The sequence below is a fragment of the Miscanthus floridulus genome, chromosome 9 (assembly GCF_019320115.1).
Source record: "Miscanthus floridulus cultivar M001 chromosome 9, ASM1932011v1, whole genome shotgun sequence".
Lineage (NCBI taxonomy): Eukaryota > Viridiplantae > Streptophyta > Magnoliopsida > Poales > Poaceae > Miscanthus > Miscanthus floridulus.
In genome coordinates this window covers 132,574,102-132,718,280 of record NC_089588.1, presented here as the reverse complement: position 1 = coordinate 132,718,280, position 144,179 = coordinate 132,574,102, and the positions used below count along the sequence as shown (strand labels likewise).

The following is a 144,179-nucleotide window of genomic DNA, read 5'->3' as shown; positions in this document are numbered from 1 at the left end:
ACCTTAACAAAACCTATGCAAGAGACAAAACTATCTAAATGTGCAACTATGGTTTTGCTAGTGTGTTGCTATCTCTACTGCAAAAGGAGTAATGCAATCAATGTAAATGTGGAAGCTAAAGAGCAAGGTAGAGATATGCAAACTCCCATCGACAACTCTGGTATTTTTACCGAGGTATCGAGAAGCGCGCAAGCTTCCCTCTAGTCCTCATTGGAGCCCCTCACAAGGAATCCCTCGCAAGGGCCAAGCTCCTGGTCGGGTAACTCCGTGGATAGCCTCGGTCCTTCCCCATGTGCAAGTCGATCTCCGACGTGCCTTCCGGCAAGCCTCTCCCATATGCTCCCCGCCGTCTTCACAATCAAGCTTCTGGCCAAAACGCCGCGGGCCTTGTTCCCACCGGTACACAGTGGCGGCCACACCACAAACGTGGTTGGTGTGATCTCGCAAGACTACAAGCCCCTCCGATGTACAACAATGGTTTGCACAAGCACCGAGTGGTAAGAGGTATGCAAACCTCGCTAAACACTAGGCCTAAACCTAGAGCAATCGCATAAGCGGTGGTCTAATCAATCCAAGCACTTCGCAAAGCACCTACGCTAATCACCTAATGAATCACTAAGCACTATGCAAGTGGAGATCACTAAAATGGTGTACAAACACCGTTGATATGTTTCCTCAGCTCCACACACACCATTTGGCCGGTTGGGGGTTGTATTTATAAGCCCCACTAAGAAAATAGCCGTTGGGGACGAAATCCCGCTTTTCTGCTACTGACCGGACGCTGATCACGTCCTAACCGGATGCGTCCGGTTGTCCAGACCGTTAGAGCTGCGATCAACTGATCGGACGCTGCCAGCGTCCGGTCACTTGCCACCGGTCGCAACTTCGCCGCTCTGGAACCTCTCTATACTCGATCGGACGCTACTGTCCTACTTCCAGGCGGTTTGCTGCCAGTGTCTTGTCCAGTGTTCGGTCGCTGCTGCTGACGCCTGTTTGCTGAGCCTCTTGATCGGAGCATCTGGTTGCTTTCCTCCAGCGTCCGGTCGCTTCTGCCAGTGTCCGGTCCAACGTCCGGTCGCCTCTATGAGCTCGTTTCTTCGTGATCTTGCGTGCGGCTTGGTTCCTATCTTCATGTTTGGACTTTGCTTGATATCTTGGGTCTTCTCTTGTGCTCATAGGGTCTTGCTTATAGTGTTGATCATCGGATCATCATGTCGCCTTTGTCCAAGTCACGTCTTGCACCCTATTGAACTACAAAACAATCACTTGCAAATTCATTAGTCGAACTTGGTTGTGTTGGTCATCAAACACCAAAATCCAAAATAAATGGGCCTATAGTCAATTTTCCTTACACTGAGCACCATTAGCTCACTTGGAGGGCGAGAAATAGCAAAAATACAGAGGGAGGTTTTGCCCGTTGAACCTTTGAAGGAGTTGGGTTTGATTGGTGAGATAGTGACATCCCTAAACTCTTTTCAAACCTTAAGTTATATTAATAAACACTATAAAAATGACAAAAGTTATATTAAAAAAATAAGCTTATACATTTTGTTTAAAACAATACGTCATATTAATATTGCTAATTTAATTTTAAATATTCTATATTTTATAAAAGAATACTACTACACATATATTTACGTGATATAACAAACTCAATATATTGATGGTTTATTAATTTTGTGCCTTTATAATATTTCATGTGATACAAGACTGTGAGCGTCGATCTACTTTTGCTCTGCACCATGATGACCCAGGCTTTCCAAACGAAGACTCACTAGTCAATAGTCCTCCTTTGTATCAGTGGAGAAGCCACTCAAAATCTTCTAACGAAGACGGAAAACTCACCGTTCTTAGTCTTTGATGTGACCATCAGTGCAATATGACCGAATAGGTCATCTGGCCAAACGGCTGGTTCGTGTGGTGTCAGCTGTTGGTCTGTGATTAATTCATATTGTGCTGGATTGGATGGCTGGCCTCTTAATTCTCTCGTGCCACTTTTGAGACTATAACAGCGCCAAAGGCGACACCGAGAAACTAATCTCATTCGCTGATGGACGATTACGGTAATATTGCACTGACAGTCACGTCATGACGAAGAATGGCGAGTCTTCCGTCTTCGTATGAAGAACTTGAGTGGCTTCTCCACTGATGCAGACAAAAGACTATTGACCAACGTCCAACGAGCCTCCATTTGGTCAGCATGGAACGTGCTTGGCATGATGTGAAAGGCTTCCATTTGTGCACAAGCAGAGGCTCAGTGTTGTATCACGTAGAAATTTATACTAGGTTATGATCTCATTGGGCGTAGTGGGTGAGCAAGAGGGTGTGTTAGCTACTTGATTTATACTAGGGCCGCGTTTAGTTCCCTGCAGAATTGGTGCCGCCGGAATTCCCCGGGACTGTAGTGCATTGTAGCATTTCGTTTGTATTTGGTAATAATTGTCTAATCGTTGACTAATTAGGCTCAAAACGTTCGTCTTGCAAAGTACAACCAAACTGTGCAATTAGTTTTTGATTTCGTCAACATTTAATACTCCATGCATGTACCGCAAGTTTGATGTGACGGGGAATCTTCTTTTTGCATAGTGCCAAAGTTTGGATTTTGGTGGAACTAAACATGGTCTAGGTTACCTATTTAGTCTACTTACATTTGTACGAATTTGGACAATATGTGTACTTTATGACACTTGGTTTCTATCGACTTGATTGAAATTATGGTGGTGTTTAGATCCAGGGTGTAAAGTTTTGGGGTGTCACATCGGATGTTCTATGGGGGTGTCGCATGAGGTGTTCGAATACTAATAAGAAAACAATCACAGAATCCGTCAATAAACCGCTAGACGAATTTATTAAGCCTAATTAATCTGTCATTAGAATGTGTGTTACTGTAGCACTGCATTGTCAAATCATGGACTAATTAGACTGAAAAGATTCGTCTCGCAAAGTAGTCGTAATCTGTGCAATTAGTTATTTTTTAAGTCTATGTTTAATACTCCATGCATGTAAACAAACATTCAATGGGATATGATGTAAAGTTTTGGGGAGGAACTAAACAAGGGCTATATTGTCAACGTGTACTATCTCATTCTATCACATAAATATTTTTCCTCGTATATAATCTTATAGACTTTTCAAATTCATGCATTTGAAAATTTGAATATATAAACATTATATATGTATGTAATATTTAAAATATCAATTTTCAAATCGATTTGTAGAGGTGGCTAGGGACAAGGATCGCCTCTGGAAAATAGATATGTAGCCCCCATGCTACAAAAAAATGGAGACTATAATTAAAAAATACTAAAATTGAAGATATGATCATGAACAATAATGTAGCTCCAAACAATGTGTTGGTAGGTGGCACATGGATTAATTTGTTACTAAAATTGTAAAAGAATCTACTCTACTCCAATCAAGAACTAAATATAGCATCACATACTAACAATGATCTTGACCACCATGTAATTAGCTAGGAATTTAAATGTATTCAAAGACACCAACCTTTTGTATGATGGATTCACCACATTTTGCTTGCAAGCCTTGCACAAAGTCCAATTGAAAAAGTGCTCTCTAGAATGAAGAAAAAACTAGAATGAGAAGCAATGTAGCCATCAAAATAACGCTAATTAAGCAACAAAATCAAATGAGTGGATGCTTGTTACTAAACTTAAAGCAAGAAGATCAAGCCATTCTTCCAAATACAAGAGCTAGCTTCATCGTCAAGAGCAGCCGCAACAATGGAGGGAGCGGCCCAAATGCGCCCCTCTGTGCTCAGGATGGAAGAAAGAAGGAAGGAGAGGATGGCGCCAGCTTTTTGTACTGTGATGTTATCACTGTCGGTTCTTGTCTAGAACCGATAGTGATAGCCCAACATCACTGACGGTTCTTGGCTAGAACCGACAGTGATAAGTAGATGTCAAGCCACTATCGGTGCAAGCCACAAACCAACAGTGATGTGGACATTAACTGCCCGCTTTGGTCCAGCCCTAATCATTTTCTGATTTTCAAGCTCAGAACCGGCAGTGAAGGTACATCACTGTCGGTTCATAAACACTATGAGAGATTTATGAATTAGCGAACAATATTTACTATCACTTTGTCGGATGAAGAAATAACCAAAATAAAAGTTATAGATCTTGAAGAATTATATAACTTTGATATTCATCACTTTTTCAGTTGAAATTATTTGGTGTTTCAAAATCTAGCTTGAACTTGTCATTTTTAAAATTCAAAATTTGAATTGCTCAAACTTTGTCACACGAAAAGATTGACAAAATCAACACAATATCTTGATAGAGCATGATTTTAGAAAATTTTAGGAAAAAGATCATCAAATTTGGAGTTATTACGAGGGAGAAAGACTAGTTACAAGTTTTAGCGAACAAGGGTGATTTGTCTTTTTAATCTCTTGCTAAAACTTGTAACTAGTCTTTCTCCCTCATAATAACTCCAAATGTGATAATTTTTTTCCTAAAATTTTCTAAAATAATGCTCTATCTAATTATTGTGGTCATCTTCTCATGTGGCTTTGTTTGAAAAAAATCAAATTTTGAATTTCAAAAATATGTAAACATGGAACAACATATTGAAGGAGCATATGGTTTCAAATAAAAAAGTCATGAACATTAAAGTTGTAGAACTCATCAACCTCTACAACTTTTGTTTTGGTCATATTTTCATATAACTAAATTTGAACAATTCAAATTTTGAATTTCAATAAATAATACATTCAAACAAATTTTTGAGACACCAAATGATTTGAACTCAAAAAGTCATGAACATAATAAAAGTTGTAGAACTCATTAAGACCTACAACTTTTATTTTGGTCATTCCTTCATCCGATAAAGTGATAGTAACATTGTTCATAAAACTTACATATCTCTCATATAATTTATGAAACCATAGGAGAGATATGTAAAATTTGTGAATAATGTTGTTACCACTTTGTTGGATGAACAAATGACCAAAATAAAAGTTTTAGATCTTAATGAGTTATATAAGTTTTATATTCATGACTTTTTCGGCTGAAATCATTTACACTTTGAAAATGTTGTTTGAAGTTGCCAATTTATGAAATTCAAAATTTGAACTTTTCAAACTAAGTTACATGAAAAGATGACCAAAATGAAAGTTGTAAATCTTGATGAGTTTTACAACTTTTATGTTTACAACATTTTCATTTTAGATCATTTTCTGACTTAAAATTCAATTCAAAATTCACAAATTCAAATTTTCAATTTTTAAATATAATTTTTATATTTTTTAAAAAGAAAATGTATCATTAGATATATATATATATATCTGCAAGTTGTTTTTTATATGTAGGGGAAAATATAGCAAATTGTTTTTAATACATTTATAAAAAAATATGCAGAACTAACATTTAAAAATTCCAAAAATATGAAAATATTTGAAGGGACAGCTGCTGATTGAGCCGCCCCTACAAATCTACCCATTTGAAGGGGCGGCTCGTATCAACAGCCGCCCCTACTGTGCCATTTGTAGGGGGCGGCTGACCTCACGGAACCTCGGCGGGGCACTGTTGGGGCGACTGCAGAGTGAGCCGCTCCTACAAAAAAAAAGGTGCCGTTGCTACAAATCATTTGCGTAGCAGTGATAGAGGCTTACCAGCCGCGAGGTATAGTACCTCAGATCAGTTACACTTCTTGCCAAAGGAACAGTGACAGCGCCCAAACGTGTTGCACAAGTGATGTCGCAGTCCCAAAAAGCTGCTTCCTTCTTCCACATTTTATTTGTCTAGTGTCATTCATTAATTTGACCATTCAACAGAAGTAAGTGCGCTCTTTGGACGTGTGGCAGTTCTGTCATTTCAGCATCATGGTCAAATATATATACGGCTGAAATGCATGCTTCATGGACGCAGCGGTTCCCTCGTGACTGGTATTGACCATACACCCCCCAGGTTCTCCCATAAGAACTAGGAATTGAAGCTCACTGTTCTCATACAATACAATGCTAGGAAGGCGTTACTTCCTTCCTACCGTGTTTCTGGTGATTCAGCTGATCCTGATAAGCATCGTCAGCCAGCAGGCTCATGGGCTTAAAGATGTTTGTCATGGGTGTTCATGTAAGTGCTAAGGGACTATTTGATTGTTATCGAGTGTTTTTTTTTTCTGAACGTTTGTTTCGATTGTGGCTGTGGATAAGTTCATTCTCAGACGTCTCAGTTTTTTCATTCTTTCATATATGTGTTAGCTGCAATCTATATAGTACACTCATGACACAAGAAATTTCATTCTCATACGTCTCAGTTCTTCTCATGACACCAGTTCGCACGACTCTTCCTTCCTTCTCTGCCGTCGCACAGCTGCTCCCTTCTCTGTCGCGGCCAGACTCCTCCCTTCTGTCTGCGCCACCACCAGCCTCCTCTTAGCCACGTCTACCATCTCTGCTGCCGTGCAGCTGCGTTTCCCATCTCCGCTGCCGCCGGTGGTCCCTGCCATTGCTGCCCGATGTCCACATCTCCCCACCGCCCATCATCCATGCCTCCTCGATCCCCTGTAGCAGCCCGCTGTTCCCACCTCCTCCCCCGCCGCTCAGCTGCCAGATCTGCACATAAGGCCACCAGGGATGGCATGTCTAGCTGTTGTGGCCAACTAGCGCTGCAAAGATACCGCCTACCCCACTAGGGTCCGTGGTACCCCGTCGCCTAGCGCATAAGTGTACCTAGGCGGCCGCGGAGTGACGCCTTGTGAAATACTGGATATATATTATATCTACACGCATAATAAAAAAATATATCTAGAAAATTCAAAATCTTATAACTTGGAACAAATCGAGTATTTTAGAGTATGTTCTCCCATCTTTAGTAAATCACCTTCCCTAAGGGTACATGCTCATTTATCAGTTTTAATATGTTCATATGCTCATTTTAAGATACTCCAAATCTTACTCCATGGAAAAATTTCAATGGAGCTTGTATTTTTAGTACTCTATTCCAAATTAAAAGATATTTTGACTTTTCTAGATACATAGTTTTTGCTATACACCTAAATATACACTATGTAGATACATAGTAAAAACAATGTACATAAAAATGCCAAAATGTCTTCTAATTTGGAAAGGAGTGAGTATATTGTTAATTTGTTATAATATCGTGATAGTAGTACATAAAATAAGTATAACTAGTATACTTGACTTGCGTACTATCCTAGATGGTCTGGTATGATCACATACTCTCTATGTGTCCACTTCGTCGGGCCATATGCACCATAAATCTTAAGATACACATTTATAGGGTATAAGAGTAAGATCAAAGAAGAAAATGGGTTAGATAAGATAAGACATTTAAATACACAGTGGCAGATCCAGAAATTGATTTCGACTGACTTAGCTAAATTAGTTATAATCTTTTGTAATTGTATAAATTCTACACCTTTTATTAAGTAGCTTTGCTTATGCATGACTAGGGCAGCAGCATGGGCAGCCTGGGCCGTAGATCCGCTTTTGCGTGCTTACGGGTAGCCAATATCGGTGTTTACTTTGGTCAAAGAATATCAATAGAAAATGTAACTGATTATTAGGTGAAATAAAAATAGAAAAATAAATAAAAAGACTCGGTAGTTCAATATTCTCTCCATTCCAAATTATAAGACATTCTAACTTTCTTGGAGAATCAAAGAATCTTAAGTTTGACCAAAATTATAGAGAGAATTACAAAAATTTATGACATCAAATAGGTATACTATAAAAATATAATTAATGAAATTTAATGATAATGATTTGGTATCATAAATGTTATTATTTTAATATAAATTTTGTCAAACTCGAGATACTTTGACTCTCTAAGAAAGTTGAAATGACTAATAATTTGGGATGGAGGGAACAACATAGTTATTTTAATAATGTTTTTTGTTTAGAACCATTTAGGAGATTTTAGAAGTGTTTGAAAATCTTAGCAGTCTATGAATTTGTATTTCTAGAGACATTTTGGTTCCTACCCCCTGGAGGTTTCTATAGAGATGACTGTTGATGGAGCTGCATCTGGGAAACAAAATTGGCATAGTAGTGAACATCTATATTAATATAGTTATTCCCATGTTTATTTGTTTAGAACCATTTAGGAAATGTTTCTCATAGCTATAGCTAGCATCTGTTGAGCCCTCTAAGGCCCTGTGTTGGATCCACATTAACTAAACTTTTGCCAGCTAATTTGGCTAGCTAAAGTTTAGCTGTGGTTGTTTGGATCATCTAAATAATTGGTTTTTATTTACCATGTTGACCATAGTTTTGTGGATCCCAATATGGACACGAAAAAAGAGGGGCGATTTTGTCGTTACTCACGCTTTAGCTGGATTGGAACAGCTAAACGGATGGTATACATTTTAGCCTCCAGCTAAATTTTAGCTGAGTTTTAGCTGTCTCTGTTTGGATCCCTAGCTGCTAAACTATTTTAGCAGCTGAAGTTTATCCGGTGGATCCAAACAGAGCCTAAGAAAAGTACCTAGCATAAGCAGCTCCAACCGTATGGTTTATCATGGTTCCAAATGCCCAGCAGTCACACAGACAATTTAAAATAGAAAATACTATCAATTTTGTAGTTGTTGAACTGTGATGAACAACTTTGTTTAACAAAATGAGCAAGAGCAATTGATACTTGACGGCCTGCTTTTGGGTCCACGCGCAGGTAGCTGGGGAGATGGTCATACACGTCCTTGCGGACCAACAGTGAGGACCCCGCCGTGCCATCGTCCGCCATGTCCTAGACATGCATGAGAAGGTCTTCTTCTTCTTAATGCAATGCCTGGGGTGGTCATACCCCGCAGGTCCAGTTTTTATTATAAATATATCGCTGATCAGCATAAATAAACTGGACCTTCTCCAAATGGATCGAGGATCCAAATTCAGTGTATGCATCCGAGTGTCTATATATTGAAGTTTTACTACAATAATCCTGTACTAGCTAGTTTGTATTTTGAAAGATGAATTATATCAATATTATATCGTGTCCAATATACACTGCCTTCTTTCTTGAATGATTATGATATCTACTCTTCTTTCTGCACTTTACATTAGTATTCTTTCGGGCTTTGATATAGGTCACTGTGGAATGTGCCTAAATACATACTGTTTGAGTATGTAAATCGAGAACAAGAGAATGAAAATGATTGAACTCCACTTCTCCCATTCACACTGATCAGGTTTATATACACTATGAACCATCGCGTGGTGGCACTACGCCAGATTTGCACATCACTGCCGGCCTCATCACTGTCGGATTTGTGAGAACCGGCAGTGATGTACCTTCACTGCCGGCTATGAGTTTGAAAATAAAAAAAATGATTGGTGCTGGGCTAAAACCGGCAATGAAGGACCACATCACTGTCGGTTTTTTGCTTGAACCGGCAGTGTTTTGGCGGGCACTCATCACTACCGGTTTAAGCCAAGAGCCGATAGTGATTGGGCACTATCACTGTCGGTTCTAGCCAAGAACCGACGGTGATAAGCCTACAACACAAAAAGGCTGCAGCCGTCCTCTCCTTCCTCCTCTCTTCCATCCTGAGAACAGAGGTGCGCGTTTGGCAAAAACGACGGTGGAGTTGGCATGATCCGGTGGAGTCCGACGAGATCCGGTCCCCTCCTCCTCCCTGGCAGCGGATCCTCCCCTCTCCTCCCTGACGGCGGATCCGGCCATCTCCTCCTTCCCAGCGGTGGACCCGGCCCCCTCCTCCCCAGCAGCGGATCTGGCGACCTCCACCACCTCCACCTCCACCTCTAGATCCGGCAACCTCCACCATCTCCACCACCCCCAGGTCCAGATCCGGTGACTCCACTCCAGATCCGGTGGACGGTGGCCCCGACAAGCGGTGGCATGCACGCGCCGATCATGTAGCTGTGGATGGGCTCGGCGGGCCTGTCCATGGATTTTTCTTTTTTTTTCTTTTTTATTTGATTAATCGAGGCGGGCATTTCAACCGCCTCGGGAAAGATCGATTTACCGTGACCATTGAACCGAGGCGGTTGTGATGCCCGCCTCCGTAAATCCATTTTGCCTGCCGTGGAAAAATTTACAGTAGTAGTGATTATTCAGCTTTTAAATACAAATTAATATTAACAAAGCTTCAACAGAAATTCGGATGGATACCGAATCTGGAGTCAATTTGGGAGAACGTTTCAATTTGTTAGGCAGATCAGTATCAACCAACAAAAGCGTGATTGGTAGACTGGTTCCAGTTAGCAGTGGCTCGTGGGATGCACAGATATGGTTGGATGGACACGCAGCAGGGCCTAGCCGATGCCATCTATGGAGCCCTGCCGAGCTAGGCTCCAGAGAAACGAGTATCCTTTCCATTTCTTTTGAGCCTAGCACGCAGAATCGGAGCACGAGTGCGCATGCATCATCATGGCCCGTGCAAGAGACAACGAGCGCAACTGCGAGCCACCAAGCAGACAACCAAACAACTAAATGTATTTATCTAGTATATATACTCATACAGCTAGTCAACCAAACATATACAACAAGCCTGTCCTAGTAGCTTAGTCAGACCCCTAGGGAGCAAGCCAGGCTTCTCTGATCACCGAACCAACCACATCCTAACTTCATGTAATTATATATTTTGGCGTAAAGTCCTATTAACATGGCGAGCGATGGCACGACGGTCCTGGAAAACTTGGGGGGCAATTTTGTGTAGGATTTCCGTATCCACCTGCACATGATCCAAACGCAAACCGTCAAGTATCTGATCTTCATCTTGTTAAATATATATCTCTTATAAAGTCATGCCCACTACAAGTTTTATCTCAATATACAAGCAATCTACATCATCTTCCACTAATTATCCACATCATCTCCCACTAATTAGCCATATGATCCGACTAACTTCTAACTTCTCAATGCAAAGCTATCCATGCTATTTCCACTTAATTTCATTCTAAATTCTTCGTGATTCCCGCAACAACGCGCGGGGCATCTTCTAGTTAACAATACAGTCCCCGGTGAACAACCAAAATAAGCTTATCGGTTAGAACCGTCACATTTGTTGAGTTGTCACGTAGACTGTTGATTGTTTCGAATGAATTATATTGAGATAAGCCTATCGGTTAGAACTGTCATAGAGCATCTCAACCGGATATCCCATCCAATCTCTTATATCTAAAAAGAAGTGTTTTAGGAAATGGAGGTGCAGCAGCAAATCTCCTATACATATTATTTTTAAGAGGTCTCCTAAAAAAAGAATCTTTTCTCCTAAATAAAGGATACAACCCCTCTCCCATATTCCTAGAGAAATATAGGAGATAAGTTTTAGATAATCTGTTAAAGTAGTGCTCTCTTATATCTTGGCTGCTTTGTGTTAGTGTGCCACTAATTCGTTTCTTGTTGGTGAGAAGTTACCATTTTTGTTGCCACTGCATATTTGTAAATTGTGATTGCACTCTTCTAGCTGCACATTGTTGGATTGTATGTTTTCCCCAGGAAGATGTGAAATCAGGCTGTCTGGAGTTGCTTGCTAGGATGACTAAACATGTATATGTTTGTTAGTATAACAGAAATCTTCGCAGTCCATTACCGTCTCTGATCTGATAGAATGTTCAGATGAATCATGAACATAAGATGATAATCAGGTGGTGAAGTCTTTGTAATCCAAACAATTTTGTGGTTTACATGAATGGTTGCTTCTTTGGATTTGCTCAAAATGGTCCTGTGTCTGCGTCCACTACGCCAGATTTGCACATCACTGCCGGCCTCATCACTGTCGGATTTGTGAAAACTGGCAGTGATGTACCTTCACTGCCGGTTATGGGTTTGAAAATAAAAAAAATGATTGGTGCTGGGCTAAAACTGGCAGTGAAGGACCACATCACTGCCAGTTTTTGGCTTGAACCGGCAGTGTTTTGGTGGGCACTCATCACTGTTGGTTTAAGCCAAGAGCCGATAGTGATTGGGCACTATCACTGTCAGTTCTAGCCAAGAACCGACGGTGATAAGCCTACGACACAAAAAGGCTGCAGCCGTCCTCTCCTTCCTCCTCTCTTCCATCCTGAGAACAGAGGCGCGCGTTTGGACCCTTCCCTCCATTGTTGCGGCTGCTCTTCACCATGAAGCTAGTGCTTGGATTTTGAAGAATGGCTTGATCTTTTTGCTTTAAGGTTAGTAACAAACATCGATTCCTTTGATTTTGTTGCTTAATTAGCTTCGTTTTGATGGCTACATTGCTTGATTCTCATTCAAGTTCTTTCTCCATTCTAGAGAGCACTTTTCCAATTGGACATTTGTGCAAGGCTCAAATTGTGGTGAATCCATCATCCAAAAGGTTGGTGTCTATAAAAGGTTGGTGCTCAAATTGTGCAAGGCTCAAATTGTGTTCTGCAGGGAAACGATGATGATGTGGACATGCCTGACGTAGCCATCGACGATGTTGACGAGGAACCCGTTGTCAACACGAAACCTATGGCCATAGTTAATAATGTGTTTAGGAACACGCTAGCTGATAGCATCGAGGATAACGATGGCATTTCTCAACTGCTACGTAATGTAGAGACCGGATGTCTTAGTGAAAGACAGCTGAGAAAGTTAGAGAAAATGAGACAAGATGGCAAAACACCATTGTATAGGAGTTATCCAATGAGCAAACTAGAAGCCGACATCATGCTGTTAGAGTTCAAATCGACAAACGGATTGAGCGATAAAGGCTTCGATCAGTTGTTAGGTATAATAAGTAAAATGCTCCCAGAAAAAAATGAGTTGCCAGAAAAGACATACTTGGCCAAGTAAATGATCTGCCCCATCGGTCTCGAGGTTGAAAAAATCCACGCGTGTTACAATGATTGCATATTGTACCATGGAGAAAAATACAAAGACTTGGACAAGTGCCCCAAGTGTGAAGCTTCATGATACAAGGAAGGCCCGTCAAATGAGGGTAACAAGACCAGAGGAGGTCCCATAAAGGTCGTTTGGTATTTCCCTATAGCTCTCCGAGTGCATAGGCTATTTGCATGTGCAAAGTCAGCCAAGCTATTGCGTTGGCATGGCAAAGAGCGTAAGAAAGATACAATGATGAGGCACCCCGCCGATGGGCATGACTGGAGGACTATCAATACTATGTTCTATAAGGACATCAGTGGAGAGGTAAGGCACCTTTCGTTTGCTTTGAGCACAGATGGGATGAATCCTTTTGATCAGGTTAGAAGCAATCATAGCACCTGGCCAGTGACGCTCTGTATATACAACCTTCCACCTTGGGTCTGTATGAAGCGGTCGTACATCCAGAGGCCACTACTAATCCAAGGGCCAAGACAACCTGGGATTCACATCGATGTGTTAATGGAACCAGTGATCGATGAACTAGTGGAGATGTTTGAAAAGGGGTGTGCCGAATGTTTGGGATGAGTACAAAAAGGAACATGTCATGATCAAGGGAGTAATTATCGCTACAATCACGGACCTACCAGGTCGAGGTTCGTTGTCCGGAGAGAAGACAAAAGGCTATACTGGATGTGTCGAGTGCTTGGACGACACCGATACGGTAAATCTGTCAAATAACTCAAAGATAGTTTATATGGGACACCGTAGGTTCCTACCTAAGGATCACCCTTACCACAGGAATAGAAAAGATTTCAATGGTACTATTGAGAAATGCTTAGATCCAAAATATCGAGATGGGCCTGCGATACATCGAGAACTCAACAAACTAGAGGTTGTCCTTGGGAAGGGGGACAATGCAGTTTGGTTTTGGTTAATTGATGAAACCCTAAGTGCTAACCTAGTTTATCAAAGTGATTATGAGATAGGTAGCACTACTCCAAGTGATGAAGCAATGGCAAAGATCATGACAATGGTGATGATCAAATGCTTGAACTTGAAAAGAAGAAAGAGAAAAACAAAAGGCTCAAGGCAAAGGTATAAATAGTAGGAGCCATTTTGTTTCGGTGATCAAGACACTTAGCGAGTGTGATCATATTTAGGTTAGATAGCCATACTATTAAGAGGGGTGAAACTCATATTGAAATGCGGTTATCAAAGTGCCACTAGATGCTCTAACTCATTGCATATGCATTTAGGATCTAGTGGAGTGCTAACACCCTTGAAAATGCTTGTGAAAGTATGCTAACACATGTGCACAAGGTGATACACTTGGTGGTTGGCACATTTGAGCAAGGGTTAGAAACTTCACCGGCAGAGTGTCCGCCCGTAGAGTGCGGACAGTCCAACGGTGCCACCGGTGCCCTATACAAAAAAGGCAGGGGTTCACAAAGTGACCGGACGCTGGTGGTGCAGTGACCGGACGCTGGGTTCAGAGTCCGATCAGTGACAGCAGTAAGCACAAGGTCTCGACCTTATGACCGCACGCTGGCATGTAAACTGACCGGACGCTCATGGTCTAAGTCCGGTCAGTGCTGACGTACGCTGACATGAGGTGCACAGAGAAAACATTGAGTGACCGGACGCCGGGTGAGTCCGGTCGAGCGTCCGGTCATGAAATTTCGTGTTTGGAACCTTACTAGAAACGACCGAAAGTTGGGGTCCTACGTCCGGTCACTTTCTAACTGATGCGTTCGGTCATCACTTGACCGTTGAGATCGGGCGATCAGTGTTTGAGGCCGATGACACGTGGCAAGCATCGGGCGACCGAACGTTGGGGTCCTACGTCCGGTCGAACTGACCGGAGCATCCGGTCACCCTGTGTGGTGCCCAGTGAAGGGGTACAATGGCTCTATTTCATGGGGGCTTCTATTTAAGCCCCATGGCCGGCTCAAGCTCACTCTCTTGGCTATTTGCATTGACATAGCAACCTTGTGAGCTTAGCCAAAGCCCTCCCACTCATCTCCATCATTTTTTCATCATCATTGTGAGATTGGGAGAGAATCCAAGTGCATTGCCGAGTGATTGCATCTAGAGGCACTTGGTGTTTGTGTTTTTGCTACGAGATTCACTTGTTGCTCTTGGTGGTTGCCACCACCTAGACGGCTTGGTGCAGCGAAGGAGGATTGGCATGAGTCGGTGATTGTTAGTGGCCATCTCTGGTGATTGTGAGGGGATTTGTACCTTCCCCGGTGGAGCGCCGAAAGGTAACTCTAGTGGATTGCTCGTGTCATTGAGTTACCTCACTTGTGGGAAGGTTCTTGCGGTGTGCAAATTGTGTGGACGAGGTTTGTGCAACACCTCTTAGCCGCTGAACCACAAAGTGTTGGTCGACACAACGGGGACGTAGCGTGTTGGCAAGCACGTGAACCTCGGGAGAAAATTAGTTGTCTCTTGCCATTTGATATTCTCTCGGTGATTGATTTAATATTCACCTTGTGATTGGTTCACTCCTCAACACGGCGGTATAATCACCCTACTCACTCATTTATATTCTTGCAAACTAGTTGTGGCAAGCTCTTTAGTTTAATTAGAATTAAGAGTTTGCTTTGTTATTTTAAGTTCATCTAGTGGAGCTCTTTAGAGTAGCAAGATTGAGAGCTCTTTGTGAGTAGTAACATTGCAAGTTGTGTGCCTAGTAATCATTGCAACTAGAATTGTTGGATAGGTGGCTTGCAACCCTTGTAGAGCTAGAGCAAGTTCGCATTTCGCTATTTGTCATACTAATCAAACTGCTCTAGTTGATTTGTAGATTTTTAAATAGGCTATTCACCCACCCTCTAGCCATATTAGGACCTTTCAATAGGCTGTTTGCATGTGCAAAGTCAGCCAAGCTGTTGCGCTGGCATGGCGAAGAGCGTAAGAAAGATACAATGATGAGGCACCCCGCCGATGGGCATGACTAGAGGACTATCAATACTATGTTCTATAAGGACATCGGTGGAGAGGTAAGGCACCTTTGGTTTGCTTTAAGCATAGATGGGATGAATCCTTTCGACCAGGTTAGAAGCAATCATAGCACCTGGCCAGTGATGCTCTGTATATACAACCTTTCACCTTGGGTCTATATGAAGCGGTCGTACATCTAGATGCCACTACTGATCCAAGGGCCAAGACAACCTGGGAATGACATCTATGTGTTTCTGGAACCAGTGATCGATGAACTAGTGGAGATGTTTGAAAAGGGTGTGCCAGATGTTTGGGATGAGTACAAAAAGGAACATGTCACGATCAAGGGTGTACTTCTCGCTACAATCACCAACCTGCCAGGTCGAGGTTCCTTGTCCAAAGAGAAGACAAAAGGCTATACTAGATGTGTTGAGTGCTTGGACAACACCGATGCGGTAATTCTGCCAAATAACTCAAAGATAGTTTATAAGGGACACCGTATGTTCCTACCTAAGGATCACCCTTACGGCAGGAACAGAAAAGATTTCAACGATACTGTTGAGAAACGCCTAGCTCCAAAATATCGAGACAGGCCTGTGATACTTCGAGAACTCAACAAACTTGAGGTTGTCCTTGGGAAGGGGGACAATGCAATAGCAGCGCCTGATGGGAGCATTTGGAAGAAAAATTTGGTTTTCTGGAAACTACCTTACTGGCCATTTCTGAGTGTACGCTGAAAGCAACTAGGCCCCTAGTTGGATTTCGGTGATTAATGACAATACGTGATTACTGTGACTAACATGTGTTTTGCAGAGGTAGTTAAGTTAGGTCACGGTAATGGAGATCGATTGGGCAATCATGGTGGTCATGCCCCTATGATGGAAATCATGTTGGTTTTCAAAGGATGGACGACAAGGTTAAGGATGGACTAGTTCTAAGTGTTGTTTGGAGTTGAAGAGACACTTAGAGTAGTTTAGGACTTTGTTTTTCCTTTGGACGTACTATTAGGGGGGGTATGGATGGGTAGCTTGACCTAGGTGGGTCTAGTGAGTTAGGTGTGGTGCACACTTGCTAAATCTAGCACTAGGTAGCTCCAAAATAGCCCTTAGATCCAATGGAGCAAACTTCATTCATGTATGATCGAGAGTTGGAAGTGAATGGAGGGTAAAATACTGACCGAACGCTGGCTCCGGTTTGACCGGACGATGACTCAGGGTCTGGTCAGTTCATTTGACCGAAGTGTTTTCGTCTGGTACGACCGGACGCTGAGAGGTCAAGTGATCGGACGTTGAGGGCCAGCGTCCGGTCGACTCTAGTAAGGTTCCAGAGAGGGAAAATCTCGACCGGACATGTCCGTTCAGTGCTGACCAGACGCTGGCCAGCGTCCGGTCACACTGTAAACACTAGAGTTCGGGGTGAACTGACCGGCATGTCTGGTCAACATGACCGGAGCCTCCGGTCACCCCGCAGAGGCACATAACAGTTCGTTTTTCAGCCCATGTTATAAATACTTCCTCCACTCATGTGTGGGGGTACTTTTGCTCATTCCAACAGCTCAGAAACACCTTTGAGAGTGCCAAGAAGAGCAAGGTCCTAGTGAGGTGATTGAGATTTGAGAATCCCAAAGAGAGGCCTCATTAGTGAGATCCAGAGTAGCAAAGTGTGCATCCACCCTTCTCATTAGGCTTGTCGTGGTCAAGTGAGAGTCCGTGCTTGTTACTCTTGGTGATCGCCATCACCTAGACGGCTTGGTGGTGATTGGGAGCTTGGTGATCATCCGGAGAGCTTGTGGATGACCCATCTCATGTTGTGAGCGGTTGTGGGTGATTCACCGCGACGGAGTGTCGAAGAATCAACCCATAGAGAGCACTTGATCCTTGCGCGGATCAAGGGGGAGCTACACCCTTGCACGGGTGCTCCAACGAGGACTAGTGGAGAGTGGCGACTCTCCGATACCTCGGCAAAACATCGCTGCGTTCCTCCTTCTCTCTTTACTTTAAGCATTTACTTTGAGCAATTCAATTCTTGTCATTTACATTCCTAGAATTGCCATGCTAGAGTAGGATTGGAACTTAGGGTGCTAAACTTTTGTGCATTAGATCAATAGAAACACTTTCTAGGCACAAGGGGTTAATTGGGCTAACCGTAGAGTATAATTATTGCAAAGAAATTTAGAATTAGCCCAATTCACCACCCTCCCTCTTGGGCATCTTGATCCTTTCAATTGGTATCAGAGCCTCGTACTCACGTATTTAGGCTTAACCGCCTAGAGCAAGATGTCTCACAGGGATGGACCTCCTCCTATCTTTGAGGGAGATGATTTTCCTTATTGGAAAATTCGTATGGAGGCATATCTAGAAGCTCTAGATGTTGGTATTCTTAGAGCCGCCTCACAAGGCTTCCCAAAACCTCGGGATGCTACTCACCTACAAGGCAATGAGGTGAATTACAAGAAGTGGAATGCAAAGGCTCAAAACACCATCTTTAGAGGCCTTTACAAAGATGTGTTCAATCGGGTGAGGAACCACAAAGACGCCCATGCACTATGGTCGGACGTTTGTGCGCTCCATGAGGGAACTAAGAGTGAGCGTGAGGAACGCTATCATCTTGTCATGAAAAAGCTCAACTCTTTTGAAATGCTTCCTAAAGAATGTGCTAATGAGATGTATTCATGTTTGAATGTTCTTGTAGAGGAAGTCAATGGGCTTGGACTCACTCAAATGCAACCATCTGATGTTGTAAGAAAGATCTTGAGTGTCCTCCCCATTGATAAATATGGCATATTGTGACCGTGCTTCAGCAAGGTGATCTTTCCACCGCTACACCGACACAAATCTTGGGAAAGATCAATACTCATGAGATGTACATGCACATCATGCCACAAGATGGCTCATCCTCTATCAAGAAGAAAGATAAGGACTTAGCATTCAAAGCTAGCCAAGAGAAGGGTAAAGCAAGACTTGAGTATGAGAGCTCAAGTGATGATGAAGTTGATGATGAAAGTCTTGCTCTCATGGTGAAAAAGACCGCCAAGAAGCTAAAGAAGCTCAACAAGAGTGGCATCAATTTGATGGCAAGAAGAAGAAGTTCTTCACTAGCTCTAGAAGGAAGCCAATCTCCGAGATGGATTGCTTCAATTGTGGAGAACTTGGTCATCTAGCACACCAATGCACTAAGCCCAAGAAAGACAAGTTCAAGAACAAATACAATGGCAAGAAAGATGACTCAAGTAATGAAGAAGAAGAAGAGAAGAAGAAGAACAACCCATACAAGAAGAGAGATGGCAAGAAGGACTTCCACAAGAAGAAGAAGAGTGGAAAGGCATACATTGTCGATGATTGGCTCACGGACATTGATTCATCTAGTGCCTCATTCAATGATGATAGTGACAACGAGAAGGTGGCCACAATTGTTATCGACTCTTCATCATCTTCACCACCACCACCGCCATCATCCTCTACACACCTATGCCTTATGGCCAAGGGTGACCGCAAGGTATCTAATAATGATGATAGTAGTGATGATGAGCATGCTAGTGATGATGATAGCGATAGTGATGATGATAGCGATAGTGATGATGATGAATATAAATCACCTTCTTATGATGATCTTGCTAGATTGCTAAAACAATACACTAAGATCATTAAAAAAACTAGAGCTAAAAATGAAAAGCTAGAAGCTAAAAATGATTCCCTTTTAGCCAAATGTGATATAGCGGAAAAGGCTAGTGTTGAGCTTAAAGAAGCAAATGATGCTATATCATCCAAACTCAAGGAGCTCAAATCTTCTAAGAAAGAGCTTAAAGAAAAACATGATAAACTTGAGAGGACACATAATGAGCTCATCACTAGCCACAACAAGCTATGAGAAGAATATACTACTCTTAAGGTTATTCATGATAATCTTGTTATTGCTCAAGAATTCTTATCCAATGAGCCACATGATGCTACTAACGATGTTGTTAAGATTGATATAGCTACATCATGTGATGACTTGATTATTGAGAGCATTGAGCAAAGTTCTAGTAGCAAGGGCAAGCAAGTGGTTGAAGCCGATGATTATGATGAGTTTGTCAAGCTCAAGAATGACAATGAAAAGCTCAAGAAAGATCTTGAAGAACTCAAAACCACCCAGGCTATTGTGCTAGAAACTATTGTTCATGATGATGGTTTGATCCTTGAGAATGAGAAGCTCAAAGATGAGAACAAGAAGCTCAAGGAAGAGAAAAACAATGATACTCTCAAGGAAGAAAACAAGAAGCTCAAGTTGGAGAAAGAGCATCTTAAGATTGGATTGAGCAAGTTCACTAGAGGCAAGCATCTTCAAAGTGAGCTACTAATGAACACCATCATGTAGATGGATAGAAGTGGCATTGGGTACTTGGCAAACCAAGAAAAGAAGGCTAAAGCTCAACAACAATATAAGTCCAAGCCAAAGCCAAAGTGATGTTTTGAGTGTGGACAAGAAGGCCACTTTGCTCATGAGTGCCAAACTCCACCACCACAACCCTTGCCCAAGCATGCTAGACCTTTTGCCTTCAATGCTCACTACATGCTTAGAAAGGATTCTAGTGGAAAGATGAAAGTGATGTTCTTAGGACCTCCCAACAAGAATAGGCCTAATTAAATTTGGGTTGCAAAGTCACTTGTTGAGAAGGTGAAAGGCCCTCAACAAGTTTGGGTTCCTAAAGCTTGATATCTTGTGTGTAGGTGAACTACAAGACCGGTGGAAGTCATTGGGTTATTGATAGTGGTTGCACACAACATATGACCGGTGATCCTTGTATGTTCACCTCACTAGATGAAGAAGTAGATGGACAAGAAAGAATCACATTTTGAGATAACTCAAAGGAAAGGTCAAAGGATTAGGCAAAGTGGCTATATCAAATGATCATTCCATCTCCAATGTGCTATATGTTGCTTCATTGAGTTTCAACTTGCTATCCGTTGGACAATTGTGTGATCTTGCCTTCCAATGCTTGTTTACCAAGAAGGAGGTTGTTGTATCCAAGAAAGTATGATCATGTGATATTCAAAGGATTTATATACAACAACCTATATCTAGTGGACTTCACCTCCGAAGATGCAAACTTGAAGACATGCCTATTCACCAAAACAACACTTGGGTGGCTATGGCATAGAAGACTTGCTCATGTTGGGATGAGCTCACTCAAGAAGATAATGAAGAATGATTTGGTGAGAGGGTTAAAGGATGTGAAGTTTGAGAAGGACAAGCTTTGTAGTGCATGTCAAGCCGGCAAGCAAGTTGCAAATACCCATCCAACAAAAGCTTTCATGTCAACCGCAAGAGTGCTAGAACTCCTTCATATGGATTTATTTGGACCAACAACATACAAGAGTTTGGGAGGAAATCTTTATTGTCTTGTGATTGTTGATGACTATTCAAGGTATACATGGGTATTCTTCCTTCATGACAAATCCGAAGTTGCATCTTGTTTCAAGAAGTTTGCCAAGAGAGCACAAAATGAATTTGAAGTGAAGCTTAAGCAGATAAGAAGTGACAATGGGAAGGAATTTGACAACACAAACATAGAAGCCTATTGTGATTAAGTTGGGATCAAGCATGAGGTCTCCGCAACATATACTCCTCAACAAAATGGTGTAGTTGAGAGGAAGAACCGGACATTGATCACTGTTGCAAGAACAATGCTTGATGAGTACAACACCCCAAAGCTCTAAGGGCGGAAGTTATCAACACTGTATGCTATGCATCAAACCGCCTATTCCTTCAAAAGTTCCTTGGCAAGACACCTTATGAGTTACTCAATGGGAAGAAGTCGGACGTCTCCTTCTTTAGGGTGTTTGGTTGCAAATGCTACATCTACAAGAAGCGGCAACACCTAGGGAAGTTTCAAAGATGTTGTGATATTGGTTTTCTTATTGGTTACTCATCAAAGTCCAAAACATATAGAGTATTTAATCATGCCACCGGCTTGGTTGAAGAAACATATGATGTGGAATTTGATGAATCTAACGGCTCCCAAGGATCACATGAGAATCTTGATGATGTAGGTGATGAACCATTGAGGGAGGCTATGAAGAACATTCCGGTTGGAGACATCAAGCCTAAAGATGATGAAGATGATGTACAAGTGATTGATCCACCTTCTTCATCAAGTGTGCCACAAGATGGTGATAAATATGGGAGAGTAGAAAATGAAGACACTCATGTCTCCCATGATCAAATGGTGGTACAAGCACAAGATGTTGATGCTCCACAACCTCCTCCTCAAGTGGTCAATAGAAGAAATACACCTCTACTACAAGATCTCATCATAGGGAGTCCATCAAAGGGTGTAATGACTCGCTCACAAAAACTTGCTTCATTTATTGCTCATCACTCTTTTGTCTCTTGCTATGGCCTACCAAGGTAGAAGAAGCTCTTCAAGATCCGGATTGGATAAATGCCATGCATGAAGAGTTGAACAACTTCACCCGCAATGAAGTTTGGACTCTTGAAGAGCAGCCAAAAGGAGCAAGAGTCATTGGAACAAAGTGGGTGTTCTGCAACAAGCAAGGTGATCAAGGCGTAGTTGTGAGGAACAAGGCAAGACTAGTTGCAAAGGGGTTCTCTCAAGTTGAAGGATTGGATTTTGGAGAGACCTCTGCACCGCTTGCAAGACTAGAAGTCATTCATATCCTCCTTGCATATGCATCATATCATAAAATGAAACTATATCAAATGGATGTGAAAAGTGCATTTTTAAATGGCTTTATTAATGAACTAGTCTATGTTGATCAACCTCCCGGGTTTGAAGACCCTAGATATCCTAATCATGTTTATAGGTTGTCCAAGGCTTTATATGGTCTTAAGCAAGCCCCAAGAGCTTGGTATGAGCGCCTTCGGGGCTTCCTCATTGAGAAGGCCTTCACCATTGGGAAGGTCGACACCACACTATTCACCAAGAAGCTTGATGGGCATGTCTTCATTTGTCAAGTGTATGTTGATGATATCATCTTTGGATCATCAAATGAAGATTCTTGCAAAGAGTTTGGTGAATTGATGTCGAAGGAGTTTGAGATGTCAATGATTGGAGAGCTTACATTCTTTCTTGGTTTTCAAATCAAACAAATGAGAGAAGGGATTTCATCTCTCAAGAGAAATATACAAATGATCTTCTCAAGAGATTCAAGATGGATGAATGTAAGCCAATCAAGACACCAATGCCAACTAATGGACATCTCGACCTAGATGAGGGAGGTAACATGGTTGATCAAACTCTCTACCGCTCTATGATTGGTAGCTTTCTATATTTAACCGCATCTAGGCCTAACATCATGTTTAGTGTGTGTATGTGTGCAAGATTTCAAGCTAATCCTAAGGAAACTCATTTAATTGCCGTAAAAAGAATCCTTAGGTATCTTAAGCACACACCAAGCATTGGCCTTTGGTATCCCAAAGGAGCTATATTTGAGTAAGTTGGCTATTCCGATTCGGATTATGCCGGTTGCAAAGTTGATAGAAAAAGCACATTCGGAGGATGCCATTTGCTTGGTAGATCACTTGTGTCTTGGTCCTCCAAGAAGCAAAATAGTGTGGCTTTGTCCACCGCTGAAGCGGAATACATTGCCACGAGTGCTTGTTGTGCACAAATACTTTACATGAAACAAACTTTGCTAGACTATGGTGTAGTTCTAGATAAAGTACCTCTTTTGTGCGACAATGAAAGTGCGGTAAAACTTGCAAATAATCTGGTTCAACACTCTTGCACCAAGCACATAGATATCCATCATCATTTTCTTAAAGATCATGTTGCTAAAAATGATATATCATTAGAAGGTGTAAGGACCGAGGATCAATTGGTGGATATCTTCACTAAACCGCTAGATGAGGCAACATTTTGTAGATTGCGGAATGAGCTCAATGTTCTCGATTTTAGCAACTTTACTAAAAGATGAGCTTATGTTGTCCCTTGCATTGCATTGTAATATACAACATGTTTAATGTTTTGTAAAGCATATAGAGCTTGTCTAACATGGTTAAGATAACCGTCGAAAAGCGTGTGAAGAAGCTTAACCTTGGATCAAACTTGACAAGCAACTAGATTTACTTACAAGTATTGCATTGAATATGCATGAATGTTGTTTTGTCATTTGTCTTCAAATTGCCCTCTTATTGCCTATTTTCTTAAAAAGAATTATAGCCTAAGGCAAAATATTTTTGAAAAATTTGAGGGTTTGAGAGAGGTCTCTCACATCAGTCCCAATTGGTGTTTATTTGGATCTTATTCAAGTTGGGACTTGATTGGGAACAGACAGCATGAAGAACTTTGAAGATTTGCTGGAAAAGAGTGACCGGACACTGCACCGAACTCTGGAATCCAACGTCCGGTCAGCTCATAGGAGGTGAACTCGCTGCAAAGGAGTGACCGGACTCTACATTTCAGCGTCCAGTCAGTTGGAGGTTCAGCATCCGGTCGAGCATGAAGGCATTCAAGGCATGGTGACCAGACTCTAGATGCGTCCGGTCGGTGTCCACTGGACGCGTCCGGTCGCGATTCCAGGAGATTTGGACCTCTCTTGAATGGATAGGATGCTGGGTGGCAGTGTCTGATCGCTGCCACCGGAGTGTCCGGTCATTAGGATTCATGCGGCATATGAACTCTTTTCCTCTTTCCTTATCCAACTCCCGCAGGGGACCCTCATATAACCACGAGCCGCCGCACGTCCATGACCTACTCCGCCCGCATCACCGCCTTCGCAACCTTGTCGAGCCGCCGCGCCAGCCGAGCCCACGCCGTCGTGCTGCTTGCCGCACCTTCGTGCCACCGCCGAGCTACAACGCCCGTAGCCATCACGCCACCGCAGTCGCGCCGGTGCGCCACGCTCCACCGATCGCCGCTGCTCCCACGCTGCCCGCAGCTCCCTGCGCCACCGCAGTCACACCCGTGCGCCGCTTTTGCCTACTCCCATGCCCGAGAACCGCCGTTCCCACTACACAGCAACGCCCTACGCCGCTGTGCCCTAGTGCCTTTGAGCCCTCTCAGCAGTAGCACCACTTCACCAGTGTCGTGCCCTAGGGTTTGCCTTTGCTCCAAGCACTTGAGCCGCATTGCTCACTGCCCACGCCGCCAGCTCCATCTAGTGCCAAGTGGCGACGTTGCAACCCTAACCCTAGGCGATTCGGTGATTCCCCGCGTGTCGCTTTTCTTCTCTTCGGATCGACGGTTCGTCAGGTAGCAAGACCTTGGTTCCAATTTCGTACCTAATTGCTTGCTTTCTTTGGGTTTTGTATCTCTAGATGAATAATTAAAATTATTTGTATATCCTATCTATTCTATTGTGCAGTGAGTCGGTTCCATTGAGGTCATATTTGCAGTTGTCAGTCAACTCGGGGCCAAGCTCACGAGTACAGATCGAGGCCAAGCCTTGGAAGTGACAGTTGGCAGTTGTTTCTTGTCAGCGGCCATTGTTCTCTTCAGATCCTTCAGATGGCTCGTGTGAAGAATGCCAGAGGTGGTCCAGGTGATGAGGATCTGAGGTGTCCTCCTCGCTTGACTACAGATCGAAAAGTCAAGGCGACAAAGAAGATGGCAACAAAGAAGCGAAAGTACCTAGATGCAGAGACAGCTAGAGCAGCCACAGTTGCAGAGGCTACAGAACATGCCGAGAGAGGAGGTGCTCACAGTGGAGTCCGGATCGTAGATCAGCTTTCACCAGAAGCGAGGGCTACACTTAAGCATGTTGAGCACCTTCATGGTGGTCCAGCTAGGACTCTCACGATTGGAGGACGGCGTGTTGCCATTGATGAGGGTTAGCCTCAGGGAGAGTCATAGCAGCAGGCACCTTAGCCACAGCTTTGCCGCTCTAGTCATACCCGTGCTTTGGTCACGCCGAGGGCAGATACACAGTGGAGGGGTTCTCATCCACTGCCTAGGCCATAGGGTCTGCCTCCAGTGACACATCTAGATCTGAGGGTCGCCATGGCTAAGCAGGTGCAGCAGCTCAGGTTTGTGGAGTTTGAGCAGTGGTTCCCATCGACGAGGGATGACAGAGCTTTAGAGTACTTCTACACACCACTGTAGGAGGATTTCTACAATGCATATCTTAACAGTGGAGCTGTATTCAGACCTCAGAGGGTGTGCAACATTGAGTCTATAGTTGCAGTAGCTGGAGAGCACATTCGCCCCTACCTTGCATATCTACTAGGGCTGATAGACTTGATTGGATCGATAGGATTATATGTTCCATCTTGAGTCCGTTAGTTCTATGCTACACTATGGATTGACCTGCAGCACAGATACATTCACTTTGCATTCAGAAGCAAAGATTACAGGCTGACAAGCACTAGGGTTAGGGAGATACTTAGGCTTGAGAAGCAGCCCGTCAGGTTACATGATGTTTGTTATGGACAGACAGCGCCTCCCAGATGCCCTCATGGCGGTATGGTGCCTCCCACAGATTTGGTTCGCCACTGCTTCAAGGAGCCTTTTGGCAAGGGGTCGAGTAGGACTCCCAGTGATCTCACTCCTACAGCTAGAGTGCTAGATGCCATTATGAGGAGGACCTTGATTCCGAGGATGGGGTATCGCGAGGGTTTGACTCGCTTATAGCTATGACTTCTCAACTCTCTGATGCAGCAGATAGTGTTTGAAATTTGGGATCTCCTTCTATTAGACATGGAGGATACTATTGCTGAGGGGTTCAGAGGTCATCGACAGTTGCCCTATGCCCATTGGATCACATTTCTTATTCACAGGGCAGTTACAGAAAGGCCACCTGAGATGCTAGCTGAGTACAGTGGTGCTACTACAGAGTTCCCTATATACAACCTGACTCAGATGATCCACCATAGTACACCATAGGCACCTAGTCAGCCGCGCCGTTGTCTAGATGTACCAGAGACTGTAGCCCAGTAGGATGCTATTATTAGGGGTATTGTAGCTACTGAGGAGGAGTAGCTTGCTTAGTAGTAGGGGATGGTCGAGAGCGACCCCAGTGACAGCTCAGACGAGGACTACCGGGACATTCCTCAGATGCCTGCACGTAGACATGATCATGAGGCCGGCAGCTCTAGTTCAGCTCCACCTGCACCGCAGATAGACCCCGCTCTCCTTGCTATACTTGAGCAGATGAGGCAGGATTAGACACACCAGGCTTAGGAGACCGCTGCCACTTTTGCATAGTTCCAGACTCAGCAGGATGAGTTTTAGAGACAGCAGTTGGCTATTCAACAGCAAACGCAGTGTCTACAGCAGTAGCAATAGGCCATGCATCAGTAGTAAATCCTCATGCAGCAGTAGCTACTTGGATTTATGCAGCATGTTGTGACAGCTATTGGGGCTCCACCGCCATAGCCTTTGCCCCAGCTTGGTTAGCCTACCACCACTTCTATGACTCTAGCGTTACAGCTTAGTGGGCTTCAGAGTCAGGGACAGCCACCAGCACAGTTTGCTTCACCTACAGAGTAGGTGTCCTAGTGGTTTGCTTCGCCCATGATAGCCCCACAGTTCACACCTCTCTAGACAGGCTTTACACCGGTTCAGACTTCTTCACTCCTAGTGCTAGAGACTACAGTGTCCAGGAGCCTTGGTGCATCCTTCAGTGAGTTGATAGGGCAGCCTACTCCTCCATATCTACATGTCCCAGGTCCTTCTATAGTTGCACCAATTACCGGGACTACAGAGATGCTCCCTTCCTTAGTGGCATCATCAGAGCCAGCTGCTTCAGTCATACCAGCATAGGCTACAGCAGCTCCTGTTCCTGATTTGACCCAGGCTACTTCAGCGTCGCTTCCAGCTATAGAGGGTCAGACTACTCAGAGCTCAGGGTCAGATGATGATGGCTCCCAGTTTTAGTTTGCTCCTCGCACCTCAGCGCCCGACTCGTCCGCTGCAGCCCCACCGACCGACCCTTAAGTTTTGGTGTTTGACGCCAAAGGGGGAGAGGGTTCGAGTATGCTAGACTTAGGAGGAGCGACTTAGGGGGAGCTTAGTTTACTTAGACTATCTATTATATTTGGTTTATATGTGTGATACACTATTATGCATTCGTCGTGTGTTTACTTTTTATGCATTAAACTTCTTATGTGATAGTGATATCTACGTGATCGTGATATATGACATGTGTGTTCTCTACTTTGAATTATTTATATGTCAAATCACGTGTGCTATGCTCATTTGCTTTGCTTCCGCATTTTACTCCGATGCAAATGAGCTTTATTACTAGTACTGATGCTTATTTCATATCTTTTGAGTACATCATGTTGGCTTGGGTCATATAAGCTTGCCTAACACTTTTGTTCTTATTTCCAAAAGCTTATATGAACCAAGCTTGTTAAAAACCTCATCTCTTTCACATACTCGAGGTAGTATTGTCATCAATCACCAAAAAGGGGGAGATTGAAAGCATCTAGGCCCCTAGTTGGATTTCGGTGATTAATGACAATACGTGATTACTGTGACTAACGTGTGTTTTGCAGAGGCAATTAAGTTAGGTCACGGTAATGGAGATCGATTGGGCAATCATGGTGGTCATGCCCCTACGATGGAAATCGTTTTGGTTTTCAAAGGATGGACGACAAGGTTAAGGATGGACTAGTTCTAAGTGTCGTTTGGAGTTGAAGAGACACTTAGAGTAGTTTAAGACTTTGTTTTTCCTTTGGCCCTACTATTAAGGGGGGTATGGATGGGTAGCTTGACCTAGGTGAGTCTAGTGAGTTAGGTGTGGTGCACACTTGCTAAATCTAGCACTAGGTACCTCTAAAATAGCCCTTAGATCCAATGGAGCAAACTTCATTCACGTATGATCGAGAGTTGAAAGTGAATGGAGGGTCAAATACTAACCGGACGCTGGCTCCAGTTTGACCGGACACTAGCTCAAGGTCCGGTCAATTCAATTGACTGATGTGTTTTCGTCTGGTGCGACCGGACGCTGAGTGGTCAAGTGACCGGACGCTGAGGGCCAGCGTCCGGTCGACTCCAGTAAGGTTCCAGAGAGGGAAAATCTCGACCGGACACTGGCCAGCGTCCGGTCACACTATAAACATTGGAGCTCATGGTGAACTGACCGGCGCATCCGGTCAACATGACCGGAGCGTCCGGTCACCCCATAGAGGCACATAACGGTTCATTTTTCAGCCCATGTTATAAATACTTCCTCAACTCATGTGTGGGGGTACTTTTGCTCATTCCAACAGCTAAGAAACACCTTTGAGAGTGCCAAGAAGAGCAAGGTCCTAGTGAGGTGATTGAGATTTGAGAATCCCAAAGAGAGGCCTCGTTAGTGAGATCAAGAGTAGCGAAGTGTGCATCCACCCTTCTCATTAGGCTTGTCATGGTCAAGTGAGAGTCCGTACTTGTTACTCTTGGTGATCGCCATCACCTAGACGGCTTGGTGGTGATTGGGAGCTTGGTGATCATCCGGAGAGCTTGTGGATGACCCATCTCAAGTTGTGAGCGGTTGTGGGTGATTCACCGCGATGGAGTGTCGAAGAATCAACCCGTAGAGAGCACTTGATCCTTGCGAGGATCAAGGGCGAGCTACACCCATGCGCGGGTGCTCCAACAAGGACTAGTGGAGAGTGGCGACTCTCCGATACCTTGGCAAAACATCACCGCGTTACTCCTTCTCTCTTTACTTTAAGCATTTACTTTGAGCAATTCAATTCTTGTCATTTACATTCCTAGAATTGCCATGCTAGAGTAGGATTGGAACTTAGGGTGCTAAACTTTTGTGCGTTAGATCAATAGAAACACTTTCTAGGCACAAGGGGTTAATTGGGCTAACCATAGAGTTTAATTATTGCAAAAATTTTTGAATTGGCCCAATTCACCCCCCCCCCTTCTTGGGCATCTTGATCCTTTCATACGCCACTATCTTGATCCCATGCACATCACTAAAACCGTGTGCACTAACACTCTTAACACCTTGATGGACACCAGTGGGACATCGAAGGATTCACTAGCCGCATGCCTAGACATGCAACACTTAAGAATCAGGAAGGAGCTGCATCCCGTGGAGCTAGAGAATGGCTAGTTCGAACTTCTAGTTGCAACATGGACATTGAAGAAGGAAGAAAAGCGTGCACTTATTTCTTTCTTCAATGAACTCAAAGTCCCGATGGGCTACTGTGCGAACCCAAAGAGGATAGTGAACATGAGAGAACTCAAGTTCAACTATGGCCCTATGAAGGCCGATGACTGTCATGTCATTATGACTCAGCTGCTCCCTGTTGCCCTATGTTGTATCCTCCTCCCAAAGGTCCACGCCCCAATCATAAAGCTTTGCTTGTTCTTCAACGCGATCTCAAAAAAGGTCATTGATGTGTCCACGCTAGAGCAGCTGCAGCGGGACATAGACGAAACTCTCGTTAGGCTTGAGATGCATTTCCCGCCGACTTACTTTGATATCTCATTGCATCTGCTCATTCATCTTGTTGACCAAATTAGAGCCCTTGGCCCAATGTACCCACATCAGATATTCCCTTTTGAAAGATTGATGAAAGTTTTCAGGAGGTATGTTAGGAATAGATTCAGGCCAGAAGGGGGCATGGTTGAACGATGGTCAATGAAGGAGGCCATTGAGTTCTGCACATATTATCTGGACATCAAAAGGGTTGGAGTTCTAGAATCTCGTCACGAGGGAAGACTACATGGCAAAGGAACGATCGGGGAGAAATCTGTTATAGTAGATGACCCTATTTCTTTCAGACAAGCATAGTTCACTGTTCTCCAGCAAGCCAAGGGTGTGATGCCATACATTGATGAGCACAGGCAATCACTGCAAACTCTGTATCCGAGCAGGTCATGGGCTTGGCTGGATAAAAACATAAGGAGGAATTTGTCAGCTGGTTGCGACGTCGCTTGCTTGGAATAAGGTTGGGTAATCAATTGGATGCCTTAGCCAAGGGACCTTCAAGTATATATCTTAAGTACCAAGGGTATGAGATCAATGGATTCACATTTTACACAAAAAAGCAAGATGGAAAGAGCACATACCAAAATTGTGGTGTTCGTTTTGATGCTCACGATGAAAATGGCAACGTACAGGCAACATACTATGGTTTCATAGAGGAGATATGGGAGTTAGCCTACGGTCCATTGAAGGAAGCTCTTTTTCGCTGCCAGTGGGTCCGGCTCGAGGAAATCAACACTGACAGCGAAGGGTTCACTACCGTTGATCTCACTAAAACCGCATACAGAGACAACCCCTTCGTCCTTGCAAGAGATGTTATGCAAGTCTTCTATGCAAGGGACAACAAGACAAAAGGAAGGCTAAAAGTAGTCCTAGAAGGAAAAAGGAAGATTGTCGGTGTCGATGGGGTGACGGACGAAGAAGACTACAGGGGCTATCAGGAAATGCCTCCATTCGGGGCAAATGTACCCCTACCTATCCTTCAAGAGGGTGACGAACCTGCTTACGTACGAATTGATCACAATGAGACCCTCATTGTTGATGCACCTAAAGATAGTTAGATTATTTTTTACTATGTAATCATTATGCAGACGTTGTATTAGTAATTCGCACTGAATATTTAATTTATATTTTTTGTGCATCTCTACAATTTAATTATTGACTATGTAATCAAATATTAAGATGATGTTCACAAACACTATTATTTGATAATTATAGACCATTAATTAATTATCATAGAATTAAATAATCAAGACACAAAATTTTGTGTTATTTTAGAATATAAACTAACTGCATTATTTCTATTAATAAATAAATAAAGAAAAGCAAACTAAGCGAACTCCCAATCCTAGCTTAGCGGTTAAGGCCATGCACTCTGTACTCTGAGACCCATGCTCGAATCCCAGGCGGGCCAAACTTTTTTGATTTTGCATTTATTATTTAGTAGTGCATTACGATGGGATAAAAGAAAAAAATAAAACCATTCTAACTGAACTCCCTATCCTAACTCAGCGGTTAAGGCCGCACACTCTCGACCCCGCGACCCACGCTCGAATCTCAGGCGGGCCAAACTTTTTTATATTTTTTACAAGAGGCTATGATGGCAGGCTCCAAACTGACAGTGTTTTTTATATTTTTTTACTAAAAGATGGCGGTAGGGCCCTTCACTGCCAGTTTTGGTTTTAAAACCGGCAGTGATAGCTTCTATCACAGTCGGTTGCTCAAACCGACACAGAAGGCCCAATTCACTATCGGTTTTTAAACTAAAATCGATAGTGATGTGTAGATGCTCCTCACATGCCAACAGTGCTCGCATGACCACAACAGTTGGAACACTGCTCCCACCTACCCCGACAACTTTAGTTCAGAAATAAAAATGTACCATGACTGTTAGCCCCTATAAAATGGCCCTCGGTTAGGAGCTAGCCTCTCCATGCATATTGGTTTCAGCCAGGCCTTATCAGCCATGATACAATGTTTTCCTCTCACAACAAACCATAGATATCATTATGCATCGTTGTCCACCAAAATGGTGCACACATGAGGTCTTTGTTATCGTATATGGAATTTTAGTGTGAGGTCGTTGTTATCGTATATGGAATTTTAGTATATGGAATTTTAGTGTAAGGTCTTTGTTATCGTATATGTAACTTATTTCTAATTTTTTGTAATTTTTTGATGCATTTCTTTAAATCGGCAGTGATGAGAAGAAACCGACAGTGATGTTGGTTATCACTGTCGGTTTATTTTGAAAACCGACAGTGATATATAAAAAATTAAAAAAAAATTATGCCAGTAGGAGGTATTCGAAAGAAGTGGAAAAGATAACTTACTTATGTTGTAACTGCTACACGGCAATCACTGCCGGTAGTGATATTTCTACATCACTGTCGGTTTAGACTTACAACCGGTAGTGATGTACCCCCATCACTGTTGGTTTATAATTAGAACCGGCAGTGATGAGGTCTGGTATAAAAGCCCGGCGCGGGTTGAAAGTATCCAAATTTCAACCCTACGCCAACCGTTCCCAGCCCCGCGCTCCTCTTCTTCGACACCGATGCCCGTGCACCGCCCCACGCCGGAGCACCCGTCCACCACCCCCCGCGTCGCCGTTCCCAGCCCCGTGATCCTCTTCTTCGATGACGACGCTCGTGCACCGCCCCATGCCGGAGCAATCCCCACGCCGTCGACCGCCGAGGCCTTCATGATCACGTGGACAACTGCTTTCCCACCCCCATGGTGAGTGCGTGGCTCACTGCCCGCTAAGTGTTTGATGAAATGCCCCACGGTTGTTGTCTTCCCAATAGCAGTCGATTCCTATTCGATTGAGTTACATGTTGTTACTCCTTGGTTTAGCTATCCTTGTATGTTCATGTTGTTACATAAACCAATTAGTTTTCCCTGAAGAGATTATGCTACCTACTGATTTGTTGAGGACCTAGTAATCATGGCCCTAAACTATTTAAGAACCATTGGTGTTATTTGCATGTTGTCACAACAAGTTATTCCCTCGAGTCACAGCTAAGTGACCTTATGCGCTGTGTGCAGTCTAAGTATTTAAACATTGATCATCAACACCTCTTGACATAGTTAGATTGAATATGTGACAATGATATGAGCATATCTATCTTGAATAGTAGTTGCATAATGTTATGATATCTCTATACTTTGTAATTATTGCAAGCAATGGAAACTAGCAGTCAAAGGTACACATTAATGACTATGGATGTCTTATTTGTGACGGTAGGGAGTGTTCTGTTTGTGTAAGAGTTAGATAAGAATTTCTGCTCTTGCTTAAGCAACGATGGATTCTTGTCAAATGTGTACAGGTGTAATCGTTATAGGTAGAGTGTCAATTGATTTTGATGGAATGTATAGCATGCTTAAAAAAGGCATCTATAGAAGTTTGTTCTAGAAAAAAGTTAAAAACAACTTTTAAAATTGGCTCAGCAGCAGCAAGTATGATTACTAAACCACATTGATCTCCGAATAATAAACAGTCCGATTATTGAGGTAATTTTTTATCATGTCAAGGATAAAGAACATTAAATAGATTTAGTTTGGCCATATAACTTGAATAATAACTCTTGTTCAGGGAGTTACCATTACCACTTACCACATGTCTAATTTACTTAAATGTATAGGCAACCATGGCATGGTATGTAGTGCATGTTGGTGACATGCCTAGGATTTATCGAACCTGGGAAGATTGCTATGCTCAAGTCAATCGCTACCCTGGTAATTTGCACAAAAAATACAACATAGAAGCTGACGCTTTAAGGGCCTACTATAGTCATCCGGCCTACCTTGCAAACCATGGGCAACCGGCCTACTATGATCCAATGAATGCAAACCATGGCCATCCGCTGGCACTAGAGATCAAAGAGAAGCCACCCGCCGGAGATGTGAAGATTAGGAGAATTGCTCCTTGGTCTTGGAAAGATGTCATGCTTTTATTTATGGCTATGGTCATCACTTTTCTTATTTGGAAGTTGATGTAGGCTTAGTTTCATAGAACAGTAGGTGGACTTTGTTGTATGTGGTCAATCAAACAATGAATTTGTTCTAGGTGAACATATGCTATTATTTGACTTTGTTGTATGTGGACTTATTATTAGACTTTGCATTAAACATATTATATATATATATGAACATATGCTATTAGTAGTTGTCCATGGCCAAAACTAACCATGATTGTGTCACAGCCATGACTCATCGTCGCTTGTTACCCCGTCACCGAAGAACAGATCGGCAACAAGAAGCAGCTGATATCGTTGGGATGAGAGAGCTGCACGATCTGACAAATGGTGACGGTGTCAATTAGGTCAGTGAGAACGAGCAGCCATGGACCCCGTCCGGCCTGCTCGATCTGGGTCAAAATGACCAAGATGGCTAGGTAACTTTGGTATCATGTGACTATGTAGCCACACACGCTAATCAATTGAGAGGGTCATAACTTATTTGGTGTCTCTAGCAGGAGCCTCCACTGACCGAGGAGCCAGAGGGTTCGGGTAGCAGGAAGGCCAGATCCAAGCGAGGTGTGTCAAAGATTCCTGTTGGTAGGAATGCACACTGGCACATTAATGAGTTTGATGAATTCAGGGATCCACTCTCACTGCCTATAGCTTTGACCAAATACAAGACTATCCTCGGGTTACTTGTTAGGGACTTCATCCCGATTAAGTATAGGAAGTGGATTTGGAAAGATGATGACTGGTGGAGGGTTCCTGAAAGCGAGAAGGATTACATATGGGATGTCAATATCCCAGAGTATTTCACTTTCCCAGCCGAGTATGACAGGGAGTTAGTCAAGAAAAAAGAAAAAGAAATCATGGGGACATGCTTCAAGAATTTCAAGGGGACATTGTATAAGAATTTTGTCCTCCAAAATAAAGAGCCAGATTTCGATGGTGGACAGTTTAGCAAGCAGAAGGACTTCTAGCAGGATTTCAAGGAATACAGGTTAACCGAGGAGTACTTAGAACTGAGTAGGAAGAATAAGGAGAATTCACAGAAAGCGACGAATCCTCATCATCTCGGCTCTCGTGGCTATGCCAAAAAGATGCCAGAATTTGAAGCAGAACTTCAAAAGATGGATAGCCTTGCTGAGGAAGGCATTAATGTTGAGACTGCCGATTGGGAGCCCAGATCGGTATTATACTGTATGGGGAGAAATGTATGGCACGCCGAGGATGGGAGCTTTAGCTCTTCAAATCAACCCATGAGCGAACTCATCCAGAGGATCTCCCAGGTAACTGAGGAGGTGAGGCAAGGGACTCACACTTCTAATAGGGAGAAAGACATGCTCACCCAATCACTCAGAACCAATGAGCACCCTGGTCGCACTAGAGGAACCGGTGTTGTTCCTTGGAAACTAGCATTCCCCCAAGAATCTAACACTTACTAGAGCCGCTCGAGGGGTAGAGCAGAATAGGAGGCAGAGTATTTGAGGAGACTAAAAGAGATGGAAGACAGAATGGAAGCATGGATTGAGGTGACCGTTGAAGCGTGAGTGAAGCAAATTTTGCTATCCAAGGGGTCAGTAGTACCACAAAACCCTACTCCTACTACCTTTAGCCCACAGTTTAGGGGTAGCAGCAGCTGTGGATCGACCCCGCTCGATGAAGAAGAGGCAAATGTGCCTCATCCGGTGGACGACATCACTGAACCCGTCAATGTTAGGTTGTACATCCATCAGGAATGGACAAAGGACAAGGTGGCGCTCGGCCAGGCCTAGCCTACGGGAGACAGGACAATTAATGGCCGCCCAATTCCACTAGGGTACGCTTGTGTCACCATTGACAGAATACTTGATAAGAAGTATAACAAAGATACCCTTTGAGTACCCCGTAGCGGAAGACAGGCCGAAACTTGGTCAAAACAAGGGCTCTCAAGTGGCCTGGCGTAAGCGCTTCATTAAGCATGACCATCAATTGTCCTCTGACGATGACGATGAGGAGATTGTGTTAGTTTCTTCAATCTCTGTGCCTCACTGCCTTCGTTTTTGTTGAAGTCCAAATTCAAAAGGTAAACACAGAATAAATACGCTACAACAAGAGACCAAGAAATACCCAATAAAGATTTAAGGAACATATAGAAGTATGTCGAAGACAACCTAGGATTAACCATGGAAGAGGCCACGACCATCTACTATGATGTACAAGGGACGGCAACACCGGCAATGAAGTATGAAAGGGGCAATCTTTTGGTTCCCAATCATGAGTATAAAAATCTGACAACATATATGCGCCAGTTACATGAATATTACATGGCTCAAGCAACAGAGACGGACGACTTTGGTTTTGAGGTTATTATCCGTTTGCCACATGTTTTCCATTATCCTGAAGAAGAGAAGTTTGATGTCGAGTGGGAGTGTTTGTTCCAGCTATACCAGAAACGCTCTCTCGATGTTCAAATGTTGACGCTGTGGACTATGTAAGTACCCTACATGCATGATTTTACAATTTACTACTCTCTTGAGACACAAATTGTTAACTTTTGAGCACTTCCCATGATTTTATGTAGGTGTATAGCAAAATTTTGCATTCTAAAAAGCAAATGAGATTACATAGGCTTCTTGGACCCCATGCGAGTCAATGAGAGGACAAGTCTAGGTCTCTATGGATGTGATGTGGAAGACCTGAAATAGAGATTGATTGCTGTTTTCGACGAATTCACGATGATGAAGAAAACCCACATACTTCTAGCCTACAACTGCGAGTATGTGTTCTCAGCTTTTTATTTTATGCTTCTTTTTTCATTAAGATTATTCGATAATTAGGATTCTGTGATTGCAGCAACCATTTCGTCTTCATTTGTGTTAATCTTGCCAAAAATCTGCTCAAGGTGTGGGACTCGAAGAAAAAACCATTTCATCATTTGGATGTACTGGTGGCAGTGCTGAATTAGTAAGCGATCCTAATAACATATTATTTTCTAATCACACATACCGCTTTCTAATGTTTCTCCTTTTAATGTTGGTCAGTGTCCGAAGAAGATATATCGGTGGGACGCCGGTCCCATTCAAGGTTGTCGAAATGGAGGGGAAGTACCTATCACAGCCTGCGGGAAACAATGAATGTGGGTTTTATGTAATGTGGGCAATGCTTCGCTACATCGGTGGGAAATCGGAAGAAGCCGATAAGTTGGTGTGTATAATCCCCATTTCATTTATGTCGGTTAATAATTCAACAAAATGATTTACTGTTCCTCTTTGGATATCATCTTTTTTTGAATGACAACGCAACCAATATAAGCGCGAAAGGCTGCTAGACATGGAGATCGTCGCACTACAATTGGAGCTGGCAAAATTCATCTTAGCCGAGGTATTGGAAAAAGATGGAGTATTTTCCATTGCACAATCCATGAAGTACAAGGACCAGTATGGCCCAGAGTGGCTCACCAGATTATTGTAAGAAGTCCGAGAAGCATTGCACAATCTGTGAAGTCCGAGAACATTTCTTTTTTGTTTTGAGTTATCGAGATCTTGATAAGAACATTTGAACTGTAACTGTGACATTTGTAATGTTTAATAGTGATGGACCTATCGTCTATGTAGCGTATATAAAGCGAAACCTGATTCCATGAAAAAAATATAAATTAAAATAAATTATAAAACAATAAAATACAAATGGGCACCGCCGGTTAGCAATAAACCGACAGTGTTGTCGTAACCATCACCGCCGGTTAGAAACAAACCAACAGTGTTGGCTTGCTCAACACTGCCAACTTGAACCATGAACCGACACTGATGGTTATGACAACACTATCGGTTTGATCCATGAACCGACACTGATATTTACTACAACACTACCGGTTTGATCTATGAACCGACAGTGTAGGCTTGCTCAACACTACTGGCTTGAGCCAAGAACCGACACTCTTGAAGCAACCGTCACTGTCGGTTGTCACTATAAACCGGCAGTGTTGTTCAACTGGACACTATCGGGTGGAGCCAGGAACTGACACTGTTTCCTGTAGATCAGGGTCGGTTTTTAAGGACCGATAGTGATGTCAACCCTCCATCACTGCCGGTATGCCACTGTCGGTTCAAAATCCGGTAGTGAAGTGGGTTTTTGAACCGGCAGTGATGTCTAGATATGGGGTAGAGTGTGATGACCGATGCCCCAAAGTCGGTAATTTACACTAGCGTATAGTAACTGCCTGATTAAAAAAACGTTGAGGGTTAATCCTAATCACCCCTACTATATAACAGACAATCCTTGTCGGCTTGTTGCTGCTACTTGTGCTAGAGCCAGAACTGATCTGATTTCATGGTCGTGTCATAAGCCTAGGATCTGGGCAATGGTTGGGATCCTACTGATCGAGCAGTGAAGCCGGCTATCGCTGCCAACTCATACCACAACCTGGCAGCGATATGACATGATCGAGCATGAATAAGTTGTTGGAACACTTGAGGAGTTAGCACATTTGAAAAAGGGGTGAAAAACTAAGTGTTTGGAGGCTTCTGGTAGGCACCGGATATAACTCCGGTGGTGATCAGGACATACCTCCTTCGGATGCACCCGCTGATCCTGCAACCGTTATGCAAGGTCCATTGACTCGAGCTCGAGAATATGACAACTAAATTTATAGGTGACCTCGTTCTTAAGCGATCCTTTGCATAGTTTTGAGAATAGATTACTACCTAATGATTTTATCCTATTTAGGAACATTGGAGAAGGTCATGAGGAATTTGGAGGAAGGTGTGGAGGCGGAGTAGACTAGCAAGGACGCCCCACACAAGGTGGAGGCCTAGTCCAACTTGACTTCGAAGTTATCATCACCTGACACCGTCAGACTAGACAATGATTGATAGAGACCAAGTTACTATAGTGCACCATCTTTATCTCAGAATGGCATTGCCTTATTAGTATTATATATGATAGCCCACATAAAATCCTATTGTGCAGTTTGTTTTCACTTGTATATACTTTGTAGCAATGAAAATGCCCCAAATTTATTGTTGTAACACCCTAAAATTTGCCTCTTTTGAAAATAGGTTTGAAATTATTTATTTCTAAATTTTGAGCTCATGAAATATAGGAAAATAATTTTTTTTATTAAATTAAAATTCATCATAAGGTTTAGTATCTGATTGTGCATACATGTTGGTGCATATAGTTTATTGTGATGAGTGGTGTTGATTCAAAACTCCAAAGTAATTTGGAATGTTTTTGAAAAGTAAATTTGAAATTGGATTTAAAATAAAAGAAAAAAATCAAAAAATAAGAGCACTTAAAAAGTTGTAAAATTTATTTTTGGAAAACTTACTAAAATTCCTAATTTTTATTTGAGTTGAAAAAGTATATTTGAAACCCCATTTGAATTTGACTTGGTCATGTTTGAATTTGTTTTTAAAAACGAAATAGGAAAAAAATTAAAAGTGGGAAAATGGAAACTCACCCTCTCCCTCTATTCGGCCTGCTTGCCCAAGGCCATAGCCCACTCGCCTCCAACTCTCTCTCACCCGTGTAGGCCTCTTGTTGCCAGCCCAGCGTGATTTTCCCTTTCTCCCTTCTCCACCGTAGGCCCAATCCGCGTGTTTGTTTTTTTTTCTGCGTGGCGTTGCTTTTCCCGCGTTGGCCCAACTGCGCGCACCGGCCCAGCGTCGCCGCCGCTCCTCCCGCATGGCCCAGTCCGCCTGACCTAGGTCATGCTGCACGCGCGGCTTCCCTCCATCCCGCTGACAGCGCTAGCCCGCCCGTCAGGGCGCCTTCTTCCTCTTTGCGCCGTGTCCACTCCAAACATGACAGCGCCAATGCCGCCGTGTCCGGCTCCACTACGCCGCGCGTGCCGTGCGCCCTACGCTTCCCGGCCCCATATAAGCTGAGCCACACCTTGTGTCGCCTCCCTATCCCGCACCAATGCTGCAACCGCATCGCCCGAGTGCCCGCAGCCGCGCCGCCACCTAGCGCCGCCGCCCGTCGTCGCCTAGCCAAGCACAGCGCTGCCTCCTTGGGTGAGTTCGCCCTCCTTTCCTCTCTCTCCTGGTGTCCTCGCCTTGCGTTTTTGTGGACCGTAGACCGGAAACAGTGAATGCCGCCGAGCTTCTCAATGCCGGCCATGGCGCCGCCGCATATGAGCTCGCCGTCGGCCACTTACACCGCCAGATCCAATCTCGGTCGCCCGCATCTCATCCGACGGGCGAGATTTCATCATACCACTTCGCGTGGCTATCTTGCTAAAGAGCCCCTCGGTTTCCTCAAAATAGAACCCGCGGTCCAAAGCGCAATCACAGATTATGTTTTCTTCTTTGGAAAGCGTACTTTGTTTTGGTTTAGATCCAAAATACGTTTTCACTAATTTACAGATTTGCCACTGATTTTGTTTTGGCCATAACTTCTCCGTTTTAACTCTGATTTGACCCGTTCAACTTGCATTAGGTCCATAATTTCAAAATATACATGTTCATACAACTGTTAGATATATTTTTAACTTTTAAAATTCGAGGTTAGATTTAATCTATTATTTTAATAAAGAAAATCTTGTTTAATTCATATCTTCTACGTTTTAGCTCCGAATTGACCCGTTCAAGTTGTGCTAGATTCATTACGACAAGATCTACGTGTTAGTAATAATGCTTATCATGTCACTAATACTAGAATTTCATTGTTTAAATCATATCTTGAATAATAATTATGCCACTGGATTTTATAGATAAAATATGATTTGTTTTATCTTTGTTCTATAATTCGAATATAAATTTGATTTAATTCAATTTATATAAGCTTTTATATAGTTAAAATAAATGAAGCCTATAGTTTTCTTTTCCACATATAAAGCTGATCTATCGGTAGATGTATCTTTTTAACCGTAGCTCCGATTAGCGTGCTTTTTCACGTCTATGTGTTCATAGCGAGACATAGATTCGTTTTACAAACTTTTCATCTTGATTTTATGTTTGATGTACTATTCTAATTTAGATCTATTGTTTGCTTCGTGTATGATTGCATGGATACTTGTGTGGTGCTTTATGATCTTGTCCAGTTGGTGAGTTATACGTGGGGAATCAAGAAGCAGATCTTTGAAGTTTTGGACTTGAAGAAGGATCTAAGTATAAGGCAAGTAAGCATGGGATCTTTCTTGTTGTCCTATACACCTTTAATCATTTAATTCATACTGCATGTGTCTACCTTGACTGCCACTAAGGATTTCATAGTAGTTTGTACATTGTGCCTTGATACCTATGGGGTATTGCATTGTGTAGTATGATGCTAGTGCTCAACTACAACCATGATCTTGTAACTTGACTAATGGTGTCGGGTTCATAAACCTAGGGTCCCTCATGGACTAGCCTCCCAGCAAAGGCTCGGCCTAGCAAAACGTTGTGAACCAACACGCAACTCTTGGGCTGGCCCAAATACCTAGACGATAGGCCAGAAGGATGATCTAATCTTCGACCGGAAGGCCTGGCCAAGGAGGAATGGCGCCCGCTAATAACTCTGGCCCACCTCTCCGACCAGAGCGTTCGCTTCGGTCTCCAGCCCACCTCCGGATGTCCTTTTCGACCGAAAGGCATGGCCAAACACCACTTTCAACTTCGACCCGCTTCTCCGACCGGGAATGCGCCGAACCCCTGCTTATAGCTCCTCTCTGACTAGTGCAATCAGAGCCGACTATGACCAACCGACCGGGGACGCCCGCTCGGTAAGGACCAGGAAACAGACGGAGAAAGTAAGGCAGCGCACTCAAGTCAAACCACAATACCGAGGACCATACCCTATGCACCTGCCAGGCAGTACCCTGCGACCCTCCTGGCACGACAGAACCCAAGCAGTGTTGTAGGCGTCGACATTTTCTCCTACAGTGTTGTGGGCGCCATTAACTCCCATACCAGACAAATACGGTAAGGCTCCCCCCCACATGCCACTAGGCATCAACAGTGTTGTGGGCGCCGGCATTTACCGTACCAGGCGAACATGGTAAAACCCCTTGTATGCCTCTCGGCATCAACAGTATGGTAGGCACTAACATCTGCCATACCTGAAGAAGACGACGCAACCTCCCATGTGCATCTGAGTTGAACAGTATTGTGGGCGCCTACCATCATCTTGTACCCGCCGGCGTGGGCAACAAGACTTAATAGCATACGCACTCTCTCCCTCTCACCTGTAAGGCCATCCCCTTCATCTATAAAAGGGGATGCGCTCTCTTCCAATAGATAGCTCCCTAAGTTCATTCGGATCGATCAGTTCACTTACTTTGGATTCACCCTCTGTAACTTTAGACACTCTAAAGTTGTACCGAGCACACGTTCGAACACTTAGCACATAGCAGGGCTCCCGTCACTCTCGGTCCTTCTGACTAAAGTCCGACCGGACCGCTTGTACCCCCCATCTTTCTCCTTCTCGTTTGTGAGGGCTATATGGCTCTAGCTCTAGCTCAGTATGAGGACCTTTTCTAGCTTGTTAGAGGTTACTTTTATTGGCGTAAGAATGGCTTGATGAATCGGGTATAGTGCGGCCTCTATCCCCTTGAGTATAGGCTACGCGTCATTGTGCCATCGGGAAGGGGGGCTCTATATCTGTTTGCTGAGTGAATCTAATGGCCCTAACTTATTAGATGAACCTTTGAAAGGCTTCATAGTGAACCCTGCCGACCATTCTTGGTAGTGGGTCAAGAGGTTGGCCGCCTCGGGTGAAAGGGTAAATCATGACTCACAGTGAAAGTGTACAACCTCTACAGAGTGTAAAATTGGTATATCAGCCGTGCTCACGGTCACGAGCGGCCTTAGAACCCTTACGGAATAGATGATGAACACTAATGATATGGATGATGAAGATGCTCACTAATGGCTAATTGTTTATGCTATTCATTATTCCTATTTACCTGATCATGTGTTTATATGGATTCGTGATAAACTTGTTGCTACTCCTATGCTAAAATTGTGACAATTAAAAGCTAATCGCAGTTAAACCAGTGCCTACCTTTTGAGCCTCATGAACCCCATCTTATATTTGTTGAGTATGACATGTACTTACGCTTGCTTTATTTTTAATTATTTGGATAAAAATCCCAGATGGGTACCAGATTGCTAGAGTTTCGAGGAATTAGGCTTGTGATCAACCAGTCGGTTGTCCCTGTGGATTTGGAGTCTTCGCCTGAAGATCGGAGTTGTCTTTCCGTTGTCTATACTCTGAGGTTATATTCTTTATACTAATGCGATATGTATTTAAGCATTGTCTTTTGATATTACCCTTATTTGTAGCTATATGTGAGATTTGACTTCCTGGGCTCACATATAGTGTGTATCTGGTTTTGTCGTTAAAACCGGGTGCTACAATTATGTATAGAATGAGTAATGTGAGTGATAGGATTCTATACCAGATTGTTCCTATGGTTAGTATGGCACACGTTGCCTGATGTATGATGATGTTGCAACTTTCCATGATTTGCTTTTGCTATTGCCGTGCGAGCCCATGGTAGAAATCATTACGATTTGCACGAGATGCTCTAATATTGACACATCACTTTGGGTCAAAACTTGGCCCATCTAAGCCAAAAGCCCACACCAAACCCTCACCCTCCAGCTTTCCCCTGCCTCTGCTTTGTGCCGCCAGCTTCTGCTCGGTGCCGCCTGTGTTCACATGCCCGTGAAGAGCCGCGCCGGCGAGGAGGGCCAAGTTTCGGCCGACTTCCTTGGAGCGGAACCCGACCCCACTCCCACGTGGCGCGCCGCAGGCCAGCGCACCTGATCCCGGAGCCCGAAAAGGAAGACGCCCGTGGCCCTGACGAATCCCCTGGCTCCCGTGTTCTGTGCCTCCGACACGCCGCCGGCCCTGAGGTCAGTGGCCTTGAGATTTTCCTTTGCTTTTGAGATTCCAACTGACGATTAGCTAGCTTGCTGTGTTGAATTTGCTTCTCTATGTGAGAAGTAGCTAGGACCATAGTGTTGGTTTCTGAAACTACATGGGGGAAGATAATGCAGCTTAATGGAAAAAAGGGCGTACCCAGTGCAAAGAGCTTCCGCTCCATGCGGAGTCTGGGGAAGGGTGTCAGTGGCAAGTCTTACCCTCGTCTGTGCAATGCGAGCAGAACGCGACTTGAACCCGGGACCTTCCGGTCATAGGCGGTAAGACTCTACCGCTTGCACCAGGCCCGCCCTTCAGAATGCAGCTTAATGGACAGGGAAAATTAATTAAGCTAGTTTCTTTTTTGGGAGATTATGCTCATCCTGAGAACTCCATGAACTGGTGTGGTCGCTGTCTTCTAATAAACAGCAAGGGCTGCAGTACCTCATAAAAATTCTGTACTACATAGTTTTAAATATTGTTAGTTATATTTCAGTCTAAAAAATCCATGTATGGCTTGTAGCACTAGAGAAAGAAAGTAGATATAGAGATAGTGATGTTTCTTATCTTACACCAGCTCTGTTGCTCTCCCCCACCCCCTAAGTAGGATAATAACGACATGACATGGTTTGTTGCTAGGAGTGGTATTCAGAATTTTAGTCTTGTCAATGCCCTGCAATTTGGTTAATGTTTTGATGATGATCATTATGTTCAATCCTCTCTGTTTGGTGTAGTATGGGTTGAGAAAGGTGTTGGCTGGTCCATGCCTACTACACTGTACAGGGTCTGCTGCGACCTTTCAGTATGAGGGGAGCAGCCTACCTGTCGAGTGAGGAGAGTGCACAGGTTCACATTGCTTCAGGTTTACAAAATTCTGATTACATGGCCCATTCCAAATAAAATGGTTTACTGCCGTATGCTGTCAGTCGTTGCAACTAGAGGTCTAGCACTAGTACCATTATACAGATTGAAATTGTCCACTACTTTCCTATTTTTCAAAGAAAAAGGAGTCCATACCCCACACCCACAGTGAAACAAATTGAAAGTAGAGTCAGATAGATAGTAGGCTACAACCAAGGAAAAGAAAACAGTCTACAAAGATCAACATTTGAGCATAATATTTTTTTTGAAGGCCCCCATGTGCATACTAATTTTCATCACATTTCTCCCAAAATACGGTTTCAATGCTTGGATATAGTAAAGCATTTATATGAATGATTTTCTTATCTATTGGAATTGACATTGTAGTTCAGAGGTTGTTGTTTAGTGAAAATGGCATGGTGTTGTTCAGTTATGTGAAATTTTGTTCTGTTCTTCCGTTTTCTAAATTTCAGAGAAGGTTGGTCATCTTGCTTTTTTGCATACTGAAAGATAGGTAATACGTGCTATGAAATGCAAAGTTTGAGGCCAGGAACGCATTATTGAAACACAAGTTATATAGATACCGAGACCATTCAATTTATTTCATCAGTTATTGCTCAAAAAAAGGGCATCATGCTTTGCTGTTTCTAACTAAGACTTTGGTTATATATTATACGGGGGTGAAGAGTGTTGATTTTAACACTGTGGGCTAGTATAACATCACTAGTTTAATTCAATCAGTCATTAATGTTTCACAAGGAGTTCAAGTTATTCTAAAGGCCTCAAATTTTTAGGTCATCACACAATTGGTTTGTGATACTTAGGGAGTTAGGGGTTACATAAAAACATGTGGTGATTCTAAACTAAACATGCGGTGGAAGAAGCGGTTGTGCGTACTGTTATTGACACTTGGTATTGTTTCCAAGTACCACACTTAGTACTATAGCCAGGGTTGACACTTAGTACCGTTTCCATGTACGGCACCAGTTTCCTATACTAGGAAAAGTACTAATGCTTGTCCCTGACTACATATTTATTTGATCAACTGCCTTGTACAAATCTTTTTCTGTAGGCAAAGTGCAACTGCTACAGAGGTACTATGTGAATTACAGTAACGTAGATACACTTCCCAATGAGCACAATGTTGAAAATTCTTCTTTGATGGACAAGATTTCAGCATAAACCTCCTCTGTTCTTGGTCGATCCTTGGGTGACATCTCAGAACATTTTAGACCAAGATTTGCGAGTTGCATGGCACAGTGCTGCATTTCAACTATTTCTTGTCCTCCGGCTTCACCTTCATGATATCTAGTGAGATTTGGTTCTAAAATGTTATGGATATTCTGTGGAAGTGATGACTCCACAAAGTTGCGGATGTTTACTCCATGCTTAAACATGTCATCAGTTGGTCGCCTTCCTGTAATAATCTCCAGCAGAATAATTCCTTAGCTGTACATGTCACCCTCAACAGAGATTTTGCACCGCACACCATACTCTGCAATGTTGTGTAAAACTTAATAAGAAAGTCCTCCACTTAAATATTTCAGAAAATTGGCAAAAATATAGATGAGATGTCAATGCATCATTTACAGGACAAATATCATGTATACATAAGTACAATTCCTTCTGATTAAAAAAGCAAGAGTGAAACAAGTGCTCACCTGGTGCAATGTAACCGATAGATCCTCTTGGTCCTACAGCACTCGATGAATTATTGAATCCAGTTGAAAAGTCAACAGAAAGAAACTTTGCAAGACCGAAATCACTGAGAGATGCAACCATTTCATCATTCAAAAGGACATTGCTTGGTTTCAGATCACGATGTACCAAAGGAGTGCATCGATTATGAAGATAGTCCAATGCTGCAGCAATATCCACAGCTATTGCTATTCGTGTGCCTAAACTCAATGGTCTTTTCGTGCTTTTTGTGTACTCTTTCTGATGGAGCCAGCTTTCTAGGTTACCATTTACCATGTACTCGAGAATGAGTGCTTTGAATTCATTTCCAGTTGGATCAAACGTTGAACATACACTAATCACTCTTATAAGATTCCGATGGAGAATGTTTCTCAATGCCGCACATTCAGAAAGGAAGTTACTTGGTGCTCCAAATTGGTCAAGCCTGAATACCTTTATGGCAACTGCACATTCTTCAACCATGAATTGACCTTTGTATACCAATCCAAACCTTCCAGATCCAACAAGACTGTTAGGAGAGAAACCATCTGTTGCTTTGAATAAATCACCATACGAGAAATTCTTTAGCTTCTTTAATGGCTGGTTGGTTAGTTGCTTTCCTTTCCTTCTCTTCAAAATAATGACAGCTACACAAACCATAGTGACTGCAGCTACACTAGCAAGTGAAACCAGAACAGCTAAAATGTAGGCATGCTTCTTTCTTTGGGGTCTTGATGTCAAGCACTGTGGTACTTGTAGATCTAGAGATGTTGCACACAACTTATTGTTTCCTTGGATGTACACATCATTTGGTTTAGCGAAGATGCCGCCTCCAGGGACAGGGCCCTCAAGGTCATTGATGGATAGATTTAGAATCTGTAAAGAGCTAAGTGACTCAAAAAATTCAGGAATTTTACCAGACAAGTTATTCTGTGAAAGATCCATCACAGTGATGCCTTTTAAGTTGATGAAAGAATCTGGGATGCTTCCTTGCAGATTATTTGCTTCTAAGTGAAGTGACTCCAGAAGAAGGCACTGACCAAGTGTGGAGGGGATCTCACCTGATAATCGATTATTGGAAAGACTAAGTGAATTCAGATTGATCAATCTACCAATCTCAAACTGTATGTCTCCAGTGACTTTGTTATTGGACAAGTCTAAGCCAACAGAAAGTGTAGATATCGAAAACAGTTCCCGTGGAATGCCTCCGTACAAGCTATTGGAAGAAAGATTGAGCGTTGTCAGTTGTTTGCAGTCCTCTAAACTAGAAGTTATGGGACCGGTCAAATTATTTTCCTCGAAAAGAAGTTCAGTAAGTTGCTCTAGCTTCCCAATTGATCTTGGGATTTCTCCAGAAAGTTGGTTTTTGGATATGGTCAGAATAGACATGTTTTGGAGGTTCCCAAGCGTGTCTGGAATTTCCCCTGAAAGAAAATTACTATCTAACTGAATTACTGTGAGATTCGTGAACTTTCCTATCTCTGATGGTATAGAACCTGTGAATTGGTTTTCTTTTAGAACCATGATCTCTAAGCTTTTTGGGATGTTGGTGATATAAGTAGATATTATACCTTGGAGGTTGTTTCTATCTAACCATAAATTTTTTAACTGTGAGCAGTTGACCTGAGAGGACATGAAAGACCAATCTCCAGCTTCAAGCCTATTTGCACCTAGATCTAGGTAACTCAACAAGGTCAGGGATCCCAGTGAAGGAATAACACCTGTGAATGCATTGCTACGGAGATCTAGATATTGCAAATTTGTGGCATTGGCCAGTGAAGCTGGAATTGGACCTTCAAACCTGCTCCCTTCCAATATCAAATCTGTGATGTTTGTAAGGGTGTTGCCGATACTGGTGGGAAGCGTACCAATAAGTTGGTTGGCCCCAAGTCCAAGAAAAGTAAGAGAGGAGATGTTATAAAGTGCAGGTGCAACGGTGCCTGACAAGTTGTTATAGCTGAGGTCTAGTGCTTGCAGGGTTTTAAGCTTACCTAAGCTCTCTGGAATCCTTCCTCCTAAACTGTTATGAGAAAGTAGTAAGAAAGCCAGGGAAGAAAGATTACCAAGTGAGCTCGGAATCTCTCCAGAGAGTTGATTTTCGTATAAGCTAAGGTATTTCAGTGCCAAGGAAGATACCTGAGAGAAAGGTGGGACAGACTCGGAAAGAGCATTGTGTGAGAGATCTATGTAAGAAAGAGATGTGTTGTTGAACAGAGCACTGGGTATCCCTCCAGTAAGGCTGTTGTTCTGAAGATTCACCGACGTGAGGTTTTTGCTCTGCCCTAAATATTCAGGAATGCTTCCTGTGATATTATTGCTGGGGAGAAACAGTGTGAACAGATTGGGTAGCAGGCCAAGCTGTGGAGGGATGCTTCCCTGAAGATTGTTGTAGCCAAGAATAACAGTATGAAGGGATGAGCACCCAGCAAGACTTGGAGGGATCACAACCGGAGACGTCCTCTTTGCCGAGGGCTTCTGGGTTTACCGAGGGCTAGATCTCAGGCACTCGGCAAAGGGGGTCTTTGCCGAGGGCCAGACCCAGGAGCCCTCGGCAAAGAAGCCTTTGCCGAGGGCCTGGCCCTCGGCAAACAAACGGCCCTCGGCAAAATAAATCTTTGCCAAGGGCCTAGCCCTCGGCAAATTGGCCCTCGACAAATATGGTCGGATGGGTCACGGCGGCCACTAGCGTAAGTCTTTGCCGAGTGCCCGCCGTCAGGCACTCGGCAAAGATTTTTTATTTTTTTTAAATATTCTTTGCCGAGGGCCATTGGCCAGGCCCTCGGCAAAGACCCCCTTTGCCGAGGGCCAGGCTAGACCCTCGGCAAAGAGTTTATTTTTTGGTTTTTTGAACCCAGTTTTTTTGTGGTGCTATAATACATTATTTAAATCTCAATTTTAAAATTTGGGCCAAATTTGACTTTTTTGATATATTTCCCTAATTTATTTCTTTTCGTTGATTTTTTTCGAATATTTCAAATTTGAACTGCAGGTGGATGGAATAATGCAATTTAGTGATTCGAAAAATGTTATTCATGGCATTTGGTGTATGTTGAGTCCCTATCCATGAACTCGCATCAAATTTCGGGCATCTTCTTCACGTAACATGATGAGGAACTTGTTAGAAAAGTGTTTTTAAATTATATAAAATCCATATGAAGTCCGAAAATCATGAAACTTGTCGAGGTGTCATGTTATCACATGTGTAGGCTGTGGTAAAAATTTGAGAAGGTTTCGAGCAAGTTGTGACGTCGGATGCCTAAAACCCAGACATCACATGTGGACGCTTGACGCCGCCCACAGAACGCTTGACGCCGCCGCTACGCGCCCCGCCGCTGCCCCACGCCCCGCCGCCCCGCGCGGCCCACCGCAACGCGCCCGGCCGCCCCGTGCCCCCCGCCGTAGCGCGCCCGGCCGCCCCACGCGCCCCGCCGGCCACCACCGCGCCGCCACACGCCTGGCCGCCACCGCCACCCCACGTGCCCCGGCCCCCGGCCGCCTGAGGAGGAGGGAGGAAGAGCAGGCCACCGGAGGAGCCCCACCCCACCGCTCGTCTCAACCCGCCGGAGGTGCCCCGCCCTAGCCACGCCGCCTGCCCCGCCCGCCGGCCAGCCCGCCCCGAGGAGGAGGAGAACCTCCGCGCCATCCGCCGGCCACCGGAAAAGGAGGAGGACCCCGCGCCACCCGCCAACCCCGTCCACGCTGTCCGCCGTGCCTGCCCCCATTCCGAGCAGAAGGTGGGAGAAAGGGAGGAAGAGGAGAAAGGGAACAGGAGAAGAGAGGAGGCCGAGAAGAGAGGAGGAGGAGGTGCCCCACCCTAGCCCCTTGACGCTGCCCCGTCCGCGACCCTCGCCCCGTCCGCGGCCTCCGACATCCCTCCGACGTCCAGGTATGCCCTTCCCTCGCTTCATGGTGTACAATGCTGGTGAAGAAGGAGGTCTAGGTGGAGGTCGAGGTGGTGGTGGCGTGCAATGGTGGAGGTGTAGGTGTAGGTGGAGGTGGAGAAGGTGGGTAGTGTGTTCGTTGAGGTGGTGGTGGTGTGGTCATTGTGGTGGATGTGGTGGTGTGGTCATGGTCGTTGTGGTGGATGTCGTGGTGTGGTGGTGGTGGTGGTGGTGTGGTCGTGGTTGTGGAGGTGGTGGTGTGTTGGTGGTGGATTAATATATATCTGGCTATCGGCCATCGTGCCGTATTTGTTCCCTTGATATGTGTTGTCGGCCATTGTGCCGGTTTTTTCTTGCAGGTTTTGGAAACCTCCCCGTACAGGGGAGGTTCTGCCGAAATTTTCAACTTATAGTATTGTGTTTCTTCTTTTGCAAAGAAGAGCACGTTAGAGGGGACTCGGCGACCCCGATCCTCTTCGTCGGCGTTGCGGGTCTACCTGCACAGCATCGCCTCGTCACTGCCCCGACTAACCACTGCCCCGCTAGCCTGACTCCACCGCCACCCTAGGTATAAATAAGCCGTCCTCCCGTATCATTGTCTTAGATCGCGTAACCCAGTTAGGCATCTCCTGTCCGAAAGAGATACGGTCGTAGGTATGCAGATCTTTGCATATCTACGACCGTATCTATTTCGGATTGTCCACGTTTTTTTGATAGCCCGCGGATATGTAGATGGGTTAGTTTCCATGGTCTGCTCCGGTCCGAGACCGAGTTTCGGTAGCTCTTCCCTGTTGTTCTCCGGATACACACTCTCCCTGGCAGGACGTGTATCGGGAGAACAGCGGGGAGGTGCTGCCGAAATTCTATCTTGGAGAGGAGCGGAGCCTAGAAACTGACCTCATCTACGCATCTGCAGGTGGGATAGGACCTATCCTCACCTATTAGACATTAGGAACACCGCGTAGATGCAATTGATGGTCACAATACTCTGTGATGTAAATGTTAAAGGATGGAGGACCGTCAGTGGATGTACACGGGCTAGAGAAGCGGCAGTGACTATGACTATGAATGGGTGAAGGGGACAGATCATTTCTTGAAACATGCATTTGGCCTAGGAGCAGGAGGACATTCTCTAGTTTGGTGTCCCTGCAGCAAATGTGACAACAGGAGAAAGGTAGACGAGAAGACCATGGGTAGACATCTTGTGTTCAATGTTTATACGCTTGGCTACCAGCAGTGGATCTACCATGGTGAAGCAGATCGTATAAGAGCGGAGGTGGTGAGAGCATGCCTCGAGGCTTTTGATGATGATGCCAGGGTAGCAGACATGCTAGATGACGCCCACCAAGCTCACTTCATTGAACGACGTGAGAAGGAGGAGATGGTTGTGTTCATGGAGCCTATGATTGATGAATTGATCCACGCTTGGGAGAAGGGGGTATGGACATACGACCGAGCTACAAAGACAAGCTTCAAAATGCACGTTTGGTACCACTACTCCCTGCATGACTTCCTGGCGTATGGGTTATTTGCCGCCTGGTGTGTTCACGGGAAGTTCCCATGCCCAATATGCAAGGAAGTTGTGAGGTTCATTTGGTTGAAGAAGGGTGGCAAGTATTCGTTGTTCGACCAGCATCGTCAGTTCCTCCCTCTAGACCATGAATTTAGAGAAGACATCAAGAGCTTTATGAAAGGTGTCAAAGTGACAGACCCTAAACCGCACTAGAGGACTGGTGCCGAGGTTCATGCTCAGATAGATGCTCTCATGCCCAATGAAGAAGGTGGTTTTGTGGGATATGGTGAGGAACATATGTGGACTCATAAGTCCGGCTTGACGAGGCTCCCCTATTTCGATGACCTTCTTCTACCACATAATATTGATGTAATGCACACTGAAAAGAATATTGCCGAGGCACTTTGGGGAACTCTCATGGACACTGACAAGTCTAAGGACAATGTTAAGGCTAGAGTGGACCTAGCGACGTTGTGCGATAGACCGAATCAAGCGATGCAGCCTCCTAGTGGCCGAAACAAGAACTGGAAAAGGCCTAAGGTCAATTTCATCTTGCAAATCGATCAAAGGAGGGAAGTACTAAAATGGATCCAGACGTTAATGTTCCCAGATGGATATGCAGCGAATCTTAGCAGGGGAGTGAACTTAGGCACTCTGCGAGTCAACGGGGTAGCTTCGCCGCTCTGGTCATACCTGTGTTCCGATCACGCCGAGGGCAGATACACAGCGGAGGGGTTCTCATCCACCGCCTAGGACACAGGGTCCACCTCCAGTGACACATCTAGATCTGAGGGCCACCACAGCCAAGCAGGTGCAGCAGCTAAGGTTTGTGGAGTTTGAGCAGTGGTTCCCACCAAGGAGGGATGACAGAGCTTTAGAGGACTTCTACACACCACTGTAGGAGGATTTCTACAATGCATATCTTAACAGTGGAGCTGTATTCAGACCTTAGAGGGTGTGCAACATTGAGTCTATAGTTGCAGTAGCTGGAGAGCACATTCGCCCCTACCTTGCATATCTGCCAGGGCTGACAGACTTGATTGGACGGATAGGATTATATGTTCCATCTTGGGTCCGTTAGTTCTATGCTACACTATGGATTGACCCACAGCACAGATACATTCACTTTGCATTCAGAAGCAGAGATTATAGGCTGACAAGCACTAGGGTTAGGGAGATACTCAGGCTTCAGAAGCAACCCGTCAGGTTACATGATGTTTGTTATGGACAGACAGCGCCTCCCAGACGCCCTCATGGCGGTATGGTGCCTCCCACAGATTTGGTTCACCACTACTTCAAGGAGCCTTTTGGCGAGAGGTCGAGCTGGACTCCCAGTGATCTCACTCCTACAACTAGAGTGCTGGATGCCATTATGAGGAGGACCTTGATTCCGAGGATGGGGTATCGCGAGGGTTTGACTCGCTTACAGCTATGGCTTCTCAACTCTCTGATACAGCAGACAGTGTTTGACATTTGGGATCTCCTTCTATCAGAGATGGATGATACTATTGCTGAGGGGTTCAGAGGTCATCAACAGTTGCCCTATGCCCATTGTATCACATTTCTTATTCATAGGGCAATTACAGTAAGGCCACCTAAGATGCTAGCTAAGTACAGTGGTGCTACTATAGAGTTCCCTATATGCAACCTGACTCAGATGATCCGCCATAGTACACCACAGGCACCTAGTCAGCCGCGCCGTTGTCCAGATGTACTAGAGACTACAGCCCAGTAGGATGCTATTATCAGGGGTATTGTAGCTACTGAGGAGGAGCAGTTTGCTCAGCAGGAGGGGATGGTCGAGAGCGACCCCAGTGACAGCTCAGACAAGGACTACTAGGACATTCCTTAGATGCCTGCACGTAGACATGATCATGAGGCCGGCAGCTCTAGTTCAGCTCCACCTGCACCGCACACAGACCCTGCTCTCCTTGCTATACTTGAGCGGATGAGGCAAGATCAGGCACACTAGGCTTAGGAGATCGCTATCACTTTTGCACAGTTCCAGACTCAGCAGGACGAGTTTCAGAGACAGCAACTGGCTATTCAGCAGCAAACATAGGCTCTACAGCAACAGTAGCAGGCCATGCATTAGTAGTAGATCCTAATGCAGCAGTAGCTACTTGGATTTATGCAGCATGTTGTGACAGCTATTGGGGCTCCACCGCCACAGCCTTCGCCCCAGCTTGGTCAGCCTGCCACCACTTCTATGACTCTAGCGTTATAGCTTAGTGGTCTTCAGAGTTAGGGACAGCCACTAGCATAGTTTGCTTCACCTACAGAGTAGGTGTCCTAGTGGTTTGCTTCACCCATGATAGCCCCGCAGTTCACACCTCTCTAGACGGGCTTTACACTGGTTTAGACTTCTTCGCTGCTAGTGCCAGAGACTACAGTGTCTAGGAGCCTTGGTGCAACCTTCAGTGAGTTGATAGGGCAGCCTACTCCTCCATATCTACATGTCCCAGGTCCTTCTATAGTTGCACTTATTACCGAGACTACAGAGATGCTCCCTTCCTCAGTGGCATCATCAGAGCTAGCTGCTTCAGTCATACCAGCACAGGCTACAGCAGCTCCTATTCCTGATCCGACCCATACTGCTTTAGCATCGCTTCCAGCTACAGAGGGTTAGACTGCTTAGAGCTCAGGGTTAGATGATGATGGCACCCAGTTTCAGCTTGCTCCTCGTACCTCAGCGCCCGACTCATCCGCTGCAGCCCCACCGACCAACCCTTAAGTTTTGGTGTTTGACGCCAAAAGGGGGAGAGGGCTCGAGTATGCTAGACTTAGGGGGAGCTTAGTTTACTTAGACTATCTATTATATTTGGTTTATATGTGTGATACACTGTTATGCATTCGTCGTGTGTTTACTTTTTATGCATTAAACTTCTTATGTGATAGTGATATCTACGTGATCGTGATATATGACAAGTGTGCTCTCTACTTTGAATTATTTATATGTCATATCACATGTGATATGCTCATTTGCTTTGCTTCCACATTTTACTCCGATGCAAATGAGCTTTATTACTAGTACTCATGCTTATTTCATATCTTTTGAGTACATCATGTTGGCTTGGGTCAGATAAGCTTGCCTAACACTTTTGTTCTTATTGCCAAAAGCTTATATGAAACAAGCTTGTTAAAAACCACATCTCTTTCACATACTCGAGGTAGTATTGTCATCAATCACCAAAAAGGGGGTGATTGAAAGCATCTAGGCCCCTAGTTGGGTTTTGGTGATTAATAACAATACATGATTACTATGACTAACGTGTGTTTTGCAGAGGCAATTAAGTTAGGTCATGGTAATGGAGATCGATTGGGCAATCATGGTGGTCATGCCCCTGTGATGGAAATCATTTTGGTTTTCAAAGGATGGACGACAAGGTTAAGGATGGACTAGTTCTAAGTGTCGTTTGAAGTTGAAGAGACAATTAGAGTAGTTTAGGACTTTGTTTTTCCTTTGGCCATACTATTAAGGGGGGTATGGATGGGTAGCTTGACCTAGGTGAGTCTAGTGAGTTAGGTGTGGTGCACACTTGCTAAATCTAGCACTAGGTAGCTCTAAAATAGCCCTTAGATCCAATGGAGCAAACTTCATTCATGTATGATTGAGAGTTGGAAGTGAATTGGGGGTCAAATACTAACTGGACACTGGCTCTGGTTTGACCCGACACTGGCTCAGGGTTCGGTCAATTCATTTGACCGAGGTGTTTTCGTCTGGTGTGACCGGACGCTAAGAGGTCAAGTGACCGGACGCTGAGGGCCAGCATCCGGTCAACTCCAGTAAGGTTCCTAAGAGGGAAAATCTTGACCGGATGCGTCCGGTCAGTGCTGACAGGATGCTGGCAAGCATCCGGTCACACTGTAAACACTAGAGCTCGGGGTAAACTGACCGGCATGTCCGGTCAACATGACCGGAGCGTCCGGTCACCCAGTAGAGGCACATAATAGTTTGTTTTTCAGCCCATGTTATAAATGCTTCCTCAGCTCATGTGTGGGGGTACTTTTGCACATTCCAACAGCTAAGAAACACCTTTGAGAGTGCCAAGAAGAGCAAGGTCCTAGTGAGGTGATTGAGATTTGAGAATCCCAAAGAGAGGCCTCATTAGTGAGATCAAGAGTAGCAAAGTGTGCATCCACCCTTCTCATTAGGCTTGTCATGGTCAAGTGAGAGTCCGTACTTGTTACTCTTGGTGATCGCCATCACCTAGACGGCTTGGTGGTGATTGGGAGCTTGGTGATCATTTGGAGAGCTTGTGGATGACCCATCTCAAGTTGTGAGCGGTTGTGGGTGATTCACCGCGAAGGAGTGTCGAAGAATCAACCCATAGAGAGCACTTGATCCTTGCACGAATCAAGGGGGAGCTACACCCTTGCGCGGGTGCTCCAACGAGGACTAGTGGAGAGTGGCGACTCTCCGATACCTCGGCAAAACATCGCCGTGTTACTCCTTCTCTCTTTACTTTAAGCATTTACTTTAAGCAATTCAATTCTTGTCATTTACATTCCTAGAATTGCCATGCTAGAGTAGGATTGGAACTTAGGGTGCTAAACTTTTGTGCGTTAGATCAATAGAAACACTTTCTAGGCACAAGGGGTTAATTAGGCTAACCGTAGAGTTTAATTATTGCAAAGAAATTTAGAATTAGCCCAATTCACCCCTGCCTTCTTGGGCATCTTGATCCTTTCATACGCCACTGTCTTGATCCCATGCACATCACTAAAAACGTGTGCACTAACACTCTTAACACCTTGATGGACACCAATGGGACATCGAAGGATTCACTAGCCGCACGCCTAGACATGCAACACTTGAGAATCAGGAAGGAGATGCATCCCATGGAGCTAGAGAATGGCTAGTTTGAACTTCTGGTTGCGTCATGAAAATTGAAGAAGGAAGAAAAGCGTGCGCTTATTTCTTTCTTCAATGAACTCAAAGTCCCGACGGGCTACTGTGCGAACCCAAGAGGCTAGTGAACATGAGAGAACTCAAGTTCAACTATGGCCCTATGAAGGCCCATGACTATCATGTCATTATTACTCAGTTGCTCCCTATTGCCCTGTGTTGTATCCTCCTCCCAAAGGTCCGCACCCCAATCATAAACCTTTGCTCGTTCTTCAACGCGATCTCAAAAAAGGTCATTGATGTGTCCACGCTAGAGGAGCTGCAGCGGGACATAGCCGAAACTCTCGTTAGGCTTGAGATGAATTTCCCGCCGACTTACTTTGATATCTCAATGCATCTGCTCATTCATCTTGTTGACCAAATTAGAGCCCTTGGCCCAATGTACCTGCATCAGATATTCCCTTTCGAAAGATTGATGAAAGTTTTCAGGAGGTATGTTAGGAACAGATTTAGGCCAGAAGGGGGCATGGTTGAAGGATGGTCAATGAAGGAGGCCATTGAGTTCTGCACATATTATCTGGACATCAAAAGGGTTGGAGTTCCAGAATCTCATCACGAGGGAAGACTACATGGCAAAGGAACGATCGGGGAGAAATCTGTTATAGTAGACGACCCTATTTCTTTCAGACAGGCATAGTTCGCTATTCTCCAGCAAGCCAAGGGTGTGATGCCATACATTGGTGAGCACAGGCAGTCACTGCAAACTCTGTATCCGAGCAGGTCATAGGCTTGGTTGGATAAAAAAACATAAGGAGGAATTTGTTAGCTGGTTGTGACATCGCTTGCTTGGAATAAGGTTGGGTAATCAATTGGATGCCTTAGCCAAGGGACCTTCAAGTACATATCTTAAGTACCAAGGGTATGAGATCAATGGATTCACATTTTACACCAAAAAGCAAGATGGAAAGAGCACATACCAAAATTGTGGTGTTCGTTTTGATGCTCACGATGAAAACAGCAACGTATAGGCAACATACTATGGTTTCATAGAGGAGATATGGGAGCTAGCCTATGATCCGTTGAAGGCAGCTCTTTTTCGCTGCCAGTGGGTCTGGCTCGAGGAAATCAACACTGAGAGCGAAGGGTTCACTATCGTTGATCTCAGTAAAACCGCATACAGAGACGACCCCTTCGTCCTTGCAAGAGATGTTATGCAAGTCTTCTATGCAAGGGACAATAAGACAAAAGGAAGGCTAAAAGTAGTCCTAGAAGGGAAAAGGAAGACTGTTGGTGTCGATGGAGTGACGGACGAAGAAGACTACGAGGGCTATCAAGAAATGCCTCCATTCGGGGCGTACGTACCCCTACCTATCCTTCAAGAGGGTGACGAACCTGCTTACGTACGAATTGATCACAATGAGACCCTCATTGTTGATGCACCTAATGATAGTTAGATTATTGTTAACTATGTAATCATTATGCAGATGTTGTATTAGTAATTCGCACTAAATATTTAATTTATATTTTTTGTGCATCTCTACAATTTAATTATTGACTATGTAATCAAATATTAAGATGATGTTCACAAACACTATTATTTGATAATTATAGACCATTAATTAATTATCATAGAATTAAATAATCAAGACACAAATTTTTGTGTTATTTTAGAATATAAACTAATTGCATTATTTCTATTAATAAATAAATAAAGAAAAGCAAACTAAGCGAACTCCCTATCCTAGCTCAGCGGTTAAGGCCGCGCACTCTGTACTCTGAGACCCACGCTCGAATCCCAGGCGGGCCAAACTTTTTTGATTTTGCATTTATTATTTAGTAGTGCATTACAATGGGATAAAAGAAAAAAATAAAACCATTCTAACCGAACTCCCTATCCTAACTCAGCGGTTAAGGCCGCACACTCTCGACCCCGCGACCCACGCTCGAATCTCAGGTGGGCCAAACTTTTTTATATTTTTTACAAAAGGCTATGATGGCAGGCTCCAAACCGACAGTGTTTTTTATATTTTTGTACTAAAAGATGGCGGTAGGGCCCTTCACTACCAGTTTTAGTTTTAAAGCTAGCAGTGATAGCTTCTATCACAGTCGGTTGCTCAAACCGACACAGAAGGCCCAATTCACTGTTGGTTTTTAACCTAAAATCGACAGTGATCTGTAGATGCTCCTCACATGCCAATAGTGCTCGCATGACCACAACAGTTGGAACACTGCTCCCACCTACCCCGACAACTTTAGTTCAGAAATAAAAATGTACCATGACGGCTAGCCCCTATAAAATGGCCCTCGGCCAAGAGCTAGCCTCTCCATGCATATTGGTTTTAGCCAGGCCTTATCAGCAATGATACAATGTTTTCCTCTCACAACAAACCACAGATATCGTTATGCATCGTAGTCCACCAAAATGGTGCACACATGAGGTCTTTGTTATCGTATATGGAATTTTAGTGTGAGGTCTTTGTTATCGTATATGGAATTTTAGTATATGGAATTTTAGTGTAAGGTCTTTGTTATCGTATATGTAACTTATTTCTAATTTTTTGATGTATTTCTTTAAACCGGCAGTGATGAGAAGAAACCAACAGTGATGTTGGTTATCACTGTTGGTTTATTTTGAAAACCGACAGTGATATATAAAAAAATTAAAAAAATCTGTCGGTAGGTGGTATTCAAAAGAAGTGGAAAAGATAACTTACTTATGTTGTAACTGCTAAACGGCAATCACTGCCGGTTTAAAGAATGGCCCGGCAGTGATATTTCTACATCACTGTCGGTTTAGACTTACAACCGGCAGTGATGTACCCCCATCACTGTCGGATTATAATTAGAACCGGCAGTGATGAGGTCTGGTATAAAAGCCCGGCGCGGGTTGAAATTATCCAAATTTCAACCCTGCGCCAACCATTCCCAGCCCCATGCTCCTCTTCTTCAACACCGACGCCCATGCACCGTCCCACGCTAGAGCACCCGTCCACCGCCCCCCACGCCGCCGTTCCCAGCCCCACGATCCTCTTCTTTGATGCCGACGCCCGTGCACCGTCCCACGCCGGAGCAATCCCCACGCCGTCCACCGCCCCATGCCGGAGCACCACCGAGGCCTTCAAGATCGCGTGGACAGCTGCTTTCCCACCCCCACAGTGAGTGCGTGGCTCACTGCCCGCTAAGTGTTTGATGAAATGCCCCACGGTTGTTGTCTTCCCAATAGCAGTCGATTCCTATTCGATTGAGTTACATGTTGTTACTCCTTGGTTTAGCTATCCTTGTATGTACATGTTGTTACATAAACCAGTTAGTTTTCCCTAAAGAGATTATGCTACCTACTAATTTGTTGAGGACCTAGTAATCATGGCCCTAAACTGTTTAAGAACCGTTGGTGTTATTTGCATGTTGTCGCAACAAGTTATTCCCTCGAGTCACAGCTAAGTGACCTTATGCGCTGTGTGTAGTCTAAGTATTTAAACATCGATCATGAACACCTCTTGACATAGTTAGATTGAATATGTGACAATGATATGAGCATATCTGTCTCGAATAGTAGTTGCATAATGTTATGATATCTCTATACTTTGTAATTATTGCAAGCAATGGAAACTAGCAGTCAAAGGTACACGTTAATGACTGTGGACGTCTTATTTGTGACGGTAGGGAGTGTTCTGTTTGTGTAAGAGTTAGATAAGAATTTCTGCTCTTGCTTAAGCAACGATGGATTCTTGTCAAATGTGTACAGGTATAATCGCTATAGGTAGAGTGTCAATTGATTTTGATGGAATGTATAGCATGCTTAAAAAAGGCATCTATAGAAGTTCATTCTAGAGAAAAAGTTAAAAACAACTTTAAAAATGGGCTCGGCAGCAGCAGCAACTATGATTACTAAACCACATTGATCTCCGAATAATAAACAGTCCAATTATTGAGGTAATTTTTTATCATGTCAAGGATAAAGAACATTAAATAGATTTAGTTTGGCCATATAACTTGAATAATAACTCTTGTTCAGGGAGTTACTATTACCACTTACCACATGCCTAATTTACTTAAATGTATAGGCAACCATGGCATGGTATGTAGTGCATGTTGGTCACATGCCTGGGATTTATCGAACCTGGGAAGATTGTTATGCTCAAGTCAATCGCTACCCTGGTAATTTGCACAAAAAATACAACACAAAAGCTGACGCTTTGAGGGCTTACTACAGTCATCCGGCCTACCTTGCAAACCATGGGCAACCGGCCTACTATGGTCCAATGAATGCAAAACATGGCCATCCGCTGGCACTGGAGATCGAAGAGAAGCCACCCGCCGGAGATGTGAAGATTAGGAGAATTGCTCCATGGTCTTGGAAAGATGTCATGCTTTTATTTATGGCTATGGTCATTGCTTTTCTTATTTGGAAGTTGATGTAGGCTGAGTTTCATAGAACAGTTGGTGGACTTTGTTGTATGTGGTCAATAAAACAATGAATTTGTTCTAGGTGAACATATGCTATTATTTGACTTTGTTGTATGTGGACTTATTATTAGACTTTGCATTAAACATATTATATATATGAACATATGCTATTAGTAGTTGTCCATGGCCAAAACTAACCACGATCGTGTCACAGCCATGACTCATCGTCGCCTGTTACCCCATCACCGAAGAACAGATCGGCAACAAGAAGCAGCTGATATCGCTGGGATGAGAGAGCCGCATGATCCGACAAACGGTGATGGTGTCAATCAGGTCGGTGAGAACGAGCAGCCATGGACCCAGTCTGGCCTGCTCGATCTGGGTCAAAATGACTAAGATGGCCAGGTAACTTTGGTATCATGTGACTATGTAGCCACACATGCTAATCAATTGAGAGGGTCATAGCTTATTTGGTGTCTCTAGCAGGAGCCTCCGGTGGCCGAGGAGCCAGAGGGTTCGGGTAGCAGGAAGGCCAGATCTAAGCGAGGCGTGTCAAAGATTCTTGTTGGTAGGAATGCACACTGGCACATTAATGAGTTCGATGAATTCAGGGATCCACTCTCACCGCCTATAGCTTTGACCAAATACAAGACTATCCTTAGGTTACTTGTTAGGGACTTCATCCCGATTAAGTATAGGAAGTGGATTGGGAAAGATGATGACCGGTGCAGGGTTCCCGAAAGCGAGAAGGATTACATATGGGATGTCAAGATCCTAGAGTATTTCACTTTCCCAGCCGAGTATGATAGGGAGTTAGTCAAGAAAAAAGCAAAAGAAATCATGGAGACATGCTTCAAGAATTTCAAGGGGGACATTGTACAAGAATTTTGTCCTCCAAAATGAAGAGCCAGATTTTGATGGTGGACAGTTTAGCAAGCAGAAGGACTTCTGGCAGGATTTCAAGGAATATAGGTTATCCAAGGAGTACTTAGAACTGAGCAGGAAGAATAAGGTGAATTCGTAGAAAGTGACGAATCCTCATCATCTCAGCTCTCGTGGTTACGCCAAAAAGATGCCAGAATTTGAAGCAGAACTTCAAAAGATGGATAGCCTTGCTGAGGAAGGCGTTTAGGTTGAGACTGCCGATTTGGAGCCTAGATTGGTATTATACTATATGGGGAGAAATGTACGGCACACCGAGGACAGGAGCTTTAGCTCTTCAAATCAACCCATGAGCGAATTCATCCAGAGGATCTCCCAGGTAACTAAGGAGGTGAGGCAAGGGAGTCGCACTTCTAATAGGGAGATAGACGTGCTCACCCAAGCACTCAGAACCAAGGAGCACCCTGGTCGCACTAGAGGAACTGGAGTTGTTCCTTGGAAACTAGCATTCCCCCAAGAATCTAACACTTACCGGAGCCACTCGAGGGGTAGAGCGGAATAGGATGCAGAGTATTTGAGGAGACTAAAAGAGATGGAAGATAGAATGGAAGCATGGATTGAGGCGACCATTGAAGCACGAGTCAAGCAAATTTTGTTGTCCAAGGGGACAGTAGTACCTCAAAACCCTACTCCTACTGTCTTTAGCCCATAGTTTAGGGGTCGCAACAGCTGCGGATCAACCTCGCTCGACGAAGAAGAGGCAAATGTGCCTCATCCGGTGGACGACATCACTGAACCCATCAATGTTAGGTTGTACATCCATCAGGAATGGACAAAGGACAAGGTGGCACTCAGCCAGGCCTGGCCTACGGGAGACAGGACAATTAATGGCCGCCCAATTCCACTGGGGTATGCACGTGTCACCATTGACAGAATACTTGATAAGAAGTATAACAAGATACCCATTGAGTACCCCATAGCAGAAGACAGGCCGAAACTTGGTCAAAACAAGGGCTCTCAAGTGGCCTGGCACAAGCGCTTCATTAAGCATGACCATCAATTGTCCTCTAACAATGAGGATGACCGCGAGTCTTTGCCCACCCATGATGATCACTCACCATCTCCCAACAGAGATCACTCCCCTCCTCATTCAGAGCCATCACCCCTGAGAAGACAGAGGTCTCCTTCTATTCCTCCTCGTCTGACTCCATCTTCATCAGCCCCGAGAAAAGAGACTCCCACTCCTCCTCCTCCATCTTCATCAGTGCCCGGAAAACAGAATTCTCGTCGTCATCCTCCCCCACCACCTCAGCCCAAAACAAGATCAAGGACATCTTCGCAGTCACAGAAAAGGTCCTTGGATTCAATCGCTAATGCTCCCAAAGTGGACCAACAGAAAAGAAAAGGTCATTCAGTGGCAGCGTTACCACCTTGATGAAAGAAAAATTTACAGCACACATCTCGAAGGAGATTGTGTTAGTTTCTTCAATCTCTGTGCCTCACTGCCTTCGTTTTTGTTGAAGTCCAAATTCAAAAGGTAAACACAGAATAAATACGCTACAATAAGAGACAAAGAAATACCCAATAAAGATTTAAGGAACATACAAAAGTACGTCGAAGACAACCCAGGATTAACCATGGAAGAGGCCACGACCATCTATTATGATGTACAAGGGACGGCAACACCTGCAATGAAGTATGAAAGGGGCAATCTTTTGGTTCCCAATCATGAGTATAAAAATCTGACAACATATATGCGCCAGTTACATGAATATTACATGGCTCAAGCAACAGAGACAGACGACTTTGGTTTTGAGGTTATTATCCGTTCGCCACATGTTTTCCATTATCCTGAAGAAGAGAAGTTCGATGTCGAGTGGGAGTGTTTGTTCTAGCTATACCAGAAACGCTCTCTCGATGTTCAAATGTTGACGCTGTGGACTATGTAAGTACCCTACATGCACGATTTTACAATTTACTACTCTCTTGAGACACAAATTGTTAACTTTTGAGCACTTCCCATGACTTTATGTAGGTGTATAGCAAAATTTTGCATTCTAAAAAGCAAATGAGATTACATAGGCTTCTTGGACCCCATGCGAGTCAATGAGAGGACATGTCTAGGTCTCTATGGATGTGATGTGGAAGACCTGAAACAGAGATTGATTGCTATTTTCGACGAATTCACGATGATGAAGAAAACCCACATACTTCTAGCCAACAACTGCGAGTATGTGTTCTCGGCTTTTTATTTTATGCTTATTTTTTCATTAAGATTATTTGATAATTAGGATTCTGTGATTGCAGCAATCATTTCGTCTTCATTTGTGTTAATCTTGCCAAAAATCTGCTCGAGGTGTGGGACTCAAAGAAAAAATCATTTCATCATCTGGATGTACTGGTTGCAGTGCTGAATTAGTAAGCGATCCTAATAACTTATTATTTTCTAATCACACATACCGCTTTCTAATGTTTCTCCTTTTAATGTTGGTCAGTGTCCGAAGAAGATATATCGGTGGGATGCCGGTCCCATTCAAGGTTGTCAAAATGGAGGGGAAGTACCTATCACAGCCGGCGGGAAACAATGAATGTGGGTTTTATGTAATGTGGGCAATGCTTCGCTACATCGGCGGGAAATTGGAAGAAGCCGATAAGTTGGTGTGTATAATCCCCATTTCATTTATGTCTGTTAATAATTCAACAAAATGATTTACTGTTCCTCTTTGGATATCATCTTTTTTGAATGACAGCGCAACCAATATAAGCACGAAAGGCTGCTAGACATGGAGATAGTGGCACTACAATCGGAGGTGGCAAAATTCATCTTAGCCGAGGTATTGGAAAAAGATGGAGTATTTTCCATTGCACAATCCATGAAGTACAAGGACCAATATGGCCTAGAGTGGCTCGCCAGATTATTGTAAGAAGTCCGAGAAGCATTGCACAGTCTGTGAAGTCCGAGAACATTTCTTTTTTGTTTTGAGTTATCGAGATCTTGATAAGAACATTTGAACTGTAATTGTGCCATTTGTAATGTTTAATATTGATGGACCTGTTGTCTACGTAGCGTATATAAAGCGAAACCCGATTCCATGAAAAAATATAAATGAAAATAAATTATAAAACAATAAAATACGAACGGGCACCGCCGGTTAGCAACAAACCGGCAGTGTTGTCGTAACCATCACTGCCAGTTAGAAACAAATCGACAGTCTTGGCTTGCTCAACACTGCCGACTTGAACCATGAACCAACATTGATGGTTACGACAACACTACCGGTTTGATCCATGAATCGACACTAATATTTACTACAACACTACTGGTTTGATCTATGAACCGACAGTGTAGGCTTGCTCAACACTGCTGGCTTGAGCCAAGAACCGACACTCTTGAAGCAACCATCACTGTCGGTTGACACTATAAACTGACAGTGTTATTCAACTGGACACTGCCGGGTGGAGCCAGGAACTGATACTATTTCCTGTAGATCAGTGTCGGTTTTTAAGGACCGGCAGTGATGTCAACCCCCCATCACTGCCGATATGCCACTGTCGGTTCAAAATCCAGCAGTGATGTCCAGATCTGGGGTAGTGTGTGATGACCGATGCCCCGAAGTCGGTAATTTACACTAGCATATAGTAACTGCCTGATTAAAAAGACGTTGAGGGTTAATCCTAATCACCCCTACTATATAACAGACAATCCTTGTCAGCTTGTTGCTGCTAGTTGCGCTAGAGCTAGAACTGATCTGATTTCACGGTCGAGCAGTGAAGCCGGCTATCGCTGCCAACTCATACCACAACCTGGCAGCGATATGACATGATCGAGCATGCATAAGTTGTTGGAACACTTGAGGAGTTAGCACATTTGAAAAAGGGGCGAAAAACTAAGTGTTTGGAGGCTTCTGCTAGGCACCGGATATAACTCCGGTGGTGATCAGGACATACCTCCTTCGGATGCACCCGCTGATCCTCCAACCGTTATGCAAGGTCCAATGACTCGAGCTCGAGAATGTGACAACTAAATTTATAGGAAGGTGTGGAGGCGGAGTAGACTAGCAAGGACGCCCCACACAAGCTGGAGGCCCAGTCCAACTCGACTTCGAAGTTATCATCACCTGACACCGTCAGACTGGACAATGATTGATAGAGACCAAGTTACTATAGTGCACCATCTTTATCTCAGAATGGCATTGCCTTATTAGTATTATATATGATAGCCCACATAAAATCCTATTGTGCAGTTTGTTTTCACTTGTATATACTTTGTAGCAATGAAAATGCCCCAAATTTATTATTGTAACACCCTAAAATTTGCCTCTTTTGAAAATAGGTTTAAAATTATTTATTTCTGAATTTTGAGCTCATGAAATATAGGAAAATAATTTTTTTTATTAAATTAAAATTCATCATAAGGTTTAGTAACTGATTGTGCATACATGTTGGTGCATATAGTTTATTGTGATGAGTGGTGTTGATTCAAAACTCCAAAGTAATTTGGAATGTTTTTGAAAAGTAAATTTGAAATTGGATTTAAAATAGAAGAAAAAAATCAAAAAATAAGAGCACTTAAAAAGTTGTAAAATTTATTTTTGGAAAACTTACTAAAATTCCTGATTTTTATTTGAGTTGAAAAAGTATATATGGAACCCCATTTTAATTTGACTTGGTCATGTTTGAATTTGGTTTTAAAAACGAAATAGGAAAAAATTAAAAGTGGGAAAATGGAAACTCACCCTCTCCCTCTATTCGGCCTGCTGGTCCAAGACCATAGCCCGCTCGCCTCCAACTCTCTCTCACCCGCGTAGGCCTCTTGTTGCCGGCCCAGCGTGATTTTCCCTTTCTCCCTTCTCCACCGCAGGCCCAATCCGCGTGTTTGTTTTTTTTTCTGCGCGGCGTTGCTTTTCCCGCGTTGGCCCAACTGCGCGCACCGGCCCAGCGTCGCCGCCGCTCCTCCCGCACAGCCCAGTCCGCCTGGCCTAGGTCGCGCTGCACGCGCGGCTTCCCTCCATCCCACTGACAGCGCTAGCCCACCCGTCAGGGCGCCTTCTTCCTCTTTGCGTCGTGTCCGCTCCGAACACGACAGCGCCGACACCACCATATCCGGCTCCACTACGCCGCACGTGCCGTGCACCCTACGCTTCTTGGCCCCATATAAGCCGAGCCATATCTTGTGCCACCTCCCTATCCCACACCAATGCTGCAACCGCATTGCCCGAGCGCCCGCAGCCGCGCCGCCACCTAGCGCCGCCGCCCGCCGTCGCCTAGCCAGGCATAGTGCTACCTCCTTGGGTGAGTTCGCCCTCCTTTCCTCTGTCTCCTGGTGTCCTCGCCTTGCGTTTTTGTGGACCGTAGACCGGAAACCATGAACGCCGCCGAGCTTCTCAATGCCGGCCATGGCGCCGCCGCATATGAGCTCGCTGCCGGCCACTTACACCGCCTGATCCAATCTCGGCCGCCCACATCTGATCTGACGGGCGAGATTTCGTCATACCCCTTCGCGTGGCTATCTTGCTAAAGAGCCCATCGGTTTCCTCAAAATAGAACCCGCGGTCCAAAGCGCAATCACATATTACGTTTTCTTCTTTGGAAAGCGTACTTTGTTTTGGTTTAGATCCAAAATACGTTTTCACTAATTTACAGATTTGCCACTGATTTTGTTTTGGCCATAACTTCTCCGTTTTAACTCTGATTTGACCCGTTCAACTTGCATTTGGTTCGTAATTTCAAAATATACATGTTCATACAACTGTTAGATATATTTTAACTTTTAAAATTCAAGGTTAGATTTAATCTATTATTTTAATAAAGGAAATCTTGTTTAATTCATATCTTCTACGTTTTAGCTCCGAATTGACCCGTTCAAGTTGTGCTAGATTCATTACGACGAGATCTACGCATTAGTAACAATGTTTATCATGTCACTAATACTAGAATTTCATGGTTTAAATCATATCTTGAATAATAATTATGCCACTGGATTTTATAGATAAAATATGATTTGTTTTACCTTAGTTTTATAATTCGAATATAAATTTGATTTAATTCAATTTATATAAGCTTTTATATAGTTAAAATAAATGAAGCCTATAGTTTTCTTTTCCACGTATAAAGCAGATCTATTGGTAGATGTATCTTTTTAACCGTAGCTCCGATTAGCGTGCTTTTTCACGTCTGTGTGTTCATAGCGAGACATAGATTCGTTTTACAAACTTTTCATCATGATTTTATGTTTGATGTACTGTTCTAATTTAGATCTATTGTTTGCTTCATGTATGATTGCATGGATGCTTGTGTGGTGCTTTATGATCTTGTCCAGTTGGTGAGTTATACGTGGGGAATCAAGAAGCAGATCTTTGAAGTTTTGGACTTGAAGAAGGATCTAAGTATAAGGCAAGTATAGCATGGGATCTTTCTTGTTGTCCTATACACCTTTAATCATTTAATTCAAACTGCATGTGTCTACCTTGACTGCCACTAAGGATTTCCTAGTAGTTTGTACATTGTGCCTTGATACCTATGGGGTATTGCATTGTGTAGTATGATGCTAGTGCTCAACTACAACCATGATCTTGTAACTTGACTAATGGTGTCGGGTTCATAAACCTGGGGTCCCTCATGGACCAGCCTCCCAGCAAAGGCTCCGCCTAGCAAACAACATTGCGAACCAACGCGCAACTCTTGGGCCGGCCCAAATACCTAGACGACAGGCCAGAAGGACGATCTAATCTCCGACCGGAAGGCCTGGCCAAGGAGGAATGGCGCCCGCTAATAACTCTGGCCCACCTCTCCGACCGGAGCGTTCGCTTCGGTCTTCAGCCCGCTTCCGGACGGCCTTTCCGACCGGAAGGCATGGCCAAACACCACTTCCGACTCTGACCCGCTTCTCCGACCGGGAATGCGCCAAACCCCTGCTTACAGCTCCTCTCTAACTAGAGCAATCAGAGCCGACTGTGACCAACCGACCGGGGACGCCCGCTCGGTAAGGACGAGGAAATGTGAGTAATAGGATTCTATACTAGATTGTGTTGATTTCTGAAACTACATGGGGGAAGAGAATGCAGCTTAATGAAAAAAGGGGGTACCCAGTGCAAAGAGCTTCCGCTCCGTGCGGAGTCTGGGGAAGGGTGTCAGTGGCAAGCCTTACCCTCGTCTATGCAATGCCAGCAGACCGCGACTTGAACCCGGGACCTTCCGGTCACAGGCGGTAAGACTCTACCGCTTGCACCTGGCCCGCCCTTCAGAATGCAGCTTAATGGACAGGGAAAATTAATTAAGCTAGTTTCTTTTTTGGGAGATTATGCTCATCGTGAGAACTCCATGAACTGGTGTGGCCGATGTCTTCTAATAAACAGCAAGGGCTGCAGTACCTCATAAAAATTCTGTACTACATAGTTTTAAATATTGTTAGTTATATTTCAGTCTAAAAAATCCATGTATGGCTTGTAGCACTAGAGAAAGAAAGTAGATATAGAGATAGTGATGTTTCTTATCTTACACCAGCTCTGTTGCTCTCCCCCACCCCCTAAGTAGGATAATAACGACATGACATGGTTTGTTGCTAGGAGTGGTATTCAGAATTTTAGTCTTGTCAATGCCCTGCAATTTGTTTAATGTTTTGATGATGATCATTATGTTCAATCCTCTCTGTTTGGTGTAGTATGGGTTGAGAAAGGTGTTGGCTGGTCCATGCCTACTACACTGTACAGGGTCTGCTGCGACCTTTCAGTATGAGGGGAGCAGCCTACCTGTCGAGTGAGGAGAGTGCACAGGTTCACATTGCTTCAGGTTTACAAAATTCTGATTACATGGCCCATTCCAAATAAAATGGTTTACTGCCGTATGCTGTCAGTCGTTGCAACTAGAGGTCTAGCACTAGTACCATTATACAGATTGAAATTGTCCACTACTTTCCTATTTTTCAAAGAAAAAGGAGTCCATACCCCACACCCACAGTGAAACAAATTGAAAGTAGAGTCAGATAGATAGTAGGCTACAACCAAGGAAAAGAAAACAGTCTACAAAGATCAACATTTGAGCATAATATTTTTTTTGAAGGCCCCCATGTGCATACTAATTTTCATCACATTTCTCCCAAAATACGGTTTCAATGCTAGGATATAGTAAAGCATTTATATGAATGATTTTGTTATCTATTGGAATTGACATTGTAGTTCAGAGGTTGTTGTTTAGTGAAAATGGCATGGTGTTGTTCAGTTATGTGAAATTTTGTTCTGTTCTTCAGTTTTCTAAATTTCAGAGAAGGTTGGTCATCTTGCTTTTTTGCATACTGAAAGATAGGTAATATGTGCTATGAAATGCAAAGTTTGAGGCCAGGAACGCTTTATTGAAACACATGTTATATAGATACCGAGACCATTCAATTTATTTCATCAGTTATTGCTCGAAAAAAGGGCATCATGCTTTGTTGTTTCTAACTAAGACTTTGGTTATATATTATACGGGGGTGAAGAGTGTTGATTTTAACACTGTGGGCTAGTATAACACCACTAGTTTAATTCTATCAGTCATTAATGTTTCACAAGGAGTTCAAGTTATTCTAAAGGCCTGAAATTTTTAGGTCATCACACAATTGGTTTGTGATACTTAGGGAGTTAGGGGTTACATAAAAACATGTGGTGATTCTAAACTAAACATGCGGTGGAAGAAGCGGTTGTGCGTACTGTTATTGACACTTGGTATTGTTTCCCAGTACCACACTTAGTACTATAGCCAGGGTTGACACTTAGTACCGTTTCCATGTACTGCACCAGTTTCCTATACTAGGAAATGTACTAATGCTTGTCCCTGACTACATATTTATTTGATCAACTGCCTTGTACAAATCTTTTTCTATAGGCAAAATGCAACTGCTACAGAGGTACTATGTGAATTACAGTAACGTAGATACACTTCCCAATGAGCACAATGTTGAAAATTCTTCTTTGATGGCCAAGATTTCAGCATAAACCTCCTCTGTGCTTGGTCGATCCTTGGGTGACATCTCAGAACATTTTAGACCAAGATTTGCGAGTTGCATGGCACAGTGCTGCATTTCAACTATTTCTTGTCCTCCGGCTTCACCTTCATGATATCCAGTGAGATTTGGTTCTAAAATGTTATGGATATTCAGTGGAAGTGATGACTCCACAAAGTTGCGGATGTTTACTCCATCCTTAAACATGTCATCAGTTGGTCGCCTTCCTGTAATAATCTCCAGCAGAATAATTCCATAGCTGTAGATGTCACCCTCAACAGAGATTTTGCACCCCACACCATACTCTGCAATGTTGTGTAAAACTTAATAAGAAAGTCCTCCACTTAAATATTTCAGAAAATTGGCAAAAATATAGATGAGATGTCAATGCATCATTTACAGGACAAATATCATGTATACATAAGTACAATTCATTCTGATTAAAAAAGCAAGAGTGAAACATGTGCTCACCTGGTGCAATGTAACCGATAGATCCTCTTGGTCCTACAGCACTCGATGAATTATTGAATCCAGTTGAAAAATCAACAGAAAGAAACTTTGCAAGACCAAAATCACTGAGAGATGCAACCATTTCATCTTTCAAAAGGACATTGCTTGGTTTCAGATCACGATGTACCAAAGGAGGAGTGCATCGATTATGAAGATAGTCCAATGCTGCAGAAATATCCACAGCTATTGCTATTCGTGTGCCTAAACTCAATGGTCTTTTCGTGCTTTTTGTGTACTCTTTCTGATGGAGCCAGCTTTCTAGGTTACCATTTACCATGTACTCGAGAATGAGTGCTTTGAATTCATTTCCAGTTGGATCAAACGTTGAACATACACTAATCACTCTTATAAGATTCCGATGGCGAATGTTTCTCAATGCCGCACATTCAGAAAGGAAGTTACTTGGTGCTCCAAATTGGTCAAGCCTGACTACCTTTATGGCAACTGCACATTCTTCAACCATGAATTGACCTTTGTATACCAATCCAAACCTTCCAGATCCAACAAGACTGTTAGGAGAGAAACCATCTGTTGCTTTGAATAAATCACCATACGAGAAATTCTTTAGCTTCTTTAATGGCTGGTTGGTTAGTTGCTTTCCTTTCCTTCTCTTCAAAATAATGACAGCAACACAGGCCATTGTGACTGCAGCTACACTAGCAAGTGAAACCAGAACAGCTAAAATGTAGGCATGCTTCTTTCTTTGGGGTCTTGATGTCAAGCACTGTGGTGTAACACCCAAAATTTGCATCACTTTAAAATAGTCTAATTTGATTTATTAGCCTTGTGTGAGCATTTAACATAGGCAAAATAATTCTTTTTGTGAAATTAAAATTTATCTTAGGTCTAAGAACATGTTGTTGCATACATGTTGGTGCATATTGGATTTATATTTGTCTGGATTTTATTGCTTGAGAAAAGGTTTTCAAATCCCTTTTGAAAAGCATTTAAACAATTCTGGAAAATAAAAAGGAAAAGGGAAAAGCTTTGCTAGTCACTGTTCTTGGCCGGGAGGCCGTTTTTCTCCTTTCGGCCTGCTCAGCCCAGCAGCGCTGCAGCCTTCATCTTGGGCCAAGGCCGAAGCCGATCGCAGTGCAGCAGCAGGCCTGCTTCTTCCCTCCCTTCTTGGGCCGCAGGCTAGCCCAGCACTTCCTCCTTGTGCCGCCGACAGCTTGGGCCGCACCCCGTCTTCCTCCTCTGGCTTGGTGTCAAACCGGACACCGACCGAGCGTTGATCCATGCTCGTGGGAGTCCGTGCCACGCCCTGTCCCTATAAAGCTCGTAGGGCCGCGTCCGTGTCCCGTTTTCCAGAGCCCTACCGCTCACGCCGCCTTTGCTCGAGCACAAGCTGCCGAAACCTTAGCCGCCATTGACGGTTTCCGCCCAAACTCGGAATTCGTCGCAGCCGTCGTTTCTTCTTCGTCGTAAGCTAGCGAAAGAGCTTCTCATCGACCCCGTGTACATCCCGTGCCCTTTTCTTGGTTCAATTTTGCTTATTCCGTGATTTCCCCGTGCACAGGAGCTCCGTCGCCGCCGCGTTGAGCCGCACGCCGTCCGTGGCTGCCCTCCGCCCCCATCTTCTACTTGGATGAGTTCGCCTTGCCCTCCTATGTCGAATGGTCCCGGTCCCGTGCCGAATGGTGGCCGAAATCGCCCGAACCGGCAACGCCGGCAAGGTTCTCAGTTTTCCAGCCATGGCGCCATCGCCGGTTGCTTCTTCTCCGGCCGACCGCCGCCCGACTAATCTGAGCCGTCCGTCAGTGATCCAACGGATCCAGATGGCCGATACCCCTTCGCAGGGAACATTTGCTAAAGAGCCCCTGGGTTCTCTAGATTTCGAACCCGCAGTCCAAAGCGTATTCCCTGGTTTACGCTTTCGTCTCTGGAAAACGTATTTTCCATTTAGCAGATTCAAAATCAAGTTCCATTTAATTACAGTTTTGCCACTGATTTCAAATGCTTATAAAGTGCTCATTTTAACTCCGATTTGATCCGTTCAACTTGCGTTGGGTTTGTAATTTCGTAATCTACGTGTTAGTGTCCTTGTTAGCTCAGTTCTAATTTTTAAATTTCGAGTTCATGTTTAGTACATTAATAGTCTATAGGAAAACTTGGAAAATCCATATCTTGCTCGTTTTAGATCCGATTTCGGTGAATTTCACGTCTATGTGATTGTAGTAACGAGTAGAATGTTTTTATACACTTTTCAAACTGTTTTCTTGCTGATGGTGTATTTTTCTAATTATAGCCCTTTGTTTGCTTCGTGCATGATTGCTCGGATGATTGTATGTTGCTGCTTGGTGTTGTTGATCGAGTTTAGACGGTGAGGTTTTCGTTGGTGATCAAGAGAACTTCTATGACCAACATGACCAGAAAGACTTTCAGGAGAACTTTGATCAAGGCAAGTATAGCTAAGGATCTTCCTTGTTGTCCTATTCATGATGCTCACTAAAATACATATGCATGTGTCTTCCTTGCTACCTATGATAGGATTTCCTAGCTTTTGAATACTTAATTAACTTGTCACCCTGGGAGGTTTGCATTGGGTAGTTCTATTGCTAGTGCAACAATCATGATATTGAAACTTGATTAATGAATATGCTATAAACATAAACAAGATGACTTTCTAGCAACAGAAGGACTTGTCTTGTAACTGATTATCCGGGATTTAACGTACAGCTGTGTGGGCTATATGGCTCTGGCTCTAGTTGTTTGAGAAACCCTTTTCTAGCTGGTTAGAGGTCTACGGGTTGGGTAAAGGACAGCCTCTGTCCTGTTGAGCCTAGCTATGGAAGTGGCCTTTTATATTATTAGAAGGGGGGTTCCTATATTTGATGACCCTGCGGCCCTGGCCAGTTAGACAAGCTCTTGGGTGGCTTTATATGGTTTCCGGTGTTTTGGGAGTAATTAACCCACTCATTTGGGAAACATGACTCACAGTGAAAGTGTACACCTCTGCGCAGAGTTAACAAACTGGTATACTAGCCGTGCTCACGGATACGAGCGACCTTGGAACACTTACATTAAGGGATAATGACTTTTACTTGTTAAGATGATCATTTATGTTAATTGTTTAAGATATTGATTATTCATGTTCATTGATCATGTGTTATGGGATTAATGCTACCTTGATGTTAATAAATGCTAAACTTGATGATGACTTAAATGTTAACCGCAGTAAACCAGTGTCAGCTAATTGAGCCTCATGAACCCTTAGTTATCTTTTTTAGTACGACATGTACTTATGCCTTGCTTTATCTTTTATGTTGGAAAAATCCCGGATGGGTAACAGATCAAGATTAGATTGAAGATTATCATGATGAGTATTAGGTTTGGTGTCCACCAGTTGACGTCCCTATTGGAGCTTCCGCAAGAGAGTTATCTTAGCAGCTATTATATCTATGTTTGAGACTATGTGTTGAATATTTATTCACTATGTAATAAACATTGTGTTGGTACAATTCACAATTTGTCCACTTATGTGTGCGACCGTTCCTGGGGTGCACATAAGACTTTTATACATCCTCTTTTGTTCTTAAAATTGGGTGTGATAGTGGTACTTGTAGATCTAGAGACGTTGCACACAACTTATTGTTTCCTTGGATGTACACATCATTTGGTTTAGCGAAGATGCCGCCTCCAGGGATAGGGCCCTCACGATCATTGAAGGATAGATTTAGAATCTGTAAAGAGCTAAGTGAGTCAAAAAATTCAGGAATTTTACCAGACAAGTTATTCTGTGAAAGATCCATCACAGTGATGCCTTTTAAGTTGATGAAAGAATCTGGGATGCTTCCTTGCAGATTATTTGCTTCTAAGTGGAGTGACTCCAGAAGAAGGCACTGACCAAGTGTGGAGGGGATCTCACCTGATAATCGATTATTGGAAAGACTAAGTGAATTCAGATTGATCAATCTACCAATCTCAAACGGTATGTCTCTAGTGAGTTTGTTATTGGCCAAGTCTAAGCCAACAGAAAGTGTAGATATCGAAAACAGTTCCCGTGGAATGCCTCCATACAAGCTATTGGAAGAAAGATTGAGCGTTGTCAGTTGTTTGCAGTCCTCTAAACTAGAAGGTATGGGACCGGTCAAATTATTTTCCTCGAAAAGAAGTTCAGTAAGTTGCTCTAGCTTCCCAATTGATCTTGGGATTTCTCTAGAAAGTTGGTTTTTGGATATGGTCAGAATAAACATGTTTTGGAGGTTCCCAAGCGTGTCTGGAATTTCCCCTGAAAGAAAATTACTATCTAACTGAATTACTGTGAGATTCGTGAACTTTCCTATCTCTGATGGTATAGAACCTGTGAATTGGTTTTCTTTTAGAACCATGATCTCTAAGCTTTTTGGGATGTTGGTGATATAAGTAGATATTATACCTTGGAGTTTGTTTCTATCTAACCATAAATTTTTTAACTGTGTGCAGTTGACTAGAGAGGACATGAAAGACCAATCTCCAGCTTCAAGCCTATTTGCACCTAGATCTAGGTAACTCAACAAGGTCAGGGATCCCAGTGAAGGAATAACACCTGTGAATGCATTGCTACGGAGATCTAGATATTGCAAATTTGTGGCATTGGCCAGTGAAGCTGGAATTGGACCTTCAAACCTGCTCCCTTCCAATATCAAATCTGTGATGTTTGTAAGGGTGTTGCCGATACTGGTGGGAAGCGTACCAATAAGTTGGTTGGCCCCAAGTTCAAGAAAAGTAAGAGAGGAGATGTTATAAAGTGCAGGTGCAACGGTGCCTGACAAGTTGTTATAGCTGAGGTCTAGTGCTTGCAGGGTTTTAAGCTTACCTAAGCTCTCTGGAATCCTTCCTCCTAAACTGTTATGAGAAAGCAGTAAGAAAGCCAGGGAAGAAAGATTACCAAGTGAGCTCGGAATCTCTCCAGAGAGTTGATTTTCGTATAAGCTAAGGTATTTCAGTGCCAAGGAAGATGCCTGAGAGAAAGGTGGGACAGACCCGGAAAGAGCATTGTGTTAGAGATCTATGTAAGAAAGAGATGTGTTGTTGAACAGAGCACTGGGTATCCCTCCAGTAAGGCTGTTGTTCTGAAGATTCACCGACGTGAGGTTTTTGCTCTGCCCTAAATATTCAGGAATGCTTCCTGTGATATTATTGCTGGGGAGAAACAGTGTGAACAGATTGGGTAGCAGGCCAAGCTGTGGAGGGATGCTTCCCTGAAGATTGATGTAGCCAAGAATAACAGTCTGAAGGGATGAGCACCCAGCAAGACTTGGAGGGATCTCACCTTGGAGGGAATTGCTATCAAGGTCGATTGTCTCAAGACGGGAACATGCGGATATTGCCTCCGGTATCTCACCACGAAGGGAGTTCATGCTGAGGTTGAAGTACCGAAGCTGGGTTAGCCGGCCGATGTCAGGAGAAATCTGGCCATGGAGCTGGTTGTTGGGCATGTGGATCCTTTCAAGGAAGCTGAGGTTGGCGACGCAAGGGAATATGCTGCCAGCGATGTCCTTGGATTCAAGGTCCAGTGCAATGACTCGAGATGCCTGCTGTCTGCTGCCGCATGTCACCCCATGCCACTTGCAGAACACACGGGATTCGTCTCTCCATGAGGCCAATGCACCTGATGGGTCGAGGAGCTGAGATTTGAGACAGAGGAGAGCACTGGATTCATTCAGTGCGGCGGGTGCTGTGTGTTGACACAAGGCAAGGAAGTGGATGGAGATGAAAGCAAGCAGCGGCAGGATGGAATTGCTGTGGATGGCTATGTGAGACATTGTTTCTATGCATATATGGATGGATGCATGTGTAGATCATCCTGCTGCCTTGGGCTAACCGTATATGATGAGGTTATATAGAGCTTCATGCCTGTTGCACTGTATGAATCTGACTTCACAAGCCTGTCACCCTCAGCTTCTTCAGCAATAGGACCATTCAACATCTTGCCGCAAAGAGTCAATAAAGGAGCTTTTATATTGCGCTCTGATGTACAAAATAAAGAAGCTTGCAGACAATTTGGACAGCTCAGTCAACACGTTTCCTGAAAATATGATATGTGAATTATTTGACCAAAGCAAAGTGGCCCAGATTTTCTATGCGCCTGATGTAAACAAAGTAAAGGAGCTTGCTGACAATTTGGACAGCTTATTTAACACAATCACTACTAGAAAGTCGAATTGTTCTGTGGGTGACGAATTTTTCTGTGCATTTTTTTCAGCACGCACAGAAAAATTATGATTTTTCTGTCGGTTTCAAAATATCCTGACAGAAAAATACGAAAACCCACAGAATAATTATATAATTTTTCTGTGCGTGACAATACAAACACGGAAAAAATCAGCACTCACAAAAAAATGCAACTTATTCTGTCGGTTCTTCAAAAACGCACAGAAAAAATATATACATGCACAGAAAAAATGTTATTATTCTGTCGATTATTTTAAAACGCACAGAAAAAAACATTCGCACGCACGAAAAAATTCATACGACCAGGACCCCCCCTTCTTCTTACCCTCTTCTCGCTTCTTCTTCCTCCGAACCCGGACCCCGGCGCCCCCTCCCTTCTTCTTCCCCGGCACCCGGCCCCCAGCGCCCCTCCCCTCCCTGCCGCCGCCCCTCTCCTTCTTCTCCCCTTCTTCCCTGGCGCCGCCCCTCCCAGGCCTTCTTCTTCCCCGACGCCGCCCCTCCCCGGCCTTCTTCTCTGGCGCCGCCCCTCCCTCTCCCGGATCCGGCCCTCCCTCTCCCGGATCCGGCCAGTGGAGGCCGGTGGCGGCCGGATCTGGGCTCTGGTGGCGGCGGGCGGCGGGCGGCGTGCAGCGTGGCGGCAGGCTTCGTGGTGCTGGCGTGGTGGTGGTGATCCCTGGCGCCGCCCCTCCCTGGCCTTCTTCGTCCCCGGCGCCGCCCCTCCCCGGCCTTCTTCTCCGGCGCCGCCCCTCCCTCTCCCAGATCCGGCCCTCCCTCTCCCGGATCCGGCCAGTGGAGGCCGGTGGTGGCCGGATCTGGGCTCTGGTGGTGGCGGGCGGCGGGCGGCGTGCGGCGTGCGGCGTGGCGGCAGGCTTCGTGGTGCTGGCATGGTGGTGGTCATCCCCGGCGCCGCCCCTCCTCGGCCTTCTTCCCCGGCGCCACCCCTCCCCGGCCTTCTTCCCTGGCGCCGCCCCTCCCCGGCCTTCTTCCCCGGTGCCGCCCCTCCCTCTCCCGGATCTGGCCGGTGGAGGCCGGTGGCGGCCGGATCTGGGCTCTAGGCTCTGGCGGTGGAGGCCGGTGGCGGCCTTTTTTTTTAATTCCATACTTTGCACAACACTGCAGATCTGATTACACTCATTTCCAATCCGGTTGATCACATTCTGGATATAGGCTTGTTGTGTGCTCCAATGGTAAGATATCGACTCCATGTAGTTTGAAGTTTCTTAGTGTCAAATTCGTATTGAAGGCTAAGATCACTGTCAAAATTGGCAATTATCCCATCATATTGTCAATCTCATTTTAGAATTAGATGTGGTATGTAATGTGCAGTCAACATGAATTCTTTATTTCTCCAATAGCACATGATTGTCGTCCTACATGCATTTTTTTCTACTGCCTATAGTTAGCCACTTTATAGCTGCTCTGAAATTGTTGGTTGAATTTTTAGAGCTGCACATGAATGATTGTTCCATTATATATCCTGATATGGGCTGCAGTAGCAAGTTCCATGCATAAAAGTTGTCAAGTGTAAGCTAAAACAGCACTGAAAAAAATATTTGGTTTGATAAGATTTGGGAGGCTAGCATGTTGTTTAACTATTTATTTGCATGAATCTTAATTCATTGTTTACACATGTCTTTAGGACCATTTTAGTGTTTTGCACAACACTATAGATATGCTTTAGAGTTTCAGGAGTATGCTTATTTCAAGTTCCATACTAATCTGGCTTCGAAAACTGTTTTTAGTGTACATTTCTTGTTAAGTATGCACAACACTATAGATATGCTTTAGAGTTTCAGATAAGCGAGTGGGGAAAGTTGGATATCAATATTTTTTTATCATGTGCTGCAGACACGACACTAAAGCGACAGGTTGCTGGTGGCAGAAAGCGCCACACTGCTAGGTACCCCACCATCTCCATCCACCTTTCCACGATCAGGAACCTTCAAAATTACAGATATCCTGTATTGGGCATTAGTGGTATTGGTGCCTCTGAAATAGTTGCTAGTCACATATATTCTAACAACTGGTTTTGTGGTCTTCTAAGTGAATAATATATGCGTTGTAGAAGGCTAGGCTTTAGTGTTTTATTAGGAGTGTGCCTCTGAAATAGTTGCTAGTCACATATATTCAATTTTATTTGCATAATCTTGCTGGTTATTTGTTCTTAAGTTATTGCACAACAATTAGCAGTTGTCATCTTTCAGCAACCGAATTGTTCGGATTAGTGGGAGGTGCTAGAGCACCACAATAATCAGTATTCAATTGTTAGGATTAATATGAGCATGCTTGGGATTGATGGCTTTTGCTCTTGTTCTTTTGACAGTCTCGTGACGCGCTGCTCTCCCCTTCCCTAACTATGCCTTGTGACTTTTTTTTGTTTTGTACTACTCTTGAGTGGCTGTGATGAATCAAGTTTCCATTAGAGAACTTCTGCTGAGAACTTCTGTACTACTCTTGTGGTCTCCTTTGGGGTCTCCTAGGATTGTTTCTTTGGTTGCTCCTGTTACCAGATTTGGCACCCCATCCATCTGCTTTCCAGTCCTTGTTACTAGAATCATCTGTCTCTTTCCATTGAGCAGTACCTTGTGAGTTCTCAGCAGGCACAGCATTCCATCTTATCTTTCTCACCCCAACTGGATCTTGCATTAGACTTGGCATTTGGTCTGCCAATACCATCTCCAGCATTCCAAGCAAAGCCTCCCCAAGTCACGCTCGCCTCCCGTGCTCACCTTTGCCCTCGTCGTCCTGGTAATTCTAGCTCTCTGTATGTTACCCGACTGTTACTGCTGTTAGTTGTAATTTTCTGGATGCTGATGGTGTTATGTGCTCATGTTTGCAGGGTGTCATCCTTCTCATGTCTGGTTGTTCCTAGTGCTTTGCTGCTTTGCTTCCGTGCTGCTTGAGAATTTCCTAATTGTTCCTAGTGTTTTAGTACTATGATATTTGTTTGTTTTTTCTTCCTTAGTTCTGACCTGTGAATTTATATGATGACTAGCAGTAGTAACATTTGTATATTTAGTAAAAAGTTAATATTTCTATGTCATGTCTGGTTGTGTTAGAATTAAAATAAAAAGAGATCTAGTGAGATTGATATGTGGTTCGTAGTAGAATTGAAAATACAGTTGTGTATATGTTGCTTGCGTCTAAAAATTCAGACCATGCATTAGCAGTTACCATCTGCCTTCTTTTTGCCCCTAGCATTTCCCCACGTGTCCTGATCTACATTAAAACTCTGCCCATTCCAGTTGCTGGGATGCTCCCAATTGCCTTCAGGAGATGATTCAGCTTGGTATCTGTTTTTCTCTTTATGGTGTCCATGTTATTGCATTTCTGCTTGATATGGAAAGTTACATGACAACCTTGCAACAGGAACTCTATGAATGTATTCAAGAGCAAACCTTGTAAATATATAGCGGGATGCAGTGCTCAGATCACTCTTGTAGTGAACTACTGTAACTCTCTTTTCATTTCTTGAGAATGAAATGTACATCCTATTTAATTAGATGTGTGTCTATGGTACAGTTTGACTGACAAATATACTGATGGCTGGCTGTCTTCTGGTATTCTCATTTGAACTAGTTTTTTTTTTATAATTATTTTTATTTTTTCTTGATGTTGACAATAGGCATATTTCTTATTTCATCTCCAAAATGATGTGCCTCTGATTTTCTAATTAGAGTTAGTGGAGAAAAGTATTAGGTCTTTCAGTTTTGTTGATGAAACCAAATATTAGCTAGTATGATCTAAGCTATAAGATCTTACAACTGTGGACAATCTTCCAGAACTTAATATTACATAATAATATAGTATGAATATAGACCTCATCTGTTTTACAATATGTGTCCAACTTACTGGAGATTGTTGCTTCTAGCGAACTGAAGAATTTATCCATTGTTTTTTCCCCATTAGTCTGTACACATGAAGTACTTGGATTGCTATGGAGGGTTCATTGTGTTAGAGTTGAATTGATGCTTGACGACCAATCCAGCATATCTATTTCTTTATAATAGTGTAATCCTTGCATGCATGATGTCTCCTGTTACCTTGCTGACAGCTTTCTCCCCTGCTGACACGCTTGTTAGCCCAATAGCCTTTTCCCCACCAATAAAAAGGGTGGTCTAAACACTGAACTGTAGATTTAGCTTGGCTTGTGGTTGGGTTCATAAACTTACTGAAATTTGTGGACTAGTGTCTAAACACTATCTTGAGTTATGGTTAATTCAGTTCAATGTCTATTAGAAATTACTTTTCTCTTTACCTCTGAATATTTTTTCCTATTCACAAGATTACTCTAATTAATGAAAAATGGCCTTTTGCAGGAGGCTTTGGGAATTTCTTAGTTTGAGAACAGATTGTAGATATGTTGATCAGTAACCGTGCTTTGTTTATATGGTTTCAATAACATTGTGTTTTGTAACTGTATAATGACATTGAAACATTGAGTCCATTGTTATGAACAACAATGATATGTAACAACTTTCATGCTGATTATATGTATCGAGATTGCTGAATGTAACATGTTGATGCATGGCTAAATGATACTATTCATGTATGATGAATTATGATGATAGTCATTAGTTATAAGCCGTGCTTGTAGACTTCATTACTGTATGGATTTTTCTGTGAGGCTGGCTGCACAGAAACATTATTTTTAATCTGGGCGAAATGAATTTTTCTGTGAGTTCACTAGACTGACAGAAAAAAAACGTGTTTTTCTGTGTGTTTATTTCTTTTTTTTCTTTGTGGACTAACACTCAGAAAAATTAGTTTTAATCTGGGTGAACACAATTTTTCTGTGCATGTGAGACCCACAGAAAAATTATTTCTGATGGTGAACCCACAGAAAAAGTCGATTTTTCTATCATTCTATTTCTATGGGTTATTTTCTGACGGTATTCGAATTTTTCCGTGGGTTTTCGCACGCACAGAAAAAAGAGAGATTCCAGTAGTGATTCCTAAAAGTATGACATAATTTTTTTGACCAAATTAGTGCTAATAGGCACTATATCACTGCAATCTCATGTACTAGTCATGTTTTTTTCCCACTAATAATGTTTGTTAGGGAGTAAAATGCCATAGCAAACAAGTGAGCTCCTCCAACACCAGAGAGCTCAAAGCTTGAAGTCGATGGAGAGGAGAGAAAATAACAAAATGAGTGAGAATAATGAAACCCCACATTTGCCCAAACAGCCAAACTCTGTATTTGCAAGTGATGATGTATAGTATCATGCATTTGACCAATCAACAAGACTACAAGAGCAAGTGATGATGTCTAGTATCATGCACCTTTTCATTTTAGAAATAAGCATCCGGTTTGCCTGGCATAGATTAATAGAGGAGGATTCGAAACAATGAAAATGAGATATTTCAAGCAGACAAAAAAAAAAGTCTCGGTCAACTACACAAGCTCGAGAACGGGACTCATTCAAATTGACCAAAGCACTTACCACCACGGAATGATTTCTCCCATTTTTAAGCTCACACTAGACACCAAGTTCCTGGCCATTCAGTTAGACTAAACAGAATTAATCGGTTCTTTAGTTGATCTTAAATTTCAGTTACCGAAAAAATTTAGTTCATCTTAAACTGGGTGGCCATCAGCATGAAAATCAAGTATTCGATGCATGTGTAGCTTTCTACTCCCTCCAACCTAGAAACAATGTAACTCACCTTTTAGAATTAAGTATATTTGTGATATTGAATAAATATTATTAGATTACTAATACAATAGAATTTATAGTAAATCTATTTAGAGATATAAATGTTGATACTATTTTTTATAAATATAATAAATTTTAAATTCTTTTTTCTTGTTTCAAACCTAGAATTGTATTTTTTTTACGGAACGAGTAAAGATACAACGTGTCACCCTCTGTTATTGCAGCAATGGAAGCTAGTCAACATCGTCACGAAGACTCACTGGTGCGCTCTCGGCGCTGTCTTCGAGCCTGCTAGCCGACCGACCCCGCACCGTGTCCAATCGCGCCTTGGTAAGCTCCAATTTGGAGCCGGGTCTCCGCCATCGCGCCATTAAAGGCTAAGCCCACCGTTGCCATGGGCACTACCCACCTTGTCATCCCGAGCCAAATTGGTTGCACCCCAAGCCCCACCTCATAGTCCTTCTCGACGTGCACACCTGAGCTGCGCCATCACTGCTTTCCTCATGGCCCACCATCGCCCTTGCCACGCGCACGTGGTCGGCTTGACTATGGCAGTCTCTGGCCACACCACCACTTCATGTAGGATCGCGGTGAGACCCTAATGCTCCTCTATTGTCCGTATTTCCTCTCTGGTGGCGGAGCTCTACTGAACAGGGTTGCCGTCATCGTAGGTTGGCCGTCGTCGTAGAGGGAGCTCCAGGACGTGTCCCTGTTCATCTTTTCACCGCCCACCGCTTCGCGTCTGCATCTAGGTGAGCATCGGCCCCTTAGACGGGGCGGGAAGGGGCCCGGTTGGCCGGTGTGACCGACCAGTGCCGTCGCTGCCGCGCTGGTGCGCGCGCGGGTGATCGAGGACCTGGCTGTTGTGAAGAAGAGATGTTTCGAGGGTCCCTTTGCATAAGTGTTGTCTCAGGGAATAGTACTATGGACTGCAGGGTGATTCGGTCTTAGCGCGGGGGTGTTTTCGCATAAGTGACCAACACGCACGGGCCTCCCCGTCGTGGGTCGTTGCCACGTGGTTGGGCCGTGTTCCGCATGGGCCGCGCCGGCGGGTCGTGCATGCGCACGCGCTGCGTGGGAGTGGGCCACATCGCTCGCTCGTGGGCCGCGCAGGTTGACTTCGCTTTTCATTTTATAGAAGATAGAAATAGCTTTATATTTTACATTTTAAGTTAAAATTTGGAAATTAATATCAATTCATATAAGTAGCCAAAAATTGTGAAATAAATTATGTTGAGTTCCTAAAAATGTGGTATACCTGATAGTATGGTTAGTTTATATATGTATGTGTTGATGCTAAGGTCTATTAAATCATTTGGAAGTGTTGATGTTATTTAGATTAATAATTGTAGGATTTTTTGTGGCAAATTGGTAATAGCTAGGACCATGAAATTTTTACAGTAGGTTCATTGTATTATTATGTGCTCACTATAATTTTTGTAGCCTTAGAATAGGTTGATAAATGGGGTAGCTAATACTCCTTGTTTTATCATATATATAGAAAATCAATATTAAGAATAAGGATGCCTTTAGTTGCTAAGATAATGCATGCAATGTTTCATACCTGTTTAGTGGTAATAATAAGTAACTTAGCGTCTTGGTCGGTAGAGCTAGCTTAGTAGCTTGATAGATGTATTCTTATTTTAAGAATTGCTGTTGCTGTATTACTAAGTGTTGCATTATCATTTCATGCATGTAGACAACAAGTTGGTAGAGTTCGTAACTGCGGGCGAGCAGGAGTACGAGGAGATCATCGAGGAGTACGAGGAGGAGATTCTCGTATAGGAGGGAGCCCCAGAGACATCAGTTGCTGACTTTGTTGACACCCCGCCTGCCCAAGGCAAGCCCTGGTGCATAACCCTTATTTTGAATGATCACTGGATATATATATATATATATATATATAGATGTGATATGCATTTATGTTACAAGCATTTTATGAAAACTACATACATAGATATACCTACCTATGAGTCCTACTAGCATAGGTCGAGTAGCTGCTATGCTTAGGATTTTCTGTAGCGTGAGTAACCCGCTATTACTCACAATAGGTGATTATTATGATCACTCATGATAAAACTATGGGAAGAAAATGGAGACTGGGCAGGGATATGGTTTGGATATTGGTGGGTGTAAGAGGTTGTGTCCTGCGGCCAACGGGACATAGCTTGGTTACACTGTTTCCCTGTCTGTGTCGGTTAAGGACCAGCCGTTGCATTGGGTTCTAGGCAAGTCACAGACTTATTATTTTGAACACATATTTGTGTATAGGGGCAGGGAAGGCTTGTTGCTCTCTTGTCGTGGGTTCCTTCTCTTTCTGGACCGACTGATTGGAGCAGGGGATGGTGGAGGTCTAAGCACTGTACTGAGTCTGGAACTCAGGAGTAGGGGCTTGGAGTCGAAGTTTGGACGGGGACCTAAACCCCGTGACATGAGAGTGGTGGGTTGGTCCTACTTGTGCCTGGGGTACAAGCGGACATGTGTTTCAGGGTACCCAGCTGGGCACATTGATTCACGAATCGCCAGGCGATCCGGTACGGCTTGTCTATAGTCTAGCACCATAGTAAGAACTGAAAGATCATAGGTGGTGAATTGGAACTGTTTGCTCAACTCTTGCTTGAAAGTAGAACAGGTGCTTACAATGAATGGTTAGATAATGAACTAATCATAACTGCTAATAATGAACATACATATGGATTCACTATTAGTATTGCTTTCCATAAAAAGAAAATCCAGCAAACTATTAAGCTTATCATTTCCCTTGGAGTCGGGAAATTATTCCCACTAGTCGGATAAGTCTTATGAGTACATTGTGTACTCAGGGTTTATTTGCCCCTGTTGTGGGTGCAGCTTGAGGAGTAGCCATTGTGTGAAGGATTCTTCTGGTGGGCACAGACAGATCCTTGTATATTCTCGATGGATGTTTATTTTCATTCCGTTGTTTAATTTCCGCACTCTAAATTTGGTACTGTAATAATGTATTTCTAAGAACATTGATTGTATGAAATGGACTAAGTATTATAAACTCGTTCTCATTATTGGATCCTAGAGGAAAAAAGTGTGGATTATTCGAGTTCTCCCTTGGGGGTGTGCTTGACGGAATCTGTCCGATGTAGCTCACTCTCGGGGTGCTTAGTGTCTGGTGGAAGACGAACGTCTTCGAAGGTGTGCTATTTTGGGTAGTTCTGCCACAAGGCGGTTAAGCCTAATTTAGGGAGCACGAGGCTCCGATAACAATTGAAAGGGTCAAGATGCCCAAGAGGGGGGTGAATTGGGCTAATTCCAAATTTTATGCAATAATTAAATCCTACACTTAGCCCACTTCACCCCTTGTGCCTAGAATATGTTTCTATTGTTCTACCGCACAAAAGTTTTGCACACTAGGTTCCAATCCTACTCTAGCATGGCAATTCTAGGAATATAAGGACATGAAATGTAATTGCTCAAAGTAAAGAGAGGGAAAGGAACACGGTGATGTTTTCCTGAGGTATCGGAGAGTTGCCACTCCCCACTAGTCCTCAATGGAGCACCCGCGTTAGGGTGTAGCTCCCCCTTGATCCGCACAAGGATCAAGTGCTCTCTATGGGCTGATTCTTTGACACTCCATCGCGGTGAATCGCCCACAACCGCTCACAACATGACTTGGGTCATCCACAAGCTCTATCGGATGATTATCAAGCTCCCAATCACCACCAAGCCATCTAGGTGGTGGCGATCACCAAGAGTAACAAGCACAAACTCTCACATGACCAAGACAAGCCTAATGAGAAGGGTGGATACACACTTGCTACTCTCTAAGCACTAATGAGGTCCTTAATCTTGGATTATCAAATCTCAATTACCTCACTAGGCTCTTCTCTCCCTTGCACTCCAAAGGTGTTTCTCAGCTAAACAAATGGCCAAGAGAGCTCCCTTGGACGAGTGGAGTAAGTATTTATACCTCCTCATTCAAAACATAATGTTTGGAGGCTGAGTCATCACTCTGCGGGGTGACCAGACGCTCCGGTCAGTTATACCCGCCACTGTGTCAGAAAGAACCATTAAGCTCTGACCGGACTCTGACCAGCGTCGAGTCAGCACCAACCGAATGCATCCGGTCAAGAAAAACCCTTTCTGAAACCTTACTAGAGTCGACCGGACTCAAGCACCCCAGCGTTCGGTCAGTACCTACTGGACGCGTCCGGTCGAGCAAAAGCCTCTCTGGAACCTCTCTGGAGTTGACCGGACGCATGCACCCAGTGTCCGGTGCTCTTCCACTTAGCGTTCGGTCAGTACCAAACGACTGCAGTTGATCAAATGAACTGACCGAACTCTCCAAGCTACGTCCGGTCACAACCAGACCAGCGTCCAATCAGTCATTTGACCCTCCATTCACTTCCAACTCAAAATCATATGTGAATGAAGTTAACTCGAATTGATCTTAGGGCTATTTCTGAGCTACCTAGTGCTAGGTTTGACATGTGTGCACCAAACCTAACCCACTAGACTCACCTAGGTTAAGCTACTAGTCCATACCCCCCTTAATAGTACGGCCAAAGAAAAATAAAGTGCTAAACTATTCTAAGTGTCTCTCCAACACCAAACGACACTTAGAACTAGTCCGTCCTTAACCTTGTCGTCCATCATTTGAAAACCGAAACGATTTCCATCGACAGGGGCAAGACAACCATGATTGCCAATCAATTTCTATTACCATGACCTAACTAACATTGCCTCTGCAAAACATGTTAGTCATAATAATCTCGTGTCGTCATTAATCACTGAAACCCAACTAGGGGGCTAGATGCTTTCGGGCTTAATAAAGTCGTCTCGTGGTGTCAGGTTCACAAACCCGGGGTCCCTCGCAGGCCGGTTTCCCAACAAAGGCTCGGCCCAAGCAGTCAGCACGCGACTCATGGGCCGACCCAAGTATCTGAACGATAGGCCAGAAGGGCGGTCCAGTCATCGACTGGAAGGTCTGGCCGAGGAGGAGCGGCACCCATTTTTTCCTACTCTAGCCCATCTCTCCGACTGGAGCGCTCGCTCCGACTCCAGCCGCCTCCGGATAGCCTCTCCAACTAGAAGACCTAGCAAAGCACTACGTCCAACTCCGACCCCACGTCTCCGACCGGGGTACGCCGAAACCCTGCCTGCTGCTCTTCTACGACTAGCGTAGCCAGAGCCGACTAGGACTAACCGACTGGGGACGCCCGCTTGGAAGGGACCAGAAACGAACGGAGAAAGCGAGGCAAGGTGCACAAGTCAAACCACGATGACAGGGACCATACCCTGTACACCTACAGGAACAGTACTCTGCAAACCACCCTAACACAAACAGTATTGTGGGTGCCATTAACTCCCTTACGGTAAGGCCCCCCACATGCCTTTGGGCATCAACAGTGTTGTGGGCGCCGGGTTTTACCATACACAGAACATGGTAAAACCCCCTGCATGCCTCTAGGAATCAAGAGTATGGCAGGCACCGATGTCTGTCACGCCCAAAGAAGATGACACAAACCTCCCACATGCATCTGACATTCAACAGTGACATCAACAGTGTTGTGGGCATCTACAATCGTCCTATACCCACCGTCGTAGGCAGCAAGACTTAGAAACATACAAACTCTCTCCCTCTCACTTGTAAGGCCATCCCCTTCATCTATAAAAGGGGATGCGCTCTCTCCCAACAGACTCAGTTAACCCAAGTTTATTCAAGTTCTTACAAGTCATCCTAGATTCAGTAGATCGACCAAGCTCACTAGCCCGCTAGGTTTGGACCTCAGGCACACGCTTCAACACTTAGCTCATAGTGGAGCTCCTGTCGCTCTCGGCCCTTCCGATCGGAGTCTGACCAAACCTCTCATACACCCCATCGTTCTCCTTCTCATTTGTAACCCGACTACAAACTTCAAGCTCCTGGGCTCAGGAATAAAGTCACCGAAAGACTCAAACTGGACGTAGGGCACGTTACCTGAACTAGTATAAACCCTGTGTCATTGAGTGCTAGGCCCCCTCTGATCACAATGTACGGCAAAACTATAAATATTTAAAAGTTGGTCACTTTCTGCACCAACAGTTGGCGCCGTCCATGGGGAAGACGTTGTACGTTCAACACTTTTTGGTCATCGGATGGCCCACTTTTCCACCACCATCGCCATGGCGGGCTCAGGCGATATGATTCGCTTTGGCTCACTAGAGTTTCCCACACTCTCGCCTGTTGTGATGTGGGTTCCACCCATCTTTGAGCCATCCTAGGCCTTCCTCTTCGGAAGCCTAGACTTCGTCGCCGACTGGCTCGGCATGCTGCACCTCCGCGAGGAGGCTCATGTTTCGGCGCCCAACGGAGGGGCACCCTCCATCGGCTCCAGGACGCTCGATGACTTCAAGGGCGCAGCATTTGCGCTTCATTCCTAGCAAACTCTCTGCTCAAACCCCGCTGTGAGTAATGTCCATACTTTTATTTGCTCGCTATTTACTATCTTCCATCAATTATCCAGGGGGGCCACGTTGTTCGTGCCACAACCACTGCACGACCGGTTCCCCTATGGCCTCATGTCCTCCATGGACGCATATGCCCAGGGGCTCCGAAAGATGCTGACACCGCCCCCTTTCACATCTGAATTCATGGGGACGGTGAGCTATGCTCCTAGCTGTTTCTACAAACTCCTAGATAACGAGGTTGAGAGCGATGGCTCCAGCATCGACGACATGGCGCCTGGCCACCAACCATCCTGGGAGTGCGCTATGACAGATGCTCTAGGGCAGCCACCGGTAGTTGCGGAGTCTGTGCAGACTCACACCCCCCCGGACCCGCGTGCAAGGGCCCTCGTGCTTGCGCAAGGACACATCGAGGAACTGCAACAATGATGGCAAGACCATCCACTGCCTGCGTCGACACGCTCGGTACAGCATGCTACGCCCCATACACATGACCCGGCCGGCGGCGCTCGGGGTTGCGCCCGCCAGGTCCAAAACAAAATCATGAACACGGGGAACGACCTCCCACAGTTCGCTCGGGCTAGCCAGAACATCGCTGCTGCAGTAATGCTTCTACGTAGCATCCCCAAGCCCGTCGACCCCTGGAGCGGGTGGTCTACCAGAACCTCTGGGTTCTAGTAGAAGCCACCGCCGTACAACAAGCGGAAAGCTTCGCATCGCGACTCCGACACGCGCCCTCTCTCCCCACCGGGGAGCAGGGACGCGCCAGACGGATCGCTCCATCCGCTCGCCGCCAGGTGTGGCTTGGGAGGCAGCAGCTATGCCTCGGTCCGACCTAGCGCCCGCTCCGCACTGAAAGCCAGTGCACAAGTGGCCCGGTCCGCACCAGGATGCCCGCAGCGTCGTCAGCAACTGGCATCGCGCCCGGCATGATGATGACGTCCACCTGGCGGTAGGGAGAACATGCAACACGGATCCTGGCCAAACCATCGAGGGGAGCGGTGAAATGCGCCCCGAACATGGTCGCCGCCCAAATGACCGAAGTCCCAACCCTAAGGGCCCGGGACCACAGGCCTTTGACTGGCGTATCCAGAGAGTGCTGTTCCCACAGCGCTTTCGATCGCCCACCAACATCACCAAGTACACCGAGGAGACAAACCCCGGTATTTGGCTTGAAGATTTCTAGCTCGCCTGCCAAGCTAGAGGGGTGGATGATGACTTTTCATCATTCAGTATCTCCCCATCTGCGTGGGGGAACATGTTCAGGCATGGCTTGAATTCCTCCTACATGATAGCATCCACGACTGGGCATACCTCAAGAGGGTCTTCGTTGGAAATTTCTAGGGGACTTGTGTCAGCCCTAGAAACTCCTGGGACCTCAAGAGCTGCCAGTAGGAGCCAAGTGAATCCCTACAGGATTACATCTGCAGGTTCTCCCAACGATGCAACTCCCTCCCTGATGTCGTCGACGTAGACGTCATCAGCGCATTCCTCTCTGAGACGACCTATGAGTCCCTGATCCATAAGCTTGGCTGCCTGAAGCCCCGTACCACCCGTGACCTACTCGACGTTGCCACTAACCATGCCTCTAGCGAGGAGGTGGTCGAAGCAGTCTTAAACAGAGGCTAGGACAAAGGTAAGACCAAGCGCACGGACCAGGATGAGGGCCCCTCCACACAGAGGGGCAAGAAGAACAAAAAGAACCGGCGCCGATCGAACAACACCGCGTTGGTCGCCGCAACTGACCGCTCGTGCAAGTAACCCCAATAGGGCCTGCCTGACCACTTCAACAAACTCATGGATAGCCCATGCACCAACCACGCCTATGACAGTCAAACACTTTTACAAGGACTGCGAGCCCCTCAAACGCTTCCTACGATAGGCCGGTGGGCCAAAGGAAAGGGATAGCAAAGAGGCAACAACCAATAAAGGAGGTGCAACGAGCAAGGGCAGAGACGTTTTCCCCGATGCTGATGAATGCATCATGATCTTTGGCGGGTCCGATGCCATCTAGATGAAACGCTAGCACAAGGTGCGCTATAGGGAGGCATGCACCGTCGAGACGGCTATCCCCTTCTTCCTCAGCTGGTTGGAATTTTCGATCACCTTCGATCAGAGGGACCATCCCTCCCATGTCGAAAGATCAGGACGCTACCCGCTCGTCGTCGACCCAATCGTCCGCAAGAAGCGCCTCACAAAGGTACTGATGGACGGAGGTAGCGGCCTCAACATCCTCTACATCGACACCCTCGATACCATGCGCATTCCCCGGTCAGAACTCCACCTTGTGGGTTCTCCCTTTCATAGGGTGATCCTAGGAGCACAGGCATACCCACTCGAGCAGATCAATTTGCCCATCACGTTTGGCAACTGAGCCAACTTCCGCTCGGAGATTCTCACCTTCGAAGTGGTAGACTTCCCAAGGTCCTACCACGCTATTTTGGGGCGGCCATGCTATGCCAAATTCATGGCAATCCCCAACTACACCTACCTTAAGCTAAAGATGCTGGGACCAAACGGTGTCATCACCATGAATAGTGCCTTTTCGCACGCCTTCACATGCGACCGCGAGCACTTTGAGCTCGCCACGGCGGTCGTCAACTCATCTGAGCTCCCGCAACTCGGGGAATCACCGACCCCAGCAGTCCTAGACTGCAACAAACCAACCTCCTCGATGGCCTTCCGCCCGCTCAAGGAGACCAAGGCAGTGGGAATCGACCCCACCGACCCAACCAAGACAGTGCAGATTGGGACCCAGCTCCCGACCAAATAGGAATGCGAGCTCGTTGACTTCCTGTGCGCCAATCGCGATGTCTTTGCATGGCAGCCCTCTGACATGCTAGGCATACCGCGAGAGGTCGTCGAGCACGCACTGCACCTCATCCCAGGCTCAAAGCCCACCAAGCAACACCTACGCCGTTTCGACGATGAAAGGCGCAAGGCCATAGGCGAAGAGATCGCCAAACTCCTGGCAGCCAGATTTATAAGAGAGGTTTTCCACTCTGACTAGCTTGCCCATCCCATTCTTGTCAAAAGAAGACCAGGAAATGGAGAATGTGCATTGATTATACTGGCCTCAACAAAGCATGCCCAAAGGATCACTTCCCTTTGTCGCGCATAGACCAGATAGTCGACTCCACCTCGGGTTGCGAGATCCTCTTCTTTCTGGATGTCTACTCGGGCTATCACCAGATCACGATGAAAGAGTCCGATCAACTCACAACTTCGTTCATCACCCCGTATGGTTTGTACTGCTATGTAACCATGTCGTTCGGCTTGAAGAATGCTAGCGCCACCTACCAAAGGTGCATGCAACAATGCTTCACCGACCAAATCGACCCACTCGATCAGACTGATCAAGCCAAGCAGCTAAGACCAACGATTGTCGTATATGTTGATGACATAGTGGTCAAAACAACTCAAGCCTGTGACCTGATCGCAAACTTGGCCGCGACATTCACAAACCTCAGAAGATTCAACATCAAGCTAAATCTCGAAAAATGTGTTTTCGGGGTTCTAAAGGGGAAGTTGCTAGGATACATTGTGTTTGAGCGCGGCATCGAGGCCATCCCCAAAAAAATCACGACCATCTCCAACACAGGCCCCATACGCAACGTCAAGGGCGTACAAAGGCTCGCCGGCTGCCTGGCTTCTCTAAGTCGATTCATCTCCCGGCTCAGCGAACGAGGGATGCCACTTTACAAGCTCCTCAAAAAGACAGACACTTTTGTCTAGACTGAGGAAGCTTAGCAGGCCCTAGAGAGCCTCAAAATGTCCTTAACTTTAGCCCTGATCCTCATTGCTCCCAAACAAGGAGAACCCCTTCTCCACTACATCGCCGCCAGCAACCATGTGGTAAGCGCCGCGCTGGTCGTCGAAAGGGAGGGGCCAGGACACCAACTTGAGGTCCAATGGCCCATATACTTTGGCGAGGAAGTACTCACCGACCCCAAGGTCTGGTACTCCTAGGTACAGAAACTCCTATACGCCATACTGATGGCGACCCAAAAGCTCCTGCACTACTTTACCGACCACGAGGTCGCAGTCGTCACTTCATACCCGCTCGAGGACATCATCTGCAACTGTGACACCATGGGATGGATCTCTAAGTGGGCACTCGAGCTCATGGGCCACAACATGAGTTACATCCCCCATACTGCCATTAAGTCTCAGGCTCTCGCGGATTTCGTCGCCGAATGGATAGAGGTGCAACTACTGACCCTGGATGTCACCCACGAGTACTGGACAATGTACTTCGATGGGTCCGTAATGGCACCCAGCTCGCGAGCTAGAGTGGTTCTGATCTCCTCGGACGGGAGTAGGCTCCGCTATGCCATCCGCCTCCACTTTCTAGCCTCAAACAACACCACAGAATATGAGGCCCTCATCAACAGACTCTGCATCGTCGTTGAGCTTGGTGCTACGTGACTCTACGTTCATGGCAACTCAAAAATGGTCGTTGATCAGGTCATGAAGGAGTCCTCCTACAAAAGCCCCCTCATGGCAGCATATTGCCAAGAGGTGCGCAAGCTCAAGGACAAATTCTAGGGGATCGAGCTTCATCGCATCCCTCGAAGGGACAACAACGCCACCGATTTTCTTGCAAAATTGGCCGCCAGGCGGGATTCATCCCTAGGCGGGGTCTTCATAAACGATGTCCACGAGCCATCCGCCCGCATCCCGAAAGGTCTGGTCCAGACACACCCCGACGCCCAGCCAGCGCTCGGGGGCTCCGATCCCAATGCCAAGCCAGCGCTCGGGGCCTCTGATCCTAGTACCTCCATAACGACGTCACCCACCAACGTCACCGTATTGGCACTCAATCAAACCGACTGGTGAGCGTCGTTACTCGCATACCTCCTTGAAGAGGTCCTCCCGCCCGAAAGGACTAAGGCCCGACAGATCGCTCGATGCGCCAAGACCTTCATCGTGCTTGGTAATGAACTCTACAAATGGAGTCCATCGGGGGTACTCATGAAGTACATCCCTACCAACCAGGGGAAGCAGCTCCTCCTCGAGGTCCATGCTAGGATCTACGGACACCACGCGGCCCTAAGGTCACTGGTCGGAAAAGCCTTTCGCCAAGGTTTTTACTGGCCCACCGCGCTACGAGATGTACAGGAGGTTGTCTGCAGGTGCGAAGGATGCTAGTTCTATGCTTAGCAAACCCATTGCCGGCGCAGGAGCTCCAAACCACCCCAATCACCTAGCCATTCGTGGTCTGGGGCCTCGACATGGTGGGACCCCTCAAGAAGGGCCCAGGTGGTTTCACTCACCTACTCGTAGCAGTCGACAAGTTCACCAAATGGATAGAGGCCAAGCCCATCACCAACATCCGCTCGGAAGAAGCGGTCAAATTCTTCCTCGACATCATCTACTGGTTCGGCGTTCCTAACTGCATCATCACTAATCATGGGACTAACTTAACTGGGAAGAGGTTACTAGACTTCAGTGAAGGATACGGCATCAGAATTGACTCGGCCTCGATCAGACACCCACGTACCAACGGTCAGGTCGAGTGCGCCAATGGCATGGTCCTCCAAGGACTCAAGTCATGTATCTTCGACCGACTCAACAAATACGCGGGGCAATGGGTTGCAGAGGTCCCAGTGATCCTCTAGAGACTGAGAATGACCCCGAACCGATCCACAGGGTTCACACCTTTCTTCCTGGCCTACGGAGCAGAGGCAGTACTGCCTTCCGACCTCAACCACGGTGCCCCAAGAGTGAAGGCCTTTGACTGAGGCCGAGCCGAGGAGGCTCAGCAAGACACAGTCGACTTGCTCGAGGAGGCCCGCGAGACAACCATCATCCGCTCTGCTCGATACCAACAAACTCTTCGCAGGCACCACAAAAGGAAGATCAGGGGGAGGATACTTGAAGTTGGCGATCTCATACATCGGAGGACCCAATCAATGAAGGAAAAACACAAACTCTCTCCACCATGGGAAGGACCCTATACGGTGATAGAAGTGATCCGATCGGGCACCTACCGACTGGAGGACAACAACGTCAACGTTCTCACCAACACTTGGAACATTGAACAACTACGTCATTTTCCCCCTAAATTTGGTCTTACAGCTTTTTAGTTAGCACTTGCCCCTGAAAAGCGCCCCAGCCCGAAACACATTCAGCCCGGTTCGCTCGAGGTCTTCATGAGGATACATTACTGAATACTACCTCTCTTTTACTCCCTTTTTTACCATCACGTGGTGAACAACTTCATCCCCGAAAGGAAGCACATTCCTCTTCCTTTGATTATCCTACGTAACTATGTTCCTACCCCTAACCGAACGCATCCCGCCATGACCTACGGTCATGAGCAGCCGAGCCCTGCGGGCCATCCCCAGGTTCTTAAAAAAGCTGTAGCCTACGGAACTAACGGGCAGGTGCAAAAAAGAAAGGACAAAAACAATAGCTATGCTAGGATAAAAACAAGGAATGGATAGTGATTCTATCATAAAAGTAGTACCATGTATTCATTGATACAAAAAAACTGTTCACATGGAAACTCACCCACAAATCTCAACTATTACATTTTCTACTACTCCAAATACTACTGCAGCTGCTTGACGACATCGCCTGAACGCCGCCAGAACACCACCGCTGGGACCTAGCCCGGTTTCGCTCCCTTGACTTCGGCGAGCGCAACGGGTACCTCAAGGGACCTGCCCGGTTCCACTCCCTCGACTTCGGCGAGCGCAACGGGTACCTCAAGGGCATCGTAGCCATAGATGCTCAGTAGAGGAGCATGGAGCTCATGACCTTCTCATGTAGTCCAGGAAGCTCCTGGGCGGGGACATGGCCACTGGGCTATGGTCGCCGTAGCTAGAAGAGATCTCATTAAACTTTATGAACTGGCCAACCTGAGCAGCTGTAGGCACAGAATCCGCCACCGGCATGATCCCAAGCAACTTCCCCTTTGACAAAGCTCACCTGGTGAAGATCCACCAGAGAAAGTCCTCCCATGGCTCCACCCCGAAGAAGGCCTCGCAGATAAATCCAGCACGCCACCCCCTTCGACGGAGGCCACCCCTTCTCAGGCAAAGATAGCGAGCACCGTCCTAGGCAGCCTTTAGCTCGACATCGCGCTCTGGATTCACGAAAGGATCTATAAGTACTCCCCCTCGCTCACCCCCTCTCTCATTCAGGAACTGTCGTGGCATATAGGCACTCTCGATGAGGAGGAAGAAGGAAAAGAGACAACAGTTGGAGAATAGGCAAAGGACTGCGACAGAGAGCCCTCTCCCTCCCCCTATTTAAGGAAGAAACACGACAGCCAAAGAGGGGCAAAAGATCCGAGCAAAAAACTCTCTCCTTTCCCCAATTCAATGCGGATGGAAAACGATGGGACATAGGGATGCACGCTGACCAACAAAACGATGTTTGGTTAGACGGAATGCCGCCTGGTGAGGCGAAACATGGCCTGGGTATGGCCCAACACTATCCCATGACAGAACATGAAACCGAAGTGTCACCACACGCAGGAAGCTCTCCGCCTCCTCAGACGGGACTTGGAAAAACCAAAAAATAGGATCTCTGCCGAGAGAGACCATCGGGGTTCCTAAGCCGATCGAACGGCTTAGAAAAACACACCGACAGACAGGTAGAGAGCAAAGGGATGCCCCATATGGGCCATGCCGACTCCGTCACAAACGACGAGCACATGTCTCGGTCGGACATTTCCGACTAGAGCTCTCCAAACCCCGTCACTCGAGTCATCAAGGTAACACTACCGACCCCCTCTATTTCTTTATAAATCATTTCATACATCCATACGTGCAGTCATTCCATACACTCGTGCCCCTCGGACGATTCGGGCCCTGAACCGCCCGGGGGCTTAGGAACTAAGCATCGCACGTGCAGCGAAATGCATCACAACGTTTCATGTTGTATCACGAAGTGGCAGGTGCCTCATTCGACATGAGCAACGACAGAGCCAGGGGAGAAAAACATAGATGAGCCCCGTGTGGCCCTCGCCCAGTCTGGTAGACAGGGTCATCTCAACCTTCTCGTTCGATCCTAAGCCTCTGCCAAGCCCACAGAATCTCCATCGAGAGGAGGCCATTAGGCCACCCGGGTCGGTCACCGAAACGACCCAGGCATCTGTTAGGTTGTAGGTAAAGGAGCAGTGGAATGTCACAAGAGGGCTATGCTGACCACGTCATGAACGACGGACCCGGATTCCACTCGATCATACCCGTTAGCGAACTCACCGAGCACGTCACTCGAGCCTGAGCGATCAGGACAAGCGATAAAACTCAGCCCCTCCGGTTATGAGGAACTGAGGATAGGGTAACGCACATAAGTCAAAACCAACCCCTACTAAAGGCCCAATAGGGCTCAGGGGCTCAAGACACCAAAACACTTGGGTCTGCCACCCTGAACTCGCCCCATCCGGCTACGCTTCGACTACACACCAAACGACTGGGTCTGCGACCCCAAACTCGCCCCATCCGGCTACGCTTCGACAGCACACCAAACGACTAGGTCTGCGACCCTGAACTCGCTCCATCTAGCTACACTCCGACTGCACGCCAAACGACCGGGTCTACGACCCCGAACTCGCCCCATCAGGATCCGCGAGCTCTGGCTCACCCGATCCCTAAACTAATTAAACTTACTACCTTGGCTACACAGGCTGCGCCGAGGCCAGGATCCACGACTCTGACTCGCCTGGTCCCATGGCGCGCACCGATGCTAGGACCCGCGAGCTCCGTCTCGTCCGATCCCTAAAAACTAACTGTCATGATCCCACGGCACGCACCGACGCCAGGATCCATGACTCTGACTCACTCGATCCCACGGCGTGCACCGACGCCAGGATCCATGACTCAGACTCACCCAATCCCACGGCGCGCACAGACGCTAGAATCCACGACTCCGACTGGCCCGATCCCACGGCGCTCACCGACGCCAGGATCTCTGTTTTGCCCAATCCCAATACTAGAATGCCTCGGCTACACAAAACGACGCCTTTGTTGAACGACTCCACCTCGACTAAGAAACACATGCACACACACTCACTGATGATACCCCCAGACGATTCTGCCCAAATCGCCTGGGGGCTCGGGGGCTACACCCGGGGGTGCGCTCGCACGCACCCGCTGACAGAACAGAAACCTCCTCCGCTGGCAACACGAAAAAACCCCTAGACGGTTATGCCCGAACCGCCTGGGGGCTACACCCGTGGGTGCGCTCGCGCGCACCCGCCATCAAGGCAAAAACCCCCTAGACAATTCTGCACGAATCGCCCGGGGGCTTGGGGGCTCCTGTCGGGTTCATAAACCTGGGGTCCCTCGCAGGTCGGTTTCCCAACAAAGGCTCGGCCCAAGCAGACAACGCGTGACTCATGGGCCGACCCAAGTATCTGAATGACAGGCCAGAAGGGTGGTCCAGTCACCTACCGGAAGGTCTGGCCGAGGATGAGCGGCACCTGTTTTTTCCTACTTCGGCCCACCTCTCCGACCGGAGCGCTCATTCCGAATCCAGCCACCTCCGGACGGCCTCTCCGACCGGAAGACCTGGCAAAGCACTACCTCCGACTCTGACCCCACATCTCCGACCGGGGTACGCCAAAACCCTGCCCACTGCTCTTCTACGACTAGCGTAGCCAGAGCTGACTGGGACCAACTGACCGGGGACGCCAGCTCGGAAGGGACCAGAAATGAATGGAGAAAGCGAGGCAAGGCGCACAAGTCAAACCACGATGACAGGGACCGTACCCTGTACACCTGTAGGAACAGTACTATGCAAACCGCCCTAACACAAACAGTATTGTGGGCGCCATTAACTCCCTTACGGTAAGGCCCCCCACATGCCTCTAGGCATCGACAGTGTTGTGGGCGCCGGCTTTTACTATTCCGGGAACATGGTAAAACCCCTTGCATGCCTCCTGGAATCAACAGTATGGCGGGCGCCGACGTCTGCCGCGCCCAAAGAAGATGACACAAACCTCCCACATGCATCTGACATTCAACAATGACGTCAACAGTGTTGTGGGCATCTACAGTCGTTCTGTACCCGCCGTCGTAGGCAGCAAGACTTACAAGACTTAGAAACATACGAACTCTTTCCCTCTCACTTGTAAGGCCATCCCCTTCATCTATAAAAGGGGATGCGCTCTCTCCCAATAGACTCAGTTAACCCAAGTTGATTCAAGTTCTTACAAGTCATCCCAGATTCAATAGATCGACCACGCTCACTAGCTCACAACCACATAACCGCTAGGTTCGGACCTCAGGCACATGCTTGAACACTTAGCTCATAACGGAGCTCCTGTCGCTCTCGGCCCTTCCGACCGGAGTCCGACCGGACCTCTCATACACCCCATCTTTCTCCTTCTCGTTTGTAACCCCACTGTAAACTTCAAGCACCTGGGCTCAGGAATAAAGTGACCGACCGACTCAAACTAGACGTTGGGCACGTTACCTGAACCAGTATAAACCCTACGTCATTGAGTGCTAGACCACCTCCGATCACAACGTACGGCAAAACTACAAATATTTACTAGTTGGTCACTTTCTGCACCGACACGTGGAGTACTGATGGATTCTGTAATTTGTTCTTTTATTAGTATCTGAACACCCCATGCGATATCCTCACGTGACACCTAATAAATTTTAGTCATCAGATCCAAACACGCCCTAATTTGACCATTCAACAGAAGTGCGCTCTTTGGACGTGTGGCAGTTCTGTCAGCTTCAAGGTCAAATATACGGTTGAAATGCATGCTTCATGGACGCAGCGGTTTGACTGGTATAAACTTGATAAACCTTTAGCTACTTTAAACTGCATGGATTTCATAATTATATTCTTTTTTTACGGTGGGAGTAAGTATTTATGGTGAGTAGCTATGAGCAGCAGTGCATCCGTGCTGGTACAATCTGGGATCAACACGTACACATCGATGGTCAGGTGCATCAGGATCCAGCGTCTGCACATGGGTGGATCTCCACATGCATGGATGGGCCATGGAGCGCCAGGCAGTAGGCATGGTGAGGATCGTGTGAACTCTAGATAAGCCTATGAGCTCACAGCTCAACACAGGCGTCGACTTGACTTGACTTGCCTTGCCCGCAGACCACGGCCATTGCCCATTGGTAACGCTGCGTCCATCTTCATGGCATGGATTGGCCGTGCATGGGGCTCCAGTTAGTAGGCATGACGACGACGAGCGTCTGAACTCGATCTACAGACGTCGCGTCGTCCTCTCCTGGGCCCTCGATCGGCATACTCCCTCCGTCCCATTGAGTTTGTCGCTCGGGAACCGGGATTATGAGGGGGGCACGGTTTTCAAACGACAAACTCAATGGGACGGAGGGAGTATGCCGATCGAGGGCCAGCGGTGATCTGACAATAGAGCTCACTGGCAGCAACCACGCCAGCGGTGATCTGACAATTGATATCAGCAGGGGCGGATCCAACGGTGGGGCGGGGGGGGGGGGGGGGGGGGGGGGGGGGGGGCGCTCGAGCCCCCCCTACCCATACCGGAGCAGTGGAACCTCATGTGGAGCCCCTATAAATTTTTAGATAAAGTTCTATAGTGTAGGGGGGCAGAGACTTAAGATCGAGCAGCAGTGTTGTTCAGCCCCCCCTAAAATATTTCCTGAATCCACCGCTAGATATTTGAGCCCCATTGATCCCAGCGATGGTGGGTATGCCGCATCCCCAGCCTCAGACTGGCGACGACAACACGGAGACCTCGGGCGCTGACAACACACCCCACGGGTCGCGTTTGCCGCGTTGCCACCGAAATGTCCGCATACATGGTTTGCTATGCACTTTAGATATGTACAAGGTTGTACCAGACACTAGGCGCTAACTAGGCGTGACCCTCCGTCTAGAGCCTAGGCCCACCTAGGCATTTGCAAGGTGTTTTCTAGGCATTTTACACATTTATATATTACATGAAAAAATGAAGAAATTAGAGACATGGACAGAAAGGCCATAAAAATAGAAAGGTCCTTCAAAACAGAGCCCACCTTACCCACAAGACCTTAGAGCAACTCCAGCAGTGGCCCCCAAAACAGGGCCCCTACTTTTCATTTTGGTGCTCCCCCACTATTGGGGGGCCTGTTTTCTGGACTGAACTCCAGTAGTAGCCCCCAAAACAAGGCCCCCTACTTCTTAATTCCCTCTATTTTCTCACACACTATATGCATATGTATTGGAAAACATTATATTATATAATAATTTATTTAAACTATAATGAATAACGATAAAAGCACCATACCTAAATAAAATTATAAATAAAAAAATGAATGTTTAAATTTAAATTCAAACACAAATTTTGTCCGAATTTAATGATAGTCGATCACAACATAATCCATAACATGTTTGCAAATCAAATAACATAATCATGAAACATAAAGTCGAACAAAACAATTAACTTGCGCCATGTCGTGCCCACAAATGCTCCACAAGATCGTTTCGGAGTTTCTCATGCCCCTCTTTATCTTCAGTCTCCTTGTGTATCCTGAGAAACTCGGACATCACATTTGGATTGAGGCATTGGTATTCCTCCTGCCTCAACTCCTCACCCCCATCTTGATCATAGTCATTTCCCCCAACATCGGCGTCATCTCTCTCATTCTCGGTTGTCATATTATGCATGATCACATATGCTGTCAATATGTACCATAGCATATCCTTGCCCCAAAATCTTGCAGGACCCCTAATCATGGCAAAGCGTGACTGCAAAACACCAAATGCTCTCTCAACGTCCTTCCTGGCCGCTTCTTGAGCTTGTGTGGAGTGATACTTCTTGTTACCTTGTGGACTTCTGTAGCTCTTCACAAATGTAGGCCAAGAAGGATAGATCCCATCTGCCAAATAATAACCCATGGTGTACTTATTGCTATTCACAGTGTACTCAATTAGAGGTGAAGTTCCTGAAGTTAGTCGCTGAAAAAGGGGAGACCTTCGAAGTACATTGATATCATTTAGTGATCCTGGTAAGAATTAGCAACAGCGCCACCAAATCATCATCATTTGATTCTTCTTCCTCCCACCATTGCTCCAAAAAATCATCTTCATCATCGGTGAACACCATCAGCAGTATCGTTGTCATATATAAATTTACAATTTCAGCAAAACATAGTCATCAGACAAGCGTCAATGCTCAAGTAGCCACACACACGTATCCTTAATTGTCAATTCTCAAGAAGCCACACACACACGTATCCTTAACTGACATGCATACCACTAGCAACTAGAAAGACTGGGAAGGCAAAAGTATGACCCAGATGTATATTGTCGCATTCAGATCAGCTCGTGCTCAGATCTGGAGCAGATAGCTGAGGCAGACCTGGAGCAGAGCGCGCGGGCGTTCACATCAACTCGCGTCGCCGGGAAGTCGCAGACTGGGACAGGACGCGGTAGCTGGGGGAGTTCGCGCCGCCAGGAAGTCGCGGGGCCAGGCGAGTCCGTGCCACCGGGGAGCCGTGGGGGGCGGGCAAGTCCGCGCCACCGGGGAGTCATGGGGGCTGGGTGAGTCTGCGCCGTCGGGGAGTCGCGGAGGATTGGCGGCGCTGCGAACCCTAGCGGCGCGCGGTGGGGAAAACTGAGCCTCCCAGCCACACACACACCCGTTCGCGCAACTCTTCCTTCCTTCTCTGTTGTCGCGCAACTGCTCCCTTCTCTGTCGCGGCCAGACTCCTCCCTTCTGTCTGCGCCACCTCCAGCCTCCTCTTAGCCACGTCTACCATCTCTGCTGCCGTGTAGCTGCTGTTTCCCATCTCCGCTGCCGCCGGTGGTCCCTGCCATTGCTGCCCGATGTCCACATCTCCCTGCCGCCCGCCATCCATGCCTCCTCGATCCCCTATAGCAGCCCGCTGTTCCCACCTCCTCCCCCGCCACTCTGCTGCCAGATCTGCACATAAGGCCACCAGGGATGGCATGTCCAGCTGTTGTGGCCAATTGGCGCTGCAAAGATACCGCCTACCCCACTAGGGTCCGTGGTACCCCATCGCCTAGCGCATAAGTGTACCTAGGCGGCCGCGGAGCGACGCCTTGTGAAATACCGGATATATATTATATCTACACGCATAATAAAAATAATATATCTAGAAAATTCAAAATCTTATAACTTGGAACAGATCGAGTATTTTAGAGTATGTTCTCCCATCTTTAGTAAATCACCTTCCCTAAGGGTACATGCTCATTTATCAGTTTTAATATGTTCATATGCTCATTTTAAGATACTCCAAATCGTACTACATGGAAAAAATTCAATGGAGCTTGCATTTTTTAGTACTCTATTCCAAATTATAAGTTATTTTGACTTTTTCTAGATACATAGTTTTTGCTATACACCTAAATATACACTATGTAGATACATAATAAAAACAATGTATATAAAAATGCCAAAATGTCTTCTAATTTGGAAAGGAGTGAGTATATTGTTAATTTGTTATAATACCGTGATAGTAGTACATAAAATAAGTATAACTAGTATACTTGACATACGTACTATCCTAGATGGTCTGGTATGATCACATACTCTCTATGTGTCCACTTCGTCGGGCCATATGCACCATAAATCTTAAGATACACATTTATAGGGTATAAGAGTAAGATCAAAGAAGAAAATGGGTTAGATAAGATAAGACATTTAAATACACAGTGGCAGATCCAGAAATTGATTTCGACTGACTTAGCTAAATTAGTTATAATCTTTTGTAACTGTATAAATTCTACACCTTTTATTAAGTAGCTTTGCTTATGCATGACTAGGGCAGCAGCATGGGCAGCCTGGGCCGTAGATCCGCTTTTGCGTACTTATGGGTAGCAAATATCAGTGTTTACTTTGGTCAAAGAATCTCAATAGAAAATGTAACTGATTATCGGGTGAAATAAAAACAGAAAAGTAAATAAAAAGACTAAAACCATTCGGTAGTTCAATATTCTCTCCATTCCAAATTATAAGACATTCTATCTTTCTTGGAGAATCAAAGAATCTTAAGTTTGACCAAAATTATAGAGAGAATTACAAAAATTTATGACATCAAATAGGTACACTATAAAAATATAATTAATGAAATTTAATGATACTTATTTGGTATCATAAATGTTATTATTTTAATATAAATTTTGTCAAACTCGAGATACTTTGACTCTCTAAGAAAGTTGAAATAACTAATAATTTAGGATGGAGGGAACAACATAGTTATCCTAATAATGTTTTTTGTTTAGAACCATTTAGGATATTTTAGAAGTGTTTGAAAATCTTAGCAGTCTATGAATTTGTATTTCTAGAGACAGTATGGTTCCTACCCCCTGGAGGTCTCTATAGAGATGACTGTTGATGGAGCTGCATCCGGGAAACAAAATTGGCATAGTAGTGAACATTCTCTTTTGGAACATCTATAATAATATAGTTATTCCCATGTTTATTTGTTTAGAACCATTTAGGAAATGTTTCTCATAGCTATAGCTAGCATCTGTTGAGCCATCTAAGGCCCTGTTTGGATCCACACTAACTAAACTTTTGCCAGCTAATTTGGCTAGCTAAAGTTTAGCTGTGGTTGTTTGGATCATCTAAATAATTGGTTTTTATTTACCATGTTGCCCTTAGTTTTGTTGAGCCCAATATGGACACGGAAAAAAGAGGGGCGATTTTGTCATTACTCACGCTTTAGCTGGATTGGAACAACTAAACAGATGGTATATATTTTAGCCTCAAGCTAAAGTTTAGCTGAGTTTTAGCTGTCTCTGTTTGGATCCCTAGCAGCTAAACTAATTTAGCAGCTGAAGTTTATCCGGTCAATCCAAACAGAGCCTAAGAAAAGGACCTAGCATAAGCAGCTCCAACCGTATGGTTTATCATGGTTCCAAATGCCCAGCAGTCACACAGACAATTTAAAATAGAAAATACTATCAATTTTGTAGTTGTTGAACTGTGATGAACAACTTTGTTTAACAAAATGAGCAAGAGCAATTGATACTTGACGGCCTGCTTTTGGGTCCACGTGCAGGTGGCTGGGGAGATCCTACACTTCCTTGCGGACCAAGACTGGTGACCCCGCCGTGCCATCGTCTGCCATGTAAAATGTAATAACATACTGGTTCATTATAAATATATCGCTGATCAGCATAAATAAACTGGACCTTCTCCAAATCGATCGAGGATCCAAATTCAGTGTATGCATCCGAGTGTCTATATATTGAAGGTTTACTACAATAATCCTGTACTAGCTAGTTTGTATTTTGAAAGATGAATTATATCAATTATTTTGAAAGATCAATATATTGAATGATTGCTTGGAAGACAGCTATTCACGTGCCTGAACCTTGATAGCTTCTGATGGGTTTCAACTCTAGCCTACCCCAACTTGTTTGGGACTTAAAGGCTTTGTTGTTGTTGTTGTAATATATTGAATGATTATGATATCTACTCATCTTTCTGCACTTTACATTAGTATTCTTTTGGTGTACACACTAGCTTTGATATAGGTCACTGCAGACACTGCCTAAATAGATATTGTTTGAGTATGTAAATCGAGAACAAGAGAATGAAAATGATTGAACTCCACTTCTCCCATTCACACTGATCAGGTTTATATACACTATGAACCATCGCTTGGTGGGATGACCGATGCCCCGAAGTCGGTAATTTACACTAGCGTATAGTAACTGCCTGATTAAAAAGACGTTGAAGGTTAATCCTAATCACCCCTACTATATAACAAACAATCCTTGTCGGCTTGTTGCTGCCAGTTGCGCTAGAGCCGGAACTGATCTGATTTCACTGTCGTGTCATAAGCCTAGGATCTGGGCAATGATTGGGATCCTACTGATCGAGCAGTGAAGCCAGCTATCACTGCCAATTCATACCACAACCTGGCAGCGATATGACATGATCGAGCATGCATAAGTTGTTGAAACACTTAAGGAGTTAGCACATTTCAAAAAGGGGCGAAAAACTAAGTGTTTGGAGGCTTCTGGTAGGCACCGGATATAACTCCGGTGGTGAGCAGGACATACCTCATTCGGATGCACCCGCTGATCCTCCAACCATTATGCAAGGCCCAATGACTCGAGCTCGAGAATGTGACAACTAAATTTATAGGTGACCTCGTTATTAAACGATCCTTTGCATATAGTTTTGAGAATAGATTACTACCTAATGATGTTATCCTATTTAGAAACATTGGAGAGGGTCATGAGGAACTTGGAGGAAGGTGTGGAGGCAGAGAAGACCAGTAAGGACGCCCCACACAAGCTGGAGGCCCAGTCCAACTCGACTTCGAAGTTATTATCACCTGACACCGTCAGACTGGACAATGATTGATAGAGACCAAGTTACTATAGTGCACCATCTTTATCTCATAATGGCATTGCCTTATTAGTATTATATATGATAGCCCACTTAAAATCCTATTGTGCAGTTTGTTTTCACTTGTATATAATTTGTAGCAATGAAAATGCCCCAAATTTATTATGTATAGAATGAGTAACGTGAGTGATAGGATTCTGTACCAGATTGTTCCTATGGTTAGTAATAAAGAAATCATTACGATCTGCAGGCAATTAGTAATAAAGAATATATAAGATATTATATTAGAGAATAGAAGACCTGTCAGTCAGTGTTGCACGAGATGCTCTAATATTGACACATCACTTTGGGTCAAAACTTGGCCCATGTAAGCCAAAAGCCCACACCAAACCCTCGCCCTCCAGCTTTCCCCTGCCTCTGCTCTGTGCCGCCAGCTTCTGCTCGGCGCCGCCCGTGTTCACATGCCCGCGAAGAGGCACGCCGGCGAGGAGGGCCGAGTTCCGGCCGACTTCCTTGGAGCGGAACCAGAGCCCACGCCCGCGTGGCGCGCCGCAGGCCAGCGCACCCGATCCCGGAGGCCGGAAAGGAAGACGCCCGTGGCCCTGACGAATCCCTCGGCTCCCCTGCTCTGTGCCTCCGACACGCCGCCAGCCCCGAGGTCAGTGGCCTTGAGATTTTCCTTTGCTTTTGAGATTCCAACTGACGATTAGCTAGCTTGCTGTGTTGAATTTGCTTCGCTATCTGAGAAGTAGCTAGGACCATAGTGTTGGTTTCTGAAACTACATGGGGGAAGAGAATGCAGCTTAATGGACAGGGAAAATTAATTAAGCTAGTTTCTTTTTTGGGAGATTATGCTCATCCTGAGAACTCCATGAACTGGTGTGGCCGCGGTCTTCTAATAAACAGCAAGGGCTGCAGTACCTCATAAAAATTCTGTACTACATAGTTTTAAATATTGTTAGTTATATTTCAGTCTAAAAAATCCATGTATGGCTTGTAGCACTAGAGAAAGAAAGTAGATATAGAGATAGTGATGTTTCCCATCTTACACCAGCTCTGTTGCTCTCTCCCACCCCCTAAGTAGGATAATAATGACATGACATGGTTTGTTGCTAGGAGTGGTATTCAGAATTTTAGTCTTGTCAATGCCCTGCAATTTGTTTAATGTTTTGATGATGATCATTATGTTCAATCCTCTCTGTTTGGTGTAATATGGGTTGAGAAAGGTGTTGGCTGGTCCATGCCTACTACACTGTACAGGATCTGCTGCGACCTTTCAGTATGAGGGGAGCAGCCTACCTGTCGAGTGAGGAGAGTGCACGGGTTCACATCGCTTCAGGTTTACAAAATGCTGATTACATGGCCCATTCCAAATAAAACGGTTTACTGCTGTATGCTGTCAGTCGTTGCAACTAGAGGTCTAGCACTAGTACCATTATACAGATTGAAATTGTCCACTACTTTCCCATTTTTCAAAGAAAAAGGAGTCCATACCCCACGCCCACAGTGAAACAAATTGAAAGTAGCAGTTTGTGCAAAAAGTAATAACATACTGGTCCATTATAAATATATCGCTGATCAGCATAAATAAACTGGACCTTCTCCAAACCGATCGAGGATCCAAATTCAGTGTATGCGAGTGTCTATATATTGAAGGTTTACTACAATAATCCTGTACTAGCTAGTTTGTATTTTGAAAGATGAATTATATCAATATTATATCGCGTCAAATATACACTGCCTTCTTTCTTGAATGATTACGATATCTACTCTTCTTTCTGCACTTTACATTAGTATTCTTTCGGTGTACACACTGGCTTTGATATAGGTCACTGCGGACTGTGCCTAAATAGATATTGTTTGAGTATGTAAATTAGTATGTAAATCGAGAACAAGAGAATGAAAATGATTGAGCCGAAAATGATATAGGTCACTACTGACTCCACTTCTCCCATTCACACTGATCAGGTTTATATACACTATGAACCATCGCTTGGTGGGATGACCGATGCCCCGAAGTCGGTAATTTACACTAGCGTATAGTAACTGCCTGATTAAAAAGACGTTGAAGGTTAATCCTAATCACCCCTACTATATAACAAACAATCCTTGTCGGCTTGTTGCTGCCAGTTGCGCTAGAGCCGGAACTGATCTGATTTCACTGTCGTGTCATAAGCCTAGGATCTGGGCAATGATTGGGATCCTACTGATCGAGCAGTGAAGCCAGCTATCACTGCCAATTCATACCACAACCTGGCAGCGATATGACATGATCGAGCATGCATAAGTTGTTGAAACACTTAAGGAGTTAGCACATTTCAAAAAGGGGCGAAAAACTAAGTGTTTGGAGGCTTCTGGTAGGCACCGGATATAACTCCGGTGGTGAGCAGGACATACCTCATTCGGATGCACCCGCTGATCCTCCAACCATTATGCAAGGCCCAATGACTCGAGCTCGAGAATGTGACAACTAAATTTATAGGTGACCTCGTTATTAAACGATCCTTTGCATATAGTTTTGAGAATAGATTACTACCTAATGATGTTATCCTATTTAGAAACATTGGAGAGGGTCATGAGGAACTTGGAGGAAGGTGTGGAGGCAGAGAAGACCAGTAAGGACGCCCCACACAAGCTGGAGGCCCAGTCCAACTCGACTTCGAAGTTATTATCACCTGACACCGTCAGACTGGACAATGATTGATAGAGACCAAGTTACTATAGTGCACCATCTTTATCTCATAATGGCATTGCCTTATTAGTATTATATATGATAGCCCACTTAAAATCCTATTGTGCAGTTTGTTTTCACTTGTATATAATTTGTAGCAATGAAAATGCCCCAAATTTATTATGTATAGAATGAGTAACGTGAGTGATAGGATTCTGTACCAGATTGTTCCTATGGTTAGTAATAAAGAAATCATTACGATCTGCAGGCAATTAGTAATAAAGAATATATAAGATATTATATTAGAGAATAGAAGACCTGTCAGTCAGTGTTGCACGAGATGCTCTAATATTGACACATCACTTTGGGTCAAAACTTGGCCCATGTAAGCCAAAAGCCCACACCAAACCCTCGCCCTCCAGCTTTCCCCTGCCTCTGCTCTGTGCCGCCAGCTTCTGCTCGGCGCCGCCCGTGTTCACATGCCCGCGAAGAGGCACGCCGGCGAGGAGGGCCGAGTTCCGGCCGACTTCCTTGGAGCGGAACCAGAGCCCACGCCCGCGTGGCGCGCCGCAGGCCAGCGCACCCGATCCCGGAGGCCGGAAAGGAAGACGCCCGTGGCCCTGACGAATCCCTCGGCTCCCCTGCTCTGTGCCTCCGACACGCCGCCAGCCCCGAGGTCAGTGGCCTTGAGATTTTCCTTTGTTTTTGAGATTCCAACTGACGATTAGCTAGCTTGCTGTGTTGAATTTGCTTCGCTATCTGAGAAGTAGCTAGGACCATAGTGTTGGTTTCTGAAACTACATGGGGGAAGAGAATGCAGCTTAATGGACAGGGAAAATTAATTAAGCTAGTTTCTTTTTTGGGAGATTATGCTCATCCTGAGAACTCCATGAACTGGTGTGGCCGCGGTCTTCTAATAAACAGCAAGGGCTGCAGTACCTCATAAAAATTCTGTACTACATAGTTTTAAATATTGTTAGTTATATTTCAGTCTAAAAAATCCATGTATGGCTTGTAGCACTAGAGAAAGAAAGTAGATATAGAGATAGTGATGTTTCCCATCTTACACCAGCTCTGTTGCTCTCTCCCACCCCCTAAGTAGGATAATAATGACATGACATGGTTTGTTGCTAGGAGTGGTATTCAGAATTTTAGTCTTGTCAATGCCCTGCAATTTGTTTAATGTTTTGATGATGATCATTATGTTCAATCCTCTCTGTTTGGTGTAATATGGGTTGAGAAAGGTGTTGGCTGGTCCATGCCTACTACACTGTACAGGATCTGCTGCGACCTTTCAGTATGAGGGGAGCAGCCTACCTGTCGAGTGAGGAGAGTGCACGGGTTCACATCGCTTCAGGTTTACAAAATGCTGATTACATGGCCCATTCCAAATAAAACGGTTTACTGCTGTATGCTGTCAGTCGTTGCAACTAGAGGTCTAGCACTAGTACCATTATACAGATTGAAATTGTCCACTACTTTCCCATTTTTCAAAGAAAAAGGAGTCCATACCCCACACCCACTGTGAAACAAATTGAAAGTAGCAGTTTGTGCAAAAAGTAATAACATACTGGTCCATTATAAATATATCGCTGATCAGCATAAATAAACTGGACCTTCTCCAAACCGATCGAGGATCCAAATTCAGTGTATGCGAGTGTCTATATATTGAAGGTTTACTACAATAATCCTGTACTAGCTAGTTTGTATTTTGAAAGATGAATTATATCAATATTATATCGCGTCAAATATACACTGCCTTCTTTCTTGAATGATTACGATATCTACTCTTCTTTCTGCACTTTACATTAGTATTCTTTCGGTGTACACACTGGCTTTGATATAGGTCACTGCGGACTGTGCCTAAATAGATATTGTTTGAGTATGTAAATTAGTATGTAAATCGAGAACAAGAGAATGAAAATGATTGAGCCGAAAATGATATAGGTCACTACTGACTCCACTTCTCCCATTCACACTGATCAGGTTTATATACACTATGAACCATCGCTTGGTGGGATGACCGATGCCCCGAAGCCGGTAATTTACACTAGCGTGTAGTAACTGCCTGATTAAAAAGACGTTGAAGGTTAATCCTAATCACCCCTACTATATAACAGACAATCCTTATTGGCTTGTTGCTACCAGTTGCGCTAGAGCCGGAACTGATCTGATTTCACTGTCGTGTCATAAGCCTAGGATCTGGGCAATGATTGGGATCCTACTGATCGAGCAGTGAAGCCGGCTATCGCTGCCAATTCAGACCACAACCTGGCAGCGATATGACATGATCGAGCATGCATAAGTTGTTGAAACACTCGAGGAGTTAGCACATTTGAAAAAGGGGCGAAAAACTAAGTGTTTGGAGGCTTTTGGTAGGCACCGGATATAACTCCGGTGGTAATCAGGACATACCTCCTTCGGATGCACCCGCTGATCCTCCAACCGTTATGCAAGGTCCAATGACTCGAGCTCGAGAATGTGACAACTAAATTTATAGGTGACCTCGTTCTTAAGCGATCGTTTGCATAGTTTTGAGAATAGATAACTACCTAATGATGTTATCCTATTTAGGAACATTGGAGAGGGTCATGAGGAACTTGGAGGAAGGTGTGGAGACGGAGAAGACCAGCAAGGACGCCCCACACAAGCTGGAGCCTTAGTCCAACTCGACTTCGAAGGTATCATCACCTAACACCGTCAGACTGGACAATGATTGATAGAGACCAAGTTACTATAGTGCACCATCTTTATCTCAGAATGGCATTGCCTTATTAGTATTATATATGATAGCCCACATAAAATCCTATTGTGCAGTTTGTTTTCACTTGTATATACTTAGTAGCAATGAAAATGCCCCAAATTTATTATGTATAGAATGAGTAATGTGAGTGATAGGATTATGTTCCTAGGGGAGAATTATCTATTTGACACTGAAATAAATCAGTGTTTCGTATTTGGCACTAAAAAATTTGAACTTTCTTATCTGACATCAAGTTAAAATTTCTTTTCATAAATGGCACTGCCGTCCATTTTCATTGATCAATCTGTTAGTTGACTGATTTGACCATGTCAGTTTTTTTCCCTATGTCCGATGTACCCCTCTGTTAGATACACAGAAGACTCCCACGCCGCTACGCCTCTACCTCCCTCCACGCCACCCATGCAGCCGCCGCTGCCGTAGCAGCTGCTCCCATCACCTCCCATTCCTCTCTCCCTCACCCTCTCTCTCCCGAGGTAGCGGCGCTGTGGCGGGCTCCGAACGCGGCGACCTCCATGCGCTGCGCGTGGCCGTGGGCCCCAGCGCGGGGCGAGCCTGGCTCGGCATGGCGTGCCGTCGTCGCGCCGCCTCTCTCTCTCCCCCCTCTCCCGATGCTGGCGCACCGTATAGGCCCGCCACGCTGGCTGTCCTCTGGCGAGGTGGCGCGTCGCGGCGGCCCCCCTCCCCTCTCCCTCTCCCTCCATCTCGATCTACTACCAGGGCATGGTGCGGCCGGTGCAGGGCAGGGTAGAGGCATGGCCTTGCAGGTCGGTAATCCTCATCTTGCGCCCTTCTTCCCTAGCTCTGTTGTGCTACTGTGCGAGACTGCCCTGGCTCCATGACCGGAGCGCGAGCAGGCCACCCCACGGGAGGCTGCCCCCGACCTCTGCTCGACGAGCTGCGTACCCGTGCTGGGGCCTTGGCTGCGCCCTCGTGATACTCTGGCATGGACATCTCCACGGGCGCCATGGCCGCAGCTTGAGGCCTACAGTGTAGGCAGAGCGAGTGCGCCGAAACTCCATTGCCGGAGCTGTGGCCGCAGCGGCGGACGACGAGCAGCTACGGCCAGCCTCACCGCCATCCAGGTACCTCACCACCTCCCGAATCATGGGCTGCGTCACCGGCGCTGGGTGAGAACTCCATGGACGCCACCATCTTCTTCGATTTCGGCCAGCTCATGTGCAGCGCCGTCAATTCTTCTTTGATTCCGGCCGGCTCATGTGGAGTGTCGTCGATTCACTCATCCTCCGTGTGTTGCCTGGACATAGCCGCCGCCTGCGCCAGCTCCGGTTGCCGGCAAGGCCGTCCTAGCCCCTGTGCGCGAGACCGACGGCGGCTCGACAGCAGCGTGGAGGCAAGCTCTCGCGCGCTCGCCGGCCATGGCGCAGTTGCCTTCTCGTCCGGTGGCGGCACAGCAGCACGCAGGCGAGCAGCTTCTTCTTGGTCTTCTCTGCTCTCTTTCTCACGCAGACGAGCCGAGGAAAGGGATGACAAGTGGGGCCTACACGTCAGTGACTAGGATGAGGGAAGTAGTTGAGGGCAATAGCGTCCATACGAAAATACTTGAACTTCCCTATTTGGCACCATGGGTTTCTGTTGCAAACAAGGGTATTCATGTCTTTTTGCCGGTCACTTACACCGTTACTGTCCTAAATGGACGACAGTGCTATTTACGAAAGAAAATTTCAACTTGATGCCAGATAAGAAAATTTAAATTTTCAAGTGCTAAATACGAAACAATGATTTATTTCAGTGTCAAATAGATAATTCTCTCTTGTGGTTAGTATGGTTAGCATCGTTAGCATGGTTTACTTTTGCTATTGCCGTGCGAGCCCACGGTAGAAATCATTACGATTTACACGAGATGCTCTAATATTGACACATCACTTTGGGTAAAAACTTGGCCCATGTAAGCCAAAAGCCCACACCAAACCCTCACCCTCCAGCTTTCCCCTGCCTCTGCTCTGTGCCGCCAGCTTCTGCTCGGCGCCGCCCGTGTTCACATGCCCGCGAAGAGCCGCGCCGGCGAGGAGGGCCGAGTTCCGGCCGACTTCCTTGGAGCGGAACCCGAGCCCACGCCCGCGTGGCGCGCCGCAGGCCAGCGCACCCGATCCCGGAGGCCCGAAAGGAAGACGCCCGTGGCCCTGACGAATGCCCCGGCTCCCCTGCTCTGTGCCTCCGACGCGCCGCCGGCCCCGAGGTCAGTGGCCTTGAGATTTTCCTTTGCTTTTGAGATTCCAACTGACGATTAGCTAGCTTGCTGTGTTGAATTTGCTTCGCTATGTGAGAAGTAGCTAGGACCATAGTGTTGGTTTCTGAAACTACATGGGGGAAGAGAATGCAGCTTAATGGACAGGGAAAATTAATTAAGCTAGTTTCTTTTTTGGGAGATTATGCTCATCCTGAGAACTCCATGAACTGGTGTGGCCGCTGTCTTCTAATAAACAGCAAGGGCTGCAGTACCTCATAAAAATTCTGTACTACATAGTTTTAAATATTGTTAGTTATATTTCAGTCTAAGAAATCCATGTATGGCTTAGCACTAGAGAAAGAAAGTAGATATAGAGATAGTGATGTTTCCCATCTTACACCAGCTCTGTTGCTCTCCCCCACCCCCTAAGTAGGATAATAATGACATGACATGGTTTGTTGCTAGGAGTGGTATTCAGAATTCTAGTCTTGTCAATGCCCTGCAATTTGTTTAATGTTTTGATGATGATCATTATGTTCAATCCTCTCTGTTTGGTGTAATATGGGTTGAGAAAGGTGTTGGCTGGTCCATGCCTACTACACTGTACAGGGTCTGCTGCGACCTTTCAGTATGAGGGGAGCAGCCTACCTGTCGAGTGAGGAGAGTGCACGGGTTCACATTGCTTCAGGTTTACAAAATGCTGATTACATGGCCCATTCCAAATAAAACGGTTTACTGCTGTATGCTGTCAGTCGTTGCAACTAGAGGTCTAGCACTAGTACCATTATACAGATTGAAATTGTCCACTACTTTCCCATTTTTCAAAGAAAAAGGAGTCCATACCCCACACCCACAGTGAAACAAATTGAAAGTAGAGTCAGATAGATAGTAGGCTACAACCAAGGAAAAGAAAACAGTTTACAAAGATCAACATTTGAGCATAGTTTTTTTTTTTGGAAGGCCCCCATGTGCATACTAATTTTCATCACATTTCTCCCAAAATACGGTTTCAATGCTAGGATATAGTACAGCATTTATATGAATGATTTTGTTATTTATTGGAATTGACATTGTAGTTCAGAGGTTGTTGTTTAGTGAAAATGGTATGGTGTTGTTCAGTTATGTGAAATTTTGTTCTGTTCTTCAACAACAACAACAACAACAAAGCCTTTAAGTCCCAAACAAGTTGGGGTAGGCTAGAGTTACCCATCAGAAGCAATCAAGGTTCAGGCACGTGAATAGCTGTCTTCCAAGTACTCCTATCTAAGGCTAAGTCTTTGGGTATATTCCATCCTTTCAAGTCTCCTTTTATTGCCTCTACCCAAGTCAACTTCGGTCTTCCTCTGCCTCTCTTCACGTTACTATCCTGACTTAGGATTTCACTACGCACCGGTGCATCTGGAGGTCTCCGTTGCACATGTCCAAACCATCTCAACCGGTGTTGGACAAGCTTTTCTTCAATTGGCGCTACCCCTAATCTCTCACGTATATCATCGTTCTGAACTCGATCCCTTCTTGTATGACCGCAAATCCAACGCAACATACGCATTGCCGCGACACTTAGCTGTTGAACATGTCGTCTTTTCGTAGACCAACATTCTGCACCATACAACATAGCAGGTCTAATCGCCGTCCTATAAAACTTGCCTTTTAGCTTCTGTGGTACCCTTTTGTCACATAGGACACCAGATGCTTGCCGCCACTTCATCCACCCTGCTTTGATTCTATGGCTAACATCTTCATCAATATCCCCGTCCCTCTGTAGCATTGATCCTAAATATCGAAATGTATCCTTCCTAGGCACTACTTGACCTTCCAAACTAACATCTTCCTCCTCCCGAGTAGTAGTGCCGAAGTCACATCTCATATACTCAGTTTTAGTTCTACTGAGTCTAAAACCTTTGAACTCCAAAGTCTCCCGCCATAACTCCAGTTTCTGATTCACTCCTGTCCGGCTTTCATCAACTAGCACTACATCGTCTGCGAAAAGCATACACCAAGGGATGTCCCCTTGTATCTCCCTTGTGACCTCATCCATCACTAAAGCAAACAAATAAGGGCTCAAAGCTGACCCTTGATGTAGTCCTATCCTAATCGGGAAGTCATCCGTGTCTTCATCACTTGTTCGAACTCTAGTCACAACATTGTTGTATATGTCCTTAATGAGCCCGACGTACTTCGTTGGGACTTTATGTTTGTCCAAAGCCCACCACATAACATTCCTTGGTATTTTATCATAAGCCTTCTCCAAGTCAATAAAAACCATGTGTAGGTCCTTCTTCTTCTCCCTATACCGCTCCATAACTTGTCTTACTAAGAAAATGGCTTCCATGGTTGACCTTCTGGGCATGAAACCAAATTGGTTCATAGAGACCCGCGTTATTGCTCTCAAGCGATGCTCGATAACTCTCTCCCATAGCTTCATAGTATGGCTCATCAACTTAATTCCCCGGTAATTCGTACAACTTTGAATATCCCCTTTATTCTTGTAGATCGGTACCAATATACTTCTCCTCCACTCATCAGGCATCTTGTTCGATCGAATTTGTTCTGTTCTTCAGTTTTCTAAATTTCAGAGAAGGTTGGTCATCTTGCTTTTTTGCATACTGAAAGATAGGTAATATGTGCTATGAAATGCAAAGTGGGAGGCCGGGAACGCATGATTGAAACACATGTTATATAGATACCGAGAGCATTCAATTTATTTCATCAGTTATTGCTCGAAAAAAGGGCATCATGCTTTGCTGTTTCTAACTAAGACTTTGGTTATATATTATATGGGGGTGAAGTGTGTTGATTTTAACACTGTGGGCTAGTATAACATCACTAGTTTAATTCTATCAGTCATTAATGTTTCACATGGAGTTCAAGTTATTCTAAAGGCCTCAAATTTTTAGGTCATCACACAATTGGTTTGTGATACTTAGGGAGTTAGGGGTTACATAAAAACATGCGGTGATTCTGAACTAAACATGCGGTGGAAGAAGCGGTTGTGCGTACTGTTATTGACACTTGGTATTGTTTCCCAGTACCACACTTAGTACTATAGCCAGGATTGACACTTAGTACCGTTTCCATGTACTGCACCAGTTTCCTATACTAGGAAAAGTACTAAAGCTTGTCCCTGACTACATATTTATTTGATGAACTGCCTTGTACAAATCTTTTTCTATAGGCAAAGTGCAACTGCTACAGAGGTACTATGTGAATTACAGTATCGTAGATACACTTCCAATGAGCACAATGTTGAAAATTCTTCTTTGATGGTCAAGATTTCAGCATAAACCTCCTCTGTTCTTGGCCAATCCTTGGGTGACATCTCAGAACATTTTAGACCAAGATTTACGAGTTGCATGGCACAGTGCTGCATTTCAACTATTTCTTGTCCTCCGTCTTCACCTTCATGATATCCAGTGAGATTTGGTTCTAAAATGTTATGGATATTCAGTGGAAGTGATGACTCCACAAAGTTGCGGATGTTTACTCCATCCTTAAACATGTGATCAGTTGGTCGCCTTCCTGTAATAATCTCCAGCAGAATAATTCCATAGCTGTAGATGTCACCCTCAACAGAGATTTTGCACCCCACACCATACTCTGCAATGTTGTGTAAAACTTAATAAGAAAGTCCTCCACTTAGCTATTTCAGAAAATTGGCAAAAATATGGATGAGATGTCAATGCATCATTTACAGGACAAATATCATGTATACATAAGTACAATTCATTCTGATTAAAAAAGCAAGAGTGAAACATGTGCTCACCTGGTGCAATGTAACCGATAGATCCTCTTGGTCCTACAGCAGTCGATGAATTATTGAATCCAGTTGAAAAGTCAACAGAAAGAAACTTTGCAAGACCGAAATCACTGAGAGATGCAACCATTTCATCATTCAAAAGGACATTGCTTGGTTTCAGATCACGATGTACCAAAGGAGGAGTGCATCGATTATGAAGATAGTCCAATGCAGCAGCAATATCCACAGCTATTGCTATTCGTGTGCCTAAACTCAATGGTCTTTTCGTGCTTTTTGTGTACTCTTTCTGATGGAGCCAGCTTTCTAGGTTACCATTTACCATGCACTCAAGAATGAGTGCTTTGAATTCATTTCCAGTTGGATCAAACGTTGAACATACACTAATCACTCTTATGAGATTCCGATGGCGAATGTTTCTCAATGCCGCACATTCAGAAAGGAAGTTACTTGGTGCTCCAAATTGGTCAAGCCTGAATACCTTTATGGCAACTGCACATTCTTCAACCATGAATTGACCTTTGTATACCAATCCAAACCTTCCAGATCCAACAAGACTGTTAGGAGAGAAACCATCTGTTGCTTTGAATAAATCACCATATGAGAAATTCTTTAGCTTCTTTAATGGCTGGTTGGTTAGTTGCTTTCCTTTCCTTCTCTTCAAAATAATGACAGCAACACAGGCCATTGTGACTGCAGCTACACTAGCAAGTGAAACCAGAACAGCTAAAATGTAGGCATGCTTCTTTCTTTGGGGTCTTGATGTCAAGCACTGTGGTACTTGTAGATCTGGAGACTTTGCACACAACTTATTGTTTCCTTGGATGTACACATCATTTGGTTTAGCAAAGATGCCGCCTCCAGGGACAGGGCCCTCAAGGTCATTGAAGGATAGATTTAGAATCTGTAAAGAGCTAAGTGACTCAAAAAATTCAGGAATTTTACCAGACAAGTTATTCTGTGAAAGATCCATCACAGTGATGCCTTTTAAGTTGATGAAAGAATCTGGGATGCTTCCTTGCAGATTATTTGCTTCTAAGTGGAGTGACTCCAGAAAAAGGCACTGACCAATTGTGGAGGGGATCTCACCTGATAATCGTTTGTTGGAAAGACTAAGTGAATTCAGATTGATCAATCTACCAATCTCAAACAGTATGTCTCCAGTGAGTTTGTTATTGGACAAGTCTAAGCCAACAGAAAGTGTAGATATCGAAAACAGTTCCCGTGGAATGCCTCCGTACAAGCTATTGGAAGAAAGATTGAGCGTTGTCAGTTGTTTGCAGTCCTCTAAACTAGAAGGTATAGGACCGGTCAAATTATTTTCCTCGAAAAGAAGTTCAGTAAGCTGCTCTAGCTTCCCAATTGATCTTGGGATTTCTCCAGAAAGTTGGTTTTTGGTTATGGTCAGAATAGACATGTTTTGGAGGTTCGCAAGCGTGTCTGGAATTTCCCCGGAAAGAAAATTACTATCTAACTGAATTACTGTGAGATTCGTGAACTTTCCTATCTCTAATGGTATAGAACCTGTGAATTGGTTTTCTTTTAGAACCAAGATCTCTAAACTTTTTGGGATGTTGGTGATATAAGTGGACATTATACGTTGGAGGTTGTTTCTGTCTAACCATAAATTCTTTAATCGGGTGCAGCTCACTAGAGAGGACATGAAAGCCCAATCTCCAGCTTCAAGCCTATTTTCACCTAGATCTAGGTAACTCAACAAGGCCAAGGATCCCAGTGAAGGAATAACACCCATGAATGCGTTGCTACCGAGATCTAGATATTGCAAATTTGTGGCATTGGCCAGTGAAGCTGGAATTGGACCTTCAAACCTGCTCCCTTCCAATATCAACTGTGTGATGCTTGTAAGGGTGTTGCCGATATTGGCGGGAAGCGTACCGACAAGTTGGTTGGCCCCAAGTCCAACAAAAGTAAGAGAGGAGATGTTATAAAGTGCAGGTGCAACGGTGCCTGACAAGTTGTTATATCTGAGGTCTAGTGCTTGTAGGGTTTTAAGCTTACCTAAGCTCTCTGGAATCCTTCCTTGTAAGTTGTTATAAGAAAGCAGTACGAAAGCCAGGGAAGAAAGATTACCAATTGTTGGGGACCTAATACCAGGGTACCCAATGAGGTGGGACTAATAACCATCGAACGTTGATGCTTCTGGTCAGACAAGAATGCTTCTACGCTTCTTTTCTGAACAATGGAAGATTGTTTCCGCCTCGCCCGACCCCCAAGGGCTGGCTCCGCCTCGCCCGGCGACCGGGGACGGGCTCCGCCTCGCTCGATGGCTGAGGGCCGGCTCCACCTCGCCCGACGACCGAGGGTGGGCTCTGCCTCGCCCAACAAGTACACCCTGCGCCCTCATAAGGATGAGCACAGGGTACGACATGACATTCAAGTCAAACACAGCACCATGGACCATGCCCTGCGTCGTGGCAGGAAAAGTACTACCAGGGTACGACGGGATGGGCGCTTTAGACCATTCCGGCATTGCAGAGTTCGAATAGTATTGTAGGCATCGCCTTCTGCCCTCAGACACGGAACCTGACACAGACATACGACAACCACTACAGTCCAGAAAGAGACTCGCGCCCTATATAGTGACGGACGTGCTGTCACCGCGCCGCCCGCTCCCCACAGGGGCACAGGTCAACACCCTTGTCCGACACGCCGCCCGGAGGGGCGGGAAGGGACACTTGCTGATCCGGTAAGGGCATGGCGTCGCCAGGACACGGGCACCCCGTGAACGTGCCAATCCCTGACACCATCTGGCCATGTCAGCAAGGCTGGCTCAGCGGAAAAGGAGGGCCCAACACCTTCGAAGGGGCTTCTTGGCTTCTGGTTTTTGTCCCATCTGTAACACCTGCTCCCCCTTGGTCTATAAAAGGGAGGACAGAGCCCCTCACTAAGGGGATCGACTCATAACAGATAAGTTGAACACACAACGCTTCACACACAGCTGAGCAGCGACCAAGCTTTTGGCGACCTTTTCGATCATTCCATCAGAGACTTAGGACTCGTCCCTCTCTCGACTGTTTGTACCTCTACTACGAACCATTTTCTGTATTAATAACACGAGCAGCAGCAGCAAACTGGACGTAGGGACGTGCAGCTCGAACCAGTATAAACCTTGTGTCCTTTAGTGCACCATCCGGGCCTAACGCGCAGTAATCATAAATTTACCAGCCGATGTTTGTTCGAAACACCGACAGTTGGCGCACCAGGTAGGGGACTTTGCGCGTTCCAAATCAGGCCTCGGATGGCTAACCACACAATCAGCTGGATCCCGGGCGCACACGTGCGTTTCGGTGACCTGGACTTTATTGTCACACTGGGAGGAGAGTTGGCGTTGGCCCACGCGGCCGTCCAGTCTCTCCCCTCCACCAACTTTAGCTACCGGAGGCTTGAGGGCCAGCCTGGCGTCTCCCTTGGACCCTAGCCGTCTAGGGAGGCCCCGCGCCGCATCACCCTCTCTCCGGAATGCTCCACTCGGTGCGCCTCGACGACGCTTCCGTTCAGTCTCCGCAACGCCGTGGCGACCGTAAGCCACCTTGTGGCCCAGCGCGCGATTCCGTTTCCCGCGAACAACGAGTTCGTGGGGATGATCGAAAGCGTCACAGAATCCCTCCACGGCCTCCTCGCGGAAGACCCAGGGTCGGACTCTGGTTCTGACTCCGGTAGGGGGAGCCATCATCCCTCCCGGGAATGCTTCATGGCGAAAACCTCTGAGGGACACGTCGAAAGCGCCTCCGAGGAAAGGAGGCCCCGCGCCGCATCACCCTCTCTCTGGAACGCTCCACTCGGTGCACCTCGATGGCGCTTCCGTTCGGTCTCCGCAACGCCGCGGCGACCGTAAGCCACCTTATGGCCCAGCGCGCGATCCTGTTTCCCGCGAACAACGAGTTCATGGGGATGATCGAAAGCATCACAGAATCCCTCCACGGCCTCCTCGCGGAAGACCCAGGATCGGACTCTGGTTTTGACTCCGGTAAGGGGAGCCATGATCCCTCACGGGAATGCTTTATGGCGAAAACCTCCGAGGGACACGTCGAAAGCGCCTTCGAGGAGGAGGTCACCCCGGCAGGCAACCTTGGCAACGGAGCCAAAGGGGGAGCAGCGACCCCACCTCACGTAGGGGTGGAGCAGCTGAAAGCCCAAAAGCGGGAAATAGACGAAGCCGGACAGTAGCTTGTTCGGGAGTACGAAAAGATCGACGAGGAGATCAGGCGCCGCAGAGATGGAGGGCACGCACGCACCGTGGCCCGCGACATGAACCGAAGGATCATCGCCAACGATGAAACCCTTCCCCGCTTTGCTCGTGTGAGCTAGAACATCGCCGCCGCGACGGCCCTGCTTCATGGCCTTCCAGAGGCCGTGACGCCTGAGGATCGTCGGGTCCACCGCGAGATTCGCACGCGACTTGAGCGTGCGGTAGCACAGCAGGCGGAGAGCTCGATGTCTCGGCGACACGAGCTCGACGCCAGCCAGCGTACCCCCTCGGTGCGCCCCGCCAGGGATGCGTCGGTCCACCAGGCGCCGCAAGGCGACGGGCAGCGCACTGCAATCCCGGTGCATCAACGTCTCGGCCATGATCGCGACGCACGCAGCACCCTCGACGCCCCCAGACGCGCCTACAGCGACCCAAGGGAAGGAGCCCGCCGCGGCTATCATCCTCGACGCGGCGGACGCTATGATAGCGGCGAGGACCGGAGCCCGAGCCCCGGCCTGCCAGGCCCTCAGGCCTTCGGCCGTCACATCCTCAACGCTGCATTCCCACCAAGGTATCAATCACCTACCAACATCCCTAAGTACTCCGGGGAGACAAACCCCAGACTTTGGCTTGAAGACTATCGGCTTGCCTGTCAAGCCGGTGGTGCGGATAATGACAACTTCATTATCCGCAACCTTCCACTGTTCCTCACCGATTCGGCACGAGCGTGGTTGGAGCACCTTCCGTCCGACGCCATCTAGGGTTAGGCGGACCTAAGGGAGATCTTTGTGGGGAACTTCTAGGTCACGTACAAACGTCTTGGGAACCCCTGGGACCTCAAGAACTATCGCCAGAAGGTCGGTGAAACCCTCCGCGGGTACATCCGGCGCTTCTCCCGACAGTGCAACGAGCTCCCTAACGTCGCCGACGCCGACGTGATAGGAGCCTTCCTGTCCGGGGCAACCTGCGAGTCTTTGGTTCACAAGTTGGGACGCAAGGGCCCGTGGACCACCAAGGAGCTCCTGGACATCGCTACCAGCCACGCCTTAGGAGAAGAGGCAGTCGGAGCGATCTTCGATCGCCTCGAGGGCAAGGCAAGGCGGGACGAGGGTGCCGGCGAAGGCACCTCCAATCGTTCCGCCAAAAGGAAAAACAAGAAGCAACAACGCGAGGACCCACTCGTGGCTGTTGCTGACCGCAAGGGTGGTCGGAAGCCAGGAGGGCGCTCCGAACCACTTCGAGAAAATGCTCGAGGGGCCGTGCCCGAACCACGCCTTCCCCGTAAAGCATCTGCTCAAGGACTGCGGCCTCATGCGAAAGTTCTTGGCTGGAAGTGCCAACACGGGGGAGCAGGGGAAGGAACCCGCCCCCACTGCCGACGACGCCAAGGAGAAGGACGATGGCTTTCCAACGCCAGACGGCTGCCTCATGATCTTCGGAGGATCAACGGCCTACGACTCCAAACGCTGTCAGAAAGTCGCACGTCGCCAAGTCTACATGGCCCGACCGGCCACACATTTCTTTCTCCGGTGGTCGGAGTCCGCCATAACCTTCGATCGGGCCGACCATCTGGACGCCATCCCGCATCTGGGAAGGTATCCGCTTGTCGTCGACCCGATCGTCGGCCTAAAGTGCCTCACCAAAGTTCTGTTGGACGGTGGCAGCGGCCTCAACATCATGTACGCAAAGACGCCCGACGTAATGGGCGTCGACCGAATGCACCCCCACCCAGTCCGAGCGCCTTTCCACGGCGTCGTCCCCGGAAAGCAGGCCATGCCACTCGGACAGATCGATCTGCCCGTTACCTTTGGGGATCAGTCCAATTACAGGACTGAGACCCTCACCTTCGAGGTAGTAGGGTTCCCCGGAACCTTCCACGCCATCTTGGGACGACCATGCTACGCGAAGTTCATGGCCGTCCCCAACTACACATACCTCGAGCACCACACCGGCGACTGCGGTGCCCCTCTACCGGGGCCTCTAGGGACTACGCCATCGTCATCAGCCATAGCCCCGACAACGGCGTCTGGGCGGGGGGCGCCTCCCGCCGAAGGAAGGCCGCAACACACAATGGCAAAACCGACGACGTTCGGCACCCTCCAGCGCTCCTTCGGCAGCAGCGACCCCTCCTCAGCACAGGCGACCCGCACCATCTCATCTACGTTGGATGACCTCCAGCTCGACATCACGCTCCAGATTCACGAGCGGATATGTGAGTTCTCTCCCTGGCATTACCCTCTCTTACTTAGGAACCGCTACATTCGGTGGAAAGGAAGGAGAAGAGGTGGCGGCTCAGAGGCGGCTCAGAGGCTGCCCAGGCAAAACAACGAACGAACGACCTCTGAAAGATAAGCACCCCTGTTTACTTATTTTGAGTGTTAATTTCTTTACCGAGCCTCCGACCCAAGCAACAGCAAAGGCACGGACATTGCTCGGGGGCTGTCGAGGGTGTCTATTTTCTTTAGACACCCTCTTCGCCCGACCCCTCCTTACGTTTAAAACCGGAAGCGCGGTGTGTGGGTATAAAAATTTGAATACAACTGGACGAACCGCCAGACCCTACGCCTCGGCGGCTACGGTGTTTTTTGTTCACCAACATAAATCGAACTCACAGTTCCCTGCACCGCAAGCCTCGGCTCCCGCCTTCCCGAGAAGGGTTTGGAGGGGTCTCCCTGCAGAACCTCCTTTGAGGAGAAGTTGTCAGGTCGACTAAATCAATCGAGCGGCTCGGATTGCCGCCGAGAGACAGGAAACAAAAAATAGTGATGCTTATGCAGGTTACGCCGACCTCATCGCAAACATCGAGCCCAAACCCCACACGGACATGTCTGGTAGGAGCTTCCCATCGCTCATATCACCAAGGTAACGTTGCCAAACTCCACTTTCATTTCAATTAAGTGATGTGCTAAATCCATACGTCCAAACATTGCATATGCAAATCTCTGCATCTCAACGCTTCGTGTCGCGTCACGAAGCGGCAGCCGCCTCATTCAATATGAGCGGCGACCGACCGAGGTTCGAAGGCCGGCCCGCAAAGGGCTCGAGGCCGCCTTGCGTCAAACAGAGCTAGGGGAGAAAAACAGAGACGAGCCCCAGCGGCCTTGCCCGACCCCGCTCAGAAGTGGACAGGGACGTCTCGACCTTTCTCGTTCGATTCTAACCCCGAGCCAAACCCACAGAATCTCCATCGTGGAGAGGCCAACGGGCCACCTGAGCCTATCGAACGGCTCAGGCATCTACCGGGAGGCAGGTTAAGAAGTAGAGAAATGCCACATGAGGGCTCTACCGACCCCGTCAGCGAATGATGGACCCGGATTTCACACGAACATACCCGTTAGCGAGCTCATCGAGCGCGACACTCGAGCCATCGAGGCAAGTGTCGTCAACTCAGCCCCTCCGATTGTGGAAACCGAGGATGGGGTAACGCGCAAAAACACGGTCGACCCCTATCAGACCCTAAAGGGTTCGGGGGCTCGAGCCGGATCGAGAGACCGAGGTTCGAAGGCTGACCTGCGAAGGGCCCGAGGCCACCCCGCGTCGAACAAGAGCTAGCAGAGAAAACACAGATGAGCCTCGGCGGCCTTTGCCCAACCCGCATTGAGGCGGATAGGGTCATCTCAACCTTCTAGTTCAATCCATCCCCTAACTGAGCCCATAGAAACCCCATTGAGGGGGAATCTGTTGGAAGGCGGGGCAAGGAGCAACGGAATGCCACCGAGGGCTTTGCCGACTCTGTCGCAAAGCAACGGGATCGGATTTCGCCCGAACATCCCCGTTAGCAAGCTCATGAAGCACGTCACTCGAGCCATCGAGGCAATTGACGTCGCCTTAACCCCTGCAGTTGCGAAAAAACCGCTGATGGGGCGACAGTCACAAAACAAGCCGACCCTTGACCGAATCCCCACCACGCGCGGGGGCTCGGGGAAGGCCGGACCAGTAATGAGACCGAACGTACGGTCACGCAGCGATCGCCGAAATCCCAAGTAAGGGGTACATGCGAATACAAACGTAAGTTCGCTTCCCTCGCTCCGGTCTCTAGTAACATCCGACCCCAGGAACCGCAAGGGGTCGGATCTCACTCGGGGGCTGATAAAGGTACGGGTACCTCATTTCTTTTTCGAAAAAGTCATTACAGCAGACCTCTTCCTCGCACCAAGACTGGCGGCAAAGTTCGGGGAATATATTGGTAAGACCACAAAAGGCCCACGCCCAGACGGCTATGGTAATTTTGCTCACCAGCACAATCAAAATTTCCCCTAAGCACCTCGGGCCCTACGGTCTTAACAAACGGAAGGGTTGATCGTGTAAATCTTTTTTCATCGCAAAAAGGGAAGAAGGTAAGATCAAACAAATGAAACGAAATTGCGATACAAAGCCACGAATCCGTTTTCAGACACAAAAGAACCCACACTTGTTCACATATTACGGATAAATGTTTATCAAACTAATTCAACTAACTACTTCCGCGGAGGGAGAACCGTTTCTTTCAGCCTGTTCGCCAGGTTCCGCGCAAGGGGAGTCACCGTCCTCTCCATCTCGTCCAGCTCAGCATCTTCATAGACAGGCGCGAAGCCTTGGCTCATTATATCCAAGTTGATCCCCCGATCATAATGGGAACGGGCAACGGCGAAGGCCTGGGTGATCCCGGCGTGAAAGGTGTCCTCCTCGAGTTGGCCTACCCGCGCCGTGATACCCGCGGCACGAGCCGCGAGCGAGCTGGTTCCCTCTGGCTGCACCACGCTCAGGGCGTCGATGACCACCCCAACAACGGCTTGCAGAATGTCGTGCTCGTCACTCTCGGTCTGAAGGATCCCTCGCACTTCGGCGAGCTCCTTGACCAGCCCGGCCGAGACGCTCTTGGCGTCCAACCTTCTGCTCACCATGGCTCCAAGATCCGCCCGGAGGGAGTTGACCACCTGACGCGCCTCGTCGCGCTCTCGAACGGCCCGGTCGCGCTCCTCGCGGGTCATGCCGCGCTCCGACCGAAGTCTTTCTTCGGTTCGGCGCAGCTCGTCCCACTCCCCGCGCAATCGGGCGATCACCTCGGCATCCTGGTCCGCCCTCTGCTGCAAGGCCGTGGACCTATCCTTGGCCTTCCGCCTGAGATCCCGCTCCGTCTCCAGCTCAGCCAGGACCTCGATGGCCCGCTCACTGGCCGCTGCATCCTTCTGGAGCAGCTCGTCCCGCTCTTTTCGGATCCTGGCGGCCTCCTCCTCGTCAAGCTTCATCCTCGCCGACAAGTCCTCGAACATCCCATGGATCTCCTCCGTGTCCCGACACGCCTCGGCCTCCCGCTGTTGGGCGGCAGCAAGCTGCGCGCCCACATCTCCTCATAGTTGGGCCTCCTTGGTAAGGTGGTCCCATTTCGCCTTTTGCTCACGGAGGAACCGGGACTTGTTCCGGCTACGAATAATGATACACTGAAAAGAAGACTGGTATCAAAAATACGAAAACACAAAAATGCGTGAAGAAAGAAGAAAACAAGCGAGAAGATCAAGCAGATACCTAGCTAGTAGGAACGAGGATTTCGCGCAAGGCACCACTGGCCTGGTTCAAGGCATTCATCACAGCCGAGAACCCAATGTCAAGATTTTCCCGCTCCAAGCTCTCGGCAGCATCGTCAAGCGAGAAAAGAGCCGATGTTGGGTCCTCGGCGGCCATCCACTGGAGCGGCGGCTCCCCCCGCGCGGGGGAGCGGCTGCCCCCTGACAACAAGGCCGGGGGCGACCTCCTGCGGGTCCTCTCCACCACCGCCACGACACTCGGAGACCCTCCAGCCGTGTCCTCCATCCGGTCCGCCTCGGGCACCGCAGCCTGGGCCACCGGTGGCACGGATTGTGCCGCCCCCTCAGACGCCACCACAGCTGTGTCCCACTACGCCTGGCTTGTCGGGGTTGGGGACCCTCCAGCCGCGTCCTCCTCCGCCCGGCCCGCGTCGGGCGCTGTCGCTTGGGCCGCCGGAAGCGCGGATTGCGCCGCCCCCTCGGACACCACCATGGCCGTGTCCGGCTGTTCCTGGCTTGGCGCGGTCGCGGCCACCCCCACCGGCGACACCGGACCCTCGGTTGGCGGTGCCGCACCCGCCACGGAAGACGCCGCCCACTCGGCAACCACCGAGGGTGCAGGCGCCACCACGTGCGCCACCGGATCGGCCAACGAGGCCGCAGCATCAGCGCCGCTCCTGCTCGAAACAGGGGCGACGTCGGGCAGCGCCGTCCGTCCCGCCTAAAGGGTAATGCTTTTCTTGGGCGCCAGCCCCAGAGAGTGGCCCCGTCGCAAGAATCTGCAAGAGGAAAAAAGACATAAGGTCGAAACAAAAGAATAAAAGGGGGGAAAACAGGAGAGTCAGTGGCCTACTCTGACGCCTTTGGGCGGCGGGAACGTTTTGGGGACGAACCCCCAGACCCCCGCCCCGAGCCGTCTGGGCGGGACTGCTTCGAGCCTGCCCCCTGCTCTCGGGCAGGGGGGCTTGTCTCCCTCATCTCCGAGGGCGCGACAATGGAGCAGCCTCTCTCCGTCGATGCCTCGGACATGGTAGCGGACCCGCTCGCCCTCGTCAGCTCGTGGGGCGCGGCAGCAGAGCCGCCCCCCTCCATCTGCACCACGGGGGCGGCGGGCGACACGTCTCCCCCCATCCACCGATCCTCCGGCGGCACCCTGGATGGGGCGGCAGACTCTCCGGCTCCCACCGGCCCTAAGGACTCGCTTCTCTCCGCATGAAAGGGCAGGGGCCCCAGCATGGGTCGGTGGGCGACTGTCAGCATACCTTCGTCCTCCAGGACGTCCCAATCCACGCCAGCGGCTACCTCGTCGTCGTCGTCATCGTCACTGTCTGTCTCCTCTCCTCGATCACGCGCTTGCTGCTTCCGTAGCCGCTCCTTCTAGAGCTCCCTCGTCCTTTTGTCCCAGGCGGCCGCGATACGATTCATGGCCGCTAGGATCCGGTCCTTCGGCAGCGGAGCCGGGCTATCCGTAAGGACAAGACTCCTCGGCTGGTCCCGCAATCCCGAGGTCAGCATCAAAGGGTCGGAAGTTTAAGTAAAAGACACAGGAAAGGAGAACTTACAAAATCGATGAACCCCGTTTTCGGCCGCATCGGAGGATGTCCCGGCACCGGATACACAAAGTCAAGGACAACGCCATCGGTGTCCTTCGAAAGCTCCATCACCTCCTTGAGCCGCTGCGCCACTTCGGTGGGAGGGAGCACTCCGTCGGCGAGCGTCGTCCCTTCAAGCGACGCCCCGGGCGCCATCAGGTACAGGGGAGCGCGTGGCTCATTAGCAGCGCTACCCTTCGCGTGTGGTAGGCGCCGATGATCCCCGACCCCTTCAAGCCCCTGTCCTTTAGAATTTGGAGGGCGGCGAGGTGGTCCTTGATCCTCTTCTTATCTTTGTCCAGGACACCCCACCTCCATGACCCCGGAGCCTGTTCAAGGAGGCGCCCGGTGTACACCGGCAAAGGGGCGGTCATGTCGTTCTTGATGTAGAACCACTGCGAGTGCCACCCCTTGTTGGAGCTCGACAAGCGCATCAACGGGTAGTCGGACGCCTGGTTGTTGCGCAGATGAATGCTGGCACAACCTATCGGCGTGCTCAGCTCCTGCTTCCCGACCCGCTTCTTCGATAGACTGACGGTGAAGAAGTGCCGCCACAGATCGAAGTGGGGACTAATCCCCAATAACCCCTCGCACAGGGCGACGAACGCCGCGATATGCTGGATCCCATTGGGATTAAGATGCTGCAACTCCACCTAGTAGTAATCCAACAGCCACCGAAGAAACATATGGGCAGGGACGGCGAATCCCTGCTCATGGAATAGAGCGAAGGACACAACATACCCCTCGGACGGCGACGGCTCGTCCTCATCACCGGGAAGCAGCCACTCCGCGAAGGCGGACAACGGGCGAAGGAGGCCGCGGTGGACAAGGCCCTCTAGGCACTGCGAGGTAATGTTGGATCTACACCACGACTCCATTGAAACGGCGGCTGCGATGCAGATGCGAGTCCAACAGTGGCTGCGATGCGGATGCATGCTCGATGGCGGCGGCAGTACTGGAGCGGGAAGCTCTGGCGATTGGCGGCGGAGGTTGGCGATGTGAAGGCGAAAAGATGGAGTACGGAACCCTGGGGGCAAACCCGTGGTTTTATAGGGGCGACGGATGCGAGAAGCGCAACCGTCCGCCTCGATCTCCGAGCCCGCCATGACATGCCACCACGTCACACGAAAATCGCCCCGGATGCTTCGCTTTCCCGAACGAATCGAACTCTCCCCCCGCAGAGGAGATACGGGCCAGAAAATCTCTTCGCCGGCCCAGGAGGCCCAAAAAGCCCAAGGGTCGGCCCGACGGTCTCAATGGCCATCCCAACGAGGGACGGGGCCGCAGGCGACTAAGACCCAGGTACGCGAACATCAGCAGGGGGGTCTCGATCCACAATCGAGTCACAGCTAGGCTGACCCTAGACGAAATCCCCATGAACGGGATACCAGGGTCCCCTTAAAAACTATCCAGCTGACAAAAACCAAATCCCACAACCTTACCCGCGAAGGATCCGAAATTACCCCCCGGGCGGTTCTATCCGAACCACCCAGGGGCTACACTCGACGGGTGCGCTCGCACGCACCCTCTAGCGAATAGAAATACCCTCCAGGCGATTCTATCCGAATCACTCGGGGGCTACTATCGGGGACCTAATACCGGGGTACCCAATGAGGTGGGACTAATAACCATCGAACGTTGACGCTTCCGGTCAGACAAGAATGCTACTACGCTTCTTGCCCGAACGACGAAAGATTGGTTCTGCCTTGCCCGACCCCCAAGGTCTGGCTCCGCCTCGTCCGACCCCCGAGGGCTGGCTCCGCCACGCCCGGCGACCGGGGACGGGCTCCGTCTCGCCCGACGTCTGAGGACAGGCTCCGCCTCGCCCGATGGCTAAGGGCTGGCTCCGCCTTGCCCGACGACCGAGGGTGGGCTCCGCCTCGCCTGACGGCCGAGGGCAGACTCCGCCTCGCCCAACAAGTACACCTTGTGCCTTCATAAGGATGAGCACAGGGTACGACATGACATTCAAGTCAAACGCAGCACCATGGACCATGCCCTGTGCCGTGGCAGGAAAAGTACCGCCAGGGTACGACGGGATGGGCGCTTTAGACCATTCCGGCATTGCAGAGTCCGAATAGTGTTGTAGGCGCCGCCTTCAGCCCTCAGACATGGAACCTGACAGACATGCGACAACCACTACAGTCAAGAAAGAGACTCGCGCCCTCTACAGTGACGGATGTGCTGTCACCGCGCCGCCCGCTCCCCACAGGGCCACAGGTCAACACCCTTGTCCGACACGCCGCCCGGAGGGGCGGGAAGGGACACTTGCTGATCCGGTAAGGGCATGGCATCGCCAGGACACGGGCACCCGGCGAACGTGCCAATCCCTGACACTGTCTGGCCATGTCAGCAAGGCTGGCTCAACGGAAAAGGAGGGCCCAACACCTTCGAAGGGGCTTCTTGGCTTCTGGTTTTTCTCCCATCTGTAACCCCTGCTCCCCCCTTGGTCTATAAAAGGGAGGGCAGGGCCCCTCACTAAGGGGATCGACTCCTGACAGATAAGTTGAACACGCAACGCTTCACACACAGCTGAGCAGCGACCAAGCTCTCGGCGACCTTTTCGATCATTCCATCAGAGACTTGGGACTCGTCCCTCTCTCGACTGTTTGTACCCCTACTACGAACCATTTTCGGTATTAATAACACGAGCAGCAACAGCAAACTGGACGTAGGGACGTTCAGCCCGAACCAATATAAACCTCGTGTCCTTTAGTGCACCATCCGGATCTAACGCGCAGTAATCATAAATTTACTAGCCGGTGTTTGTTCGAAACACCGACACCAATTGAGCTAGCAATCTCTCCAGACAGATTGTTTTGGTATAAGCTAAGGTAATTCAGTGCCGAGGAAGATGCCTGCGAGAAAGGTGGGACAGACCTAGAAAGAGCATTGTGTGAGAGATCTATGTAATGCAGAGATGTGCTGTTGAACAGAGCAGTGGGTATCTCTCCAGTAAGGCTATTATTCTGAAGATTCACCCACGTCAGGTTTTTGCTGATCTGCCCTAAAAATTCAGGAATGCTTCCAGTGAGATTATTGCTGGGGAGAAACAGTGTGTACAGATTGGGAAGCAAGGCAAGTTGTGGAGGGATGCTTCCCTGAAGATTGTTGTAGCCAAGAATAATAGTCTAAAGGGATGAGCACCGAGCAAGACTTGGAGGGATCTCACCTTGGAGGGAATTGCTATCAAGGTCGATTGTCTCAAGACGTGAACATGTGGATATTGCCTCTGGTATCTCACCGTGAAGGGAGTTTATGCTGAGGTTGAGGTACCGAAGCTGGGTTTGGCGGCCGATGTCAGGAGAAATCGGGCCATCGAGCTGGTTGTTGGGCATGTGGATCCTTTCAAGGAAGCTGAGGTTGGCAACGCAAGGGAATATGTTGCCGGCGATGTTCTCGGATTCGAGATCGAGTGCAGTGACTCGAGATGCCTGCTGTCTGCTGCCGCATGTCACTCCATGCCACTGGCAGAATGCAGGGGAGTCGTCTCTCCATGAGGCTAATGCACCTGATGGATCGTGGAGCTGAGACTTGAGACAGTGGAGAGCACTGGATTCATTCAGTGCTGCAGCTAATGTATATTGACACAAGGACAGAGCCAGGAAGCGAAAGGAGATGAAAGCAAGCAGCCGCTGCATGGAAATGGTATGAGACATTGTTTCTATGCATGGATGTGTGGATAATTCTTATGCTTTCGTATAGTCGTTTATGATGATGTTATATAGAGGTCTATTGCCTATTGCAGTGCATGATCCCAGCTCCACTGTTTAGAAATTAGAATATATGGTTTTGTCTTGTGCTACTGTCTTCTTCCACGAAATACAAGCCTGTCAACCTCTGCATTTACAGCAAGTCAGCAATGGAACATGGAAGCCATTATTCAATATCTTCCTACAAAGAGTCGCTGGTCAATATTCTCCGCCGAGGGAATTGGCAGGAACCAACCTTAGTTGCCCCTCGGTAGAGTGAGTCTACTTAGCGAACTGGCAGGACGCAGAGATCGATGGATCAATATGCATATCGCCAGTCTACAAGAAGCTGTCAGAGCTTTAGCCATTGGACCACATCCATCCATCCTCCTACCTAAACAGTGACGCCTTTTCTTGTTCGTTCTTGGAATTAGCTAGTGGTGACTAATTCCTTCCGGCTAATGAAGATACTACCCCCGTCTCGTTGACACAGTGCAATTATTATATATGAATTTTCAACACCTGCTTCTGGAAGATGTACTCAATTTGACCGTGTTTGAGGGGCCATCATCAGGCCGAACAGCCACTGTCTCAGTCTGATATGCGTCTGGATCAGTTGTAGCCTGTAGGTTAGTGATTTCATATTGTGATGGATATGTGACTGGACTCTTATTCTCTCCTGCTAGTCTCCGTGCATTGGTATATCGATGTCTACAAGGCCGTCCACAAGCAGCAGCTGTACCGGCAATAAGCACTCGTCCACGGACATGGTAATAGGCGGAAGACACGGGGACGCTCTCTCTGTGGTGCAACTTTTTACGCGATGTAGAGCAATTTTTTACGCGATGTACTAATATAATATGTCTACTGCCACTTTCATGAGTCAGATTTTCTCTACACCATAATTAGACGAAAGGAGCTTGCAGATTTTTTTTTAGTTTCTCCCCCTGAAGTTTACTCCCTATCCTTTTGAATGTTTGATACATGTATGGAGTATTAAATATAGTCTAAAAAATAACTAATTGCACAGTTTACGACTAATTTGCGAGACGAATCTTTTAAGCCTAATTAGTCCATGATTTGACCACGTGGTACTACAGTAACACCTATGCTAATGACGGATTAATTAGGCTTAATAAATTCGTCTCGCGGATTACCCACGGATTCTGTAATTTGTTTTTTTTTATTAGTATCCGAACACCCCATGCGATACCTCCATGTGACACTCGATGTGACATTCCAAAACTTTACACCCTGGATTTAAACGAACCCTTACACTTCTTGCCAAAGGGACAGTGATAGCTGCTTCCCTTCTCCACATTTTATTTGTCTCGTGCCATTCATGCATTTGACCATTCAGCAGAAGCAAGGGAGCTCTTTGGACGTCGGGCAGTTCTGTCATTTCAGCTTCATCGTCAAATATATATACGGTTGAGCTGTATGCTTCATCGACGCGGCGGTTCCCTTGTAACTGGTATTGACCATACACCCCCGGTTCGCCCATCAGAACTAGGAATTGAAGCTCACTGTTCTCATAGAACAATGCTAGCAAGGCGTTACTTCCTTCCTGCTGTGTTTCTAGTGATTCAGCTTATCCTGATAAGCATCATCAGCCAGGCTCAGGCGGCAAGCCCGCGACCTAGTTGTAGTAAGTTCTAAGTGACTATTTGATTGTTATTGTGTGTTTTTTTTTCTGAACGTTTGTTTTAGATTGTTGCTTTAGATAAGTTGTTTCTTATTCGTCTTAGTTTTTTCATGGCGCTTCAATTGGATCTGCAAAGCATGTCGAAAGTGTATAATATTTATAGTACCTCTCGGGCATCGGAACACTATCTATTTATAATCCATAAAACAGCCTCTGGGACATGTTAATTTTATATTAGCATACGTATATACTTGGTGTAGCTTTCGTAATCTGACACATTTTGCCAAGTTTGGGGCTGGTCTGGCATCGCTGGTGCCAGCGTGGACCACCAGGTCAGCAAACACTGATGTTACCATGTGCCGAGTTTAAGGAACTAGATATGTATTTTAAGAGTTTGGGGACCTAGATGACATCATCTACCAAGTTTAGGGACCGCTAGTGCATTTTACTCTGAAGATCACATGCTTGAGGATTTGCTTTTGGATCCATCTGCAGGTACCTACAGAGATAATCCAATTGCTTGCCCACTACCTTTTCCGGCATCGCGGTGCCATCGTCCGCCATGTTAGGAACTTATGCCAAATAATGACACATGAAGAAGTTATTGGTTGTTGCTCATCGGCCTAATTATAAATTCAACGTTCTATCCCAGTTGATCCAGTCTCTAGATTATATTCGGTACACATCTGAATTTCTACAGAAGCTCTGGTAATATCCTAATACTGTATGAATTTGTATTTTAAAGCTGAATAATATAAATATTCGATCTGTCACTGCATATTTGGAGAGAAACCATTACCTTATTCACTCTTCTTTTGTTGGACGACCTTCTTTACTCTTCAAATGTCAGCCTTTGGCTTTATTTGGAGTTGTCGACGCTCAGTGGCGGATTTAGAAACGGGCAGGGGGTGTTAAATAAGAGAAGGCTAGGAACAAATTAATGATCCACTAATTTGATAGGTTACCACTGCTAGATTTCGCGAAGAGCATTTCTACACAGATGATGGAGCTACCACTACCATGCTAGCAAACTTGCAGAACAAATTTCTGAATGAATCCTGTTTCATTCTTCACCAAATGAACTCTGCAGTGCGTGCTAGTACACAAACATAAGTGGTGAGAGGAGGGTGGCTGCGGCAGTGCCGCTGCGGCTCCACAGCAGGCAGCCAGGCAGCATCCAGCAGGCGCAGCCGGGCGAGCAGGTGTCGACTGGGCACGCACGCGCGGTCACGAAGAGGAGGGGCCGGGGGCGGCTGGCCGGGTGGGCCGCAAGCGGTGGTCAGCTGGTTGCACTGTTGTGGAGATGAGTGCTCGAGATGGTTGAGGCTGGGGCGGGGTTGGTCGATCACCTTCTTGGCTTCTATCATCGAGTCACGGAGAGGAACAGTCACGCAGTCCCAACAATAATATTTTACCAGTCTAAACACTCTCCAGAGTGTAGTGGATCATGCATGAGATCAGTTACTCTGTTGGCCAAATAAAGGACAGTGACAGATAGCATATCCAATCTTATCAGTCCCAAGAAGCTGCTTTTCCCTTCTTCCATTTTTTATTTGTCTCGTGCTTAGCATTTATTTGACCATTCAACAGGAGCAAGTGACCATTCAGCGGGAGTTTCTTCATTAGAACCTCATCGTCAAATACATAATTGATAACTGAGAATGAGAGAACGCGCCTGCCTTTTTACCCTCATGACAGGTATAGACCCATAGACCCTGCTCTCCCACAGGAACTAGGAGTTGAAGCTCCCATTCTCATACGATCGATGTTAGCAAGACCTTGCTTCGTTCCTATGGTGCTTCTGGTGATTGAGCTGATCCTGATAAGAATCGTCATCAGCCAGCAGATTCAGGGGAGCGGCACGACGGATTCTGGATGCAAGTGCTAACTGACTATTTGATGATTATTATTGTTAAGTTTTTTCTGAGTATGTTTGTTTGAGATTGTGCCTTTGGGTAAGTTGATTGCCATAATTAAGTCTTATTAGTATCTTTCGAGCAACAGAACGTTATCTACAGATCCATAAAATTTGCCTCTGGGACATATTAATTTTATATTAGTATATATGTATACTTGGTGTAGCTTTGGAACCTGATAAGAGATATGCATGTTACTCTAAGAACAAACCAAAACTATGAAGATTATGGAAGTGTTGTGGAAAGAAGTGTATAATCTCATTCAGTTACCATGAGCTACCATAAGCAGAGAAGGCAAAAAAGCACTGAAAAAAAAAACATTAATAACCATACAAGAAACTAGAGACGCAGACACAGGACCATTTTGAGCAAATCCAAAGAAGCAGCCATTTGTGTAAACCACAAAATTGTTTGGATTACAAAGACTTCACCGCCTGATTATCATCTTATGTTCATGGTTCATCTGAACATTCTATCAGATCAGACACGGTAATGGAATGCGAAGATTTATGTTATACTAACAAACATATAAATGTTTAGAGTCATCCTAGCAAGCAACTCCAGCCAGCCAGATTTCACATCTTCCTGGGGAAAACATACAATCCAACAATGTGCAGCTAGAAGAGTGCAATCACAATTTACAAATATGCAGTGGCAACAAAAATGGTAACTTCTCACCAACAAGAAACGAATTAGTGGCACACTAACACAAAGCAGCCAAGATATAAGAGAGCACTACTTTAACAGATTATCTAAAACTTATCTCCTATATTTCTCTAGGAATATGGGAGAGGGGTTGTCTTCTTTATTTAGGAGAAAACATTCTTTTTTTAGAGACCTCTTAAAAATAATATGTATAGGAGATTTGCTGCTGCACCTCCATTTCCTAAAACACTTCTTTTTAGATATAAGAGATTGGATGGGATATCTGGTGGAGATGCTCTACGACAGTTCTAACCGATAGGCTTGTCTCAATATAATTCATTCGAAACGATCAACAGTCTATGAGACAACTCAACAAATGTGACGGTTCTAACCGATAAGCTTATTTTGGTTGTTCACCGGGGACTGTATTGTTAACTAGAAGATGCTCCGCGTGTTGCTGCAGGAATCACGAAGAATTTAGAATGAAATTAAGTGGAAATAGCATGGATAGCTTTGCATTGAGAAGTTGGAAATTAGTCGGATGATATGGCTAATTAGTGGGAGATGATGTGGATAATTAGTGGAAGATGATGTAGATTGCTTGTATATTGAGATAAAACTTGTAGTGGGGATGACTTTATAAGAGATATATATTTAACAAGATGAAGATCAGATACTTGACGGTTTGCGTTTCGATCATGTGCAGGTGGCTACGGAAATCCTACACAAAATTGCCCACCGAGTTTTCCAGGACCGTCGTGCCATCGCCCGCCATGTTAATAGGACTTTACGCCAAAATATATAATGACATGAAGTTAGGATGTGGTTGGTTCGGTGATCAGAGAAGCCTGGCTTGCTCCCTAGGGGTCTGACTAAGCTACTAGGAAAGGCTTGTTGTAAGCAATATTCTTATGTTTGGTTGACTAGCTGTATGAGTATATATACTAGATATATACCTTTAGTTGTTTGGTTGTCTGCTTGGTGGCTCGCAGTTGCGCTCGTTGTCTCTTGCACGGGCCATGATGATGCATGCGCACTCGTGCTCCGATTCTGCGTGCTAGGCTCAAAAGAAATGGAAAGGATACTCGTTGCTCCGGAGCCTAGCTCGGCAGGGCTTCATAGATAGCATCGGCTAGGCCCCGCTGCGTGTCCATCCAACCATATCTGTGCATCCCACGAGCCACTGCTAACTGGAACCAGTGAGTCTACCAATCACGCTTTTGTTGGTTGATACTGATCTGCCTAACAAATTGAAACGTTCTCCCAAATTGACTCCAGATTCGCCATCCAAATTTCTGTTGAAACTTTGTTAATATTAATTTGTATTTAAAAGCTGAATAATCACTACTACTGTAAACTTTTTCAAGGCGGGCAAAATGGATTTACGGAGGCGGGCATCACAACTGCCTCGGTTCAATGGTTACGGTAAATCGATCTTTCCCGAGACGGTTGAAATGCCCACCTCGATTAATCAAATAAAAAAGAAAAAAATGAAAAATCCATGGACAGGCCCACCGAGCCTGCGCATGCACGCCGCCGCTCGTCGGGGCCACCGTCCACCGGATCTGGAGTGGAGGTCGCCGGATCTGGACCTAGAGGTGGTGGAGATGGTGGAGGTTGCTGGATCTAGAGGTGGTGGAGGTCGCCAAATCCGCTGCTGGGGAGGAGGGGGCCGGGTCCACCGCCGGGGAGGAGGAGATGGCCGGATCCGCCGTCAGGGAGGAGAGGGCCGGATCCGCCGCCAGGGAGGTGGAGGGAACCGGATCTCGTCGGACTCCAACGTCGTCGCAGCCGCCTACTCCTTGCGTGTGCGCCACCGCTCCACCCGCACAGTGTGGAGACCCGCCACGGCTTTCTCCACCGGACCAGTCGCGGCCTTCTCCACCGGAGCAGCGATCTCCACGCCACCGGCGAGCTCTATACCGGTGAACTCCACACGCCGACGAGCCTCCATTCTCCCAAGCACCAAGGAGATTTTATGCTGAAACCGCATGTTGCAAGTGTCTGTATCAAGTGTTTCAAATATTTCATAGTTATGTTGCAATTGTCTTGTATCAATGTTGCAAAAGTAGATCGGGATGTTGTACATGTTGCAAGTGTTTCAAGTGTATGTTCCAAATGGTTCATATGTTTTCAGACGTATGTTGCAATTGTTTAATCTGGATATTGTAAAAGTAGATTTGGATGTTGCATATACATGTATGTTGTAAGCGTATGTTTTAAGTGTTTTAGGTGTATGTTGCAAGTGTTTCATTTGGATGTTGCACATGTTTTACAATGGTTACACACGTGTGTTTCCTGGTGTTTCAGACGAATGTTGCAAGTGTTTCAACTGTTTCAAGCGTATGTTGCAGTATTTCATCTAAATGTTGCAAAAGTAGATCTGATGTTGCACATGTTGCAGTGGGACACACATGCAGTAGCCGCCTGCTACAGCTACTGGGCCCGCGTGCATGCGCGTGGGAGTGGAGGGAGCGTGAGCGGCAAGCGCGGGAAACAGAGCGAGCACAGATCGAGACACGGCCCCCACGTGGGCACGCGTAGGCACGGGAAACGAAGCAACACGGGCCCCTACGTGAAGTAGGCGTAGACGTGCTAGCAGACGCTGCAGCATGCGTGCGAGCGGGCGTCCGTCCGGATGACGTCTGACCGCTGTATGTATGGTCTGGTTAAGAGAGGTAGAGACGGACAATATTGCCGCCTCTGTTAAAGTATGGTCTCATAAAGCTGGTTTTGCAATTCGCTGTGGTGTTAGTATGCTTGTTCTCAGTCAGTTTTACCAAAGGTGAACCGCTAGTCGAGTGATCAACTTGCCCAAATGTTCAACGTTTGACAGGTTCAAATGCGATCACGCCGCAATTAATGTCGAAAAAACTAACCTCCGAGCTCCGATATATAAAATTTGTTGGACCTTTTGCCCGATTGAGCATGGATCGTCGCATCCACCGGTGGTTGTCGCCGCCGTCGCTGTCCCAGCGTATAAGCACATTCATCTCGCTCACGGAGCCAAAATCAAAGCCAAAGCAAGGGAATAAATTGTATGGGACCTGTGGGTCCAAAGCGAGGGACGTCAACCTATATATGCTCCCACGATACTTGGGCGGCCGTTGCCGGCACCCATGCCTGACGTACGGCTGACGCAAACGCTAATAATCTCAGCACAGGAAGGTATCAGGTAGAGGTGGAGCCATTAATTATTAGTCAGATATATATAGAGAGAGAACCCCAAGTACATATAGTATAGTACAAAATTAAATAATTGTAATGGTCATTCATATGTTAATTAATGGCACAGAAATTTCCATTAGGTATGCAGGATCAAATCTCTATAACTAATCTTCTTCTTTTTTTACAATTTTACAATATACAAAATGTGATGGTATGCTAAGGTTGGTGAAAAAATTAATACAGATCTATGGATCGCTGTCAGATCTAAACTTGGTACCACTGCCGGAATTGAATTTGACAAAGAACCATCGACAATGATGGGGCTCGACTATCATTGCCAGTTCCACTCCCGACAGTGACAAGACATTATCACTGTCAGGTAGGGATGAAAACGGATCGGATACGGACGGATATCACCGATATTACATTTATTTTCATATTTCTGTCCGGATTCGGATTCGAATACGGATAGTGTCAACTATGTCGGATAGGATACGATTGGATATCGACATCATAAATATGCGATTTGAGTATTCGGATACGGATACGGTATCGGATGTTGGATATCCGGACTCGGATACGGACAGATCTCAACCCCTCTAAACGGATTCGGTTTCGAATACGGTCGAAAAATATCCGTACCGTTTTCATCCCTGCTGTCAGGTCAAGGCTTAACCCGGCAGTGATAGTTTTAGGACCACTGCTAGTTCACAACGATCGTTTTAGGAGGAATGATACTTTGCTCTAGTGGAACCCCAACTCAAATCAAAGTGTTGCCGGCACATTTGAGAGATCAAAGAGGGAGGAGGGCATGGTGGAGAGTGTAAGAGACCGTGACGTCTAAGAGCGGGGGTGAATTAGGCACCTTAAAATTCCACTTCTAACTAAGGCCTCTAATTTCACCTAGTCAAAACCTATGCAGAAAAGTAAACTATCTAAATGTGTAACTACGGTTTTGCTAGTGTGTTGCTATCTCTACCATAAAAAGGAATTATGCAACCTAGATTCAAACCTATCAACTAGCCTATCACTAAGTTAGAAAAGTAAAGCACAAACCAAGATTACAATGTAAATGCGGAAGCTAAAGAGTAAGGTAGAGATATGCAAACTTCCGTCGACGACTCCGGTATTTTTACCGAGGTATCGAGAAGCACGCAAGCTTCCCCCTAGTCCTCATTAGAGCCCCTCGCAAGAAATCCCTCGCAAGGGCCAAGCTCCCGGTCGGGTAACTCCGTGGATAGCCTCGGGCATTCCCCACGCGTAAGTGGGTCTCCGGTGTGCCTTTCGGCAAGCCTCTCCCAGACCGCTCCCCGCCGTCTTCACTATCAAGCTTCCGGCTGAACCGCCGCGGGCCTTGTTCCCTTCGATACATGGTGGCGGCCATACCACAAACACAATTGGTATGATCTCGCAAGACTACAAGCCCCTCCGATGTACAACAATGGTGTGCGCAAGCACCGAGTGGTAAGAGGTGTGCAAACCTCACTAAACACTAGGCCTAAACCTAGAGCAAGCGCATAAACGGTGGTCTAACTAACCTAAGCACTTCACAAAGCACCTACGCTAATCACCGAATGTATCACTAAGCACTACACAAGTGGAGATTACTAAAGTGGTGTATCAACACCCTTGGTATGTTTCCTCAGCTCTCCACCCCTCAAATGGCCGGTTGGGGGTCTATTTATAGCCCCACAAGTGAGAACTAGCCGTTGGACCTGAGACACAACTTTCTGCTAGTGACCGGACGCTGATCACGTCCCGATCGGACGCGTCCGGTCCTTCCGACCGTTGGAGCACGCGTGTTGATCGGACTCTGGGCCGAGTCCGGTCTCACTCGATCGGATGTGTCCGGTCGCTCTGGCGCCGCTCTGGAACCTTTCTGGACATGATCGGACGCTACTTCTTGGTGCATCCGGTTGTCTTGCCGTCGTGTCCTGTCACGCTGAGAGCGTTGCTATTGACGATGAACAATGAAGTCCGTGCGTCCGGTTACTGCCTCGCTCAGAGTCCGGTTGCTGCTGCTGACGCCTGCTGTTGCCGAGTAACTGATCGGACGCGTCTGGTTCTTATAGGGTCGCGTCTGGTCACCTCTGCTGAGCTCGTTTCTTCACGATCTTGCGTCCGGCTTGGTTCCCATCTTCGTGCTTAGATTGCTTGATATCTTGGGTCTTGTCTTGTGCTTCTAGGGTCTTGCTTATGGTGTTGATCGTGGGATCATCATGTCGCCTTCGTCCAAGTCACGTCTTGCACCCTATTGAACTATAAAATAATTACTTGCAAATTTATTAGTCTAATTTGGTTGTGTTGGTCATCAAACACCAAAATCCAAAGTAAATAGGCCTAGGGTCCATTTTTCTTATAATCTCCCTCTTTTTATGATTGATGACAACACGACCAAAGTAAGCAAATAATAAAAATTTTGGAATTTAAAAACTGTTTACTTGCTAGGATGCAATGCAAAGGGCAAGGTTATATGATGCTAAAAGATACCACATGTAAACATCTTTGGAAACTTATCTTACCCTTGGAAATGTCCCCATGTGGCATTATGGATTTAAGCCTCCCCTAACTCCATAATCTACTATTATCCCTTTGTCGGACCATTACCACTTGTAAATTATTATGATCGGGCTTGCTTTTAGTCCTATAAATTCCCCCTCTTTGGAATCAAACACCGAAAAGGAAGACATTAGTAGCACAAGGGAGGGTCAAACTTTGTGATCCTTTGTATGTGGAGTGGAATAGGTCACAAAATTTGACTCTCACATTTCGTAGACTAAGCTCCCCCTAAATATATGCATACAAATGATGGAGAATATAGTTTATGCATAATTGGCAAATTAATGCTCAAGGGAGTTTAATCTATATAATGCTTGGAGAAAGCATATAAATACCAAAGTGAAATCAATATGATGATATCGGTTTAGAAATACCACATGTGAAAACCAATTTGATTTATACCACTCGCAATAGGTGGTGGATATTTGAAGTATGATGCTTAACTTCGGGGACTCCATTTTCCTTGCAATGAGACTACTACACACATGATAAGTTTGAAAAGGTGTTAGTCTCAAAGCATCCAACTTGTAGAGTAATCTCCCCCTAAATTTGTGCACACAAGTATGGAATACTTGTAGGAGACATGCACATTGATTTTAGAATAAAAAATACCACTTGAAAGATGACATCACATTCAAAAGTGATATTTGGGAGAAATTATCTACAATTTGGACTTTGGCACATATTAGATGAACAATTGTAAAACAAGCTATGTGTCGTGCGCCTAAACAATTTAAACCATATACGTTTGCTCCAAGGGTTAAGAGTGAGACCGAGCAAGCCTACCATAAGATATACCTAGTGTATGCAAGATAAAAGATTAAACATGTAAATGCAAACCTAGACATGAAAAGGAACTAGATGCTAATTGAGATTGCAAGAAATTAAATCTAGTCACCTAACATGGGAAGGGGAATTTGGG

General features: G+C 46.1%; 1 protein-coding gene, 1 long non-coding RNA gene and 3 pseudogenes across 2 annotated transcripts; 2 read left to right on the top strand and 3 right to left on the bottom strand.

Moving 5' to 3' along the window:
- The first annotated feature begins 5,901 nt into the window (after nt 1-5,901).
- Nucleotides 5,902-8,979, top strand: LOC136484290 (uncharacterized). The gene is made up of 2 exons (XR_010765858.1): nt 5,902-6,092; nt 8,652-8,979. It is a non-coding gene; the product is annotated as an uncharacterized lncRNA (long non-coding RNA).
- Nucleotides 8,980-45,747: 36,768 nt separating this feature from the next.
- Nucleotides 45,748-50,062, bottom strand: LOC136480977 (probable LRR receptor-like serine/threonine-protein kinase At3g47570; annotated as a pseudogene).
- Nucleotides 50,063-70,764: 20,702 nt separating this feature from the next.
- Nucleotides 70,765-77,477, bottom strand: LOC136482978 (probable LRR receptor-like serine/threonine-protein kinase At3g47570; annotated as a pseudogene).
- Nucleotides 77,478-92,138: 14,661 nt separating this feature from the next.
- On the top strand, nt 92,139-92,444 carry LOC136480975 (uncharacterized). Its single transcript, XM_066478382.1, has one exon. The coding sequence runs from the start codon at nt 92,139-92,141 to the stop codon at nt 92,442-92,444; it is 306 nt and encodes a 101-aa protein (XP_066334479.1).
- Nucleotides 92,445-102,058: 9,614 nt separating this feature from the next.
- Nucleotides 102,059-135,533, bottom strand: LOC136480974 (probable LRR receptor-like serine/threonine-protein kinase At3g47570; annotated as a pseudogene).
- Nucleotides 135,534-144,179: the final 8,646 nt, after the last annotated feature.

Coding starts and splice junctions, on each gene's coding strand:
- LOC136480975 (XM_066478382.1), top strand. CDS start 92,139: ATGGCAATCCCCAACTACACCTACCTTAAGCTAAAGATGCTGGGACCA.